The 127,180-nt window shown below is 44.9% G+C and overlaps 4 protein-coding genes and 1 pseudogene across 7 annotated transcripts; 2 read left to right on the plus strand and 3 right to left on the minus strand.

The window, feature by feature from the left end:
• Positions 1–12,181: 12,181 nt before the first annotated feature.
• LOC103696416 (putative E3 ubiquitin-protein ligase RING1a) lies at positions 12,182–27,568 on the plus strand. Of its 2 annotated transcripts, none has more exons than XM_008778030.6 (10): positions 12,182–12,886; positions 12,985–13,039; positions 17,323–17,381; positions 25,368–25,449; positions 25,613–25,733; positions 25,837–25,878; positions 26,005–26,544; positions 26,642–26,749; positions 26,854–27,054; positions 27,146–27,568. In XM_008778030.6, the coding sequence occupies exons 1-10, from the start codon at positions 12,703–12,705 to the stop codon at positions 27,176–27,178; spliced, it is 1,425 nt and encodes a 474-aa protein (XP_008776252.4). In that variant the 5' UTR covers positions 12,182–12,702; the 3' UTR covers positions 27,179–27,568. The 2 variants fall into 2 exon arrangements, with proteins under 2 accessions (XP_008776252.4, XP_088560466.2); XM_088704340.2 differs by having other exon boundaries at positions 12,389–12,886; positions 25,598–25,733.
• Positions 27,569–28,752: 1,184 nt separating this feature from the next.
• On the minus strand, positions 28,753–81,322 carry LOC148702483 (uncharacterized). The gene is made up of 3 exons (XM_088704341.2): positions 81,125–81,322; positions 80,672–81,043; positions 28,753–28,890 (listed from the first exon to the last, which is right to left on the minus strand). Exons 1-3 carry the CDS (start codon positions 81,320–81,322, stop codon positions 28,753–28,755), a joined length of 708 nt encoding a protein of 235 aa, XP_088560467.2.
• Positions 81,323–93,737: 12,415 nt separating this feature from the next.
• Positions 93,738–99,329, plus strand: MBAC1 (Mitochondrial substrate carrier family protein). 2 transcript variants are annotated; one of them, XM_008778031.4, is made up of 9 exons: positions 93,738–94,036; positions 95,013–95,102; positions 97,488–97,589; positions 97,757–97,861; positions 97,963–98,055; positions 98,133–98,333; positions 98,413–98,511; positions 98,590–98,730; positions 98,843–99,329. In XM_008778031.4, the coding sequence occupies exons 1-8, from the start codon at positions 93,944–93,946 to the stop codon at positions 98,722–98,724; spliced, it is 918 nt and encodes a 305-aa protein (XP_008776253.1). In that variant the 5' UTR covers positions 93,738–93,943; the 3' UTR covers positions 98,725–98,730; positions 98,843–99,329. The 2 variants fall into 2 exon arrangements, with proteins under 2 accessions (XP_008776253.1, XP_088560468.1); XM_088704342.1 differs by lacking the exon at positions 95,013–95,102 and having other exon boundaries at positions 93,795–94,036; positions 98,843–99,197.
• Positions 99,330–101,196: 1,867 nt separating this feature from the next.
• LOC103696418 (auxin-repressed 12.5 kDa protein) lies at positions 101,197–102,573 on the minus strand. The gene is made up of 3 exons (XM_008778032.6): positions 101,986–102,573; positions 101,648–101,864; positions 101,197–101,524 (listed from the first exon to the last, which is right to left on the minus strand). Exons 1-3 carry the CDS (start codon positions 102,092–102,094, stop codon positions 101,488–101,490), a joined length of 363 nt encoding a protein of 120 aa, XP_008776254.1. The 5' UTR covers positions 102,095–102,573; the 3' UTR covers positions 101,197–101,487.
• A 5,382-nt stretch (positions 102,574–107,955) lies between these two features.
• On the minus strand, positions 107,956–110,172 carry LOC103696419 (malvidin galactosylase UGT88C3 pseudogene; annotated as a pseudogene). The gene has a single exon (XR_015968801.2). The product of XR_015968801.2 is annotated as a malvidin galactosylase UGT88C3 pseudogene (transcript).
• Positions 110,173–127,180: the final 17,008 nt, after the last annotated feature.

Below are 127,180 nucleotides of genomic sequence, written 5' to 3' on the forward strand. Positions count from 1 at the left end.
TGGATCGGATCGATTCTCAGTGGCAATAAATAGTTATCCAATAGTTCATCAGGAACAGTAAAACGAAGTTCACAACATTTGGAGACTAATTTGGATCCACGAGAAAATATTGCTTTCATTATATTGTTGACTCCTACAATGTATGGTTCAAAGAACTAAATCATGCACCAAAATTGTAAAGCGAATCTTCTTACTGAGATGTGGGGACTAGTGAGTAGTGAGTGGTGCGGCTTTTTTGGGTTGTGAGGGAGAAAATTCATAATCCAACACATGTTTATTTCTTTAATATCTTCTTTTTTATTTTCTGTTGTGGGGAGGGGAGGGGGCCTTGAATTTAGTCCCACATCGGCTAGTAGTGGAAAGGTTCCGTGCCTTAAATGGGGGGTGGAAACCCTTTCCTCTCGAGGCACCTTTTGAAGGGCAAAACCGTGAGGAGGGCTCCGGATACGCTCGACCCCCAAAGCGGACAATACCTCGGAAGGAACGCGGTCCTCTTTCTCTGCTAGCTTAATGTGGGCTATGCTGTTGCGCGAGGCTCCGGCCGAAGGCCGTCCTCACAACAGATGGCGCGCCAGGTAGGGACGCCTCCTCCCTCCATTGACTACCCTTCAGGACTGTGGGGGCCCGGTGGGCAAAAACCTGCCCGGAACCTTCCCGCTGGGGGGGCTATGTTGTGGGGAAGGGAGGGGGCCTTGAATTTAGTCCCACATTGGCTAGTAGTGGAAAGGTTCCGTGCCTTAAATGGAGGGTGGAAACCCTTTCCTCTCGAGGCGCCTTTTGAAGGGCAAAACCGTGAGGAGGGCTCCGGGTACGCTCGACCCCCAAAGCGGACAATACCTCGGGAGGAACGCGGTCCTCTTTCTCTGCTAGCTTAATGTGGGCTATGTTGTTGCGCGAGGCTCCGGCCGAAGACCGTCCCCACAACATTTTCCAAATTTCCTCAGATTTTATCTCAAAGTTTGCTACTTTGAATTTATGTACGATAGATTTGAAAGCTCCAAACCATGAAGCCTTTAGTACGTTTTCTGGTGTTTTTTTTTCATGCTAAAATCTTATGTTCACTTTAGTCCAAGTGAAATAGAGCTAAAGCAAGAGGGCGTGCTTTTATTTCCTGCTGCACCAAGAAAACTCGGGGTGCTACGTCTCCTAGTGGATTACATTGGGGTATTTTGCTTTTGATGTAGAATTGATCCTGGACCAGGACAATCAATTTATGCATGCTTATTATGGTTTTTGTTCAGATTATTCTTGACCTGATTTGATATATAATGGATCAATAAGCTATAAAACCAAACTAGTCCGATCCAAATGAAGATGGAAGAGGTCTGGATTTAATCTTTTTGACCCAATTCAATCATGGATTGGATTAGCGTATGCCTATCTCCTGTACAAATTGACCTAATGTTTGTTGGGAATTGTATCATAAATGTCAATCGTCAGCATGTTGATGATTGAATTTTGTAAATGAATAGACAAATTAATAAAGTGTTTTTGGCATTATTCATCATTTTACATCTTCAAATGAACTCTTATATGATGAAGTCCTTAGGACTTATTAATGATAAAGGATGATTTATCTTCAAGTTCTTAAACCAGTTCGCGACCAAATGATATGTTGTTACAAGGACAACAGCATTATCGAGATTAGGTCGTTGTGTGACATATACATTGGTTGTCCTCTTAATCAAGGAGTGTGGAGACACTGGTATGCTACACAGGTGAAGTGTAGGAGTACATTTCACTGAACGTGACCAATTCCGGAACACTCTACTGTCAAGAGATGTTCCGAGTGGATATGGGTATAAGTATCCCTCAGACCTAAGATCACCAAAGTGATTAGCAAGCAACTTACTGTACTTTGGTACTAGACTACCTGAATTTCTAATTCAGTGACGGAAGGTCACTGGGTGCAGTCAAGTATTTGCGTAGTCAGTTATGAATCAAGATGGAATTGACCCCTTCTGGAAATAGGAGATAATGTCTTGTGATTAATTCAGCAAAATCTTAGCCAGGGTAATCCCGGTCAGGAGTCACGGGATATCTAAAGTTAATCACATAATGAATGTACTAATTATAGGCTTGACAGTGAGCTCTAAGTCATCCTGGCATTAGGAGTCAAAGAGATGAATTATACAGTAACCATAGTACAGGATTCCAGAATATTTGCTTCGCATATATTCGGCCTATCCGGACGTCGGGTACCATTGCTAGATAGTTATATCGATTAGTGTAGGAAGTCGTTCCTATACTACCGGCTTAGGTTTGAACCTATGAGGTCACACGCATAGAAGTTTCCTGATTGATCAAGAAGGCTGATGAGTGATTAAGAATCATTCGGGGATAATTTGGTCAATTTGATTGGCAAATTATCTTATAAAATAATTAAAGTAATTATTGGAGGATTAATTAGTAATTAAATTACTAATAAACTCAATTTGATTGAGTAATTGTGCTAAGGATGAGCCAAATTGAATTGGATTCAACTTTGGGCTCAATCAGGGTTTTGACCTGATTGGATTAGGTCAGAACCAAAAGGACTTAAGCTGATAGAATTAATTTTAAATTAATTTGTGCTTAATTGGGGATTGACCTAATTGGATTAGGTCCAACACAAAGTAATTAATTCAATTTGATTGAGTTTGGATGAGCCAAAATTGAATTAGATTCAATTTGAGCTCAATCAGGGCCTGACCTGATTAGGTTGGGTTCAACCAAATTGCTTTGTTTTAATCCGAATTTGACCAAATTTGATTAGGTACAACCCAAGAGGATTAGGCTCAGATGATGTGGCAATTAGTGGTGACATGGAATTGGATTTCATGAATTTTAAATAACCCAAAAATTAATGCATGGCGCATGAACCCATTGCTTGACACTTGGCAACATTGCTTGGTGTTTGAACTTAAATTCAAACATTAAGCAATGTGTTAAATGATTTTAATCACTCAAACCATCAGCCAGGGTGGCGTATGAGTTTTTGAATGGATTAAATTCGAATTTCAAGAGGTGAGTTTAAAAATATGAAGTCTTTTGCCTTGCCGCATGGAATTCTGCATCACTCCCCCCTTGCGCATGTGTTTAAATTTTGAATTTAAATCAGATTTGGTTGATATCTGATTTGGGTTGTTTCTATTCCATTGCATGCGTCAACTAAAGGAGGATTTCAAGAGCTAATTTTTGAATTTTGAATGAAATTTGAATGCCATTAAAAGGGGTCAAAAATGGGCGCCAGCTACACATTGCATTGCAGCCTTCTTCCTCACACGCCTCCTTCTCCTCTTCCTTCTCCATTTTAGCTAGGTTTTTCGGGTGAATATCTGGAAGATTCAAGATCAGATCTGAGTCCTCTACTTCTCCTACAAACCTCATCTCCATCTGCTTCAAGACGATTGATCAAGAGTTGATTGAATCCCGGCGAGCAGATTTCAGCCTTCAAGTGTTCTGCAGCTGCTAGCATTGTTGCGGAAGAAGATCCTTCAGGGCTTTGCGTGTACTTCTTGTAGAGGCCATTCGTGTGCATGGATGCGAAGTCAAGGATCAGATCCACAACTTTCATCCATCATAAAAGATATTAATCTGGCATTAATCATTTATTATGATGTCAAGGTCTAGGTCCGATTTCCCGAGGTTTTACCCTCTTTTGGGGCTCCTCACGGAGATATCTCCAGAATCCATTCGATGGATATTCGGAGATTAATTGGAATAGAGTTCTTAAGTTTCAGATCTGATAGTTCATTAGGCATAAAAGTTTTAGCATAATTGTTTAAACGATTCCGGCATAATCCTATGTGTTCTTAATGTGCTGATTTCTAGATTTGATCTTGTAAGCATACATGAATTAAATTATTTGATTCATTTTTTCGCTGCGTTTTTGAAACTTAAAAAGAACTACGTGTGGCTTGATCCCCTTGTGGAGGGGTACATAGGCAACCTGATCAGGTTCAGCCATGGTTTTCAAAAAAAAAAAAATTTAGCATGCTAAACACCGAAGAACCTAGGATTAACTTTCAATGTTTACACCACAAAAGGCTTTAGAATGCAATTAGTATAAGCTAAGTAGTAGATCTTTGAAAGAAACATCTTATGCAGGCCGAATAAAGGGTTCCAAAAGGATGTCAACCTTCGATCAAATACTAAGATATAGACCAAGAACTCGATCAGCTGGTTGAGGTAATCAACCAATAGGCCGAAGGTATACTTAAGTTATGTTTGGCTTCATTATCACTTTTCTTCATGAAAAAAATTTGGAAACAGAAATTCTGTTTTCATTTTTTTAGATTTATGATAATATAAAATATACTTGGTTTGACTTTTTATTTTTTTTTAACAACAAGCAGAGTTGCTCGACCATGTTGAGGCCAAAAGGCAATGTCAAGAGGAGTTAGCGTGAAGCTCGTGCGTTATCGACAGCCTTATGGTTAGGGCTGGAAGTGGGTCAGATTATATCCGACTGTATCCATTTCTATATCACTCGGATTGGATTTAGATACCTTTTTTTAGCCTGATTAGATCTGGATACGAATTTAGATAGTCTGTTCAAAAATCTTCCGAATATGGATACGGATATGGATATACCTGTTTTTTTTTGGATTCGGATCCAAATCCGGATATCCATATAATAAGGGTAAGTGAAAAGAAGAAGTTTAAGTTAAGTTAAATCAAAAAACCAATTAAGTGATTACCTAAACTAAAAAAAAATTCAAATATCGAATGACCGTTATTTAAGACAGTACTCTGAATACAGAATATTTGATTCGAATAAAATTCTTCGAATCATCCTGCACACTTAAAAGGCTCAGATCTCTTGTTCATCTATTTCGTCTCTCTTTTCTTTTTGTCATCTTCAAGCAACTAAGGTTTCAAAGGTTCCGTCCATGTTTTAGTTTCTACCCAGCGATTGCAACCGGCGACAGATGCCTTGGAGGTGCCATAGATCTCGTCTACTTTGGTGACGACCAACCTTAAGCAGTATATCCTTTATAAAATTGTTAGTTTTTATTATTGATAAATGCTTGTTAAAATTATATTTTTAATTGAATCTTTTCTATATGATCATGTCTTTATTGCTAATTTTTATTTTTGAATTTTGCTCAAATTTGATTAATATCTAAAAAAGTATCCGATTTTTATCCATATTCGGATAAAAAAATGAATATGTTTAATATCTAATTCGTACCCGTATTCGTTTATAACAAATATAGATATACTTAATATCTGATTCATATACATATCCATTTCGAACTTACAAATATAGATATTAAATTTGATATCTGTTTCATATCCATATTTATTTAATATCCATATTCGTTTAATTTCCGTATCCATATCCGTATTCACTGAAAAATATGGATACAAAAATAGATATATCATATCTGATCCGTTTTTTAGCCCTACTTGTGGTCGGGGTGCTTGCCAAGGGTCTCGAGAATAGAGTGGGTTTGGACGATATAAGAGACAATAGCAACTATGGCAAGGTCCAATCATAGCCACACGAGTAGTCGCAAGGCTGGTAGGCGATGCCATTGGTGGTGGCAACGTGAAGCTTGTGAGGGGCATGGGAGACTTGGAGCAGGGGATGAGGGAGAGGAGGTGGCTCCAATGGAGGAGGCTGATTGTGGATTTGATTTGGTTGTCGGCTAAGCGGGAGAGGCCGACGTGCTCCATAGCAATGACATGCTCGATAGCAGTGATGTGCTTAACAATGTGCCCAAGGCAAACATGAGGAGGTCAAGTGGAGATCATCAAGTGGTCGAGTGGAGAGGATGAGAGAGGAGTGAAAACCAACATTTTAAAAAAGTGAAAATAAAAAATTTTCACTTCCACCTTTTTCAAAAATAATAAAATTATTTCAAAAATAGAAATAGGGAAACCAAACATATTTTCTACATTAAATTCCATATTTTTGGTTTAAAAAAGAAAAAATAATATCAAATAGTGCCTTAGCTAGGAAGCCACAGTAGGCCAAAGTATTAGGATAGCAAGCTGAAATACAATGCTAGTAGGCCGACTGCTACAAAAATGTCATTCTTAGACTAAGTGTCAAAAGAAATGAGATGGTACATCAATGGAGCATGTTGATGTCGGGTTACCCCCACACGCGTTGCGACAATCGCAGAGGAAATACACGTGCGGGGTCGTTCATCGCATGAACGTCCTATGGAACGTAGATTTCAAAAATTTTCTTCAGTTCTCTAACTCAAAAGATTATGAAATCTTAAAGGACAGATTAAAATTAATTGCTTGATTAATTTTCAGATCTACAATTAAAAATTATAAAGATCAAATCTTTATCTTTGAGCGGGTAGATCTTCACCACTATTTGATGATCGTGAAAATCAGGTTCGTTTGAAGCCGCACAAGTGTCCGGCCTCTACGGGTATCCATACAAAGATCTGGATTGATCAAGGTTACGATCTCACCGGGGTTCTAGCTCCCTTGCAGAGATCCCTTTTAATGGTTGGAACTCCTCTAAGCAATCAACTCTTGATTGCTTCCAAGAGGAGGAAGAAGGAGAAGGAAGAAACACTTTCTTGCCTTCCTTTACCATGGATGAAGGAGGGAAGAGAGGAACACCTTCCTCTCTATAGTTTCTTTCATGTGGCTGATGAAGAGGAGGAAGAAGACCAACCTTGCTTGCTACCCCTTCTCTTTGGCCCTTGCAGATGGAAGAAGGAAGAAGATGAGAGGCCGCCATCATGAAAGAAAAGCTCTAGGGAGAAGAGGAGGGCCGCCAACATGAAAGAAAAATCCTCTTTTCTTTTCTCATGCTTACCCTAGGCGTGGCCTCCTCCTCATATATATAGGAGGAGCCACACCCCGGGTCTCGGGTCCCGGACGCCTGAGACGCGGGTCCCGGGAGCATCCCAGGAAAGGAGGGGCTCTTGCCCCTCCCTTCTAATCCTAATCAAATTAGGATTTAGGTGGCCCTTGGTTCATTGTATCCTAATCTAATTAGGACCCAATTAGTCTCCCTATTTGATTCAAGATCCTTATTCATAAGATTAAATCAATTATAACTCTTGGAGTCCTAATCTAATTAAGACCCAATTGGATCATGACTTAATTGAACTCTTCAATTCTAATCCAATTAGGAGTCATCTTCATCTATTAGACCAATAATTAATTAGGACTTATATAATTTTAGTCCTAATCCAATTAGGACTTTAAGAATCCTACTCTAAGGAGGACTCTAATAATTTTAAGTCCTAATCCAATTAAAACTCTAGGAGTCCTACTCCAAGTAGGACTCTTGAACCTTATCAAATAAGATCGAGCCCAATTAATTAAGTCCAATTGATTTAATCAAATTGTAATCCAATTGCAATTAGTTCCTTCTTCAACTCACTAACTCTTAGTGGGTTAAACCAATTATCAATCAAATTGATAATTCCAAACTATTGTGATTCCAAATCACAATCCAACCATTAGATCGATTGGATCCTCTATTGTGTGTAACCCCATATATTCTATTCTGTCTAGTAGTGAGATATATTGTGATTTCTATCATAATATTATTGAAACTTCTTTCAATGGGTTAGAACAATTCCAACTCTTTTCATTCGGGTTCACTAGTCATCAAGTGAATGCCTCTGAATCTCACAATCCACTAGTGACACCTAACATCATGTAGTGGCAACCCAGCAAAATGGAATAGATGAACCTCTAGGTGCAGTCAGTGTATGATACAATCCCTCTATTATGGATTCCGACGGGATGGAGATCATGGATAACTCGTCAAACCCCATCATCTGTCATATGTAAAATTTATCCGACTCTAGTTCGAGATTGAAAACTCTTTTTCAAAAACTACCTTGGCCAAGGATTTACGAACTTAATCTTTTAAATCATATAGGATATCTCCTAATCTATCAAGGTCAATAGATTCTATCTAAATGCACCCCTACTTCTACAATAAACCTACTGCATCCAATCTGCACCACAAGAATCCAAATGGATAGGGCCCATATTTATGTGCTCGTTAAACTATAACAACCTTATTGTAAATAGCCGATGCATCGCAGGTCAAAGGACCAGTCATACAACTGCAACATCAAGTAAGTCACTGACGAGTGGATAGACGTCCAAGTGACTACTTGCTATGGTCACGTTCAGTATCCTTGTTCTCTAACAAGCACTTGCACAATTACTCCAGTGTTCCCACACTGTGGACTCAAGACTTGTCCATCAAATAAAGTAATCAGTGCACTAATCTCAGCGGATTGATCACCATCCTCGTGACGATCCATCGACCAGGAGCAATTCAGGAATTAATCACCAATGACACATGCCTCAAATTCTCAACTCTTGAAAATATGCGTCATCATCTTATTAATTTCTTGGACTATTCATGGACACATAATAACATGAATGAAAAAAATGCCCAACCTAATAAATTCATAATTAGGTCAAGTACAATTTTATGTCCTAGAATAAAATAATGCATCAGCCAAATTGGCTTATAGGGCATATTTCTAACGGCTGATACACCAATAGTGCTGGCTGACATACTAATAGGATGCAGGCTGAAACACCAAGGATGCAGACTGATAGATATACCGCGGACATAGACCAATACATCAAGAGTGTAGGCCGATATACTAATGATGTAGACGGAGTAACTAGGGTATAGACTGAAAGGACGAGGGTTATTGGCCTATAGTGATGCTTTTATGGAGTCAAACAGAAGGGATGGCTAACTAGCAGTTACTGTTGCTTAGTACGTGGAGGAATGATAGTGCTATCCAAAATATAGGAGTAGTAGATGGGAGATAACTAGCATGCATAACAATAGTTGACCACATGGCTCAAACAAATAAGAATATAGGATTGGTAGCACTATTCATAATATAAGAGAGAAGGATGGAAGATAACTACCATAAATGATAATATTAGCCAGCATGGTGCCACCCAGCAAGAACAAGTTTCAAAAGTTAAGTAATGATACCTATCCTAGCAGCTAATAGGAGCCACTTATAAATATCAAATTGTAATCCCAAAGAAAAACTTTTTGGTCAATCAAAAATCTATCGTTTATCTTTATCTTTACATTTAGTTTATCATTGCATTTATCTTTAATTTTCTTGCACTTATTACCTTGCTCTACCCTAGTTAGCATAAAATCGTAGCCCTACCTACAACCAACCTCCTCCTTTTTCAAGCTGGCGGTATTCCGATAGTGAAAGTTTTTGAAGCTCAAGGCATCAGAATCTATGCTATCAACCCTTTACTCTCTATTCTTTACAATTTTGATACCGTTGACATACTTGCGCACTTGCATGAACCTACTAGGGACATGCACACTATTCTTCCCTCTCCTAACAAAGAAACAATGGCCAACACGTCTCTTCTGGCATGCTTGGTGGGAGTGTATAGGTAGCTATTGGGATGGTGCCATAAAAGAGAATGATGCTCAGTCATCAAATGCTGCCATGAAAAAGAACGATGCTCAATCATCAAGACTCCAGAGAGTCCACCCCATCATGCCAAAAAATTTCAGAGTTTCCAAACTAGGTCATCTAGATAAATTTTGCCAATCTTACAGGGAATTAAAGTCCTCGACAATCAGACTGGCTCTGCTCCTCGAGATCTTGGTTTTAAGAGCTATATTTCTCTCGTGGGATTATTCATTTGTCAGTCGGTCTCTGGCAAGATATGGTCTCGCATTTTAAGTTCTACATGGACAAGAGCCAACGAGACTTACTAGAAGCTATCACTAGTCAAGTGGCCACTATTTTGAGGTCATGGTGCAAAATGAAGCAACTTTAGCCTTGATGGCAAAGTGGGTCAAGAGGCCTATCTCCATGATTTTGGATCAGTATCGAATGCTACATCATGCTTGGGTATATCTTGTGATGAACCCAATTGATCATGCCCCAATAGTGGACAAACTAATCGACCCGTCAATCTTTTCAATAATGAAGTCTAAGGACCCTTAAAATTCAAAAATGTATAGCCTATGAGAAGGGCAATGTTGAATATTACCTTGGAGAGTCCACTAGATCAAAGGACTGAGGTGAATAAGAGACCATCCTGCAAATGAATATGGGATTAGTGGGGCAGACCGAACATATCACCATTGATATGTTGGTCAATGTCAACATAGTCCATGAACCCAAGATGGGTTGTTGCCACCATGATCAACACATGAGTGCAAGGAGAAATCATGTTGGTGGAGCCATGCCAACATAGATTCCTATTACTGGAGTTGGTTTGCCCCGGTGAACTTTTGACCATGTGCGTTCAAGAGGAGAGATTGAAGCACAAAAAGCTGGAAACATCTCATTTGGCAGCTCATGCTTAGAGAAATACCAAGAAAGAAAAGAATGCCTCACAAGCAGGGGTGCAAATAGATCTACTGGGTCATGAGTAACCCGAATCCAACCCTGTTTCTTATTTAGGTCCTAATGTTGGACCAGACCCAACCCAATAGAAGATCAGCTCGGGTCAAGTCAACGACTACAATTATTGATCCAACGGGTCATTCGGATCAGGTCAGTCCATGTATAACCCACTCCCAATTCAAAAAATTGAGGTCAAGGACGGTCCAGGTCGGGTTCATGTATAAAATTACATCGTAGAAGTATGACATAACTTGGATGCTAGGCCAGAATTTATCTATGTTTCAATGCTCTTTCTTGTTGGTTTCTTTGAGCTCTGATGGAGGAAAACTTGATATACATGCATATATGAGCATATGATGTGACCTTGCCATGGTGTAATAAGCTTAACAACACTAGGTATATGTTTAGCGTACTCAGGATATCAAACCGACATGCTACTTGTTGAGCAAGTTTTGATGTCTATCTTGCAAACTAGCAACCACAACCTAATTTGCTTGACTCTCAGTCACACCATTCATATTTATAATCAATTGAGAGCCCCCAGCGTGGAAGCATTTAGCTGCAAAACACACTGTCACTAGATTTATTCTTCAAATGAGTGACAAGGATTATGCCTTTGTGGTAAATAGAGTTCTTTAGCTTCACTAAAAAGTTCAACATCACTATGTTTTCCTTGAGATGCTGACTTTTTCAGTATAATTTTATAGAAGATCTTGATTTCTTAATCTAGAATTATCTTTAATTTATGACTTGTGATGAAGTTTCGCATAAGATTCACTTGCTGCTGCCTGATGATTAATTTTGCTATGAATTTGGTAGGTTCTGCATAGATTCTGCACCCCTGCGGCCTGCTGGCCCAAATAGTTTACCAGGTTTGGGCTAGGTCAAGTCAAGTCGTACGGTTGAAAACTCAAAATTGCTCAAATTTCAAATGAATCGGGTTAAGTCAGGTCAGGTCGGATTAGAATTCAGAAAATCTAGACTCAGTCCCAAAAATAGAATAAGTCTAATTTTAGAATCCGACCCGGCCCTACGAATTTTTTAAAAGGAGTCGGATTGGGTCTAAGTGGATCGGGTTGGATCACAAGTCAACTTGACCTGTTTGCAGCCTTACTCACAAGAGAAGAAGAAAGACAAAAACCCATGAAGGGCACTAAGTTTATATGTTTCTTCTATGAAAAAAAAGAAGCATATGAAGAAAGGTTGCCCAAAGTTTAAGAAATGGTTTGAAAGAAAAGGTAATCTCATTTCACTATTATATCATGAATCATTTTTTGTTGATGCTCCTACTAATCCATGGTGGATTTATTCTGGTTCCATAATCCATATTATTAATATCATGAAATAATCTTTGACACATCTCCCTAGGAGACTTAATGCCGCCTGCATGCCAAATAAGTGGTTACCCAATTGAAACTAAGGTTATAAATATAGTTAATGACCTACTTGAAATTTGCCAAAATGTTGTCCAATGTTAAGAGGATTTCTAACCTAGTCTCTATAAAGTAAGGTCTGTGTTTTTCAATTAATAAAGGCAAATTCGGTTAGATATAGGTTAGAAGAGTCCTCTTGATATTAGAAGTGCATGACTCGTGAGTAATTAATTTCTCTTTTACTTGGACAACTATCGCAGGAGCCAGGAGGTAAAGTCCTATCGCCTTTCTTCTACGTACCTATGTCTGCATTCTCTAACATATAGCATCCATGTTTCTTATGCATCATGCATCATGCAATTAATCCTGTACATAACGCATGACAAGATCAAGCATCCACTAACAGCTCATGTTAAAAAAATCGTTAACATCACCTTACTTTGGAACCACACGCCAGTCGCCAAAAACGCGATGGTTAAGCGGCGTCGCCGTTCTGGACCCGCGCCTCCCAGTCCCAGACGCTTCATGTCCCACCCAGAAACGTGCCCCCGCGCCGCTGCTCGTACCTCCACCTGTCGCTCTTCTTCAAGCGGTCCCCACGTCCACCCCACCAATACCGGCAGCGCGCACCGAGGTATCTCTAAACCGGCGTTGCATCCTACACACAAAAGGAATAATAATAGGAGAGGGTCGGAGAGACCTAGGTGCGCCGCTGCATGTGCTCTGTCGCCTAATTGGGATCGATAAATCCGGTCAGACCGCGAGCGCCTCCCCTTTCCCCCCCTCCTTTCCATCGGACCCCTTCCCCTTCCGCTCTCCCCACCGCCCTCCTCCCCTCGCTCTCACGCAACCGCGGGCGTCTCCCTTGCGGTGAGCCCACCGCCTATAAGCCATCCCTACCGGTAGGAACGGAGGAGCGTCGGAGCTCCTCCAACCTCCCCTCTCCCACCTCATAACCTCTCGAAAAGGAGAGAGCAAGAGGAAAAAAAATGCCCGCCCAGAAGCGCCCCCTCCCTCCGCCCTCCGACCACCTTGGCGTCCCCACCGACTCGTCTCCCTTGCCGCCTCCCCGCCCGTCCCAGCAGCAGCAACAGCAGCCGCAAGGCGACGGCGAGCAGCCGCCGCAGCCCAGTCCACCACCGGAGCTGCCGCAGGAAGAAGATGGCGGTAAAGGTGACAACCTCTCCCTTTCTCTGTCTGTTTTTTTCTATCCGCCACCGCTTGATCTCAACGTCTTTTCTCTCGTGCCATCTTTGGTTGCTTTTCTCTAGATTCCGACGGCGAAGGTGGCAGCCAATCTTCCGCTGATGCAGCTGACAAAGAAGAGTACGTTGCCCTCCTCCTCCTCTCTCTATCTCTTCCTCGGTCCCTCCCTCCCTCCCTTCCTCCCTCCCTTCCACCTATGACTTGATTATTATCGTATTTCTGATTGGGACTGGGGAAGTGGTGGAATATTGTTCTTTACTATGATGGAAGGTGGGGGTAAGCTGGGTTTTTATCTCTGTTTGGTTTGGGGATGAAGATGATAGCCGTCTCTCGGCCACATGCATGCTATTTTTGTTCATGTTGGTGTGTTTCTTCAATGGGTCCGATGTCATGGGTTGTGGCTGGTCGACGTCTTGTTTTCTTCTGTTGTTCCTGTTTTCGAGTAATTTGTTTATGTAATAATTATCTGCATGAGCTTTGACGCCCTTCCATATGAGTGGGGGTATTGTTTTTAAAATTCTTTTCGAGAGGAGCGTGATGGTATATATTCGTGATCACTTCCTTGCGTTGGTGATCATGATAATCGTTGAAGGCAGTGTCGGGAACAGTGGAGAGGCAACGATATGGTGCGCTGTGAGTTAGGGAAAACCACTATGAGGTATAAGCTGATTTAATTTAGGATAAAACAGATGCTTCCATTTGCAGAGGATGTGCGAGTTGAATTAAAGGAGCAGAAAAGATGGACAGCATATTTGACCTTTACCAGATACCACAAGCCTTGAAAAGTTATGATTGTTAGTATGACTAGGTCCCCGTTAATAATTTCTTAGGTGGTCTTTCTTTGATAGTTTCTAATCCTTGCAGTTCTGTATGTTTCATATGGTCGGGTAGTGCTACCTTCCAGCTTCTGAATTATAGAGCTGCATCATAGAATATGATCATCTTTTATTAAAGATTATTATGATTACTCATGGATCCAAAGTTATAGTCAAATAAGCAGACGATGAATATGATTTTTGTTTGAGGTGTTTCCAACATGCTTCAATTTTGGTTCCGCTCCCACATTCTATTCCTAGAACTTCAACTCCTTTTTTTTTTTTTAAGTTAAACATTATTTTTTGTTATTACATACTAGCAAAGTAGCAATACTAAAACTTTGTTCAATTGAAGCTATGACTTCTGATGTTTTGTCAATTTTCTGTACCATGGATTATTTATGTCATAAGAGGGAAAAAAGTGAATAGAACAAACATGAATATAAACATAATAATATTAGGCTTATCCATCCTGGCTATTTGGGGTAGGTTTTGCATGTTCCACCTACACATTATTTCATATTCAAAGTCAAGTTCCCTGAAGTCAAAGTATCTATAAATCCATACTGGCTAATTTTGTCAAACTCTTCTTTATCACCCCTCCTTTCAAGCCTTCTTTGAGTTACATGCACAAGCTTTGACCATCTTTAGTGATTTTGCTTACTTGACCTGCCCTTTATGCCACATATAAAAAGTATTTTGTTGTTCTCACTGTCAACTTCATTCTTCCTAGTTTCACTGCATATCTAACCTAGCATCCTGGACTCCCCCTACTTCAAAACAACTATGAGAATATCAAATGTTCACCATTTAACTAAATGGTGTCTGATATTTTGTTTATATCATGCAAACAATTCTTAGATGCTCCAGTTCTTTAAGCTTTTGATATAATTGCTCTTTCCTCTGTTGGATCAACTATTGTTTCAGCCACTCTGTACTAATGCTTCATGGTACCATATGGAAGCTCTTAAATGGCTTAGAATGGATGGGCTAGTACAGCAGTTTGTAAATTGTTAAAGAATTACTTAAGTCTCTGTCCTAAGTTGAGGTGCCAATCCCTGTGAGCAATTTCTTTGCATATTGTTTAACAATTCTCATGGCTCTTCTTATGTCACCTTTCATTTCTGCAGGGAGGTAGAGATATTTATGAACTTCCAGATGCTCAATGCTTTTATGTCTTTTGAGTTCAAAACTATTATTACTTTGAAATCTCATATAAGTACATAATATCGATGCGGACTTAGAGGTCTTAGATTCGTACATGATAATGTGTTGTGCATCTTACACATTCTGACTTACTATTCTTCTTTTAGTGTTTTCACTATATTGTTGTCCAGGCCTTGCTACATTTTGCATATATTTGTGCTGATGCCTAGATGAATATACTGTAGTTCCAACTAATGCAGTATATACAATATTTGATAAATTTCTGTGTCTCAGCACTATAAATTGGCATGTACTGTACTCACTTCTGATATCTCTAGGCCCTCATACTCAAGTTTTTCTTGTTACTTCAAAATTTTCTTTCAACATGTATTGTTGTTTATTTTTTTGGTTTGAGAGAGGGGGGGGGGGGGGGGGTGGGGGATGGGCTGGGTCTGATTTTATTTTATTTATTTATTTATTTATTTATTTTTTTTTTTGGGGGGGGGGGTTTAAAGTGGAGAACATGTGAAAAATTCTAAACCTTGTCGGCTCTACATTTTTTTTAGTATTTTTGGTTCTTTCTTTTAATCATGAATTCCAAGGCATTCCTATCACTCGAACCAAACCTTGACTAGCCCATGAGCCACTGCACTACTACTACTATCTCAGGGTCATAGGGCTAGGTTTTGAGGGCTTGTTGAACCTATGCTGACGTTTGGGTCTTGGGTCCCAGCCCATTCTCAACCCACTTATAATCAGGTTGTCTCAAGTGACCTAAACTTTGCTCGATTACATAAAGCTCTTATCCAAACTCATTTAATTTTGACAAACTCAGGTAAGTTGGTGGTTCGGTTCAGATATCGTCACCCCTGGTCATGTTTTTGTGTACCCCAAGGAACCTTATTTTGAATGCGCATTGAGGTATTGTCGGTTGGTATGGTTCCATTGGCGCTAATAGTTTGTCACTCACTGGCACCACAGCGTGCTAACCAATGGATGCAGCTTGGATTGTGCCTTATTGAGTGTGTTGATTGGAACCAAGTATTCAAGTGTTGGTGCCAATGGGCATGTTGGCCAATGGTTGGTAATGTGGTAGTTGCTGCTGTGTTTCAGTATTGAGCTGTATCAACGATGCCAAATTGGCATGGTTGGTAGCTATGGACTGGTGCAGGTTGATACCCTATGATATGCACAGTATTGCAGAACACATGTGTGCCTAGTGCTGGCACCCTATTGGAACAGCATGACATGGCCAGCACCTGACTTCTTGATCGACACTTTAATCCATGTTGTGAATTTAATTACTTATAATTACTGGGAGTAATAAGGATCAAGTTGATTCATAAAGCAGTCTCACCATAATGAGATCTGCAATGTAATTATTTGTTTAAAAGTTGTCACTCCACATGCATGTTATTGTTGCTGCTTGTGTATCTACTGCATGCTCTTTTTAACTTGGTGGCCACCATACTTCTTCTCTAATACTTTATCACTTGTCCTCTCTAAGTTGAAAGAGCTCTGTTCGAGTTCTATCACTTCTTGAATTCTCCACTTTGCTTACTAAATTTGATGGTTGACCATTGATATTTGTAATTCATGATCTTAAATATTTTTGTGACCTTGCTTGTTGTTTTAGACAGACTAATCTCCAAATGACATGAGGCTTCACTATTGCAGTTCATCCCTTTCTTGTTGTCAAACACGGATGTAAATGGATAAGTTTCTTGCCATCAATGGACCACTGAGTAAAATCTCATACATGACAGCACACATATGTAGGGTGAAACCTTGATTGTACCTTGATATTCTATGTATGCATCCATTGCCAATACTATTTTATGTCGAGCTACCTTTTATGGCATTGTATTTTTATGTTAAAGAAAATGAGACTTTCATGTTCTATTATTTTTAGATCAAAAACTGATCGAATGTTGACCTGTCTCACTTTTTGTGTTCGTGTATTGTTTTTTCTTGTGTGACTTACCCTCACCTATGCTCAATTAAATTTTCTTTTCACTGTTCTATAGAATATGTAGACCTGAACAAACTCAATATATGGAAGCCATAACTTGAGCTCATATGCAATGCTAATTTGTGCCTGTACATCATGTACTTAATGTACTTGTGCTGACACCTATGGAGAAATGCTTGTTGTTTTATGCTGACTGTTGCATGTCAGCTAGTGAAAGCTTGAGCTATAACAGGCTGCCGAAGCTTAAAGAAGCACTGACTATTTTTCATCTATTTTGGTTACCTCAATTGTATGGAATTCATGTTGCAAGCTGTAAATTTCTTTAGTTAGTATGATGTGAAACTAATTGGTCTGCATAAATTTGATCATTCACCTGTGCACGTCCATGCATCTGCAATATCTATATTGCAAGATTTATATTGATGCCTGTTCATCTTATGGAAATAATTTTTTACTCTTTTCCTTCCCAGATTTATCCTTGTGAAATTAATGGACATACGCAAAGAAGTCCAATGCCCTATATGCTTAGGTATGAATATTTGCTAGACTATTTGTTAAACTTATACTGGTTTTCAGTGCTACAATTTATTGCAATGATTAGTTGCTATTGGTTTCTCATTACTATTGTTGATCTTCTTAAGGTAAACCCTTTATTTATCTAGATGATGGGACATAGGGTACAAATTATTATCAAGCATGTTATATAATAGGTACCTTTGTTTTGTGCACGTATGTTTTAATAGTCTTCTAAATACATGCAGATACACACATTATATATATAATCAATTTGTATATTGCTTCTATGATATGCCGCAACTTTAACTATACAACTTAGTCTTTTTGGATAGAATTCAGAGGCAGAAGAAGTTGAGAAAGATACATAATCCACCAGAAGAGAAAAAGGAAAATCAAAATAAATCAGGAATTCATGTAAACTCATTATTGTACAATTTCTTATATCTAAATGCATTGAGAAAGATACATAATCCACCAGAAGAGAAAAAAGAAAATCAAAATAAATCAGGAATTCATGTAAATTCATTATTGTACAATTTCTTATATCTAAATGGTCCAATATAAGTATCAAATGATGTTTATAGACCTGAAAGGATATATACCCACCTCAATTTGTATATTGCTTCCATGATATGCCGCAACTGTAACTATACAACTTAGTTTTTTTGGATAGAATTCAGAGGCAGAAGAAGTTGAGAAAGATACATATTCCACCATAAGAGAAAAAGGAAAATCAAAATAGATCAGGAATTCGTGTAAATTCATTATTGTACGATTTCTTATATCTAAATGCTCGAATATAAGTATCAAATGATGCTTGTAAACTTGAAAGGATGTATACCCACCTGTAGACGACAATCCAACCTGAGGGAGGATGCACAGTTCCACTAGAAAAATGGCCTTTGACATTAGATGAGAAATTGCGGAACTTGACAAAAACCTGTAAGACTCAATAAAACAGCATATCGTGTGAAACATAGAACTCAAAGTAAAGTGACTGAACTAAAACCAAATCTGAATGTAAGAGCACATATACTATTTCTTCAGGTATGCATACAAATCTTTAATAGATTTTTCTGTTTTAATCCCTCTAGCTCTTTGAAGTGTAATATCAAGCTCTATGCTGTCTTGGTGTCCCCGTTTGCTTTTGGTTCAACCATTTCTAGTTGGAGATTCCTATAAGTTTGATAGCATTTGCAAGGGAATTCAATTTGATTTAATTGAAACATTCAGAAAGCTTTTGACTCTATCTTTTTCCCCCTGTATCCTAAAACTCTACCTCCATCAGTAGCTCTGGTAGCCTTTTGTTGTCTTCAGTTTCTTCCCCACTTCTTTGGTGCATCAAATTCTACATATTCACTCCAAATATGGTTCAGGAAATCTCCAGTTATGGTATTCATATTGAGTAATGTTGCATATAATGGATTTTTCTATGAAGTGCTTTGGGTGGAATATACCCTATTATTTAGACTCTGGTGTAAGCTTAAACCTAAAGTGCTGCTGGGGATCATTATTTTTCCTTGTTGAGAGACATGAGATATGAAAGTAAGGGGTGCATATGACTGTTACAGTCCTTGAAAGTGGGCTTTATTTGATGTTAGAACTCTACAGTATAAAACTAGTCTAGATCCTTCTGTATCAATGTGAATCTTAAGGAAGGCACTTCAGTGTGCATAAAAATACCTGTATGTTTTCCATATACTACTAGGATCAAGAAAATATCTTTACATGCAGAAAGTGTGTGTTTGTATAAGCCTAATGTAACAAGACATTTGAATTACTAAATTGATGTTAGACCCTGTAATTGCTGGCCATTTGTAAATGAAACACCTTATAAAACAATTTTATATTTTTTTCCTATTTTTTCTTGTTTTTATTTGTTCTTCTGTTTGCTTAATCTAAATTTCTGTTACTTTTATGTCCTAATACAAATAGTGACATTGTAACTTGTAAGGTATGCATAATTTTCATGATGAGTATGGTAATCAACATTAATGAATCCTTATACAATATCTATGCTGCAAATACCCCTTAAATTTGTTCATTGTTCAACATGATATGCAGAGTCGAGTTTCGGATAGTTTTCATTCATGATTCTTTTGCATACCTTTTATTGCAAATCAAACTGAAACATGTTTAAAAATTCTTAGTCCAAACCATGTGCCAGCTCATTTGCTAGCATGCTTCTTGCCGATTACAAGGTAGTTTTAAACTTGGAGAAAAGACATGCCTTAACTTTAGCAGTAGTGTCATTTTTCAACAACTAGGGTAGATGAGAGAATTCTGCTAGAGTTCTTGACCAAAGTTATTGGTTCCTGGAGAAGAGATACTCTTGTAACTTGCACAGTGGTTTATATCTGTCCTAGGAAGTACTGTAATCAGGACTCTGGTATCCGAGGTGAAGAGAAAAGAAAGGTCATTATTTCAAAGGGCACAGAGAAACAGTTTTTTCAAGTTGTATAAAATGTTTAAGATTGAATTCTGCAAAAGTTGAACTGTTTTGTGGGGTTGGGTTGGAAATATTATGAAAAACTAGTACTATTTATAGGTATAAATGAGAATTATTTTTTTGCAGCAGAAAACATATTTTTTTTATAGTATATTGAAATTTCACTATTTTCCAAAATAATGGTAAGTTGAGATAATAATCAATGAAGCATCCATGTTGTGGTTTTGCATTTTTCTGAATTAAAATAAAATAACATAGATATTTTTTATTTATATATTGAATTAATTTAAAAAAATTAAAATTAGTTAAGTGAAAAAATTATAAGAACTTAGTACTACACGTAGTTAATTACCTAAATATCTGGTAAAGTAAAAATATTTGACGTGTTCAGTTCACTTGCGGGAATGGATTCATTTAGGAGAAAGGAGCTAGAGCGTGACATCGCTGGGATCATGGTGTTATGCTCTCAAGTTGGCACCACTGGAGATGCAAGTAGTGCGGCATTGAGTTTAGAGGAGGCAAGTTAACTAGGCTAAAGTAGCATTTTGCTGGGGTTACCTTGATGTGCCAGAAATATTCTTCGGTGGTCCGATAGCTGATGAAGAAGCACTTCACTGATTTCAAAGAAGCAAAGAAGAGGATTGTCCGGAAGAGAACATAAGTGGAACATCGAGCAGTAGGGCCATCTTCCTACCATTTTAGGGTGTCAGATGAGGGCTCCTAGATGATGAGGTGTAGATTGAGGCTACCTTCCATGCAAGTTTGGATGATTAGTGGCAGCAAGAGGTGGCGGCCAAGCATAGGGCTTAGTTTGGGTCCTCACAATACCAGTTGGGCTTTGATTTTGGGGCTGGTGGGTAAAGCTAGAGTTTGGGAGGGCCTTAGTTAGGGAGGCCGTCAACAGAGGTAGGAGAGGCATAGTATCTATGCTAGGAGCATTTAGCAGCAGGTGCAATAGTCCTTCGGAGATACCACCGGGGCCACTATCTACGATCTTGATCTACATGCTTTTTCTAGTAGCAATGTGTAGTAGAGAATTGATATCATGCTAGTGAAGGATAAGAAAGATATATGGAGAGCTGTTGCATTCTGGTTCCATTTTAGCACGACAGGCAACATATACTACCAGTCTACCATCGCCTCGATACATAGAGCAGCATAGAGTGTGGATCCTATAGGGCCGAAGGATATTTATGATGAGCTTCTTGACGACAACAATAAGGAGCTTGAGAATTAAATAGCTTCATATTAGAGCAAGTGGGGTACCTATGGATTGACAGCGATGTGTGATTGGAAAAATTCCAACATGCGAAGCATCATCAACTTTCTGACTTATTGTGATATGAAAATCTTCTTCCACAAGTTAATTGATGCTTTAGATAAGGTGCACGACACGTACATTCTGAAACTGATGGAGAACGTGATAGATCACGTGGAAGAGCAGAATGTTGTGTAGATGGCCACTAATAATGGACAGTATAAGGTTGCTAGCGAGTTGTTGATAGAGGTGGCCACATATTTCCTAGACACCATTGGTGCACACTACATCAACCTCACAATGATGGATATCGAGAAGATTTGTAGGGTCAGACAGGTTGTGGAGATAGCCTAGTCTATCATTAGATTCGTCTATAATCACACATGGGTCCTAGCTTTAACGAGGAAGTTTACTGTAGGAGAAATATTGAGGTTGGGTATTATATGGTTTGTGATGAATTATATTGCACTTGATAGTCTTATTGAGAGGAAGGCAGATTGCATCAGATGTTTGCTAGTGCTGAGTGGAAGGAGAGTAGATATGTGAGGGTCGACACTGAGGGAAGCCATGTGGAGAGCATGGTGACGAGCCAACAATTCTAAATGCTGGACGAGAGGGTTGTGAAGGCTATCAAGCCTACATATCCTGTGCTTCAGGCCGTGGACTGTTAGCTGTTGATGGGCTTTATCATATAATTATGGTTGCTAAGGAGCAGATCGGACAGGTAGATCTAGTGAATGCCTATGAGTATTTAGACATCATTGAGCATATGTGGGACTACCAGATGAGTAGGGAGTTGTGTCTAGCAGGTAAGAATATGCATTAAAATAGTTATTCATTGTGTAGTCTTCTAGTTGGTCATGTCATACTAAAACAATTGCAAATTGTATTGGCAGCTTAGTACTTGAACCCAAGGTTCGCCGTATCGGTACCGGTAGGTATATCGGTCGCCTATCAGACTGGTTTAAATCGGTACCAAACCAGCCACCTCTTCTCCGCGGAAGCACGTGTGGACGCGCGTGCGGACTTTAAATGCCACAGTGGTATTAAATGCCCCGCGCGGGCCCATTGTCAATAGCCCGCCTTTGCGGAACTACATGCGGTTCCTAATGCAGGAAACTGCGCTCGGGTGCGATTTCGAGCGCAGCGCGCGCGGTTCCCAACTCGACCCATGCGGGCGCGCTATGCAGCACAGGGAACCGCGCCAGCTCGCGGCCACGCGGGTGCGCTGCCCAGTGCAGAGAACCACATGCGTATCAGTACGAACCAGTCTAGTTTGCACCAATACCGGGCTCATACCGCTCGGTTCGGCCCCTTTTGGGCCGAAATCATTTTTCACGGCTGTATCGGACCAGTCAGAGACCGAACCGGTTTGGTACGGACTGAACCAGCTTGAACCTAAAGTTTTAGTACAACATCCCCTGATATTGCAAAGGACAATGAACTTCTGTCCGCTTTACGTAGTGTGATATAAAAGATCATGCCTGATCTAAATGTCACAGTGTGGTATCTCGAGGATGTTAGTTAATTTAGATGGGGTATATCTTCCATAATTTTAAATTTATTCAACATATTATAAGATCGTGGGCCATATCTCTTTGCACAAACAAAACTATTTAGGAAGGGCTTGCACAACTTTGGTGAATGGGAAGCTATGCTCACCAAGGGCGGTATCATAATGAATCCAGAAATATTACATATGAACAATAGCTATTAGGTGGTTGGTTGATATTTTATTGTTACCACCATCTTATATGCAATTTTGTTCAATGTTTTTACAGCTGAGTGCTGGTCTCATTTCGAGGGTTAGCTCGACATCTTAGACAGCTTGCTATCTGAATTCTCTCGCAAATGGTGTCCTCCAATAGCTGCGAGCGCAAGTGGTCCACCTTCATCTTGATCTTTTACAAATAGAGGAATCTTCTCATAGAGGAATGCCTCAACGATCTTGTTGACGTGCACTACAATCTAAGGTTGTGGCTTAAGTATATCGAGGAGGAAGTGGAGCTGAAGTATAATGATCCACTCCATAATGATTTGGTACAGGATGATGAGGATCTAATGATTGGTTAGCTTGAGGGCCAGCAACAGGAGCCTCAACGAGCCAGGTTTACCTCCACGACTAGCTAGTATTGTAGCCGGCGAGGCTAGGATGGATGTGGAGCAATGGGCAAAACAAAACATCCCACACTCACATCGAGTGGATCAGGTAGAGGAGTCTGTGGGGATCAGATCATCAAATGATTCTATGTCGTAGACATCCTGTAGTGATTTGATCGAGAGATGCTTGGATGAGGCCGTCACGCTATCTCGATCTAGCCAGTCAGGAGGGTATGGTCGATCATCGCAATGGAGCTAGTCAGAGCAGGCAGAATAGAAAAGAAAACAGCTGAGAATAAAGGCAAAGGCAAAGGCAAAGTCCCATTGGAGAGAGTGGAGTTAGATTTAGATATGAGGGAGCTATCTCACTCACGATCACATGGGAGTAGCAGTGATGATGCATCTAGTGGCCAGAGAGGTCAGACCATCGCATATGGCTCATAGCTCCAGGATGGGATTTGATTCACCAGAGCATCCTAGTTCACTCATGCTATATAGGATAAGGACCATGGTGTACGAACGAGAGACCACTAGGATACAATTGCGTATAAGAGACAAGATCCTCGAGGTCATGGTGGATACAGAGTTACTGTAGATGACAACATGTGGGGTAGGATCCATCAACATGTCAGGATCGGAATCCTATATGGGATTCTATGGATATGATGTCGGCTACTTTCCATATGGATATGGTGCTTCAAACACATCATTCTCCAGTAACTACTATCCTACATAGCCTAAAATACCTTAATGGGTCAAAATTTGCTATCAACATATTCGGATGGTTGCTCCAAAAGAGCTGTAATATCAAGTAGATGACTCCTTCTTGAGCGACAACGTTACCTACAACACGTACTGGGACTATCTAGATTACATACCTTATGATGGCCGTATGAGCTTACAGGAGCGTGGGGCTATATGGTTGGAGAATTGGGTTGAGCACCCTGCATGTGGCGACCCCAACGTCTGCGAGAAAATTTGTCACTCGACGAGATTTTAGATGTTGGTATGTAGGTTATACTTTAAATACATCTAATTGATTATATAATTATATGTTTTGAATTTCATTAATTGATGTTGGATGTTGTACGTTGCTTATTAAGGTGTTAACCCTAATAACAACATCAAATTAGGATTTTAACCTTTATAAGAATATCAAAAGGCATCAAGAAACATCAAATTAGACTTAAATCATTCATAAAACAAAAAAGATTTGATTACTTTTCATTAAATGCTAAAAAGGTTGAAAAAAAATAAAAAATGGCGTGCCGATAACCAGTATGCCACACCATCGGTACCATATTAAATCGATGACTGACTGGTACGGGGCATGGTATCACTTCAGCGTACCTTCGCGTGTGCATTTAAGGAACTCCTTGTTTGAGATATTTAACATATTGAATAGACTTGGAACTCATCATCTACTTGAAGTTAGATTCAGAATCAGGTAGATCATCATTTGGTACCATACTGAACCGATAACTGATTGGTACGGGGCATGGTGCTGGTTCAACAAACCTTCGTAGGTGCATTTAAGGAACTCCTTGTTCGAGATATTTAGCACATTGAATTGACTTGAAACTTATCATCTACTTGAAGTTAGATTCAGAAGCAGGTAGATCGTCATTTTACCATCTTACAAATGCATGCTGTTCCCCATCTTAAGTTCCAGTCGTTAAAGTATGCATAATACTTTCAGAGGTTTTGAGCACCAACCCAATATTTTTTAACATACCTTTTGTGCATATGAATTCTTCTTCAATACGTGTAGGGGCATGACTTCATGAACTTGTAGAAGTATGGCGCATCATGCATGTTAGGCACTGCTTATATTTTTGTGAATTGCTTGCTATCATGATATTCTCAAAGTTGCAAGTACATTCATTGAGCTCAAACCCAAAACCCAGCGATAAGCAGCTAAACTTCAAAGAAGGTGATTGGCAAAAACCTGCACTTGAATTCCATTTTCTATGTTAAAATTAGTGAATGTTGTTGATTCCTGTGATCCTGTTTTGCATAATTTCAGAATTCTATTTCTGATTTCGTAAGTACTTTTATGTGATTCTGCTGGCGGCATTCTGGGTAAGAAGGAAAACAGATCCATTCCACATATCCCTTGAAGCAGTCATATGCTACAGCTAGTTATACCGAAGAAAAGTCCCTTTTTCTTACTGAACCCTTCTATGCACCAGGAATAATTAGGAAAACAAGAACGGTTATGGAGTGCTTGCATCGCTTTTGCAGGGAATGTATTGACAAATCGATGCGACTTGGGTATGGCATAAAATAATACTATCTTTAACTCTTTGACTGTACAGGATTACAGTATTTTTATGTATCCTGCATTATGAGAAAAAACAAATGCTAACCAATCGATCTCTTAAATCCATGGTTATTTGGACATGTGACCTTAACAATTCAGCTACCATCGCTTCAGGAATAATGAGTGTCCAGCATGCCGCACGCATTGTGCTAGTCGGCGTTCTTTGAGGGATGATCCAAACTATGATACCCTGATTGCAGCTTTATATCCAGATATTGACAAGTACGAGGAAGAGGTAAGGAAGTTACCATAATTTATTTTTGTTTATATTGGTTATATTTTCTATTTGTTTGTTTCTCAGGCACTGTTTGATTTATAGCTTCATTCTCTGTCTGCAGGAACTGGATTTTAGTGAAGAAGAGAAAGCTCGCAATAAGAAGGTAGTGTTGTCTAGTTGACTTACTTATCTAATATAAAGAGCCTTTAAGTGTAAATGTGTGTCCTTTTTTAGTATATCATCTTTTCATTCAGTATATCATCTATACTTAATCTCCTTTTTTTTCTAGATTCAAGCATCCATAGCTGAAACATTTCGGCGACAATCAGAAGCGCTTGGTAGGAAAAGGGCTGCAAAAGCCACAACTGACATTTTTGCAAGAAAATTAAGGGGGAATTTTCGAGCTCATGGACAATATCTGCGTGTCCGAGGTAGAATTGGTGGTCGGGATAGTGCACTTGCCTGCTCTGATGATGACGATGAAGAGGAAGCAAATGGTAATGATGGTGGCAAAGATTCTTCTTCTGCTGAAGATCGTTCTCCTGATGTAAGACAGAAGAGATGCAGAAGATGGGGAATGCCACGGTCTTCACCAGCGAGAACTGCATGCAATGTTGATGGTGAGGAAAATGATGACCTAGAAGTCAACAGAGAAAACCTACGCACATCACCTTTGAGAGCAGGAGAGATGCTTGCATGGGGTAAGAATGGTACACGAAGTCAAACCAGACATGGTAATACTAGTGGTTCAAATGGTAGACTTGTCAGGTTTGGGCGCATGGCCAAGTTTGCGGACCACATCCGTAATTTAGATGAAACTGATGCTGAGGTATAATAAGAGCAAGGAAAATCCTTTGGCTTTTGCTCCTTTATGACATACCAGACTTTGGTAAACATGATCACTGCTTTGTGATTTTGTATTTCAGTTTGATGTGCACCTGACCTTGCTCCCTCTGGATGAACAAAGTATGCCCAAATTGGAACATCCATATCTTTGCTGCAGTCCAACCTTGTGCATTAGACACCTTTGCCAAGTGATTCCTTGCTTGCTAGCAACTCTTTGGTTTAAATCACTTAATTTGCTTAATATTTGAAGGTATTACTACTAGAGAATAATTGCAGATATGCATATATGCAGTTCATTGCTCTGCAAACATCTGTACAAGCTGAAGAAGTTGAGATATATGTAAGAAAGCCTAAAGTTGGAAGTCAGGCAATCAACTCCTGCACCACAGTGAATAAGACCGAGTCTGATCCATTAGAGGGCCTGCAAATAGTGGAAGCACAAGGATCTCTTGCTAAGCTTCATGTTTCTTACCCTGCCAAACGAGGGGATCTGGTGAGCCACTGCAATTAATCAAATTGTTAACAAGTTTCTGCTTCTGTGGTTCTGCTTTATTATAAAATGATCTTTCTTCTATTGTTTTCAGGTATTGGTGTATGCTTTAAAAATACAAAGCTAGAGAACAGCACAGCATGAGGTCTCCATTTTTTTTTCTTCCATTCCCTTCTCTGTTTCTTGTGTGGATGCAAAAGCTGCCAGTCAACTGCCTTCCCTAAACTGGAGGATGTATATAACAGTGATATACATATAGGAAGATCAGAGGCCATTGAACTTCCGATCATGATATCATTGTCCAATGCACTAAAGGTCTTGTAAAGAATCACGAGTCTAGAAAATAAAGATGTATCGGGTGTTGACTGGAGGGGGCGAGCTAAGCATGCTGACCTTGTTTGTTAACAAAAAAAAATTATGTTACGCTCTTGCTCGGTGAGGGTGGGGGTCTGAAAATTGTAGAATCATGCTTTCATAACTTATTGGAAACAAAAAAGGAGGGTAACCTGTTGTAGCATCTTTGTCCTGCTGTTCCTTTTCTATCATACTCTAATTTTTCTATTTTTCTGCTGCTTTAGTTGTTTACCTAAATCTTATTACCATGTTAGGGAATTGTGATTTCTTACACTACATGCTGTGTGAGTCTGCTGATGATGTTGAGTACTCTGCTGGACTTTTTCTAAATGGGTGTGACATTGAATGTCACACAAAAATGGTTAGAACTACGTTATAGCACGATAAAACTTGACAGAGCCCTGCAATTGGGGCCGTAGGTAGATCGATATGGACCAGATACTAGTATGTATATATGTATGTATATTAACAAATACAAATATGGATATAACAATTACATAGATCGTAGATATAGATATTAGTTATATAATCATAAAGGATGGTAATATAATTCACTATGTAAATTGCAAGGGACGTAAGATGACTAAAAGTTTGAGGCATGATTATTAAACCCACATGGAGATTGACCTGCTCAAGAGTCTTAAGTTACCGGTTCGACGGGATTTATATTAAAATATTAAAATTTAACTTATTTGATATGAAAATATAATATAAAAAATTAATAATTTTTGTTTCAAATAGTATCATTACACTTTAATTATAGACTAAATAAAAAATAATAATGAATTATCTGTTTTTTAGAGACCAAGTAAGACATATAACAGATAGATGTAAATATTTCTAGCCATAAAGTATCAAAAATATCTAAAATTAATTTTTCATTTTTATCAAAAAAAAAGATATATTTCATAAAGAGTAAAGATTAAATTATAAGATATCGCAATGTACATGAAATGGTTATGCAATGACTTGAATGCTTTCTATAAGTGAAAACACTACCTAGATAAATTGGTAGCAACATTGCAGTTTGGTAGTTGGGTGCTTGTTTTTTAATTGAGATGTCTTTGGTTCAAAAATCTTTTATAGTATAGGCTAGGTTTCCACATGGATTTTATATCGAATATTTGGATTCAATTTGAAAAAAAATAAATAAATCCGAATTCAAATTTGATTCTAGCAAGAGTTTGAAACAAACATCCAAATCAAATCCAGATTCAATCGAATTTTGTAATTTCCATATGATCTATTGCCATTGGAAACTAGCCCAACCTAGGCATCGAGTTAACAGGGTCACAAGAGATCTCAGCTTTTTTGCCATCCGAATTGGAAAGATAGGATGGAGCCGCTTCACACCTCCACGACAATGATCCAATGGCTGCTGTGCTCTTTTAGAGGAACGGTAATGATACCAACGTCAAGCATCTCCAAGTTGACATTGGATGGCAGAAGAATAGCTTTGAATGGTGCTCCGACGCTGGCTCCAACCTGAAATAGCAAAAAATATAAATTGTCCACCCACCGAAGCATGTCCAGCTGAGGACTGTTCGATGCCTAAGTTAGATACGACTCTTAGCGAACAAGAGGAGGCTGAGAAGGGCAGAGAGGTAGCGCAAAAGAGAACTTACTTGGAGGGTTCTACAGAACGCAATATATAGGCAAGGGCCGGAGCCTTTCACCGAGTACTTCGAGGCTATACACTAGTTGATAAGGTAACAAACTACGTATCTTGCCCATAAATCACGTCTGCATTTCTCGATTGTCGGGATTTGCTCTAGTATCATGTTTGTTAGAAAATAGTTAGCGATCATAGGTGAGTTGTTGCCAACTGGGCAGAGAGTTTGAAATACAAAGGACTCTCAATGTAAGAGAGTTGTAGAAGCCTTGCTCCTCGAGCCACTAAGTTTCGAGAATCATGTTGTGTTGCCCAGTAGATACAACCCAAGAGGGGGGGGGGGGGGGGTGAATTGGGTCTTTTTAAACTTTTAGACTACTTCTAAAACTTTTCAATTAATTATGCTAAGTTATATAGATGCACAGTGAAATTTAAACTTAGCAACAGTTTGATGTATAGAATGTGACTAGATTGAATATGCTTGCAACTAAAGGATGCGCGGATAAAAGTTAAGCAAGCAATTTATCTAAGTAAGTAAGTGAGTAAGTTAGACAATGACAAGAATCATTACAAACACAACAAACATATAGTGGTTCGGTGCACCCCAGCACCTACATCCACTCCCCAAGACCTCTTGGGAATTTCACTATAATCCTACAGATTACAGCCGGTTGTTTTACAAGCTCACAACCCAACTTGTTGTTTTGCGAGATAACAACGAACTCGGTCGGTTTTCACAGGCTCACCGACTAGAACCAACCGATTGTTTTTCCGGGTTCACAATCAAACCCAGTTGGTTTTCCCCACAGGCTCACCAACCACAACCTTACAATGATTGTTTTCCGGGTTCACAATCAACCCAGTTGGTTTTCCCAAAGGCTCACCAACCACAACCTAACACCGTTGGTTTTTTCTTTGGCTCACCAACAAACCTTAACCCCTTGATTCAATCCCTTGATTGAATCAAGTTATAAGATATTAAAACAAAGGTTTAAAGACAAATACAAGCTTCTCACTTAAGCAGATATAGCAAATATAAATAAGTAAGGTAAAGAGAAGAAGCCCTCAAACTAATTCGTAGATGGAGGAACTCGGCTTCTTCTTCACTTGACCCTCTTCTGATTTTGCACGAAGTAGAGGATCACCGAGGCAGCACACAGTTGAAGAGGAAGCTTTGGGATTCACTTGGATGCTCTTCTTCTCTCTATTTTGCTTTGAATGGCCCTTTTGTGCTTTAGGGAGATTTTTCTTGTAATCTCTTCTAAATCTCTTTCCTAAATGTTCTCTCCCACTTCCATGCCATCTCCCCTAGCTCTCCTCTTGATTTTATAGCTTTACATGTCGTGGAACCAGAAATCTAGCCGTTAGAGAGAAAAATAGAGCCGTTGTGCACAGTCTGCAACTCCTGACAAAGTTTCCGTTGGGATCGGAGTCGACTCGCGCGATCTGGAGTCGACTCGGCTGTAGCAGGAGTCGACTCATGCTTTTCTGGAGTCGGCTCGGCAACTGTTCCAGATTTGAATTAAAGTGATCTTCTCGACTGGGAGTCGACTCGACTTAACCCGAAGTCGACTCGCCAAAATCTGGAGTTGACCTTGCACTTTTGGAGTCGGCTCATCCCAAGGAATCCATAGATGTATTCTTCAACTTGGCTCACTCGAGTCGACTCATGAATTCTGGGAGTCGACTCGGCGCTCAGAGGCCGAACTCCCGATCTTCTGTCTTTTGGCTCGTTCAGTCTTGGAGTCGACTCGAACTGTTCCGGAGTCGACTCGGCTCTCAGTATCCGAAAAACAGTCTTCTGTCTTTTTGGAGTAGCGCTGCCTTGGAGTCGACTCGAACTGTCTTGGAGTCGACTCGAGTCTCAGAGACAAAAACACTGTCTTCTGTCTTTTGGTGTAGCGCTGTCTCGGAGTCGACTCGGGCTTTGCGGGAGTCGACTCGGCACTCAGTGTCTGAAATTGGCTCTCTGACTTTTTGCCTTGTATTTCTCTGGGAGTCGACTCTTGCTTCCTTAGGAGTCGACCTGCCAACCATTGGAGTCGACTCGAGTTCCTCAGGAGTCGACTCGGCTCTCAGGGTCCAAAATAGCTTCTCTGTGTTTCTGCCTTGTTACTCCCTGGAGTCGACTCGTACTATCCAGGAGTCGACTCGAGGACTATTCTTTTGGATTTTCCTTTGAATTTGCTCTTCCAACTTGAGTCCTTTGAACTTGAAACTTGGGCCAATGAAGTGTAACTTTCTTCCAACTTTTCTTGAGAGCTTTGGAGGCCTTCTTGTGTTCTTCCAGCTTGCTATGTTCCTTGCAAAATGAATATTTTTCTCCTTGCAACACAAACATTAGTATTTATACTTCAAGGTTTTTGTGATCATCAAAATCAATCTTTGGGTCATCAGTCTCCCCCTTTTTGATGATGACAAAACTTGGAGTATATGCAATATAAAATATATTGTGTTCTAGAAGTAGTGCATAGCTAAGTTGTTTAAAGTAGAAAATATATATCTTTAACATATACTTCATGATAATGCTTTAGATTTAATCAACTTAACATAATCAACACATAAAGCATTATGAGCATATACTTAGATATTTCTCCCCCTTTTTGACAACATCAAAAAGATAGTGAAACATTAAGCACAAAGATAAGAATACTCAAATATTTCTTTTTCTGATTGTACTCTGATTTGCATGTCAAATTATTGCAAGGATGTGAATCATATAACTCAAGGCAATAATATTAGAATAAGATTAATGAGCATAGATCAGAGTCAATTAAGATAATTTCAGAGCAGAACACATCGAATGTGATTCCAAGGATAGTTTTCAACTCAAGTGTAGATGGAATCTTTCTTAAGTTAATTCAAGAAGTACCACGAATGATATTCAAAGAAAGCACGAATGGAAATCTAACCTCTCTTCAATAATAAGTATGAAAGCTTGTTCATTTAAGATCTTTTGCCCAATATATTAAGTATTTTATCAACATGAGAGCAATTTAATTAATTTTCAGAGTATAAGATCAAAACTTATATACTTGAAAAACATATCATCATGTTGGATCATTAATTCTTAATGACTTCAAAGTTCTTTAATGATAATAAGAGCATTGGGGCACAAATACCAAAATATGGATTCATGCAATTTTTGATATATCTTAGAGCTCTCTTAAAGACTTTCTTTTATTCCTTTAGAAAATAAGCACAATTTGATACATAAAAATAGGAATTGGCACAAAATTGAAGTTCTAAGGAGCAAGCCAATTAGGACTCATTAGTGAATTTCAAAATAGATTTTCTAAGTGATACTCAAGAAAATTCAACACATTATTCTCCCCCTTTTTTATTAAGTTAGAGGCTCTTAAGATCAACTGTTTGAATTACAATTTGGTTCATGATTTATGCATAAGATATATTAACCAAATAACAAGCCTCAAGGAGTATCATAAAGATTTTCAGATTTAAATTTCAGATGATACATATTGGAGAGCATTAGGATCACTTTTCACTTGGTATGCTTTCTCTCTCCTTTAGTTATAGATTTATGCGATTAAGTTCCATAAGATCTCTCCTTCTGAGATTTTCTTTCTCCCCCTCAATTGATCATTCCATTTAAGAGTTTAGAATTTGAAGATAATGTTCAGTAAAATTGTCAATCTCAAAAAAAATTTTCTATAAGTTTCAGCTTATTTTCATAAGACTCAATGTTTGAGATAAGACAACCTTTATAGAACTCATCTCAAGGTATAAACTCATTATATAATTAAAGCAAGTCTTGCAATATAATGAGGTTCATTAAAATCAATCCATAAAAAGATACTGAATATCTAAAGCTCCCCCTCAAAAGATGCATTCTTCTTTAATCATTCTTTTCTATTGTTGAATTTCAGATTTTAATGATAAACGTGAATAAAACTGAAATTCTATGATATCGAGAATGTAGAGTAATCTATCATTATTCAAAATTTGTAGCAATTACTCTTTCTAATCCTTCAAGAACAAGTTATGCTTTCTCTTAATCTTAGAGAAAATGTGTAGAAATATTAATCAGAAAATGATTCATTTGAAGCTCAGTTTCTTTCAAAAGCATTCACATTTTCTTTCTTTTAGAATCTGTTGCCCAAGGTGACAACCCAAGAGGGGGGGTGAATTGGGTTTTCCAAAAATTATGTTCCCTAATTTTTACTTTGAATAGAATGCAGCGGAATAATAAGATGTTATTTACTTAAGCTCTAGGCAATTACAAGTAAAACAGTAGAAGATTAAGCTAGAGCAATTATACTATGGCTTTAGGGTGCAATTGATCTAAAATTAACTTATAGTTGTATGATCAATTTTAATCTATGTGTATGGTGAGAATGGAGTGGAAGTTAGGCAAATCACTTATAACTCTATAGAAAACAAAGCTAGAGATGTTACACACTCAAGCATGAATGGAAGGCATGAAATACAAGAGATAAGGCATCACAAACACAAAGATGTATAGTGGTTCGGTGCACCCCAGCACCTACATCCACTCCCCAAGACCTCTTGGAAATTTCACTATAATCCCTTAGATTACAGTCGGTTGTTTTACAAGCTCACAATCCAACTTGTTGTTTTGCGAGATCACAACGAACTCGGTCGGTTTTCACAGGCTCACCGACTAGAACCAACCGATTGTTTTCACGGGCTCACAATCCAACCCAGTTGGTTTTCCCAAAGGCTCACCAACCACAACCTTAAATGATTATTTTCCGGGTTCACAATCAACCCAGTTGGTTTTCCCCAAAGGCTCACCAACCACAACCTTACAACGTTGGTTTTTTCCTTTGGCTCACCAACAAACCTTATCCCCTTGATTCAATCCCTTGATTGAATCAAGTTACAAGATATTAGAACAAGAGTTTAAATCAAATACAAGCTTCTCAAATAAGCAAATATAGCAAATGTAAATAAGTAAAGAAAAGAGAAGAAGCCCTCAAACTAATTTGTAGATGGAGGAACTCGGCTTCTTCTTCACTTGCCCCTCTTCTGATTTTGCACGAAGTAGAGGATCTCCGAGGCAGCACACGGATGGAGAGGAAGCTTTGGGATTCACTTGGATGCTCTTCTTCTCTCTATTTTACTTTGAATGGCCCTTTTGTGCTTATGGGAGTAATCTCTTCCAAATCTCTTCCCTAAATGTTTTCTCCCACTTCCATGAGTTCTCTCCTAGCTCTCTTCTTGTTTTTATAGCTTTTGATAACGTGGAAACAAGAATATAGCCGTTAGAGACAAAAATAGAGCCGTTGGAACCAGTCTGCACCTCCTGACAATATGACCGTTGGGATCGGAATCGACTCGCGCGATCAGGAGTCGGCTCGCCTGTTGCAGGAGTCGGCTCGTGTTTTACCGGAGACGACTCGGCCACTGTTCCAAATTTGAATTAATGTGCTTGCCTCGACTGGGAGTCGACTCGACTTAACCCGGAGTCGACTCGCCAACTTCTGGAGCTGACTTGGCAATTCTGGAGTCGGCTCTTCCACTGAAGTCCGTGGATCCAATTTTGAATTTTGTCCACTCGAGTCGACTCGACTGTCCTGGGAGTCGACTCGAATCTCAGAGCCCGAACTCCCGATCCTCTGTCTTTTGGCTCGTCCAGTCTTGGAGTCGACTCGAACTTCCTTGGAGTCGACTCGGCTCTCAGTTTCCGAAAGTTGGTCTTCTGCCTTTTGACGTGTAGCTTGTCTTGGAGTCGACTCGAGCTGTCTGTGAGTCGACTCGAATCTCAGAGGCAGTAACATGGTTTTCTGTCTGTCGATGGTCGCGGAGTCTCGGAGTCGACTCGTGTACTGCGGGAGTCGACTCGAATCTCAGAGTCCGAAAATCGTTCTCTGACTTTTTCCTTGTGTTCCTCTGAGAGTCGACTCTTACTTTCTTTGGAGTCGACCTGCCAACCATCGGAGTCGACTCGCGTTCCACTGGAGTCGACTCGAATCTCAGACCCGAAAACTGCTCTCTGACTTTTCTGCCTGTGACTCCTAGGAGTCGACTCAAACTTCTCCGGAGTCGACTCGGTAAACATTGGAGTCGACTCGAAATCCTCAGGAGTCGACTCGAAGACTATTCTTTTGAATTTTTCCTTTGATTTTACTCTTCCAAATTGAATCCTTTGAACTTTAAGCTTGGGCCAATAAATTGTAGCTTTCTTCCAACTTGAGAGCTTTGGAGGCCTTCTTGTGTTCTTCCAACTTGCTATGTTCCTTGCAAAATAAATATCTTTCTCCTTGCAACATAAACATTAGTATCTATACTTCAAGGTTTTGTGATCATCAAAATCAATCTATGAATCAATCTTTGGGTCATCAATCTCCCCCTTTTTGATGATGACAAAACTTGGAGTATATGCAATATAAAAGATATTGATTTCTAGAAGTAATACATAGCTAAGTTGCATGAAGTAGAAAACATATATATTTAAAAACATACTTCATGATAATGCTTTAGATTTAATCAGCTTAACACAATCAACATATTTAAATTTTAAGCTGATTTGTATTCAATTCAAAGTAATAAAGCATTCTGAGTATATAGCATATACTTAGATATTTCTCCCCCTTTTTGACAACATCAAAAAGATAGGAAAACATTAAGCACAAAGATAAGAACACTCAAATATTTCTTTCCCTTATTGTACTCTGATTTGAATGTTAAATTATTGCAAGGATATGAATCATATAACTTAAGGCAATAATATTGGGATCAGATTAGTGAGCACAGATCAGAGCCAATTAAGATAGTTTGCAAGAAGTTTTTCTAAGTTGATACCACAGATAGTTTTCTAATCAAGTGTAGGTGAGATCTTCCCTAGGTTAATTCAAGAAGTGGAAATCTAACCTCTCTTCAATAATAAGTGTGAAAGCTTGTTCATTTAAGATCTTGTGCCCAATCTATTAAGTATTTTATCAACATGAGAGCAATTTAATTAATTTTCAGAGTAAAAGATCAAAACTTATATATTTGGAAAAACATATCATCATGTTGGATCATTAATTCTTAATGACTTCAAAGTTCTTTTATGATAATAAGAGGATTGGGGCACAAATACCAAAATATGAGTTTATGCAATTTTTGATACATCTTTGAGCTCTTTTAAAGACTTTCTTTTATTCCTTTAGAAAATAAGCACAATTTGATACATAAAATAATGAATTGGCACAAAATAGAAGTTCTAAAGAGCAAGCCAATTAAAACTCATTAGTGAGGTTCAAAATAGATTTTCTAAGAGATACTCAAGAAAATTTAATACATTGTTCTCCCCCTGTTTTATTAAATTAGAGGCTCTTAAGATTTGTAATTTGGTTCATGAGTGATGCATAAGATATACTAACCAAATAACACGCCTCAAGGTGTATCATAAAGATTTTCAGATTAAATTTCAGATGATACATATTGGAGAGTATTAGGATCATTTTTCATTTTGTATTCTTCCTCTCTCCTTTAGTTATAGATATACGCGATTAAGTTCCGTGAGACCTCTCCTTCTGAAATGTTCTTTCTCCCCCTCTATTGATCATTCCATTTAAGAGTTTAGAATTTGGAGATAATGTTCAATAAAATTGTCAATCTCAAAAATATATTTTCTATAAGTTTCAGCTCATTTTCATAAGACTCAAGGTTTGAGATAAGACAGCCTTTATAGAACTCATCTCAAGGTAATTAAAGCATGTCTTGCAATATAAGGAGGTTCATCAAAATCAATCCATAAAATTCAAGGTATGCATCAAATTAAAGTTTCTTTAGGATAAGATACTAAATATCTAAAGCTCCTCCTCAAAAGATGCATTCTTCTTTAATCATTCTTTTCTTTGGTTGAATTTCAGAATTTAATAATAAACGTGAATAAAACTGAAATTCTATGTTATCGAGAATGTAGAGTAATCTAGTATTATTCCAAAATTTGTAGTAATTACTCTTTCTAATCCTTTACGAACAAGTTATGCTTTCTCTTAATCTTAGAGAAAATGTATAGAAATATCAATCAAAAAATGATTCATTTGAAGCTTAGTTTCTTTCAACCGCATTTACATTTTCTTTCTTTTAGAATCATTTGAGTGAGCTGAAATATTTCTAGTTTTAAGATCATTCACTCTATTGATGGAAGTTTTTTAATAATGTAGGGGAGAAAAACATATAGATGATCATTGAGGTATATATATTTATAGAACTCCATTTCTTAATCATAGTTTTTCAGCAATGTATACATGAGACACAATAAATCCTTTTAATATCAAAATAAAATCATATATTTAGAAATTTTTGTTTGCAATCAAGATCATCGAAAAACACATCATTTGAACCAATATTAGTATACTTTGAAAATAAGAAATGATATGTTTCGGATGCGTATCGGAGCAATCAAAATAAATTCTGTTTTTCTTACATTAACATTTTATTTAGTAATCATATGGAGTTTAAGCTTTTATACAAAATCAAATTCTGAATTTCATAAAGATTTTCAATAGAGCCCTTTTAAGTCATAATTTGAGATATGTATCTTTCACATTGTGGCTCATCTTAAATTATTACGATTGAAAAGTACATATTTCAATAACATTAAAGCACTTTCAGAATCTTTGTGTTTAATTTTGAGTTTTGATACAAAATAAAGGATATTTTAACAAGTATTAGGACATTATGTATCAAAGTTAGGCGAGTAGAAAGATAGATCAAAATCAATTTATTTTTCCTAAATAGAGATATTCTTCTCTTCTCCTTTCTACAATGATTGTGAATGAATCTATTTTATTTCTTTTCAATAGGATCAAACAAAAGATGTTATGTAGCAATTCAAACATTCAATCAAATTGTCCAAGTATGAAGCATTACAAAATATTGAGAACCCATAAATCAAGACATCATACCATATGCAAAACATCTCATGTGTTAAATCATGCATTAAAATATTAAGAACAAGCATGTCAAGGATCCAAATCAATACTTTTCAAATAAACTCCCCCTATTTAAATATAATCTTGCAATGATTTCATCCTTAAAGTGTGTTTTCAAGTGATTAAGAAATTTGACTTAATTCTACTTTCATTTTCTTTGTTTTTCATTTATAACTTTCTTATGCTCTATACTCTATTTGCTCCCTATCCGGTGGAGTTGGGAAGGGGCACGAGGTACTACCACTAGCCTCCCTCTTGTGCCGTCCCTAATATGCCCTACACCGAATAGTTGGGTCAAATAGTGCCGGGTACTACCACTAGCCTCTCCATTGGCACCATCCCTATGATGAGCAATATAGAAAGGTTAAAATGTTCACTCCAAATTCTCCCTGTTTGAGTGTAATTAATTATAGATTTTATCCCTTCCAAATGTGCCGAATATATTATGCTTGTTTTGCTTTTCCTTAAGATTGAAGTACTTGCCTATGCTCAGATTTTTCATCTCTTGAACAATGTCCATTTTATTTTCTTTATCTCTCTCTCTTTTTGTCATTCTCAAGTAATTTACATGAAAGAGTAGAATAAAGAGATAATCTTATGTATCATATAGATGTATATTATGCAAACAACATTTTCATTGTGCTCAAGGATTCATAACTTCTCATAAGTTATTTTACATCAAGATTTTAAGCATATACTTGTGTATTTCATGGTTATGACATAGGCAAAGATATATTTTAGTTTGGGCAAACCATGAAATAATTTCTAAAAGTGTAAGTCAGTCAATACACATATAGACATGATATCATAAATTAATAATTAAAGACCTTAATCATGCCATAATAAGATTTAAGTTATTGACTTTGCTCAATTAATTTACGAGAGAAGTATCTAGAATTACCAATTCATTCTGCATTCTTCAGTCAAATACCTACTAGATTTCTTATGTATGAACTTTTGGCTGAAGAAGGTCCTCTCTCTTGTTTGCATGTGAATGTTTATTGTATCTTACATGGAGATATCCTTCAAGTTGAGATCTCTCATTTTCTTGCTCAAGGATCCTGCATTAACAAACTCCTTTTCTTTCTTGAAAGAAAGTCATTAGTTTCTTCAAGATACAAAACATTCATCCAACATATTTTTTTTAACTAGATGACTCAATATAAGATATGACAATAGTTGAATATTGAGTCATTTTACTCAAGAGATTGCCTAAATATAAGCAAGCACATATCACTTGAACTAAAGAGATAGTTTCATTAACCAAGATGGTTCAAGGACAAGCATGTGAGGCAATAGGAAGATTTATCAAGGTCAAATCAATTTCTCAAAAACGATTTAGTTTAGATTTTATTTGCTTAAGATAATTATCAATAAGATGTGTTAACTAAGTTTCAATCAACTTATCTTAAACGTTTGCTTCTATCAAAATTCAGATTATGACGTATTTGTTATCAATAAAATATGATTAATTAAAGTTAGATTGAAGTCTTGCACAAGGTCACATAATGAGCATACAGTCTGGTCTACTAGCTGTATGATAAAATAATTATTCTATCATGCTTCAATACAGCTTTAAACAATAGATCTACTTTGCTCATCCTTTACAAATTCTACAAGATGGGGTCATAGACATACCTTCTTCATGCCAATCTTCTATCAGAATTTTCTTGTGGACTAATGTTGGTCAATGAAGATCCCCTTTCTTGTTTATCATACATATTTTAAACTCACCTTACATGAGCTAAGTAAAATCTTCATATAAATCTCCATTAGTAGAGCCAAGAATGATGTCATTAATGTATACTTTGAGCAAGTAAGATATCACACATTTTTGATGCAAAGAATTATCACTATTACTTTATATCAAAAAGGTTGCTTAAGCTTTTATATCATGCTTTTGATGCTTGTTTCAAGTCATATATTGCTTTATCATATTTGTAATGAGTGTTTTCAAATATGGTGGTTATTTAACATATATCTTCTTTAATAAAATAAGCATATAGGAGTCCATTCTACACACTCATTTGATAGAATATAAAGCTCATAAAGCAAGCAAATGATAATGATGATCTTTACTTCTAATCATGCAAGAATCAAGATCTATTTCATCTTCTAAGCAAACAATTTTTCTTCATTAAGTGCATTTCTGAAAAACTCAATTTGGTTATAATTATTAACATGTTTTCAGATTGTTATATGTAAAAGATTAGCCATATACATATATAATTTAATTTTAGTATCTTGATAATAAATCATTAATCTCATAAGGAACAAAATGAATTAATATTTCTACAACTCGAATCTTTTCATTGAATGTTCTATATGCATTGCTTGATGAATGATATCCAAGAATAGAAATATCTTTATTAGATTTGGCATTATTTTCAGAAGACCATATCAAGCATAGTATGTACGACTGAAAAATATGAGAGATATGCAATGGTTCATTTTCTATTTTTCAGAAGATCAAAAGAAGTTTTTATCAAAAATAGATCTAATAGAAGTCATATGTATGACAAGCAGTGATGATAGCCTAAAAAAAATCATTTAAGTAGATGACTATCATACACAATTGTCTTTGTCATTTCTTCAAGAATTCTATTAATCCTATTTTACTTAAGGTGTCCTTGGTGCTGAAATCATTGAATTTAATATTATTTTCTGTATAACCTTTATCAGGATTTTGGTTTTCAACACTGTGCCATGATACTCTTTATCTTCACAGTTTGGAAACCTTTATCATTTGAACCACTTTTACAAGATTTAGTAAATACAGAAAAATACTTCAGTTTTATTTTTCAAGAATAAATCCAATGTAAGCTTTTGAAAAACTTAGTGATGGAAACAACATCTTTAGATTTAGAAATTGATTTTTGTTTGTTTCCTTAGTTAGCATGCATAGTAAACTTTGACCTTCCAGAAGATAATCTAAGTAAGCCAATGGCAAGATCTTTTGAGATTAAGTACATACTAGCATGAGTTGATTTTATATGCCAAAGATGGTTTCTTTAATCTTGGTATTCATAGTGCATATATTCAAAAGCACACCAAGTACACATTATCATATCTATGATCAATAAACAATAATGCCATGGATAAAAACTCTCAATCAAGCATATAGAGAATTCATAGAGTTATTCTTAATAAATTGATTAATCATTTAGCAACTTATCCAATAGTGAGTAAAGTATACTATAAATGAAATGATTTGATTATATTTCCAAAAGTATTTTCTATATCACAAAATTGATCACTACTAGCAATTTTTATATCAAATACTAAGCAAAAATAATGATGAGATGCAAGGATTACTGATTTTTGTTAATAACTTTTCATAAGTATATTTTAAGTTTCTTTTGTTCCATGGGTATCTTGGTACACCTATGTGTCCATCCTCATTTTCTCATTTTGGGTACCCAAGCTTGCTTGGGTCCTTGAGAGTTAGGACATATGGTTCCTTTTGGAACCCATATCTGTTTAATATTAATAACTTTACCATTTGATTTAATTGTGTTAGAACGATAGGTAAAGTTGTTATGCCCATCCTTTTCGTTTTTGAAATAAGTTATCTTATTTAATGGTTTGTTTGGTGAATTAATAACCTTTTTCTCTAGAGATTTATTGTTAAGTAAAGAAGTCAAGCCAAGTTTTGATTTATCATAAGTAACATATTGGCTTTCAAACATCATTTTTAATCGTTCTGAACTTACGGTGAATTTGTTAATAAAAGATTTTAATTGATTAATTTCTTTACTTAAGTTTTGATTTTCTTTAATTAAGCTATGATTTTTCTGAATCAATTCTTCTGAAAATGACCTTAAGCTTTCATTTTCAGAATTTAGTTTCTTAAGATTTTTATTCTTTACAGTTAATTTTCTACATTCACTATACAACTCATGAAAAGCATTTAATAATTCATCATAAGAGAATTCTTCTTGAAAATCATTTGAGGTAAGAGTAGATTCAGATTTTACCTTATCTTCTTGTGCCATAAAGCACAAGTCAGTTACCTCTTGTAGTTTCTTGGAGCTAATATCATCATTGTTGCTCCTAACCTTTATTTTTTGGCTTGACTTTTTCTTGGTCAAGGCTTTCTTCCTTTTTATCTCTTTCTTCCTTTCTTCTTGCTTCCTCTTTTTCCTTGTCTTTAGGAAGCTGATTTGCTTCGGAGTCGACTCGGACCTTATTGGAGTCGACTCGGCTAGCTTGGGAGTCGACTCGGAACTACTTGGAGTCGACTCGTTCACAGGGTCTTTAAGACTGTGTCTCTGCCTTTCAGACTGTTCTCCTCTAGGAGTCGACTCGGACGAACTGGGAGTCGACTCGGCTACTGTGGAGGATTCTGCAGTCTCATTGTTAGTACGCAATTGAAGCACATGTGAGCTAATCTGAGATTTATCATAAATAGTTTCTAAAGTATCCCAGATCTCCTTAGCAGATAAGCATGCAGAAATTTCATTAAACTTCGTTTCATGAATAGCACAATATAATATGTTCATAGCATTAGCATTCAATTGTGCTAAGTCCTTTTCATTAATAGTTTTAGAGAGTGTATGAAGGTCATTTGTTATGATCTTCCATAAATAATAGTTTTGTGATTGAATAAAAATGCGCATGCGTGCTTTCGAATATGTGTAGTCTATGCCATTAAACAGTGGAGGCCTATCAATTAACTGTCCTTCTCCTAGAAAACTATCTATTTGAGTTGTCATGATCTTTGGCTCCTGATCGTGAGATCAATAATTAATCTTAGAGCACCTGCTCTGATACCACTTGTTGCCCAAGGTGACAACCCAAGAGGGGGGGTGAATTGGGTTTTCCAAAAATTATGTTTCCTAATTTTTACTTTGAATAGAATGCAGCGGAATAATAAGATGTTATTTACTTAAGCTCTAGGCAATTACAAGTAAAACAGTAGAAGATTAAGCTAGAGCAATTATACTATGGCTTTAGGGTGCAATTGATCTAAAATTAACTTATAGTTGTATGATCAATTTTAATCTATGTGTATGGTGAGAATGGAGTGGAAGCTAGGCAAATCACTTATAACTCTATAGAAAACAAAGCTAGAGATGTTACACACTCAAGCATGAATGGAAGGCATGAAATACAAGAGATAAGGCATCACAAACACAAAGATGTATAGTGGTTCGGTGCACCCCAGCACCTACATCCACTCCCCAAGACCTCTTGGGAATTTCACTATAATCCCTTAGATTACAGTCGGTTGTTTTACAAGCTCACAACCCAACTTGTTGTTTTGCGAGATCACAACGAACTCGGTCGGTTTTCACAGGCTCACTGACTAGAACCAACCGATTGTTTTCACGGGCTCACAATCCAACCCAGTTGGTTTTCCCAAAGGCTCACCAACCACAACCTTGCAATGATTGTTTTCCGGGTTCACAATCAACCCAGTTGGTTTTCCCCAAAGGCTCACCAACCACAATCTTACAACGTTGGTTTTTTCCTTTGGCTCACCAACAAACCTTATCCCCTTGATTCAATCCCTTGATTGAATCAAGTTACAAGATATTAGAACAAGAGTTTAAATCAAATACAAGCTTCTCAAATAAGCAAATATAGCAAATGTAAATAAGTAAAGAAAAGAGAAGAAGCCCTCAAACTAATTTGTAGATGGAGGAACTCGGCTTCTTCTTCACTTGCCCCTCTTCTGATTTTGCACGAAGTAGAGGATCTCCGAGGCAGCACACGGATGGAGAGGAAGCTTTGGGATTCACTTGGATGCTCTTCTTCTCTCTATTTTACTTTGAATGGCCTGTGCTTATGGGATATTTCCCTTGTAATCTCTTCCAAATCTCTTCCCTAAATATTTTCTCCCACTTCCATGAGTTCTCTCCTAGCTCTCTTCTTGTTTTTATAGCTTTTGATAACGTGGAAACAAGAATATAGCCGTTAGAGACAAAAATAGAGCCATTGGAACCAGTCTGCACCTCCTGACAATATGACCGTTGGGATCGGAGTCGACTCGCGCGATCAGGAGTCGGCTCGCCTGTTGCAGGAGTCGGCTCGTGTTTTACCGGAGACGACTCGGCCACTGTTCCAAATTTGAATTAATGTGCTTGCCTCGACTGGGAGTCGACTCGACTTAACCCGGAGTCGACTCGCCAACTTCTGGAGCTGACTTGGCAATTCTGGAGTCGGCTCTTCCACTGAAGTCCGTGGATCCAATTTTGAATTTTGTCCACTCGAGTCGACTCGACTGTCCTGGGAGTCGACTCGAATCTCAGAGCCCGAACTCCCGATCCTCTGTCTTTTGGCTCGTCCAGTCTTGGAGTCGACTCGAACTTCCTTGGAGTCGACTCGGCTCTCAGTTTCCGAAAGTTGGTCTTCTGCCTTTTGACGTGTAGCTTGTCTTGGAGTCGACTCGAGCTGTCTGTGAGTCGACTCGAATCTCAGAGGCAGTAACATGGTTTTCTGTCTGTCGATGGTCGCGGAGTCTCGGAGTCGACTCGTGTACTGCGGGAGTCGACTCGAATCTCAGAGTCCGAAAATCGTTCTCTGACTTTTTCCTTGTGTTCCTCTGAGAGTCGACTCTTACCTTCTTTGGAGTCGACCTGCCAACCATCGGAGTCGACTCGCGTTCCACTGGAGTCGACTCGAATCTCAGACCCGAAAACTGCTCTCTGACTTTTCTGCCTGTGACTCCTAGGAGTCGACTCAAACTTCTCCGGAGTCGACTCGGTAAACATTGGAGTCGACTCGAAATCCTCAGGAGTCGACTCGAAGACTATTCTTTTGAATTTTTCCTTTGATTTTACTCTTCCAAATTGAATCCTTTGAACTTTAAGCTTGGGCCAATAAATTGTAGCTTTCTTCCAACTTGAGAGCTTTGGAGGCCTTCTTGTGTTCTTCCAACTTGCTATGTTCCTTGCAAAATAAATATTTTTCTCCTTGCAACATAAACATTAGTATCTATACTTCAAGGTTTTGTGATCATCAAAATCAATCTATGAATCAATCTTTGGGTCATCAGAATCATTTGAGTGAGCTGAAATATTTCTAGCTTTAAAATCATTCACTCTATATATATTCTGATGGAAGTCTTTAAGAATGTAGGAGAGAAAAACATATAGATGATCATTGAGGTATATATATTTATAGATATCTATTTCTTAATCATAGTTTTTCAGCAATGTATACATGAAACACAATAAATCTTTTTAATATCAAAATAAAATCATATATTTAGAAATTTTTGTTTTCAATCAAGATCATCGAAAGACACATCATTTGGACCAATATTAGTATACTTTAAAGATAAGAAATGATATGTTTCGGATGCGTATCGGAGCAATCAACCAAGGCATCAAAATTAATTTTGTTTTTCTTACATTAAGATTTTATTTAGAGATCATATTGAGTTTAAGCTTTTATACAAAATCAGATTCTGAATTTCATAAAGATTTTCAATAGAGTCTTTCAAAGTCATAATTTGAGATATGTATCTTCCACATTGTAGCTCATCTTAAATCATTATGATTAAAAACACATATTTCAATAATATTAGAGCACTTTCAGAATCTTTATATTTAATATTGAGTTTCGATACACAATGGAGGATATTTTAACAAGTATTAGGATATTATGTATCAAAGTTAGGCAAGTAGAAGGATAGATCAAGATCAATTCAAAATAAAAATATCCTTCTCTTCTTTTTTTTTTTTTGCAAATCTATTTAACTTTCAAAGATAATCGTGAATGACAAATCTGAAATTTCTTTTCAATAGTACCAGAATAAAACATTCAATCAAATTATTTAAGTATGGAGCATTACACAATATTGAGAGTCCGTAATTTAAAGCATCATGCCACATGCAAAACATATTACGTGTTAAGTCATGCATTAAAATATTAAGAATAAGCATGTCAAGGACCAAAATCAATTCTTTTCAAATAAACTCCCCTTATTTAAATATAATCTTGCACTGATTTCATTCTTAAGGTGTGTTTCCAAGTGATTAAAGCTTGACTTGATTCTTCTTATACTTTCATTTACTTTGTCATTCATTTTTACTTTCTTGTGCTCTATACTCTATTTGCTCCCTATCCGGTGGAGTTGGAAGGGGCACGAGGTACTACTACTAGCCTCCCTCTTGTGCCGTCCCTAATATGCCCTACACCGAATAGTTGGGTCAAATAGTGCCGGGTACTACCACTAGCCTCCCTATTGGCACCATCCCTATGATGAGCAATATAGAAAGGTTAAAATGTTCACACAAGTATCACAAATGTGCCGAATATATTATGCTTGTTTTGCTTTTGCTTAAGATTGGAGTACTTGCCTTCTCTTGAATAATATTCATTTTCTTTTCTTTATCTCTCTCTCTTTTTGTTATTCTCAAGTAATTTACATGAAAGAGCAGAATAAAGAAATAACCTTATGTATCATATAGATGTATATCATGCAAACAACATTTTCATTATGCTCAAGGATTCATAGCTTCTCACAAGTTATCTTAAATCAAAATTTTAAGCATAAACTTGTGTAGTTCATGGTTATGATATAGGCAAAGATATATTTTAGTTTGGGCAAACCATGAAACAATTTCTAAAAGCATAAGTCAATCAATACATATATAGACATGATATCAAGAAATTAATAATTAAAGACTTTAATCATGCCATAGTAAGATTTAAGTTAATGACTTTGCTCAGCTAATTTATGAGAGAGGTATCTAAAATTACCGAATCATTCTGCATTCTTCAAGTCAAATACCTACTAGATTTCTTATGTATGAACTTTTGGCTGAAGAAGGTCCTCTCTCTTGTTTGCATGCGAATGTTTATCGTATCTTACATGGAGATATCCTTCAAGTTGAAATCTCTCATTTTCTTGCTCAAAGATCCTGCATTATTAGCAAAATTCTTTTTCTTTCTTGAAAGAAAGTCATTAGTTTCTTCAAGATACAAAACATTCATATGGCATATTTCTTTTAACTAGATGACTCAATATAAGATATGACAATAGTTGAATATTGAGTCACTTTACTCAAGAGATTGCCTAAATATAAGCAAGCACATATCACTTGAACTAAAGAAATAGTTTCATTAACCAAGATGGTTCAAGGACAAGCATGTGAGGCAATAGGAAGATTTATCAAGGTTAAATCAATTTCTTATTTTCAAAATCAATTTAGTTTAGAATTTATTTGCTTAAGATAATTATCAATAAGACACGCTAGCTCGGTTTTAATCAACTTACCTTAAACAGTTGTTTCAGATTATGATTTATTTGTTATCAATAAAATACGATTCATTAAAGTTAGAATGAAGTCTTTCACGAGGTCACATAATGAGCAACAATCTGGTCTACTAGCTGTATGATAAAATAATTATTCTATCATGCTTCAATACAGCTTTAAAACAATAGATCTACTTTGCTCATCCTTTTCAAATTCTACAAGATGGGGTCATAGACATACCTTCTTCATGCCAATCTTCTATAAGAGTTGTCTTGTGGACTAACTTTGGTCAATGAAGATTCCCTTTCTTGTTTGGCTTAATTTGGAGTTTGAGAGAAAATGTTAATTCATTCATCATACATATTTCAAACTCACCTTGCATGAACTTAGTAAAATCTTCATATAAATCTCCATTAGTAGAACCAAAAATGATATCATCAATGTATACTTTGAGCAAGTAAGATATCACAAATTCTTCTTTTGATGCATAGATTTATCACTATTACTTTCTATCAAAAAGGTTGCTTAAGCTTTTATATCATGCTTTTGATGCTTGTTTCAAATCATATATTGCTTTATCATATTTGTAATGAGTGTTTTCAAATATGGTGGTTATTTAACATATATCTTCTTTAATAAAGTAAGCACATAGGAGTCCATTCTACACACTCATTTGATAGAATATAAAGCTTATAAAGCAGGCAAATGATAATGGTGATCTTTACTTCTAATCATGCAAGAATTTCATCAAGATCTATTTCATCTTTTCTTGATTTAGTCTTTTAGTAGTCATCAATTTTTCTTCATTAAGTGCATTTCTGAAAAACTCAATTTGGTTCTAATTATTAACATATTTTCAGATTGTTATATGTAAAAGTTTAACCATATATATATATAATTTGATTTTAGTATCTTGATAATAAATCATTAGTCTCATAAAGAATAAAATGACTTGATATTTCTGCAACTAAAATCTTTTCATTGAATATTCTATATGCATTGCTTGATGAATGATATCCAAGGATAGACATATCTCTATCAGATTTGGCATTATTTTCATAAGAACATATCAAGCATAACATGTACGACTGAAAAATATGAAAGATATGTGTTGCTGGGGGTCCAAACCGAGAACGATTGGCACAGCGGTGTGAACGGGGTTCCCTTTGAATTGCTTTGGTTGCGCTCCACCTTCCGCCGGAAAACCTGCAAGCAAGCCTCGCACCACCACTGGGGTAGTGGGGTTCCTCCGACGATCAAGTTAGAGGGAATCGAAGGAGAAGGAGAGGTAGCAGGTAAGATGATGCTATGGAGAATCTTGCTTACCCTCCCCCTTCCCCCCCAGCCCCATATATATCAGGCTGGGGGTTTTTTTCTGGGGATTGGTCATCGTGTGGCACGATGGGGTTGCCACTGACATGGCCGTTACAGGGCGTCGTGGGGCAGCGCCGGGTACGGCCATGGCAGGGCGTAGTGGAGCTCCGCTTCGTACGGTTGTTACAGGGGATCGTGGGGCAGCGCCGGATTCGGCCGTTGCAGGGAGTAGTGGAGCAGGGGGCCGCGGCGTGCCTCAGGAGAACAGTCTGTTGTTGTCAAGAGATTGCCGACCCGAGTCTTTCTGGGCGCGCGTGCCGGTCGTAGTCTTTCTGGGCGCGCGTGCCGGTCACGTGGGGCATGGTGGCTAAGTTCCCCCGTAACAGTAGCCCCCCACTTCCGAGCCTGGAACCAGGAGGGGAACGGGTGAAGGGAGTGATGCTTCGAGATTGCCGCCATCCCTCGGAAAGGCGCGCGCGCTCCGAGCTCCCCGCCCCTTTTTTTTATGGCGTATGGCGGTTGTCGCTGATCTGGCGGTCTGCGGATTTCGGCGGACATCCTTCCTTAATGGCGTCGATTCGCCTTTGGGGCGAGAACGATCCTTCGGTAGCCAGGCGTCCTCTGGCGTCACCGAGGCGTCACCCGCCTTTCTGCCTATTTAACCGGGGGCCCTCCCCCGTCCGCCTTTCTCTTCACAGGCATCCTCGAGTTTCTCCCTTGTGCTGTTGCCGTTGCCGTCGGACTGTTCGTTCGCTCCTCCTTTGACGCTATCGGAGCCGTTCTTCCTTCCCTTCCGGTGAGTTGCCCCACTCTTCAATTTAGGGCTCTCCGTACTTTCTCCTTTCGTATTAGTGTACCCCAGTCGTTCCGGTCCCTTCTCCCCTCTTGACCCCGTCCTGACCGTAGATTCTCTGGCCGTTAGGGATGGACGAAGTAAGAGCGGACCGCATTCAGTCGGAGCTGGTCCCCGAAGACCTAGATAGGTTTGTGGCCCGGTACCACCTTCCCGAAGCCTGCAACGTTACGCTCCCGGGGCCTGAGGAGAGGATGTCCCATCCTCCTCCAGGGAAGGTCGCCATTAATGAGGACATCCTTCGGGCTGGGTTCCGCTTTCCCCCCTCGGACTTAGTCGTGCAGGTGCTTCGAGGTTTAAGAGTGGCGCCGACGCAACTGGTGCCGAACTCATGGCGTACCCTGACGGCCTTCCAGGTTCTCTGCCGCATGCACGAGGTTTCCGCCACCCTGAATGTCTTTTGGGAATGCTACGGCCTGAACGGCCACCCCCGGGACAGAGGGTGGTGGTGCTTTGCGGCGCGGCGAGGGTGCGGCCTCGTCAAGGAAGCTCCTTCCTCCATTCATGGCTGGAAGGAGCGTTTCTTTTTCATCGACGTAGATCCCTCTTGGGGAATCGGGACAACCTGGGAGACGCCGATGAAGTCCCCGATCGGCCTATCGAGGTTGTCAAGGGAGGAGTCCGATGGCGTCGCCGTTTTGAGGGGGTTGGTTGCCGAGGGCCGGCTCCCCCCGGTGGCTCGCCTTATTTCCGAGGATGCCTTGGTGAACGTCGGTCTGAGCTCGGTCCCCGCCGACCGTGAGCCCGCCATCACTTCTTCTTTTTTAGCTCTTTTCTCCTCTTTCGTTTCTTCTTTCCATCAGTTTCTCAGTTTCTAACCATCTCGTTCTTTTTGCAGAAATCGACGACGTCATGCAGTCGGACAGGGCAATGGCTGTTAGTAGGGCGTCCCTACTGGAAGCGGTCCGGAGGAAGAAACGGACTCCTCCGAGCGAGGTCCCACCGGCGAAGAAGCCCCGCCAGCAGGCGACTCCGACGCCGACAGACGGGTCCGGGCCCACCGATCAGGGGGACGCCGCGGGCTCGGACCGACAGTTGACGCCGTATCAGCCCTCCGGTGATGAGACTACCGCTTTTCCGGAGGTGTCATCCGGGCGCGCCCGAGACGGCCGGGTCGGATGCGGTCGGTCCCCAGCCCGGCCTTCGACTCGGTCGGCCTCGGATGATACGAGGAGGGGCGCGCCGAGGCCTCGGCCGAGCGGGACCCTGTCGATTTCTGGCGCGGCCCCCGCCCCGAGCACGGTCGGCATGACTCTTCCTCAAGCAATGGGTAAGGGTAAGGCCGCAGAACCACCGTCCGGCTCCGGGGCGAAGTCGGGGTCGGCCTTCACTTTCGCCGGCGCCCGAAACCTCATCGAGACGGTGCTGCTGGAGGGTGACCGTAGGCAGGTCCGGCAGATGAGGATCCCTGAAGTCGGAGCTGCCAGCTGCGTCTGCCTCATGTCGGTGAGTGTTTTTTTGGTCGCTTTCGTCATTTATAGGCTCTATTGATCCCCGTCTGACGCTCTCATTTTTCCTGTCTCTTAGCTCGCCCAGTACATGATCCGTCTGGAGGAGAGCCACAAGGAACAGGCGAGGCTCCTGGCGAAGGCCGAGAGCCGACTGAAAGCTGTAGAGGAGGGAGGCCAGGCTGCGGCGGGGAGAACGACCAGGGACCTCGAGACGAGGCTCCAGGTGGCCGAAGAGCGGGCACTCGGCTTCGCCGCCCTCGAGAGGCAACTGTTGGAGGCTCAGGAGCAACTCAAGGTTGCCTCGGGTCTCGAAAGCGAGATCAGGAAGGCGGAGGAGCGAGCCGAAAAGCAGTCCCGGAAGGCTGCCGACTTTCGGGAGAGGTGGGAGAAGGCCCAGCAGTCGGCCGACAACGCCCGCAACCGAACCCGATCTCTTGAAGCCAAGATGGCCGAATTGGAGTCGGCCTTGGAGGGGACTCGTGCGAGCAACCAGGAGCTTCATTCGCGCCTGGAGGAGGCTGAGGCTGCTCGCATCGCTGCCGAGGCGAAGCACATGGAGGCTCGGGCCGATCTGCTGAGGGTCTCCTCCGAGGCGGACGAGCGGATTGTGGCGAAGGTCATGGAAGCGAAAGCTCAGATTACGGAGCGAGCGGAGGCGGCGCTGGCCGAGAAGAGCGCAGAAATCGGGCGTCAGGCGGTACAGGCCTATCGTCAGTCCGCCGAGTTCATCCGTGACATGTCGGATGCGGGGTCCGACTCCTTTGCCTTAGGCTTCGATGAAGGCCTGGCAAGGGTGTCCACTAAATACCCCGGAATTGACCTGAGTGGGGTCTCCCTCCTCGACTCCCCTCCGATGCCATTGCCTGCCGGTTCTCCAACCGTCTCCCTACCCTTCGCGGACGTGCTCGCCGTTCCCGATCCAGGGGTTCCTCCAAGCTGACCCTCTGTACTTTTTCTTTGTTCTTTTCTTTGTATGTTGGCGTTTTGCCATGTTGTATGGGTCTCGGCCCTGATGCAACGAAAGTTAATGCAAACAAAGTGTTTCCTCATTTCACTTTCGTCCTTCCTTTTTTTAACTCTTGGTAGCGTCTCGCCGACTCCTGACTCTTGAAGTTCCTCCGGCACTAGGCCAGGCATCCGAGGGTTAGGCCTCAGGAAATCCTTCCGGCGCTAGGCCAGGCATCCGAGGGTTAGGCCTCAGGAAATTCTTCCGGCGCTAGGCCAGGCATCCGAGGGTTAGGCCTCAGAAAATTCTTCCGGCGCTAGGCCAGGCATCCGAGGGTTAGGCCTCAGAAAATTCTTCCGGCGCTAGGCCAGGCATCCGAGGGTTAGGCCTCAGAAAATTCTTCCGGCGCTAGGCCAGGCATCCGAGGGTTAGGCCTCAGGAAATTCTTCCGGCGCTAGGCCAGGCATCCGAGGGTTAGGCCTCAGGAAATTCTTCCGGCGCTAGGCCAGGCATCCGAGGGTTAGGCCTCAGGAAATTCTTCCGGCGCTAGGCCAGGCATCCGAGGGTTAGGCCTCAGGAAATTCTTCCGGCGCTAGGCCAGGCATCCGAGGGTTAGGCCTCAGGAAATTCTTCCGGCGCTAGGCTAGGCATCCGAGGGTTAGGCCTCAGAAAATTCCGCTCATTGGTCGGCCAAGGCTGGCGCAAGCCGAGGCGACCGGTCGGGGCTTCAGGCTAGTCTGCTCCCGGGATGATCATCGGGTTAGCCTGGCATCCGAGGACTGAGCCTCGGGGAATTCCGCTCGTTGGTCGGCCAAGGCTGGCGCAAGCCGAGGTGACCGGTCGGGGCTTCAGGCTAGTCTGCTCCCGGGATGATCATCGGGTTAGCCTGGCATCCGAGGGCCGAGCCTCGGGGAATTCCGCTCGTTGGTCGGCCAAGGCTGGCGCAAGCCGAGGCGACCGGTTGGGGCTTCAGGCTAGTCTGCTCCCGGGATGATCATCGGGTTAGCCTGGCATCCGAGGGCCGAGCCTCGGGGAATTCTGCTCGTTGGTCGGCCAAGGCTGGCGCAAGCCGAGGCGACCGGTCGGGGCTTCAGGCTAGTCTGCTCCCGGGATGATCATCGGGTTAGCCTGGCATCCGAGGGCCGAGCCTCGGGGAATTCCGCTCGTTGGTCGGCCAAGGCTGGCGCAAGCCTGTTAGATGTATGCCCTAGAAGCCAATCTGGCTGACACATTATTAATTCTAGGGACATAATTTTGTACTTGACTATTTATTATTGAATAAATAAAAGGCATCTTTTCATTCATATTGTTTATGTGTCTATGAATCGTCCAAGAAATTAATAAGATGATGATACATATTCTCAAGAGTTGAGAATTTGAGCCATGTATCATTGGTGATTAATTTCTAAATGCTCCTGATCAATGGATCATCACGAGGACGGTGATCGATCCGATCAGTGCACAGATCACTTTCCTTCTGGATGGACGAGGCTGGAGTCCACAGTGTGGGGACACTGAAGTGATAGTGCAGGTGCTTGTTAGAGAATAAGGGTACTGAGCGTGACCAAGACAAGAAGTCACTTGGATGTCTATCCACTCGTCAGTGACTTGCCTGATGTTGCAGTAGTGTGACTGGTCCTTTGACCTGCGGTGCTTCGGCTACTCACAGTGAGGTTACTGTAGTTTGACTGCACACATACATGGTCTCTAGCCATATGGGTCCATGCAGTGTAGATTGGCTGCAGTAGGTTCACTGTAGGAGTAGGGTATGCACCTATAAGGAATCTATCGACCTTGATAGAAGAGGAGTGATCCTATGTGATTTGTTAGACTGAGTTCTAAGACCTTGGCCAGGGCAGTAATATAAAGTGAAAAAAGAGTTTTCCACTATCGAACTCAAGTCAAATAAATCTTGACATATGACAGACGATGGGGTTTGATGAGTTGTCCATGACCTCCGTCCTGTAGGGATCCACGATAGTAGGATTGTATCACACGTTAACTGCACCTAAAGGTTCATCTTTCTATTCTACTGGGTAGCCACTACATGCTGCTAGGTGTCACTGGTGGATGGTGGGACTCATAGGGATTATCTTGATGATCGATAAACCCTAATGAGTTGAGTTGGAATCGTTCCAACCCATTGAAAGGAGTTTTCAATGATATTGAGATAGAGATCACAATATATCTCACTACCAGTCAGAATAGAACCTATGGGGTCACACACACTAGAAGTATTGACCGATCCGATGGTTTGAAATCGTGATTAGGAATCACAAGAAATCAATTTGATTGATAAGAAGTTGAAGAAGAAAAAGGAATTAATTAATTGGACTTGAAACAAGAATCCTACTTCGGGTAGGATACCTAGAGTTCTAATTAGATTAGGACTGGAAATCCTAGTTGGAGTAGGACTGGGATTCCTACTTGGAATAGGATTCCTCAATCCTAATGAGATTAGGAGTTTTGAATCAAAATTGGATTTCTACTTGGAGTAGGATTCCTAGAGTCCTAATCGGATTAGGACTTTGGATTCAAATTAGAGTCCTAATTGGATTAGGACTAAAATTAAACAAATCCTAATTGGATTAGGATTCCTTAAGTCTAAATTAATTATTAATCTAATGAATCAACATGACTCCTAATTGGATTAGGATTGAAGAGTTCAATTAAGTCATGATTCATTCAAGTCCTAATTGGATTAGGACTAGCGTAGATTGAACCCAAATTTGGCTAATCCTAATTAGATTAGGATTAAACCATGAGAGAGGCACCTAATCCTTTTTGGAAGAGGATTGGGTTAACCAAGTAAGAGTGGCATCAGCCCCTCTTCACTTAGTTGGTGCGACATGAAGAGAGAAAGGGGGCCGGCGCCCCCTCTTGGAAAGTAGTCAAGGGCTCCTAACTTGTAGGAGCCCTTCATCCTTATTAAAGGAGGACTAGGGCCGGCGCCCTAGATGCACCTTTCTCCTCTTCATCACGTGGCCACCCCCTCTCCATCTCTCCTTGGTTCAGCCGCCATCAGCAAAGGGAAAAGAAGAGGAGGCGTCTCACTCCTCTTGGTCTTCTTCCTTGGCTCCAACGCATGGAAAAAGAAGAAGGCTGCAGGGGCTTTTGATCTTCTTCCCATCTTCATCCTTCTTCTTCCTCCTCTCAAGCACAATCAAGGGTTGATTGAAAGAGAGGAGATCAGCCATCAAAAGCTATCTCTGCAAGGGAGCTAGCACCCCGGTGAGATAGAGAGATTGATCGGTCCTCTACTTCGTGTGGATACCCGTAGAGGCCGGACGTTTGAACGGCTTCAAGCGAACCCTCTTCCAAAACCACGAATTCAGATTTGCGGTGATCATCTACCCGCGCAAGGTGAAGATTTGATCTTCCTATTAGTTTTAAAAGTTTTAATTCTTACCTAATTACGAAAGGTCTCGAAACAACGTTCATGCGATGAACGTCGAACCCGTGCATGCCGATTCCGCTGCCATCTGATTTAATTTTTGAAATATCAGCGGCATGGGCGGGTTCCCAACAGTGGTATCAGAGCCTAAGCTTCGTAGATTAAGGTAAGAATTAAATATCTAAAGGCTTATTAGATCTGAAAATTGATTGATCATGCATGCTGAAAAATTCTGCATGCAGATTTTTCAGGGGTGCTGATTTTTTACATGCTGATTTTTATGTGATAAAAAGATGATTCTAATTGCATTGTTAATGGGATTACAAAGTTTAGAATCATGATTAGCATGATCAGCGACCTATGTCATGATATAATCAGTGAGTTTTCAGATCTGAAAATTATAATTGTTGCATACGGTGATGATCATAGGATTCAACCCCTTCTGGTATCAAATGTAATGACCTGCGATGTGATCTGCGATGTCATGTAATTTTTCAGATGCTTGCATGCATCTTATTTGATGTTTTGAGAGGCCTGCGTGCCTCCTAAAAGGAGATGTAATTTATTTTTATTTTTATTTTACATCTGGTTGTATTTCTGTGATGTGATGTACATCAACGATCAAGTTGAAGCAAAGGCATGAGATGAAAGGTGATCCAAGCGGTTGATGGCGATGGGATCAAGGGTTGATCGAGGATCGAATCAAGGAGGCTTGGAACCAATTCAAGAGTTGAAGACCACTTGATCGATTGATGTGCATGTGCTTGTAATACGACCTAATTAGAATCCATGATCATCACCTAATTAAAGTTTAGCTTTAATTTGATGCTGCGATTATAACTGCCTGTGATGTGCCGTTTGCATGTGATGTAAATGCGAGTCGGGTAGATAGGTTTACATGTGATGTAGCAAACCCAATTGAGACCTAAATCAAAACCTCCTCAATCAAGTCGAGAGTGAACCGACATGAGCAAGTCATATTAGATTAATTGATCTAATTGGTGTCTAGGAAAGCATGAAAGGTGGTTACTTAATTAGGACCTTACTCTCTGAGTAAGGGGAGCCTCCCACCTGCTTACCTGGCCAATTGTTCGATTACCTCTTATGAAGGGCTCAAGTTGCAAACACTAAGACCTGATTAACCAATATTAAGTCAATAGGTCTTCCACTGTAGTAGAGCTGCTAAGGCCTTTCTGATGTTGATTTGTCTCGGCTGGACACAGTGGTCAAGTTGCATCGGGGGGCTGGACCTCTCTATAGACATGAGATGTTGTAGGGTAAAGGTGGGGTTGGGCACCAATAACTGTTAGGTGAGGACCCAATGATGACTTTATTCCTACGGTTATACGGTGGGTCTGACTTAACTAAGCGATGGGGCCAATAACTGTTAGGTGAGGTCTTCATGGCTTAGAGACCAAGTTACACTGCAACATGCTTGAGAAGCATTGTACAAGAGTTGTACACTCATCCATCTATGTGTCACCAATAACTGTTAGGTGAGGTGGCATGTAAATTGGTGGGACCGCAGTACCCACTAGAAACCCTAGTCGCGTAGGATTTCCGTTTCCCTACCAGGGGAGTGTGAGGGATTCGAGAAAATAGTGGGAGTTGCATTTGTTCTAAAAGACCTTAGAACAGATTAGGATCAAGTACAAAAGTCTAACTAGAATCTTTACTCTCTGCAGACACAATGTCGGCTTCAAACCCTTTGACCCGTATTCTTGAGACCAACCGACTGACCGGAACCAATTACAAGGACTGGCTTAGAAATCTCAAAATTGTTTTGGACTGTGAGAAAGTAGGCTACATACTCGATTCAGATATCCCCACACTACCAGCACGTCCTACTGATGTTCAGCGTGAGATGCATAAAAAATGGTTGGACGATGACATTAGAGTGAAATGCTATATGATGGCATCCATGTCTAATGAACTCCAATGCCAGCATGAAAATATGAAGACTGCTAGGGAAATACTGGCACACCTGCAAGAGTTGTATGGTGAGCAGAGTCGCACAGCTCGGTTTGAAGTGTCCAAGAGGCTCTTCAAAGCGAAGATGCGCGAAGGGCAGTCTGTCCATGATCACGGTCTGACCATGATCAAGGACCTAGAGGAGCTTGAGAAGCTCGGTATGGACATGCACAAGGAATTACAAGTGGATTTGATCCTACAGTCACTTCCTGATTCATTTGGTCAGTTTATAGTAAACTACTACATGAATAAGATTGAATGCACTAAGACTGAACTAATCAACATGTTGGTAACTGCTGAGGGAGCCTTGAAAGGTTCAAGGGGCAATGTCCTTGCTGCTGAGTTGACTTCTGGTTCCAAGAGAAAGTCTACTTGGAAGAAAAAGAAGCCTGCGAAGAAGCAGAAGAAAGACAAGAAGCCAAAGAAGGAAGTTCAAAAGAAAAAGGCTAACGACAAAGGAAAATGTTTCCACTGCAATGTCGAAGGCCACTGGAAGAGGAACTGTCCTTCATACCTCGAGAGCCTGAAGAACAAGAAAGGTGACACACCTTCAGAAGGTATAGACTTGCTCATAATTGAAACTAATCTAACGGTTTCTTCTACTTCTAGTTGGGTTATAGATTCTGGTTCTAGTGCTCATTTGTGCACTACCATGCAGGGTCTAAAGGAAAGTAGAAGGCTGGCGGAAGGTGCGGTAACCCTTCGGGTTGGCAACGGGGCAAAAGTTGCTGCTGTGGCTGTGGGCACCTACCATCTGCGACTACCGTCTGGATTTAGTTTAGTACTTAGAGACTGCTATTATGTACCTGCTGCTAGCAGAAATTTGATTTCTGTTTCATGTCTAGCACAGGAAGGTCATATTTTTACATTTGACAAAGACTGCTGTTCTATTTATTTAAGAAATAAAATAGTCGCACGTGGTTTCATGATTGACAGTCTCTATCATTTACATATGGATGTATCTGTGAATGTTACCGAGCAAGAAGTGAGTGCCAAAGGATCCAAAAGATCCAGAGATGAGATAAACCAAAGATATTTGTGGCACCTCAGGCTTGGCCATATTGGAGAGGACAGAATGAACAAAATGGATAAAGATGGGCTTTTAGGCTCATTGACTTCCGAGTCATATCCAGTTTGCGAGTCCTGCCTTCAAGGAAAAATGGCTAGACTGCCCTTTGTAGGACATGGGGAGAGGACCACTGAAATACTTACCCTAGTACATACAGATGTATGTGGCCCATTCGATGTGCTAGCCAGGGGACGTTATTCTTACTTCATTACCTTTACCGATGATTATTCGCGGTATGGGTATGTGTATCTTATGAGACACAAGTCTGAGTCTTTTGAAAAGTTCAAAGAGTTCAAGAATGAAGTAGAAAAACAAACTGGAAAACCTCTTAAGGCTCTTCGATCAGATCGAGGAGGAGAATACCTTAGTGGGAAATTCCGGGACTATCTCAAAGAAAACGGCATAGTCTCACAATGGACACCTCCGGGTACACCTCAACTCAACGGGGTGTCAGAAAGGAGGAATCGGACCCTATTGGATATGGTCAGGTCCATGATGAGCTTCACTGATCTACCTATGTTCCTTTGGGGAGATGCCTTACTCACAGCGATTTATTTATTGAATAGAGTTCCCTCTAAATCCATTCCTACCACACCGTATGAGATATGGCATGGTAAGAAACCAAGTCTGGGTCATCTCAAGATTTGGGGATGTCCGGCCCATGTCAAGAGACTACAGGCGGACAAGTTAGAGGCTAGGACCATAAGTGCTCGTTTTATAGGATATCCTAAAGAGTCATTAGGATACAATTTCTACATCTCAGAGGATCACAATGTGTTTGTGAGCCGTCATGCCATCTTCTTGAAAAATCAGTTTATCCTTGATAGAGGCAGTGGGAGGAAAATTGAGCTTGAAGAGAAAGTCTCTGAAAAGCAACGAGTCATGGATCCTATTGAACCCATTCATACAGAGCCAGTACACGATGTCCCTCGACCACCTCGTAGATCTAGTAGGGTCTCCCATCCTCCCGATAGATACTTAGGTATACTAGAAGAGGATACCGAGGAAATATTCCTAGTGGGAGATAGGGATCATATACAGGATCCCAAAACCTACAACGAGGCGATATCTGATATCGATTCCGAGAAATGGCTGGAAGCAATGAAGTCAGAGTTAGACTCCATGCGTTCCAACCAAGTCTGGACCTTAGTAGACCCACCAGAAGGTATTGTACCTATTGGATGCAAATGGATCTATAAAAGGAAGATAGGTTCGGATGGAGAGGTAGAGACCTATAAGGCAAGGCTTGTGGCGAAAGGGTATAGTCAGCGCGAAGGCATTGACTATCAGGAGACCTTTTCACCTGTAGCCATGCTAAAATCCATCCGAACATTGCTTGCCATTGCAGCATTTCATGATTATGAAATCTGGCAGATGGATGTGAAAACTGCTTTCCTGAATGGATATCTTGATGAAGATATCTATATGGAACAGCCTTTGGGTTTCACTTTCAGTGATGGAGATCACAAGGTCTGCAAGCTGCAAAGGTCCATCTATGGACTAAAGCAAGCATCTCGGAGTTGGAACACTCGTTTCGATGACGCAATCAAAACGTTTGATTTCATCAAAAACGAAGAGGAACCATGTGTTTACAAAAAGGTTAGTGGGAGTGCTGTAGTTTTTCTCGTACTGTACGTAGATGACATTCTCCTGATTGGGAATGATATTCCCATGCTAACCTCGGTCAAGGTCTGGTTGTCAAAAAAATTCTCCATGAAAGACCTTGGGGAAGCATCCTATATTTTGGGAATAAAGGTCTATAGAGATAGATCTAAAAGGATGCTTGGCCTTTCATAGAAGATGTACATAGAGGAGGTGCTGAAGAGGTTCAGCATGGAAAACTCCAAGAGGGGTCTCTTACCCCTAAGGCATGGAATTCATCTCTCCAAGAAGATGTGCCCCAACACATCTGAAGAGATTCAACGCATGAGCAAGATTCCTTATGCATCGGCAATAGGAAGCCTCATGTATGCCATGCTATGTACACGACCTGATATAGCTCTTGCTGTGAGTGTCACAAGCAGATATCAGTCGAATCCAGGTGAAGAACACTGGACAGCTGTGAAGAATATTCTTAAGTACTTGAGAAGAACTAAAGATTTATTCTTGATTTTTGGAGGATCATCAGAGTTAAAGGTAGAAGGGTACACAGATTCAGACTTCATGACTGATGTCGATGACAGGAAGTCAACATCTGGATACGTGTTCTTGTGCAATGGTGGTGCGGTGAATTGGAAGAGTTCTAAACAACCGATCATTGCTGATTCTACTATGGAAGCTGAATACATCGCCGCCTCTGAAGCTGCTAAAGAAGGCTTCTGGTTCAAGAAATTCATTGCAGAGTTAGATGTGATGACATCAGATGCCATAACACTCTACTGCGATAATAATGGCGCCATAGCCCTTGCTAAGGAGCCAAGGTCTCATCAGAAGTCTAAGCATATAGAGCGGCGCTTTCACCTCATACGCGACTATGTGGAGAAGAAATATGTAGAGGTGCAGAGAGTAGACTCCGCGGATAACGTGGCAGACCCGTTCACTAAGCAGCTAAATCAGCAAAAGACTGAAACCCACCTTGAGAAGATGGGGCTTAGATATATGACTGATTGGCTTTAGTGCAAGTGAGAGATTGTTAGATGTATGCCCTAGAAGCCAATCTGGCTGGCACATTATTAATTCTAGGGACATAATTTTGTACTTGACTATTTATTATTGAATAAATAAAAGGCATCTTTTCATTCATATTGTTTATGTGTCTATGAATCGTCCAAGAAATTAATAAGATGATGATACATATTCTCAAGAGTTGAGAATTTGAGCCATGTATCATTGGTGATTAATTTCTAAATGCTCCTGATCAATGGATCATCACGAGGACGGTGATCGATCCGATCAGTGCACAGATCACTTTCCTTCTGGATGGACGAGGCTGGAGTCCACAGTGTGGGGACACTGAAGTGATAGTGCAGGTGCTTGTTAGAGAACAAGGGTACTGAGCGTGACCAAGACAAGAAGTCACTTGGATGTCTATCCACTCGTCAGTGACTTGCTTGATGTTGCAGTAGTGTGACTGGTCCTTTGACCTGCGGTGCTTCGGCTACTCACAGTGAGGTTACTGTAGTTTGACTGCACACATACATGGTCTCTAGCCATATGGGTCCATGCAGTGTAGATTGGCTGCAGTAGGTTCACTGTAGGAGTAGGGTATGCACCTATAAGGAATCTATCGACCTTGATAGAAGAGGAGTGATCCTATGTGATTTGTTAGACTGAGTTCTAAGACCTTGGCCAGGGCAGTAATATAAAGTGAAAAAAGAGTTTTCCACTATCGAACTCAAGTCAAATAAATCTTGACATATGACAGACGATGGGGTTTGACGAGTTGTCCATGACCTCCGTCCTGTAGGGATCCACGATAGTAGGATTGTATCACACGTTAACTGCACCTAAAGGTTCATCTTTCTATTCTACTGGGTAGCCACTACATGCTGCTAGGTGTCACTGGTGGATGGTGGGACTCATAGGGATTATCTTGATGATCGATAAACCCTAATGAGTTGAGTTGGAATCGTTCCAACCCATTGAAAGGAGTTTTCAATGATATTGAGATAGAGATCACAATATATCTCACTACCAGTCAGAATAGAACCTATGGGGTCACACACACTAGAAGTATTGACCGATCCGATGGTTTGAAATCGTGATTAGGAATCACAAGAAATCAATTTGATTGATAAGAAGTTGAAGAAGAAAAAGGAATTAATTAATTGGACTTGAAACAAGAATCCTACTTCGGGTAGGATACCTAGAGTTCTAATTGGATTAGGACTGGGAATCCTAGTTGGAGTAGGACTGGGATTCCTACTTGGAATAGGATTCCTCAATCCTAATGAGATTAGGAGTTTTGAATCAAAATTGGATTCCTACTTGGAGTAGGATTCCTAGAGTCCTAATCGGATTAGGACTTTGGATTCAAATTAGAGTCCTAATTGGATTAGGACTAAAATTAAACAAATCCTAATTGGATTAGGATTCCTTAAGTCTAAATTAATTATTAATCTAATGAATCAACATGACTCCTAATTGGATTAGGATTGAAGAGTTCAATTAAGTCATGATTCATTCAAGTCCTAATTGGATTAGGACTAGCGTAGATTGAACCCAAATTTGGCTAATCCTAATTAGATTAGGATTAAACCATGAGAGAGGCACCTAATCCTTTTTGGAAGAGGATTGGGTTAACCAAGTAAGAGGGGCATCAGCCCCTCTTCACTTAGTTGGTGCGACATGAAGAGAGAAAGGGGGCCGGCGCCCCCTCTTGGAAAGTAGTCAAGGGCTCCTAACTTGTAGGAGCCCTTCATCCTTATTAAAGGAGGACTAGGGCCGGCGCCCTAGATGCACCTTTCTCCTCTTCATCACGTGGCCACCCCCTCTCCATCTCTCCTTGGTTCAGCCGCCATCAGCAAAGGGAAAAGAAGAGGAGGCGTCTCCCTCCTCTTGGTCTTCTTCCTTGGCTCCAACGCATGGAAAAAGAAGAAGGCTGCAGGGGCTTTTGATCTTCTTCCCATCTTCATCCTTCTTCTTCCTCCTCTCAAGCACAATCAAGGGTTGATTGAAAGAGAGGAGATCAGCCATCAAAAGCTATCTCTGCAAGGGAGCTAGCACCCCGGTGAGATAGAGAGATTGATCGGTCCTCTACTTCGTGTGGATACCCGTAGAGGCCGGACGTTTGAACGGCTTCAAGCGAACCCTCTTCCAAAACTACGAATTCAGATTTGCGGTGATCATCTACCCGCGCAAGGTGAAGATTTGATCTTCCTATTAGTTTTAAAAGTTTTAATTCTTACCTAATTACGAAAGGTCTCGAAACAACGTTCATGCGATGAACGTCGAACCCGTGCATGCCGATTCCGCTGCCATCTGATTTAATTTTTGAAATATCAGCGGCATGGGCGGGTTCCCAACAAAGCCGAGGTGACCGGTCGGGGCTTCAGGCTAGTCTGCTCCCGGGATGATCATCGGGTTAGCCTGGCATCCGAGGGCCGAGCCTCGGAGAATTCCGCTCGTTGGTCGGCCAAGGCTGGCGCAAGCCGAGGTGACCGGTCGGGGCTTCAGGCTAGTCTGCTCCCGGGATGATCATCGGGTTAGCCTGGCATCCGAGGGCCGAGCCTTGGGGAATTCCGCTCGTTGGTCGGCCAAGGCTGGCGCAAGCCGAGGTGACCGGTCGGGGCTTCAGGCTAGTCTGCTCCCGGGATGATCATCGGGTTAGCCTGGCATCCGAGGGCCGAGCCTCGGAAAATTTCGCTCGTTGGTCGGCCAAGGCTGGCGCAAGCCGAGGCGACCGGTCGGGGCTTCAGGCTAGTCTGCTCCCGGGATGATCATCGGGTTAGCCTGGCATCCGAGGGCCGAGCCTCGGGGAATTCCGCTCGTTGGTCGGCCAAGGCTGGCGCAAGCCGAGGCGACCGGTCGGGGCTTCAGGCTAGTCTGCTCCCGGGATGATCATCGGGTTAGCCTGGCATCCGAGGGCCGAGCCTCGGGGAATTCCGCTCGTTGGTCGGGCGCCTATCACTTGCCGCTCGACGGGGTTTCTCCGTGGCCAGCTGCGATCGTATTTCTCCTCCTCTCGACGCGTCGCCTGGGGAACACCAGAAGACTATTAAATGCTAATTGAGGCGTTACCTGGGAAATCGGATCGGCCAGTTGCTGCTTGCGAGGAGTGCCAGTTAAGCGGCCGCAATACGCGCGTTCTTCGAGGCGGATGCGGCCTGGGCGCGTGCGGAGATACGCATGCCGTGGGATACACGCCGCCCGGAGTGTCCTGCATGAAGAATGCAATTAAGGAGAACGACGCTTAGGAGGTCGTGGGAGGATACGCCTCGAGAGCCGAAACGGCTCCGAATTCGATGCGCCCGCATTTATTGGAGCCACCCGCATCGGAACGACCGGGGGGCCACAGTTTGGCTATAAATATAAGGGCAGGTGCGGTGGAGCCTGCCAAGCCGGAGCTGTTCAGGTTGCCATGGATCGTGGACCTCCTCTCCGGTGCGTGGCTGGGAAGCCCCTGCCGGAAGAACGGGAGGTGCGCCCCTCGCGACTTCCGCCAACTAGCCGTTTCATCTGGGATCAACGGGGAGATTCTCCCCGGTGGAACTCCGCTCTAGGTGTTTCATCCGGGATCACATCCCCCCTCTTTTCCGTCCCACCTCCCGATTGAGCTCTGCGCCAGACGCTTCATCCAGGATCGCGCCTCCTCGCGCTCTTCTCCCTTGTATTCCTTCCCTCCCCTTCTCTTGGGGAGGGCCGAAATATCCTTTGGAGGTGGCGTTCCTCTAGGAGCAGTGTGAACTCCTCCTTCGTCCACTTCTTCTTCGTCCGCGCCGGCTCTTCGTCTTTTGCGTGAGGCGTCGATGGCGCCTCCGGGGAGAAGCACCCACGCCCGGTGGGATTGCAGCTGCTTCGGGTGGAGGGTTCGGGATCCCGGATCTTCAACTCTACGGAGTCCCCACCTCTTCCTTACTTTCTTTACTCCCCAATCCCCCTCTGGGAATTCTTTGTAATCACACGAACACGCCATTGCGACCAGGAATTATTGAAATGAAAAGGACTATACATTTTTTGAACTGTCTTTCTGGCTTTGTCTTTCTACTGGTAATACACTCGTAGGTTAGCGGAATTCCAGCTCCTTGGAATTTTTCGACCATCTAGGGCCTCCAACTGGTAGGAGCCAGGTCGGTTTACCCAGCGAACCCTATACGGGCCTTCCCAATTTGGCGCCAGCTTCCCACCTTCCGCGGGTTGAGATGCTTTGGCTCGCCTTAGCACCAAATCTCCGATTCTGAAAAGTTTTGGTCGGACCTTGGAGTTATAATATCGGGCCACCCTCCGCTGATACATCGCCATCCGAACCTGCGCCATTTCCCTCGCTTCTTCCAAGAGGTCCAAGTTTCCTCGGAGTTGCTCCGAATTGGCCTCGGGTCGGTGCGTAGCCACCCGGGGCGAGAGGAGTCCGAGCTCCACGGGGACAACTGCTTCCGTGCCATAGGTTAGGCTGAAAGGCGTCTCCCCGGTAGGGGTCCGATGCGTGGTCCGATACGCCCAAAGGACGTTCTCGAGTTCTTCGACCCAAGCTTGCCCCGTCCGATCGATTCGCGCCTTAATTCCTTGGAGGATTGTCCGGTTTGTCACCTCGGCCTCACCGTTGGTTTGGGGATGCGACACAGATGTGAACCGATGCTCGATTCCGAATTTCTCGCAGAAGTCACGGAAATGCTTGTTGTCGAACTGTCGACCATTATCCGAGATGAGGACCCGGGGTACCCCAAATCGGACAATGATGTTTTTCTTCACGAACTTCCGGACTTGCGCCTCCGTGATAGTGGCCAGCGGCTCTGCCTCCACCCACTTGGTGAAGTAGTCGATTGCAACAATCAAGAATTTTCGCTGGGCGGAAGCGACGGGAAATGGTCCGAGGATATCCATTCCCCACTGTGCGAAGGGCCAGGGTGCGGTGATTGGTGCCAAGGGGACAGAAGGGACTCTCTGGACATTGGCGTGGCGCTGGCAGGCGTCGCATTTCCGTACGTGATCCTTTGAGTCCTCCAACAAGGTAGGCCAATAATAGCCTTGCCTCATGATCTTGTGCGCCAAGGACCTAGCCCCCGAGTGCGATCCGCAGACGCCCTCATGGACTTCGCCGAGGACGTAGGCCGCCTCCGAGGGGCGGAGGCACCTTAAGAGGGGGGCGGTAAACGAGGTCCGATACAGCCTCCCTTCATAGAGTACGTAGTGGGCGGACTTCTTGACGAGTCGCCGAGCTTGATCTTCGTCTTCAGGGAGGATCCCTTCGGCGAGGTAGGCGACGAGCGGGTCCATCCAAGACGGCTCCGGATCAATCGCCATCACCGCTCCAGCCTCGCCGATGCTCGGGGCATCCAGGGTCTCCAGGTAGATTGCCCTCGACAAGTTGTGCGCCTCTGCGCCCACCAAGCGGGACAACCTGTCGGCCCTGGCATTTTCACTTCTGGGGACTTGCTGGATGTCGACACTGCCGAGGTCGGGAATGAGTGCTTGCACCTTCCGGACGTAGTTCTGCATGGTCGGGCTCCGGGCCTCGAACTCCCCACGGACCTGCCCGACCACCAGCTGGGAGTCGGTGAAGACCTTCAAACGCCGGATGCCGAGCTCCCCGGTGAGTTTGAGTCCTGCGACTAGGGCCTCGTATTCCGCCTCGTTGTTGGTAACTGGAAATCCAAACCTCAAGGCATACTCGGCTATCACTCCATCAGGACTGGTAAGGACCAGCCCGGCCCCTCCACCCTCGGGGTTCGACGACCCATCGATGTGAAGCGTCCAGGTCGGGAGGTCGAGGCTGGGCGTTTCCGGCGGTCTAGGTTCCGCCTCCTGCACCGTGCACTCAGCGAGGAAGTCCGCGAGCACCTGGGCCTTGATGGCGGGTCGAGGCTGGTAGCGGATGTCGAACTCACCGAGTTCTACTGCCCACTTCACCAGCCGTCCCGCATTCTCGGGGTTGCTGAGGATCTGTCGTAACGGTTGATCAGTTAAGAGGGTGACAGAATGGGCCTGGAAATAGGGGTGGAGCCTCCTGGTCGCGGTCAGCAGCGCGAAGGCGATCTTTTCGGCCTTCGTATACCGCGTCTCGGCGTCCCGTAGGACCCGGCTGATGTAGTACACAGGCTTCTGGAGCTTTGCCTCTTCCCGAACCAGCACCGCACTGACCGCGGTTGGGGAGACCGCCAGATAGAGGTAGAGCATCTCCCCTTCTTGCGGCTTGGACAGTAGGGGAGGAGACGCCAGGTATTCCTTGAGCTGGTCGAATGCTGCTTGACATTCGGCCGTCCAGAGGAAGTCTTTTGGGCGTTTTAACACCTTGAAGAATGGTTGGCAGCGTTCGGCCGATTTTGCCACAAATCGTCCGAGCGCGGCGACCCTTCCAGCGAGCTCCTGAACTTCTTTTACTTTGGTCGGAGGGGACATACCTTGGATGGCCTTGATTTTGTCCGGGTTGGCTTCGATACCCCGTTGGTTGACAATGAAACCAAGGAACCTTCCGGCCGAAGCGCCAAAGGCGCACTTCGCTGGGTTCAGCTTCATGCGAAACTTCCGTAAGGTGGTGAAAGTCTCCTCCAGATCCACGATGTGCTGGTCTGCCTGGTGGCTCTTCACCAGCATATCGTCCACGTATACCTCCATGTTCCGGCCGATTTGCTCTTTGAAGATTTTGTTGACGAGGCGCTGGTAAGTGGCACCAGCGTTCTTCAGACCGAAGGGCATTACCTTGTAGCAGTACAGCCCCCGGTCCGTTATAAAGGCAGTTTTCTCCTCGTCCTGTGGGGCCATCATTATCTGGTTGTAACCGGAGAAGGCGTCCATGAAAGACAGCAGCTGATATCCGGAAGTCGCGTCGACCAGTTGGTCTATCCGCGGAAGCGGGAAGCTATCCTTAGGGCACGCCTTGTTCAGGTCGGTATAGTCGACGCACATCCTCCACTTCCCGCTCGCCTTCCGGACAAGTACAACATTTGCCAGCCACTCGGGGTAACTCACCTCCCTTATGAATCCTGCTTCCAAGAGTTTGTCTACCTCCTGGTCGACCACCCGGATCCGATCTGGGGCACAGCGTCTCTTCTTCTGCTTCACTGGCCGGTGGGTCGGGTCGACGTTGAGGGCGTGAGAAATGACCTCCGGGTCGATCCCAGGTACATCGGCCGCCGACCAGGCAAATACATCGGCATTGGCTCGGAGGAATTCCACCAACCGGGCCCGAGCTCCCGGGTCGAGATTGGCGCCGACCCGGACCACCCGGTCCCGGCGGCCTTCCTCGAGGGGAACTTCGACCACACCCTCGGCCGGCTCCCCCTGCCGCAAGGCCACCTCGTCTCTGGCATCAAGGGACTCGACGCTTAGGGCTTCTGCGGGCTTCTTCCCTTTGAGGGTCGCTAGGAAACATTGCCGTGCGGTCGGTTGGTCGCCTCGGACCTCCCCGATCCCGACCGTCGTGGGGAACCGCATGAGCAAGTGGTACGTAGAGACCACCGCGCGAAGGGCGTTCAGTCCGGGTCGTCCGAGGATAGCGTTGTAGGCCGAGGGAACGCGGACGACCAAGAACCCGAGTCGCACCGTGGCTTCTGCGGGTGCGACGCCTGCAGTCACAGGCAGCTCAACGACACCTTCTGCCGGGACAGCGTCACCGGTGAATCCTATGAGGGGGGTGGATATTTTGTGCAACAATTGTCTGGACAAGCCCATCTTTTGGAAGGCCTCGTAAAACAAGATATCAGCTGAGCTTCCACTATCCACAAGAACACGCCTTACATCATAGTTTGCCATAGTGAGGGAGATCACCATGGCGTCATCGTGGGGGGTCTGAACCCCCTTTACATCCTCATCACAAAAGGTGATTACATTGCCGACCCTCTGCCTCTTTGCGACGGCCGCCCCTGACGCTTCCGTCGAGCCCCCTGAGTTCCTCACGGGCCGGGGGCAGCCCCCAGTGATAGTGTGGATCACGCCCGCAACGGGTCGATTCTGCTCCCGAGGCTCCGGAGGGGCCGGGTCGGCCGGACGCGGGTCTGCGGGGGGACGTCGGTCGCTCACATATCGACCGAGACGCCCCCGGCGGATGAGAGCCTCGATCTCGTCCCGAAGCTGGAAGCAGTCCTCCGTGTCGTGGCCGTGGTCTCGGTGGTACTCACAGTACGCCCGGGAGGGCCTCTTTCCAGGGATCATCCGCATCTGTCTCGGGGCCGGGAGGTCCTTCCGCCCCTTGATCTCCATAAGGATCTGGGCCCGGGGGGTTAGGAGACGGGTGTACCGGTGAAAACGTCGGGGCGGAGAACGAGGGCGTGGGGCGCCGTGGTTCTTCGCCGGCGACGGGCTTCTGCACCGACGCTGAGGCGTCGGGCTCCTCCTCTGGCGTGCCTCTTTCCGCCTTTTCTTCCCAAGCTTTTGAGGGATCTCGGCGGCCTCCTTGCTCCGGTGGGCGGCCGCCTCCTCGGCGTCCGCATACTGGTTCGCCCGGGACAACAGCTCTGGGAAGCTCCGCGGCAGGCGTTTGTCCAGGGAGAAGGTGAGTCTGCCCTTCCGGAAGCCACGCTTCAGGGCTGAAAGAGCTACCTCCTGACTCAGGTTCCGGACCTCCAGCGTAGCCCTGTTGAAGCGGGTAAGATAATCCCGCAGGCTTTCTCCCTCGTCTTGCCGGACATCAAAGAGAGAGTCGGAGACCAGTCGCCGCCGGCTACTGACGGCGAAATGAGTGATGAAGAAGCGAGTGAACTGGTCGAAGGACCGGATTGAGTCAGCCTCCAGCCCGGCGAACCATGCCCTCGCCGGGCCACGGAGGGTTGCCGGGAAAGCCTTGCAGAGAAGGGGATCTGATGCTCCGTGGAGGAGCATGAGGGTCCTGAAACTCTCGACGTGATCCCGTGGATCCGCCGCCCCGTCATAGGGCTCGATCGCCGGCATTTTGAACCCCGGCGGATTCGGGGTCCGCAGGATCCTCGAGGCGAGCGCCGGCTGGGAGAAGATCTCTAAGTCGGCGAAGGGATCTTTGGAATGGCCCTTCAGGACCTGGAGTTGTCGGTAGAGATCGTCCACCCGCCGGTCCAGGGAGCGCGACCGGTGGGTGGGAGACAAGGAGCGGCAAGAGGGGGACCGACTGGAGCGCGGGTTCCTCGTGGACTGGGGGGTCTGGGAACGCGCCCGGGCCCGCCTCTCGTACCCCGCGCAGCTCCGGTGGGAAGGTCCCGGCAGAATGGAGCGTGCTCGAGAATCCTCCTCGCGCCGGCGCTCCTCCCCATGGGAGAGGAAGGAGCACGGGTTGAGGAGGACAGGCGAACGCTCAGGCAGCAGCGGCTCCTGAGCCCGCTGCGGCGCCCGGGACATCGCACCCTGCAGATTCTGCACCGCCTCCGCGAGGGTGCGAACCTGCTGGGTTAGCTGGTCGAACTGGGCGGCTTCGACCATCTGAATGGGCGGTGGGGCGGTGGAGTGTTGCTGAGAGCGTGTTGGAGATGCAGCGGCCTCCCGGCCAGTGGCGCGAGAGGCCCCGCGACCGGAAGCATTGGAAGCTCCACGACCACCTCACCGTGCCATTACGATCGCTCTGAGATCCGGCCCTTCCTCTAGCGCCAACTGTTGCTGGGGGTCCAAACCGAGAACGATTGGCACAGCGGTGTGAACGAGGTTCCCTTTGAATTGCTTTGGTTGCGCTCCACCTTCCGCCGGAAAACCTGCAAGCAAGCCTCGCACCACCACTGGGGTAGTGGGGGCCCTCCGACGATCAAGTTAGAGGGAATCGAAGGAGAAGGAGAGGTAGCAGGTAAGATGATGCTATGGAGAATCTTGCTTACCCTCCCCCTTCCCCCCCAGCCCCATATATATCAGGCTGGGGGGTTTTTCTGGGGATTGGTCATCGTGTGGCACGATGGGGTTGCCACTGACATGGCCGTTACAGGGCGTCGTGGGGCAGCGCCGGGTACGGCCATGGCAGGGCGTAGTGGAGCTCCGCTTCGTACGGTTGTTACAGGGGATCGTGGGGCAGCGCCGGATTCGGCCGTTGCAGGGAGTAGTGGAGCAGGGGGCCGCGGCGTGCCTCAGGAGAACAATCTGTTGTTGTCAAGAGATTGCCGACCCGAGGTCGGATTGCTGGATCAAGGGGCAGCCGACTCGGGGTCGGACTGCGGAGCCGAAGATATCCGACCCGAGGTCGGATTGCTGGATCAAGGGGCAGCCGACTCGGGGTCGGACTGCGGAGCCGAAGATATCCGACCCGAGGTCGGATTGCTGGATCAAGGGGCAGCCGTAGTCTTTCTGGGCGCGCGTGCCGGTCACGTGGGGCATGGTGGCTAAGTTCCCCCGTAACAGTATGCAATAGTTTATTTTCTATTTTTCAGAAGATCAAAAGGAGTTTTCATTAAAAATAGATATAATAGAAATCATATGTATGACAAGCAGTGATGATAGCTTTTTAAAAAAAAATCATTTAAGTAGATGACTATCATACAACATTGCCTTTTCCATTTCATCAAGGATTCTATCAATCCTATTTCACTTATGGTTTTCTTGGTGCAGAAACAATTGTATTCAATATTATTTTCTGTGCACAGCAAAATTGGTTTTCAAAACTATGCCATGATACTTCTTTATTTTTATAGTTTGCAAACCTTTTTCATCTGAACCCTTTTTGTGAGTTTGTGCCAATGTAGAAAATATTTCAATTTAAGTGCCAAGAACAAAACCAATGTACGCTGTTGAAAACTTAGTGTTGGAAACAACATCTTTAGATTTAGAAATTAATTTTTGTTTGTTTCCTTAGTTAATATGCATAGCAAACTTTGACCTTGTAGAAGATAATCTAAGTAAACCAATGACAAAGTCTTTTGAAAATAAATCTGTTACGGGGGAACTTAGCCACCATGCCCCACGTGACCGGCACGCGCGCCCAGAAAGACTACGGCTGCCCCTTGATCCAGCAATCCGACCTCGGGTCGGATATCTTCGGCTCCGTAGTCCGACCCCGAGTCGGCTGCCCCTTGATCCAGCAATCCGACCTCGGGTCGGATATCTTCGGCTCCGCAGTCCGACCCCGAGTCGGCTGCCCCTTGATCCAGCAATCCGACCTCGGGTCGGCAATCTCTTGACAACAACAGACTGTTCTCCTGAGGCACGCCGCGGCCCCCTGCTCCACTACTCCCTGCAACGGCCGAATCCGGCGCTGCCCCACGATCCCCTGTAACAACCGTACGAAGCGGAGCTCCACTACGCCCTGCCATGGCCGTACCCGGCGCTGCCCCACGACGCCCTGTAACGGCCATGTCAGTGGCAACCCCATCGTGCCACACGATGACCAATCCCCAGAAAAACCCCCCAGCCTGATATATATGGGGCTGGGGGGGAAGGGGGAGGGTAAGCAAGATTCTCCATAGCATCATCTTACCTGCTACCTCTCCTTCTCCTTCGATTCCCTCTAACTTGATCGTCGGAGGGCCCCCACTACCCCAGTGGTGGTGCGAGGCTTGCTTGCAGGTTTCCCGGCGGAAGGTGGAGCGCAACCAAAGCAATTCAAAGGGAACCCCGTTCACACCGCTGTGCCAATCGTTCTCGGTTTGGACCCCCAGCAACAGTTGGCGCTAGAGGAAGGGCCGGATCTCAGAGCGATCGTAATGGCACGGCGAGGTGGTCGTGGAGCTTCCAATGCTTCCGGTCGCGGGGCCTCTCGCGCCACTGGCCGGGAGGCCGCTGCATCTCCAACACGCTCTCAGCAACACTCCACCGCCCCACCGTCCATTCAGATGGTCGAAGCCGCCCAGTTCGACCAGCTAACCCAGCAGGTTCGCACCCTCGCGGAGGCGGTGCAGAATCTGCAGGGTGCGATGTCCCGGGCGCCGCAGCGGGCTCAGGAGCCGCTGCTGCCTGAACGTTCGCCTGTCCTCCTCAACCCGCGCTCCTTCCTCTCCCATGGGGAGGAGCGCCGGTGCGAGGAGGATTCTCGAGCACGCTCCATTCTGCCGGGACCTTCCCACCGGAGCTGCGCGGGGTACGAGAGGCGGGCCCGGGCGCGTTCCCAGACCCCCCAGTCCTCGAGGAACCCGCACTCCAGTCGGTCCCCCTCTCGCCGCTCCTTGTCTCCCACCCACCGGTCGCGCTCCCTGGACCGGCGGGTGGACGATCTCCACCGACAACTCCAGGTCCTGAAGGGCCATTCCAAAGATCCCTTCGCCGACTTAGAGATCTCCTCCCAGCCGGCGCTCGCCTCGAGGATCCTGCGGACCCCGAATCCGCCGGGGTTCAAAATGCCGGCGATCGAGCCCTATGACGGGGCGGCGGATCCACGGGATCACGTCGAGAGTTTCAGGACCCTCATGCTCCTCCACGGAGCATCAGATCCCCTTCTCTGCAAGGCTTTCCCGGCAACCCTCCGTGGCCCGGCGAGGGCATGGTTCGCCGGGCTGGAGGCTGACTCAATCCGGTCCTTCGACCAGTTCACTCGCTTCTTCATCACTCATTTCGCCGTCAGTAGCCGGCGGCGACTGGTCTCCGACTCTCTCTTTGATGTCCGGCAAGACGAGGGAGAAAGCCTGCGGGATTATCTTACCCGCTTCAACAGGGCTACGCTGGAGGTCCGGAACCTGAGTCAGGAGGTAGCTCTTTCAGCCCTGAAGCGTGGCTTCCGGAAGGGCAGACTCACCTTCTCCCTGGACAAACGCCTGCCGCGGAGCTTCCCAGAGCTGTTGTCCCGGGCGAACCAGTATGCGGACGCCGAGGAGGCGGCCGCCCACCGGAGCAAGGAGGCCGCCGAGATCCCTCAAAAGCTTGGGAAGAAAAGGCGGAAAGAGGCACGCCAGAGGAGGAGCCCGACGCCTCAGCGTCGGTGCAGAAGCCCGTCGCCGGCGAAGAACCACGGCGCCCCACGCCCTCGTTCTCCGCCCCGACGTTTTCACCGGTACACCCCTCTCCTAACCCCCCGGGCCCAGATCCTTATGGAGATCAAGGGGCGGGAGGACCTCCCGGCCCCGAGACAGATGCGGAGGATCCCTGGGAAGAGGCCCTCCCGGGCGTACTGTGAGTACCACCGAGACCACGGCCACGACACGGAGGACTGCTTCCAGCTTCGGGACGAGATCGAGGCTCTCATCCGCCGGGGGCGTCTCGGTCGATATGTGAGCGACCGACGTCCCCCCGCAGACCCGTGTCCGGCCGACCCGGCCCCTCCGGAGCCTCGGGAGCAGAATCGACCCGTTGCGGGCGTGATCCACACTATCACTGGGGGCTGCCCCCGGCCCGTGAGGAACTCAGGGGGCTCGACGGAAGCGTCAGGGGCGGCCGTCGCAAAGAGGCAGAGGGTCGGCAATGTAATCACCTTTTGTGATGAGGATGTAAAGGGGGTTCAGACCCCCCACGATGACGCCATGGTGATCTCCCTCACTATGGCAAACTATGATGTAAGGCGTGTTCTTGTGGATAGTGGAAGCTCAGCTGATATCTTGTTTTACGAGGCCTTCCAAAAGATGGGCTTGTCCAGACAATTGTTGCACAAAATATCCACCCCCCTCATAGGATTCACCGGTGACGCTGTCCCGGCAGAAGGTGTCGTTGAGCTGCCTGTGACTGCAGGCGTCGCACCCGCAGAAGCCACGGTGCGACTCGGGTTCTTGGTCGTCCGCGTTCCCTCGGCCTACAACGCTATCCTCGGACGACCCGGACTGAACGCCCTTCGCGCGGTGGTCTCTACGTACCACTTGCTCATGCGGTTCCCCACGGCGGTCGGGATCGGGGAGGTCCGAGGCGACCAACCGACCGCACGGCAATGTTTCCTAGCGACCCTCAAAGGGAAGAAGCCCGCAGAAGCCCTAAGCGTCGAGTCCCTTGATGCCAGAGACGAGGTGGCCTTGCGGCAGGGGGAGCCGGCCGAGGGTGTGGTCGAAGTTCCCCTCGAGGAAGGCCGCCGGGACCGGGTGGTCCGGGTCGGCGCCAATCTCGACCCGGGAGCTCGGGCCCGGTTGGTGGAATTCCTCCGAGCCAATGCCGATGTATTTGCCTGGTCGGCGGCCGATGTACCTGGGATCGACCCGGAGGTCATTTCTCACGCCCTCAACGTCGACCCGACCCACCGGCCAGTAAAGCAGAAGAAGAGACACTGTGCCCCGGATCGGATCCGGGTGGTCGACCAGGAGGTAGACAAACTCTTGGAGGCAGGATTCATAAGGGAGGTGAGTTACCCCGAGTGGCTGGCAAATGTTGTACTTGTCCGGAAGGCGAGCGGAAAGTGGAGGATGTGCGTCGACTATACCGATCTGAACAAGGCGTGCCCTAAGGATAGCTTCCCGCTTCCGCGGATAGACCAACTGGTCGACGCGACTTCCGGATATCAGCTGCTGTCTTTCATGGACGCCTTCTCCGGTTACAACCAGATAATGATGGCCCCACAGGACGAGGAGAAAACTGCCTTTATAACGGACCGGGGGCTGTACTGCTACAAGGTAATGCCCTTCGGTCTGAAGAACGCTGGCGCCACTTACCAGCGCCTCGTCAACAAAATCTTCAAAGAGCAAATCGGCCGGAACATGGAGGTATACGTGGACGATATGTTGGTGAAGAGCCACCAGGCAGACCAGCACATCGTGGATCTGGAGGAGACTTTCACCACCTTACGGAAGTTTCGCATGAAGCTGAACCCAGCGAAGTGCGCCTTTGGCGCTTCGGCCGGGAGGTTCCTTGGTTTCATTGTCAACCAACGGGGTATCGAAGCCAACCCGGACAAAATCAAGGCCATCCAAGGTATGTCCCCTCCGACCAAAGTAAAAGAAGTTCAGGAGCTCGCTGGAAGGGTCGCCGCGCTCGGACGATTTGTGGCAAAATCGGCCGAACGCTGCCAACCATTCTTCAAGGTATTAAAACGCCCAAAAGGCTTCCTCTGGACGGCCGAATGTCAAGCAGCATTCGACCAGCTCAAGGAATACCTGGCGTCTCCTCCCCTACTGTCCAAGCCGCAAGAAGGGGAGATGCTCTACCTCTATCTGGCGGTCTCCCCAACCGCGGTCAGTGCGGTGCTGGTTCGGGAAGAGGCAAAGCTCCAGAAGCCTGTGTACTACATCAGCCGGGTCCTACGGGACGCCGAGATGCGGTATACGAAGGCCGAAAAGATCGCCTTCGCGCTGCTGACCGCGACCAGGAGGCTCCGCCCCTATTTCCAGGCCCATTCTGTCACCCTCTTAACTGATCAACCGTTACGACAGATCCTCAGCAATCCCGAGAATGCGGGACGGCTGGTGAAGTGGGCAGTAGAACTCGGTGAGTTCGACATCCGCTACCAGCCTCGACCCGCCATCAAGGCCCAGGTGCTCGCGGACTTCCTCGCTGAGTGCACGATGCAGGAGGCGGAACCTAGACCGCCGGAAACGCCCAGCCTCGACCTCCCGACCTGGACGCTTCACATCGATAGGTCGTCGAACCCCGAGGGTGGAGGGGCCGGGCTGGTCCTTACCAGTCCTGATGGAGTGATAGCCGAGTATGCCTTGAGGTTTGGATTTCCAGTTACCAACAACGAGGCGGAATACGAGGCCCTAGTCGCAGGACTCAAACTCACCGGGGAGCTCGGCATCCGGCGTTTGAAGGTCTTCACCGACTCCCAGCTGGTGGTCGGGCAGGTCCGTGGGGAGTTCGAGGCCCGGAGCCCGACCATGCAGAACTACGTCCGGAAGGTGCAAGCACTCATTCCCGACCTCGGCAGTGTCGACATCCAGCAAGTTCCCAGAAGTGAAAATGCCAGGGCCGACAGGTTGTCCCGCTTGGTGGGCGCAGAGGCGCACAACTTGTCGAGGGCAATCTACCTGGAGACCCTGGATGCCCCGAGCATCGGCGAGGCTGGAGCGGTGATGGCGATTGATCCGGAGCCGTCTTGGATGGACCCGCTCGTCGCCTACCTCGCCGAAGGGATCCTCCCTGAAGACGAAGATCAAGCTCGGCGACTCGTCAAGAAGTCCGCCCACTACGTACTCTATGAAGGGAGGCTGTATCGGACCTCGTTTACCGCCCCCCTCTTAAGGTGCCTCCGCCCCTCGGAGGCGGCCTACGTCCTCGGCGAAGTCCATGAGGGCGTCTGCGGATCGCACTCGGGGGCTAGGTCCTTGGCGCACAAGACCATGAGGCAAGGCTATTATTGGCCTACCTTGTTGGAGGACTCAAAGGATCACGTACGGAAATGCGACGCCTGCCAGCGCCACGCCAACGTCCAGAGAGTCCCTTCTGTCCCCTTGGCACCAATCACCGCACCCTGGCCCTTCGCACAGTGGGGAATGGATATCCTCGGACCATTCTCCGTCGCTTCCGCCCAGCGGAAATTCTTGATTGTTGCAATCGACTACTTCACCAAGTGGGTGGAGGCAGAGCCGCTGGCCACTATCACGGAGTCGCAAGTCCGGAAGTTCGTGAAGAAAAACATCATTGTCCGATTTGGGGTACCCCGGGTCCTCATCTCGGATAATGGTCGACAGTTCGACAACAAGCATTTTCGTGACTTCTGCGAGGAATTCGGGATCGAGCATCGGTTCACATCTGTGTCGCATCCCCAAACCAACGGTGAGGTCGAGGTGACAAACCGGACAATCCTCCAAGGAATTAAGGCGCGAATCGGTCGGACGGGGCAAGCTTGGGTCGAAGAACTTGAGAACGTCCTTTGGGCGTATCGGACCACGCATCGGACCCCTACCGGGGAGACGCCTTTCAGCCTAACCTATGGCACGGAAGCGGTTGTCCCCGTGGAGCTCGGACTCCCCTCGCCCCGGGTGGCTATGCACCGACCCGAGGCCAATTCGGAGCAACTCCGAGGAAACTTGGACCTCTTGGAAGAAGCGAGGGAAATGGCGCAGGTTCGGATGGCGATGTATCAGCGGAGGGTGGCCCGATATTATAACTCCAAGGTCCGACCAAAACTTTTCAGAATCGGAGATCTGGTGCTAAGGCGAGCCAAAGCATCTCAACCCGCGGAAGGTGGGAAGCTGGCGCCAAATTGGGAAGGCCCGTATAGGGTTCGCTGGGTAAACCGACCTGGCTCCTACCAGTTGGAGGCCCTAGATGGTCGAGAAATTCCAAGGAGCAGGAATTCCGCTAATCTACGGGTGTATTACCAGTAGAAAGACAAAGCCAGAAAGACAGTTCAAAAAATGTATAGTCCTTTTCATTTCAATAATTTTTGGTCGCAATGGCGTGTTCGTGTGATTACAAAGAATTCCCAGAGGGGGATTGGGGAGTAAAGAAAGTAAGGAAGAGGTGGGGACTCCGTAGAGTTGAAGATCCGGGATCCCGAACCCTCCACCCGAAGCAGCTGCAATCCCACCGGGCGTGGGTGCTTCTCCCCGGAGGCGCCATCGACGCCTCACGCAAAAGACGAAGAGCCGGCGCGGACGAAGAAGAAGTGGACGAAGGAGGAGTTCACACTGCTCCTAGAGGAACGCCACCTCCAAAGGATATTCCGGCCCTCCCCAAGAGAAGGGGAGGGAAGGAATACAAGGGAGAAGAGCGCGAGGAGGCGCGATCCCGAATGAAGCGTCTGGCGCAGAGCTCAATCGGGAGGTGGGACGGAAAAGAGGGGGGATGTGATCCCGGATGAAACGCCTAGAGCGGAGTTCCACCGGGGAGAATCTCCCCGTTGATCCCAGATGAAACGGCTAGTTGGCGGAAGTCGCGAGGGGCGCACCTCCCGTTCTTCCGGCAGGGGCTTCCCAGCCACGCACCGGAGAGGAGGTCCACGATCCATGGCAACCTGAACAGCTCCGGCTTGGCAGGCTCCACCGCACCTGCCCTTATATTTATAGCCAAACTGTGGCCTCCCGGTCGTTCCGATGTGGGTGGCTCCAATAAATGCGGGCGCATCGAATCCGGAGCCGTTCCAGATCTCGAGGCGTATCCTCCCACGACCTCCTAAGCGTCGTTCTCCTTAATTGCATTCTTCATGCAGGACACTCCGGGCGGTGTGTATCCCACGGCATGCGTATCTCCGCACGCGCCCAGGCCGCATCCGCCTCGAAGAACGCGCGTATCGCGGCCGCTTAACTGGCACTCCTCGCAAGCAGCAACTGGCCGATCCGATTTCCCAGGTAACGCCTCAATTAGCATTTAATAGTCTTCTGGTGTTCCCCAGGCGACGCGTCGAGAGGAGGAGAAATACGATCGCAGCTGGCCACGGAGAAACCCCGTCGAGCGGCAAGTGATAGGCGCCCGACCAACGAGCGGAATTCCCCGAGGCTCGGCCCTCGGATGCCAGGCTAACCCGATGATCATCCCGGGAGCAGACTAGCCTGAAGCCCCGACCGGTCGCCTCGGCTTGCGCCAGCCTTGGCCGACCAACGAGCGGAATTCCCCGAGGCTCGGCCCTCGGATGCCAGGCTAACCCGATGATCATCCCGGGAGCAGACTAGCCTGAAGCCCCGACCGGTCGCCTCGGCTTGCGCCAGCCTTGGCCGACCAACGAGCGGAATTCCTCGAGGCTCGGCCCTCGGATGCCAGGCTAACCCGATGATCATCCCGGGAGCAGACTAGCCTGAAGCCCCGACCGGTCGCCTCGGCTTGCGCCAGCCTTGGCCGACCAACGAGCGGAATTCTCCGAGGCTCGGCTCTCGGATGCCAGGCTAACCCGATGATCATCCCGGGAGCAGACTAGCCTGAAGCCCCGACCGGTCGCCTCGGCTTGCGCCAGCCTTGGCCGACCAACGAGCGGAATTCCCCGAGGCTCGGCCCTCGGATGCCAGGCTAACCCGATGATCATCCCGGGAGCAGACTAGCCTGAAGCCCCGACCGGTCGCCTCGGCTTGCGCCAGCCTTGGCCGACCAACGAGCGGAATTCCCCGAGGCTCGGCCCTCGGATGCCAGGCTAACCCGATGATCATCCCGGGAGCAGACTAGCCTGAAGCCCCGACCGGTCACCTCGGCTTGCGCCAGCCTTGGCCGACCAACGAGCGGAATTCTTCGAGGCTCAGTCCTCGGATGCCAGGCTAACCCGATGATCATCCCGGGAGCAGACTAGCCTGAAGCCCCGACCGGTCGCCTCGGCTTGCGCCAGCCTTGGCCGACCAATGAGCGGAATTTCCTGAGGCCTAACCCTCGGATGCCTGGCCTAGCGCCGGAAGAATTTCCTGAGGCCTAACCCTCGGATGCCTGGCCTAGCGCCGGAAGAATTTCCTGAGGCCTAACCCTCGGATGCCTGGCCTAGCGCCGGAAGAATTTTCTGAGGCCTAACCCTCGGATGCCTGGCCTAGCGCCGGAAGAATTTTCTGAGGCCTAACCCTCGGATGCCTGGCCTAGCGCCGGAAGGATTTCCTGAGGCCTAACCCTCGGATGCCTGGCCTAGTGCCGGAGGAACTTCAAGAGTCAGGAGTCGGCGAGACGCTACCAAGAGTTAAAAAAAGGAAGGACGAAAGTGAAATGAGGAAACACTTTGTTTGCATTAACTTTCGTTGCATCAGGGCCGAGACCCATACAACATGGCAAAACGCCAACATACAAAGAAAAGAACAAAGAAAAAGTACAGAGGGTCAGCTTGGAGGAACCCCTGGATCGGGAACGGCGAGCACGTCCGCGAAGGGTAGGGAGACGGTTGGAGAACCGGCAGGCAATGGCATCGGAGGGGAGTCGAGGAGGGAGACCCCACTCAGGTCAATTCCGGGGTATTTAGTGGACACCCTTGCCAGGCCTTCATCGAAGCCTAAGGCAAAGGAGTCGGACCCCGCATCCGACATGTCACGGATGAACTCGGCGGACTGACGATAGGCCTGTACCGCCTGACGCCCGATTTCTGCGCTCTTCTCGGCCAGCGCCGCCTCCGCTCACTCCGTAATCTGAGCTTTCGCTTCCATGACCTTCGCCACAATCTGCTCGTCCGCCTCGGAGGAGACCCTCAGCAGATCGGCCCGAGCCTCCATGTGCTTCGCCTCGGCAGCGATGCGAGCAGCCTCAGCCTCCTCCAGGCGCGAATGAAGCTCCTGGTTGCTCGCACGAGTCCCCTCTAAGGCCGACTCCAATTCTGCCATCTTGGCTTCAAGAGATCGGGTTCGGTTGCGGGCGTTGTCGGCCGACTGCTGGGCCTTCTCCCACCTCTCCCGGAAGTCGGCTGCCTTCCGGGACTGCTTTTCGGCTCGCTCCTCCGCCTTCCTGATCTCGCTTTCGAGACCCGAGGCAACCTTGAGTTGCTCCTGAGCCTCCAACAGTTGCCTCTCGAGGGCGGCGAAGCCGAGTGCCCGCTCTTCGGCCACCTGGAGCCTCGTCTCGAGGTCCCTGGTCGTTCTCCCCGCCGCAGCCTGGCCTCCCTCCTCTACAGCTTTCAGTCGGCTCTCGGCCTTCGCCAGGAGCCTCGCCTGTTCCTCGTGGCTCTCCTCCAGACGGATCATGTACTGGGCGAGCTAAGAGACAGGAAAAATGAGAGCGTCAGACGGGGATCAATAGAGCCTATAAATGACGAAAGCGACCAAAAGAACACTCACCGACATGAGGCAGACGCAGCTGGCAGCTCCGACTTCAGGGATCCTCATCTGCCGGACCTGCCTACGGTCACCCTCCAGCAGCACCGTCTCGATGAGGTTTCGGGCGCCGGCGAAAGTGAAGGCCGACCCCGACTTCGCCCCGGAGCCGGACGGTGGTTCTGCGGCCTTACCCTTACCCATTGCTTGAGGAAGAGTCATGCCGACCGTGCTCGGGGCGGGGGCTGCACCAGAAATCGACAGGGTCCCGCTCGGCCGAGGCCTCGGCGCGCCCCTCCTCGTATCATCCGAGGCCGACCGAGTCGAAGGCCGGGCTGGGGACCGACCGCGTCCGACCCGGCCGTCTCGGGCGCGCCCGGATGACACCTCCGGAAAAGCGGTAGTCTCATCACCGGAGGGCTGATACGGCGTCAACTGTCGGTCCGAGCCCGCGGCGTCCCCCTGATCGGTGGGCCCGGACCCGTCTGTCGGCGTCGGAGTCGCCTGCTGGCGGGGCTTCTTCGCCGGTGGGACCTCGCTCGGAGGAGTCCGTTTCTTCCTCCGGACCGCTTCCAGTAGGGACGCCCTACTAACAGCCATTGCCCTGTCCGACTGCATGACGTCGTCGATTTCTGCAAAAAGAACGAGATGGTTAGAAACTGAGAAACTGATGGAAAGAAGAAACGAAAGAGGAGAAAAGAGCTAAAAAAGAAGAAGTGATGGCGGGCTCACGGTCGGCGGGGACCGAGCTCAGACCGACGTTCACCAAGGCATCCTCGGAAATAAGGCGAGCCACCGGGGGGAGCCGGCCCTCGGCAACCAACCCCCTCAAAACGGCGACGCCATCGGACTCCTCCCTTGACAACCTCGATAGGCCGATCGGGGACTTCATCGGCGTCTCCCAGGTTGTCCCGATTCCCCAAGAGGGATCTACGTCGATGAAAAAGAAACGCTCCTTCCAGCCATGAATGGAGGAAGGAGCCTCCTTGACGAGGCCGCACCCTCGCCGCGCCGCAAAGCACCACCACCCTCTGTCCCGGGGGTGGCCGTTCAGGCCGTAGCATTCCCAAAAGACATTCAGGGTGGCGGAAACCTCGTGCATGCGGCAGAGAACCTGAAAGGCCGTCAGGGTACGCCATGAGTTCGGCACCAGTTGCGTCGGCGCCACTCTTAAACCTCGAAGCACCTGCACGACTAAGTCCGAGGGGGGAAAGCGGAACCCAGCCCGAAGGATGTCCTCATTAATGGCGACCTTCCCTGGAGGAGGATGGGACATCCTCTCCTCAGGCCCCGGGAGCGTAACGTTGCAGGCTTCGGGAAGGTGGTACCGGGCCACAAACCTATCTAGGTCTTCGGGGACCAGCTCCGACTGAATGCGGTCCGCTCTTACTTCGTCCATCCCTAACGGCCAGAGAATCTACGGTCAGGACGGGGTCAAGAGGGGAGAAGGGACTGGAACGACTGGGGTACACTAATACGAAAGGAGAAAGTACGGAGAGCCCTAAATTGAAGAGTGGGGCAACTCACCGGAAGGGAAGGAAGAACGGCTCCGATAGCGTCAAAGGAGGAGCGAACGAACAGTCCGACGGCAACGGCAACAGCACAAGGGAGAAACTCGAGGATGCCTGTGAAGAGAAAGGCGGACGGGGGAGGGCCCCCGGTTAAATAGGCAGAAAGGCGGGTGACGCCTCGGTGACGCCAGAGGACGCCTCGGTGACGCCAGAGGACGCCTGGCTACCGAAGGATCGTTCTCGCCCCAAAGGCGAATCGACGCCATTAAGGAAGGATGTCCGCCGAAATCCGCAGACCGCCAGATCAGCGACAACCGCCATACGCCATAAAAAAAAGGGGCGGGGAGCTCGGAGCGCGCGCGCCTTTCCGAGGGATGGCGGCAATCTCGAAGCATCACTCCCTTCACCCGTTCCCCTCCTGGTTCCAGGCTCGGAAGTGGGGGGCTACTGTTACGGGGGAACTTAGCCACCATGCCCCACGTGACCGGCACGCGCGCCCAGAAAGACTACGGCTGCCCCTTGATCCAGCAATCCGACCTCGGGTCGGATATCTTCGGCTCCGCAGTCCGACCCCGAGTCGGCTGCCCCTTGATCCAGCAATCCGACCTCGGGTCGGATATCTTCAGCTCCGCAGTCCGACCCCGAGTCGGCTGCCCCTTGATCCAGCAATCCGACCTCGGGTCGGCAATCTCTTGACAACAACAGACTGTTCTCCTGAGGCACGCCGCGGCCCCCTGCTCCACTACTCCCTGCAACGGCCGAATCCGGCGCTGCCCCACGATCCCCTGTAACAACCGTACGAAGCGGAGCTCCACTACGCCCTGCCATGGCCGTACCCGGCGCTGCCCCACGACGCCCTGTAACGGCCATGTCAGTGGCAACCCCATCGTGCCACACGATGACCAATCCCCAGAAAAACCCCCCAGCCTGATATATATGGGGCTGGGGGGGAAGGGGGAGGGTAAGCAAGATTCTCCATAGCATCATCTTACCTGCTACCTCTCCTTCTCCTTCGATTCCCTCTAACTTGATCGTCGGAGGGCCCCCACTACCCCAGTGGTGGTGCGAGGCTTGCTTGCAGGTTTTCCGGCGGAAGGTGGAGCGCAACCAAAGCAATTCAAAGGGAACCCCGTTCGCACCGCTGTGCCAATCGTTCTCGGTTTGGACCCCCAGCAACAAAATCCATACTCGCATGAGTTGATATTATATGCCAAAGATGGTTTCTTTAATCTTGGTATTTATAGTGCATATCTTCAAAGGCATACCAAGTACACATTTTCATATCTATGATCAATAAATAATAATGCCATGGATAAAAGCTCTCAATCAAGCATATAGAGAATTCATAGAGTTATTCTTAATAAATTGATTAATCATCTAGCAACTTATCCAACAATAAGTAAAGTATAATATAGAAAGATGGAGAAATTTGAAGTTATTTCTTCTATTTTAATTATTTTTCTTGTTTACATTTAAGTTCCATTCTTCAACATGTGTCTAGAATACCCATTGTTCAGATAATATCTTTTATTAGAACCTTGGAGAGCTAGACACACCTACTGAAAAGTAATCAGATTTTCAACTTAGGAACCCAAACTCTTTTGGGTCCTTGCAGGTTAGCTATTATTGTTCCTTTTGAAACCCATATTTTCTTAATAGCTATTTTGTCCATAGGCCTGTAGATTTTAGGATTACAGGATGTGTATTTCTGCATATTCTTGTTAAATTTAACAGTCATAGATTTAACATAAGTAGATGATGAATTTTTAATTTTCTGATTTTGTTCATTAGGTTCATTGAATTTATGAAAAACTATTTCAGGATGAGCAAAAGGGATTTTAATTAACTTTTGTTCATCATATTTATAAAAATCTATTTTAGGATAGGCAATGGAGGATTTAACAACTGTATTCTTGAAAGATTTTTGGATGTACCATGGTTGATATCCCAATCTAACTTTGTCAAATTCAGCTCTTTGATTATTTATCATTAGGTTCCATTTTTCAGAGCTGAAAGTAAATCTTTCAACAATAGGTTTTAATTTGCCGACTTCTTTAGTTAATCTTCTGTTATCTTCTGAAAGTAATTCATTGTTTTTCTTAAGTTTATCATGGCTTTCGGTGAGAAGTTGATTTCTTTGATTTAGTTCTTTATTTTCTTTAATTAAGATTTCAGTTTTATTAGTTAGTTTCAGTTGTTCATCTATTAGGATTTGATTTTCATTCTTTAAGTTCTTGTTCTTACAAATAAGTTTCTTATATTCTAAATACAAATCAGAAAAGGCATCGTGAAGTTCATCAAATGTAAAAGTGCTTTCAGTTTCAGCACGTACCTCATGTGCCACGAAGCATGGATGATAGTGCTCTTCTTTTACACATGATGTTTCAGATTTGTTAGTGCATTCATATTTGTCTTCAAGCATATTCCATATTTCTTTAGCAGTCATGCAAGAAGATATGCAATTAAACTCATTCCTATCTAATGCACAATATAATAGGTTCATGGCTTTTGAATTTTGTTGAACCATTTTCTCATTATGACTAGTGTTTGTGTGTGTTCCATTGACTATAATACTCCATAGATTATAATCAAGTGATTGCATAAAAATGCGCATGCGTGCTTTCCAATGTATATAGTTTATGCCATTAAATAGTGGAGGTGTATCAATTAATTGTCCTTCTCCTAGAAAACTATCTATTTGAGTTGTCATGATCTTTGGCTCTTGATCGTGAGATCAATAATTAATCTTAGAGCACCTGCTCTGATACCACTTGTTGCCCAGTAGTTACAACCCAAGAGGGGGGGTGAATTGGGTCTTTTTAAACTTTTAGACTACTTCTAAAACTTTTCAATTAATTATGCTAAGTTATATAGATGCACAGTGAAATTTAAACTTAGCAACAGTTTGATGTATAGAATGTGACTAGATTGAATATGCTTGCAACTAAAGGATGCGCGGATAAAAGTTAAGCAAGCAATTTATCTAAGTAAGTAAGTGAGTAAGTTAGACAATGACAAGAATCATTACAAACACAACAAACATATAGTGGTTCGGTGCACCCCAGCACCTACATCCACTCTCCAAGACCTCTTGGAAATTTCACTATAATCCTACAGATTACAGCCGGTTGTTTTACAAGCTCACAACCCAACTTGTTGTTTTGCGAGATAACAACGAACTCGGTCGGTTTTCACAGGCTCACCGACTAGAACCAACCGATTATTTTTCCGGGTTCACAATCAAACCCAGTTGGTTTTTCCCACAGGCTCACCAACCACAACCTTACAACGATTGTTTTCCGGGTTCACAATCAACCCAGTTGGTTTTCCCAAAGGCTCACCAACCACAACCTAACACCGTTAGTTTTCCCTTTGGCTCACCAACAAACCTTAACCCCTTGATTCAATCCCTTGATTGAATCAAGTTACAAGATATTAAAACAAAGGTTTAAAGACAAATACAAGCTTCTCACTTAAGCAGATATAGCAAATATAAATAAGTAAGGTAAAGAGAAGAAGCCCTCAAACTAATTCGTAGATGGAGGAACTCGGCTTCTTCTTCACTTGACCCTCTTCTGATTTTGCATGAAGTAGAGGATCACCGAGGCAGCACACAGTTGAAGAGGAAGCTTTGGGATTCACTTGGATGCTCTTCTTCTCTCTATTTTGCTTTGAATGGCCCTTTTGTGCTTTAGGAAGATTTTTCTTGTAATCTCTTCTAAATCTCTTTCCTAAATGTTCTCTCCCACTTCCATGCCGTCTCCCCTAGCTCTCCTCTTGATTTTATAGCTTTACATGTCGTGGAACCAGAAATCTAGCCGTTAGAGAGAAAAATAGAGCCGTTGTGCACAGTCTGCAACTCCTGACAAAGTTTCCGTTGGGATCGGAGTCGACTCGCGCGATCTGGAGTCGACTCGGCTGTAGCAGGAGTCGACTCATGCTTTTCTGGAGTCGGCTCGGCAACTGTTCCAGATTTGAATTAAAGTGGTCTTCTCGACTGGGAGTCGACTCGACTTAACCCGGAGTCGACTCGCCAAAATCTGGAGCTGACCTTGCACTTTTGGAGTCGGTTCATCTCAAGGAATCCATAGATGTATTCTTCAACTTGGCTCACTCGAGTCGACTCGTGAATTCTGGGAGTCGACTCGGCGCTCAGAGGCCGAACTCCCGATCTTCTGTCTTTTGGCTCGTTCAGTCTTGGAGTCGACTCGAACTGTTCCGGAGTCGACTCAGCTCTCAGTATCCGAAAAACAGTCTTCTGTCTTTTTGGAGTAGCGCTGCCTTGGAGTCGACTCGAACTGTCTTGGAGTCGACTCGAGTCTCAGAGACAAAAACACTGTCTTCTGTCTTTTGGTGTAGCGCTGTCTCGGAGTCGACTCGGGCTTTGCGGGAGTCGACTCGGCACTCAGTGTCTGAAATTGGCTCTCTGACTTTTTGCCTTGTATTTCTCTGGGAGTCGACTCTTGCTTCCTTAGGAGTCGACCTGCCAACCATTGGAGTCGACTCGAGTTCCTCAGGAGTCGACTCGGCTCTCAGGGTCCAAAATAGCTTCTCAGTGTTTCTGCCTTGTTACTCCCTGGAGTCGACTCGTACTATCCAGGAGTCGACTCGAGGACTATTCTTTTGGATTTTCCTTTGAATTTGCTCTTCCAACTTGAGTCCTTTGAACTTGAAACTTGGGCCAATGAAGTGTAACTTTCTTCCAACTTTTCTTGAGAGGTTTGGAGGCCTTCTTGTGTTCTTCCAGCTTGCTATGTTCCTTGCAAAATGAATATTTTTCTCCTTGCAACACAAACATTAGTATTTATACTTCAAGGTTTTTGTGATCATCAAAATCAATCTTTGGGTCATCATGTTGTCACCTATGAGAATGATGGAGCCGGGCATGGTGAGTTTCTATAAACCTTAGCTGCCTTGAACTTGTTACATTCACTTGAGAGGGGGGATCCAATCAACTTTACAATTGTTTGGAAGTCATCATCTCCACCCAGGCTGTCTCGACCTAAAGATTGTTTAGGTCACCAGGACTTCGGCGGAAGGGTCAGTACAAGTCGGAGGTGTTGCCTCCTTGGGGTCGTTACATTGCTCATCCGACCTGTACACCCAGGCCGACCTAATTTAGGAATATTGGTTAGCTCGTCAGGTTTTCAGCATAAGAGCTGGTTACTTTATCCGAGTCATTCTGACCTAGAGAGATCAATTGGCTAGCCAAGTCTTTGACACGAAGGTTGATATAGGATGAAGATGTTGCCTCCTCAGGACTGTAGAATTGTTTGTTTGACCTATGCACCCGAGTTATCCCGACCTAGAGAGATTGATTAGTTTACTAGATCTTTGGTGCGAGGGTTGGTCACTCCACCAGAGCCGTCTTGACTTAGAAAAATCAATTAGCTTGCCTGATTTTCGACATGAGGGCCAATATAGGATGGAGGTGTTGCCTCTTCGGGGTCATTAAATGGCTTAACTGACCTATGGTGACTGCGTAGGCTGGTAGGACGGAGGTGTTGCCTCCTGGGCTATAAAATGGCTCGCCTGACTTGTGGTGCCTGCGTAGGCTAGCGGGACGGAAGTGTTGTCTCCTCAAGGTTGTTAAATAGCTCGCCAACCAGCCATGCTTGAAAGCGCTTTTGTTGGTGTATGCCCGTTGAGGGTTCGGTGGACGGTGGTCCTATCATTTCAATGGTCAATCGGAGCAGTATTCTCCACCAACAAATTATTCTCATATTTGGAGGATGTTGGTACAGGCGTTGAATCTATTCATTTGTGGTTTATTTGGTCCCTTGGCACTATGTTCATGTCTAGGTGATGAAGCACCCTTGGTGCTCACCAAGGTTTACCATTTCAGTGCCAAACCTCATACTGGTATCATCCTATTATAGCATCGGTACGCCTGGTATGGAGGCCGGTTCGACATACTGAGTGTCGGTATGCCCCCTATACTGCGTACTAGTTTGGTACCGGTATGGTATGGTGCAGTCGGTATTGGTTTACTTGCCTATCCCATTTGCATTGTGGCCTATGTTAATATGGATGGTGCTCTGATGGACATGTCAGTTGCTCACTTCATATTACCTGATCGAACTTGGAAATGTTCATCAATTATTAGATCTTTTTCTCTGCTGAGTTGCTGACACAAATATGCAAGACTCCTTTGCCGGCAGGGGCTAGGCTGATTCTTTGTGGCGGGAGTCAACAGGATCCTCTTGAATCTCTCTAAATGATGTAAATTGGGCATGTTCAGATCCATTCAATACAGGTATACATGATTCTTATAGCTGGATATGGAAGCTTTGGGTGCCCAAGAGAGTGAAAATCTTTTGTTGGAACCTCATGTGGGGGAAATTACCTACTAAACTATTGTTATATAGCAGAGGAATCTTGCGTTCTAATCTGCTCTTTTGTGATCTCTGTTTATCTCGAATAGCAGATGCTTCTCATGCTTTGGTTAATTGTGAATATGTTGTTTCTTGCTGGCAGAATTTATCAGCATGTATTGGCCAAGATTTATTGCAGCAATCTTTGACAGTGCTGCTGAATATGCTATCAGACACCAAGGCAGAGAGATCGATTCAATCTTTGGCTGCATACATGGCTGGTAAGTTATGGGATACCAGGAATGATAGGGTATTCAATTCTAATTACACTACTCCAACTGTCTTAAGTAGGATTGTTTCCTTCTATATGTTGGATGTACTTTCTTCCTTTGTTTCAGCACCATGCATGACACAGTCAGGGCAATGGGGTTCCATATTCAGAACTCGGTCACCAAAATCTATTCGGCAGGTATTCAGGCAACCCTCCGATGTCATCGAACTGAATTTTGATGCTTTAGTTAGGCACTTAAATGTAGCATCAGGTTATGTGATTCGAGATAACTGTGGTTGACTGATGCAGATGGAAGGTATACCACTTCCATTTTCTTCAGTAGCTTTTGTTGAATTGTTTGCAGCTTGGGCAATAATTTAGTGTGTTATTAGGTGCTTTTAAGTGACACAAGTATGGGTGGAAGGTGATTCCGAAGTAGTCATCACATGGATTAATAACATCTCACAGATAACGTGTCCCACCAATCACTTTTTCAAGGATATATTGTTATGGAAAACTGCAAGTTTTCTCTTCAAAGCTGTTGGGAGGCGAATCAACCGGTGGACTGGCCGGCATCAAAGGCTTTCCAATGATAGCATATATATTATTCTCAGATAGTTCATGTAACAACCTAGGACCCTATTCAAAAAAACTACTTGAAAGGTATTATTTGAATTCTTTGGCATTATATAAGTATCCAAAATATATCCAGTACATAGACAATATGAGACTAAATACACATCCGCACAAGTTCTCACATACTCTTCTCGTTGAAATTTTAGTATCTTTGCCAGACTAAGGGTCTAAATCCATTCAAATCTATTCATAAGTACCACAAATTCAACCACAAGTACCATAATCTATGGTCAGCCTAAATGAACTTGAGCTGTAGTATCCCTGGTCCATATGAACCATAAGTTGAGCCTACTCTAATACTATTTATAATAACCTCGGACCTCGCATAAAAAGACCGGCCGAAATGTATTATTTGGATCTTTTGACCTCGTATAAGATCTAATTTCTATCCAATGCATAGCCGATGCGGGACTAATACATGCTCACATGGGTTCTTACCGGCTAAACCAATTCCAAAAGTTCGTAATTCATTGATAATCATAGCTCTGGCATGTCTAGGCAGCTTCCTTTTGTGTTTAGGTTCCTTGTGTTTCTGTATTGCACCCAACACCTGGAACTAAATACACGACTAGGATTTGATATTCAACCTTACATTAACCAGAAAGAATTAATGGAAGGTCAGTGGAGCAAATGATTCTATGCAAATACTTCACTTCTTATTTTCTAACCATCAATTTTTCAGAAATTTGCTGCAGGGGAAACGAAAGAGGGGAGGGGGACAGCCAACAGGTCGAACTACCATGAAAAAGAAAGAAGATTTTGTACGACTTTTCTTGCTCTTTTTTTTTTCTTTTTGCTACAAAAAAAGGGTAGGGGGAGGAAGGGACAAGCCCACCCCCGCGTAACAGCCCCCACTGGGCTTCCACCCCACCAGAAAAATGTCCGATGTGGGCAGACAAGTTTTACTCATACCCTCCCTATCCAAGGGTGAGTACATCACATCTGGCACCACCAAAGCTACCAACGGACCAATAAGCGCTCCTAGACCCCATGAACAAGAAGTGTCACCGCATTTTAATCGACGCGCAAGGCGATTCGAACTTGGAACCATGCGGTTAGAAGATAATGCCCAGTTTCACTGAGTTACCACCTTGGTTGCTGCTCTTTCTTTTACTGCAAGAATGAAGCTAATAGTTTTGGCTAATGTGGGGAAATAAAGTAATGGACAGAGAAAGGGACCATAAAGTCTATGGAAATAGACAAGTGATCATCTAATGGTTTTAGTTAGGTTTGGATTAAATCTGAGCAAGAGTGCCGTACTCTCAGTACTTGTTAAAAAAACTTGACTTCAATTGATCTTGTTCTGTTTGTCATTAGCTGGGTTGCTATGTGATCTCATTGTTCGACGTACCTTCAGTAGCACATGAATATAGGATCCTTCTAAGTTCTCAAATTTACAGATGTTTCAGGCCAGGAATTTGGAAAAGGTTCTTGTCAAGCGATGGCACCAGCAAGGACTAAAACCAGCCATGCATGGTCTCGCATCAGAAGCTAATCGGTGCATAAAAGTTCCATCCCTGCGAGAAATGTTGCAGCAATCAAAAGAAGATCACCGATGTAATGCTTATATCATTAAACTCGTGCATGGTCAGAAATATACCTTAAGGCGGGCTCCAATGCACGCTTAATTGAATTAGATCACATCCAAACCGCCAAGGAATTCAACATGACACATGAACCATGGAAGCATGTCAAATCTTCTCACTAGTACATGCTTGATTCTACATGAATAACTCTTCAACTATTTAGCACATGAATTTTCATAGGTTTTCTTTTGGATCCCATACATGTATATTAAGTATTCTCTGAACCAAAGTTCACCATTTCGATACCGGATGCTGTACCGATGCCACACTAGCATAATATTGGTACGATACAATATGAAATTTTTTTGGTATACCAACACTTCTTACGTCATCTGTACCGAATACTGATATTGAATTGATACGATACGACATATCATGTCTGGGCTGCTCATGCTATTTTAATGTAGCATTATGGAGACTAGATTTCTGGTTGGAAGAACTATCTGTTGCTTCAGTTCCTAGGAATTATGAGAAAGCATTCTCAAGGATCAAATTTCTATCTCTTGCTTCTCACGGGAGCTTATAGAAGCTCCCGTGGTCAGATAAGCATAGGCCTGTTAACGAGCCGAGCTGCTCGGGCTCAACTCAGGCTCGGCTCGGTAAAAGCTCGGCTCGAGCTCGGCTCGTTAGTCAAACGAGCCCGAGCCCGAGCCTAAAATAAGACTCGTTTAAATTCGAGCTCGGGCTCGAGCTCAGCCCGTTTGGGCTCGCAACTTCACTGCTTGGTATCAAGCTCCAAACGGCTTTGGATTTGGGTCTCCGGGTAGAAGAGGCCGTAGTTCCTCTCTAAGGTGGGCTCCGGCTTCTGGTCCTCGTTGAAGAGGGCGAACAGGTAGACGTCCAGGTTCGCCGCGATGTCCCGGCGTTCCCTGACAGCACACGCCGCACCAGGTAGCCGTTGTAAGCCACCGCGTTCGCCGCCCCCGCCTCCGTCTCGTTCGCATCCCCCTTCGACAGCCACCCCATCTCGGAGACCATGGCTTTGACGTCGCTGTACTTGAGAGCCGATATGGCTGCGAACACGGCATCGATTTGGGCATCGAACGACGTTCCTGACCTTATCTCTTTTTTTTTCTTTCCCTCTTCCCTCCCCCAACCAACCCACCCGCACTTGCCAGCTTTTAAAAGCTCACACCCAGTTGCCGTACAGAACCATAGCTTGGATATTCGTGTATCGATGGGAAACTCTGGCGCTCCCCCCCCCCCCCCCCCCCCCCCCCCCCTCTCAAGCAAAAGATCTGCCGCTGTTACTCGCCGCAGCAAAAAGCAATCAAACACACTGCACTCTCCCATTTCCCGCACCCCTTAGCCTAGCTATGGTAGGATGTAATGGCGTCCTCGGCCGTGCCGGTGCTCGCGGCGGCCGCCGCACGCCGACGAGGTGAGTCCATTCTCCCTTTTTTTTTCCTTTCTTTCTTCTTTCTTCCTTTCTTTCTTTCTTCTCTCCCCCGCCCACCCCATTTCCATCCCGGAGCTCGGGCTCGGGCTCGAGCCTAATATTGGGCTCGGTACCGAGCCTGAGCCCGAACCCAAGCCTGAAATTTGGTAAAATGAGCCGAGCCGAGCCCGAGGAGGCTCGGGCTCCGCTCGGCTCGTTAACAGCCCTAGATGAGCACCATTTTAGATACATGTTCACCTGCAAAAGTATGGGGTTCGTCATTAGGGACTATGATGCTAGACTAGTAGCAACAGGGGCTCAGTGGGTCTTCGACTCGTTAGTAGTGTCCACCGAGTTGCGAGCTGCCTGGGAGGATGTCTTCTATGCGAGGTGGATACCGGGCACGGACCGCTTCCTCCTCGAGAAAGACTCGACCACGATGATCGAGTGGATCTGGGGTCGAGGTCGCTTAGTCGAGGACTAGCCGCTGCTCCATGACATTCATAGATTATTGAGAGAGTGCGCCTTCATCAGGCCTCGCATGTTTACCGGAAGGCGAATGGTGCGGCAGACTAGGTGGCTTCTTTTGTGACGCACCACTCGAGAGGCTTCACATGGGCAGACCACGGATTGGTGCCAGAGTCTTCTTGTAGCATTTTGCTTTCTAATTTTGTTGGCCGCATTCACATCCATCACGTGTGAACCACCAATGTATATATATATATATATATATATATATATATATATAAAAGATGAAGGTGTCATCTGATGATTCTTGTAAGCAAAACTTTAAGTTCAACGGAGCTCTCGCAGGTCAACTACTAACTGTTTTTAAGTATAAGGTTGCATCTGAGCCCCTCATCGCCCAACTGACTTCTCACGTGACCTGTGGCACGTGTAGTGGGCCCCACATCTGTCCCGAATCGCGCCTCTAGGAGTCCAGAGCCCATTCGTAGAGAGACAGCCCGAGCGTTGAAGCCGGCGGCGCGAGAACTTTGGCGTCTCCCGACGGCGAAGTAGCGCGGGGATCTGGACCTCCGAGGGACGGAGGCGCTGCTTGAGAGCCCGAGCCTGAGAGGTTGAAACCCTTATATTAAGAATGGTGTTATGTAATTGTTGAAGACGGGCCTAAAAGAAGGGAGGGGCGATGGATGCTGGAGACGCCGCCAAGGAATACGCCGCCGGCTTCGCCGCCGGCGTTGCCACGGTCATCACCGGCCATCCCTTCGATACCGTAAAGGTCGGCGCTTTTCCCTATCTTATGTATTCGCTGCTCTTCCATTCTCTTCTCGCCTTTATCTGTTGTGCCCTAGCTTTCACAAACCTCTGTTTGGGGAATCTTCCACTTTCGTTAGTTTGTTCTCCTTGTTAATCTGTGAAATGTTGTTTTGTCAAGAGTTCGATCTATTATGCATCATCTACAAAAGAAAAATTAATAAGATACCTCGGATTGGACTGACAGGAAACCAAAGCATGTCGCGTAAGATTAAATGTTGCATTAGATTGCCAAATAAGTGGCCTCAAAAAGTTCTTTCATTCGAGATGTAGAACTAAGCTTCAAGCCTTTAGTAAGTTGGCGGACCAAGGGAGTTATGCATTGTCAAGCATCTGACCTAAAACGACAATGGCATGTCATGAGCTGTAGCTTCTATTATGTTTTATGAGTGTACTATGAATTCTACAAATTAAAATATGCCTGTTCAAAATCATTAATACGTTGACTGTAAAAACATTCGGTGCATCTGGCTGTGGCATGTCAAAATGGTAATGAATTTGTTAGTATAAATGAAGCAGATGAATTGGGGGATGATTAAATGACTCATACTAGGTTGCTTGTGTGGTTGCTTTGGTGGTTTGACAACCATAAGGATAAGCTTTGATTATCGAGCCAAAAGAATTTGTGAAATCATCCTCTATAGTTAATCAGATATGAACTTTCTGGATTTATAATTCTGAAAAGAGATATTTACTTCTTTTTTTTGGTGTACACACACACACATGCACATGGATATGATGATAGCATTTTGATATGATTATGGCTTTTTTGCATCAACTATTTTAATCTTGCATAATAATGACTTTTTGGTATTCTAATTTAAGAAGGTTGTATAATATTAGGTGCATACCATGCATCCTATGTTGTTTTTACTGCTCGTTCTTTAACATTTCTGAGATTCTTATTATGAGTATTGAATCGTGTGATGTTCATATGACAGGTGAAATTGCAAGCTCACAATACTAAAACACAAGTAAAGGAGTACAGGAATGCTTTACATTGCACCAGTCGGATCTTGATTAATGAAGGAGTATGTTGCTGCACTGATTGTATTTTGTAGAAATAATGTAGATCCATGTTATGGTGTCCGGCATAGAGGATAGAGATCTAAAAGAATATATGTTTTCTCATTTAGACTAGCATGAGGACAAATTTGCTTTTAAAATAATGTATAGGAAAAATAAAAGCTTATAAATCTGGTAAAAAAAGTTAGTTGATGAAAAGTTTCTAATTATAGCGATAGTAAATCGACGCATTTCAAAAAAAAAAAAAGATTGCATGCAGGGAACAACTCCATAATTCTCTTGTATGATCAACTCTCCCTCATGTTGCTGTTTTACAGACAGAAGCTTTAGCAAGTTTTAGGTGTAGCGCTATGGTAAGGCAAGAGATTGCAATGCACATAACTAGTAGTTTGCCTTTGATCTTGCTTCTCTACCGTTGTTAAGAAGAGCCGCAATGTATGTTGTTTGCAGATAAATCAGTGTTAGATAACAAAGGATGACTTTAATTGTAAATCAGAAATGTGGTTTACAACTTGAGAGGATAAGGATAGGTACAATAGAATATACAGAAAATGCATAAAATGACTATTTATATAGATAAAATAAGAATAAAGCTTCAATCTGATTTATGGACAATAGATACCCCAGTTTGGTTATATTCACTATCTCGCATCAATTGCAAGAAGCAACATAGAAGACAACAAATTCAATGGAGTAAAACTGGGTTAAATGAAGTGCTATTAGGGTGTTGTGTGATTGCCACATGCATTTAACACCTAGGGCAATACTATATTTTACAAAATTATGTTGTATGGGGAAGAATATAGGGCACCTAAAAGGATTTAAAAAACTGAAATGAACAAGAGAAAGATCCAAAACTCCTCCCAAAAAAGGAAAGAAGGTATAAAGTACAGTGTACTTCATATCCTCCAAATTAATAAATCATAAAAAAATGTGGTCCATGTAGAATGCAGTTTGATTCATGAATAAATTTGTAGGATTGCACAAATAGGTAAAAGGTTAACAGTAGACAAGCTCTAATTCTTTTATCAAACCAAGCTGAAAACCTTAATTCATGCTGAAACTTCCATAAGAAGGGAAAGCTTTTTGAGCAAACAGTGTGAAAACAGTGGTCCTCAACTCGGATGAAGCATTTCACAGTCAAAAGAAGTAAAGTTGTTTGCTAAAATTTTAACAGAACGGGCCATGATCAATGAAAAGTTCCATACTAGATGAGAAATTTCATACTGATCAAACAATTGGTCCTAAGATAGGCAGAAATGAAATCAAGTAAAATATCTGATTAGTATTGTACAGGGCTGGTCAGTAGTGGTGTTCACCAGTAGTCTATACAAGACAAATCAATGTACCAAGATCACAATCAAAATCAACAAGACCACACATAGAAACAAACAATTTTTAATCCTAAGTCTTGTAGAAGAGTGACCAAAAAAACAATTTTTCACCCCTATATTTATGAAGGAACAGATAGAAGGCAAGATGGGAGATGGGGACTACTATTCAATTGCTAAGCACCAAATTTAGTGCTTATGGAAGAAAGTGTCAGTTGGCAGCAATTCTGCTGCAATGTTCATGTTGCTGAATTCTTGTGAAGTGCAGGAGTGGAAGCTTTGCATGAGCCTGCTTAATAATGGAAACCCTTGTACTGCAACTTGAAAAGTGTGGAAGTGTTTTTTTTTTCTTTCCCCTGGATTTGTAAAACTATCTGAATTCATGTGATATCAAGCGTATACTGTGCCATATTCATTTTTTTGAATTGACTAAATACTTTACTATAGTAAAAACCTTTCCAAAGCTTCGCCTATTCTGAGGCATTTTTATGTTCTTTTCGTATTTTTCCTCTATGTTAGTTATTCAGCAAACATTTTTCATATGTCAGTCTCTAGGAAATCGTGAAATATGTTGCCTGAAACCAATCCATGCTATTTCAGAACCAATGAATTTTGGTCCACTCTTCCAAATAGAGACTTTACATCCCTTGCTTAATATATTCTTCAAAATTTTGCAAAATTTTATTTTCTCAGGACAAGTATATCAGTGACAGATACATAGCTTGCCAACTGCATGAAGATGTGGTACGTTGGTTATGGATGTATCATCAACAAATCACATTCCTGAACTCTGAAGGAGTGCCTGTCTATAACTAAAGCTCCATCCTTAGTTTTATCTCCCTTATAGATCCTTCTGAATGGGCATAGTATTAAAAGAATCTATAATCTAAGCTTCTTATTTACCATATTTGATAACTCTTTACAAAAACTTCTATAACTATGGCAAATTATCCTCTATTTGGTTATTGAATTCAAATTGTAGCACTCTAATTGCCTTCTATCCATATGCAACTAATTGTAGAAAATTTATTTAATCTCCCTTTCTTCTAATTCTGGCAGGTAAGAGGACTATATAGGGGGGCATCATCTTCCTTTGTTGGGATGGCATTCGAAAGTTCGCTTCTTTTTGGATTTTATTCTCAAACAAAACAGTTATTACAGGTTCCAAAACAATAATGAGTTAAAATTATTAAGTTCTAGTTTTGTGGTATGAATTCACTTAGCTTAAGAAGTAGGATGGTACTGTGATTGCGTGCAAGATGCTATTGATCTAGACATCATCACCTTCCTGGATGATAACTTGCGCTTGTTGTATGTTTTCCATGCAGGGAGAATCTCAGAGCAGTACACCACAGCTCCAGGTAATTATTCCTTCAGCTGCATTTGGTGGAACAATAATCAGCTTTATACTGTGTCCAGCTGAGCTGGTAAAGGTGGGAGCATTTACTACTCTCTTGTTTCTTATTTTCTTCCTTATGCCATGAAGTAATCTTTAAATCACTGTTTTTGACATGTAATGCTAAGTTTCTTCCAGTGTAGAATGCAAGTTCAGGGAAAGGATGCAGCATCATATATCAAATACAGTGGTCCTCTAGATTGTGCCATCAAAACCATGGAGAGCGAAGGGGTAATCTTATTCTTTGCTTTCTTTATCTCGACTACTGTACCTTGTTTCAGTGTGCTGATAGGCCACTATTTTCTCAGGTTAGAGGTATATTTCGTGGTGGCTTAACAACTTTACTGAGAGAATCAATTGGCAATGCTATGTTCTTCAGCACTTATGAGTTTAGTCGTTATTACATGAACAAGCAGCTGAATTCTCCTTCATCTACCCATAGCCACCAGTCAAAACTTTTAATGGATGCAGGGATTGGCATCATTAGTGGTGGACTTGGTGGAATTGCTGTAAGTATAAGACAAGCTTGGCCTCTTGGAATCAAAGTAGACTATATTTTGTTTCACATTTTGATTTTCCTTTGGGCAGTTCTGGTCAGCTGTCTTACCATTGGATGTTGCAAAAACTATAATCCAGACTGCATCTGATACAAAAACTAGCCGTAACCCTTTTCATGCGCTAAACTCAGTATGTCTTTAGCATTTCTATTTTTTTTTTGTCTTCCTATCACTCGACAGGAGATTTATTGGGGTTCTACTGTTGTAGATTTACAGGAGAGTGGGCTTAAGGGGATGTTATGCTGGTCTTGGTCCGACATTGGTAAGGGCATTTCCTGCTAATGCTGCTGCCATTGTGACCTGGGAACTTACTGCTAAACTTCTAGGGGTCAAGCGTCTCTGATACGAGGTTTGTGTTATTGGCATCTCTGGACTGCAGGAAATCCTCTGTTTTCAGTAAAATTTTACACTGTTTATTTGTATATCTAATTCTTGTTATGCTTTCCTTTCTTCCTCCCCAGAAAATTTGTTAGCTCAGAGTCCTGTGATTCTTTCTGCCCTTTTGGTCAGGATCAAAATTTACAGAGAAAATATACAACCACGGGCCTTCTCCATGGGCTGCGAGTTTGGCCTGTGTATCAATATTTCGATTTCGTTTCCGAAGAATCTGAAAGCACTTGCAACAGTTTATTTTTACCAAAATTGTGCTCAGTGCTGTATTTGAGCAAGTTTCCAGGGCCTTGTGCTGCATTTTTTTCCCCTGGACCGGGATAGTGCTGAATAGTGCCGGCTTCTTTAAATTTCAAATAAAGAACTCGCTATTCCAGCTTTTGTAATTTAATGATTTATTGATTTCGGCATAGCAGTTCATTCTCTCAACGGATGTGAACCTATCTAGCTTATGCATTTTTTTCTTGTGCTGCAAATTGTCTCTGTATCGTTCCTCAGATGTTGTTGTTGTTATATTGGCAGATTTTTACTTAAATTTCTACTATGCTTGCAATATAACTAATTTAAAGGTATTTTTGATTTGCGACTGGAATTGAAATGGATTGAAATGAAAATTGGAATGCCATATCTTTCGACATCTTTTGTTTGTGACCGGAATCAGAATTTAAATATTAAGAGAGAGTAAAGATTGGATTTTAGAAAATTGAGATATATTTTATTTTTTATCTGGAATCAATAGGACTTTTCTAACCAAATGGGTGTGATAGGAGTGGCTTATTTTCATTCTCATTTCAGAGTTTAACTTTCTCCAACTAAATACGCTTCGAGTGAGTGCGTTGGGTTCGCGATCGAAATTGGAATAGAAATTGAAATATTTATATTTTTTTATGCATTTGGTTGTAGCTGGAATTAGAATGAGATTTAAATATAAAAAAAAATCAAAATTAAATTTAAAAAATTAAAATATTTTTAATTTTTGTAAGAAAAAAAGAGAATAGGGAGAGGATATGAACTCACGAAAGAGAAACGGACCTTGTAGGACGAGACGCTTCATATTTTAGCGATAATGCATGGCTGACTGCTCATGTAAGGCCATAGAGTTGTTGTGAAGTATGAAGAAGTATTGCATCCAATACCCATCTTTACAAGACATATAAGCGTTTATTTTTTCTAGCAAAATTCTCGCTAGTTCTTTTTTTTTTGGATAAATTGTCAAAAAGATCTGTGCGTTGAACAAGATCCACTGATACCCACTCTGAAAGGACACTGGGTCCAGGACGCCTCTCTCGACCAAGAGGTCATTCCAACTTCAAAAAATTAGATAAATTCCTAGATCAAATTGGATACTAGACTTGAGTCCACTTTTGAGTCTATTAAGTCCTTGGCTAAACCTTCGCTCGGTAGTTAATAACGGGAGTCCATTTTTATGTGCTGACATGATTCCGACCAGGCACGACCTTCGTCTCCAGGATACGAACTTAAACTGATTTATTTGGTCTCTATGCTGGCCAAATATAATCCGATCCCTCAATCTACTCCATATTAGATTTGCAACAAGCATATGTAGATTTACATTAAACAAATTTAGGTTGTAAATTCAAAAAAAGAGACCGTATTCAAGTACCAACCTCTGAACCTATTTAATAGTCAAGTCAGATCGCATTAGACAGGTTAAGCAAATTATTTATTTATTAAACAAACTAATTGATTATATTGATAGATACAATAAATTATCTGTTTTTTTAAAATTTTGTGACTCGATCTATACCTAATCCAACTCATATATATCCCGATCCAATTGCCACCCCTTGGTTAATTTTATACACGCTGCTCCACAATCAAGCCCACAATCAAGTCGAGTCTCGATTTTCCTTTTTATTTTTTTAAAAACCCCACCCTCTTTCTCTTCGACGCCGGCCTAGACCTTTTGCTCAACCCAAATATACTCGAAGCAATAGATCCCGCTAAATCCGGTAACCATGAAAGGTAACTCAGTTATTATTCGGCTTAAAAATTAGCCAGTTGCTTTCCCCTTCTCTCTCTCTCTAAAAAAACAAAAAAATAATAAGGGCCGCCCATAATTTCTGATGCCTGATGGCGACATCCATCTTATCCAACATTAATAATTGAAAATTTTCTCACCAACCTTATCGTCACCTCACTCCATAGTCCAGACTGATTGCTTAAACTATAAAACAAAAATCCAGAACGATCCCTCTCATACCACCAGCTGATGTGACACGGATACTTCCCCTGCTGGCCGAGGCGCAATTATTTTCTCCGAGGGTCACCATCAGATACAAAGAATAATGCAAATGAAACATAATGCATGCAACCATCACTTTACAAATTACACCCTACGAAAAAATCTTAGTAAAATTAATACCTTTAATCTCTAAGAAAAAGAGGATCTTGGAAACTCATATTTAGGACACAGCCAATATAAGCTTATGATTTCGCTTGCACCAACACCACCAAATACGTGTTCATATATACACACACACACACACACACAGACCCTCCTTACCACCTTTAATCGTGCCCACAGCTTAGCAAACCATACAGTAACCTACTTAGCACAACAAAATAAACACCATTAGATAACCACATAAAGCAGTAAACAGAAGAGAAAGCACACAATATCTAGAAACTTATGTGCATCCACATCCACCCCATGAAGCCAACCAGCCTCCTCCTCGGCACACAAAAAGTCTACTCAGCGGTGGTTGCTCCTTGTCTCACCGCTGTACAGCCTGCAGTTCCAAAAATTCATACATCAGCCATTAAATAAAACCACAACAACAAAGAAAGTAAAGGTAATCAGGTGTGATTTTTTTGTTTCTAAAAGCGAGAGGTGGAGAGGTTTTATTAGATACCAGTCGTAAACGGTGGGAGAGTTGGGCTGAGGCTTGTCAAAATAGTTGGAACCGATGTTCTTGGTGGCTAGGTTGCTCCCCGGGTTGAACACGCTTCGCCACACGTTCGCCTTGCGCGCAGAGGAGGGTGTGGTGGGCGTCGCCGGCGTGGCCGGGGTCGTCGGTGTCGTCGGCATCGACATCGACCTCTGATACTTGCTGCTCTCCCCCTCCCCATCTTCACCAACCAAACAACAAAAAACCCGGCTTTAATAAAGCTATACACCTAACTAAGCCATGTTGATCAAGAACAAAACTTTGAAGAAATATTAAGTGTGGGAAGAAGAAATCTGAGGAACCTTTGATGACCAGAGGCTTGGTGGAGACCTTCTTCCTCAGCTTTCCGAGGCCTTTTTCGGGCTGAGGCCCGGCCACCACGTCGTCCCACAGCTTCTCAAGGAGAACCATCGCTGCTGCTTCTCCTTCTCTTTGCTCTGTTTCTCTCCCAAGCTACCTTTGGAGACAGTATTATTTGGTGCTTAGTTATAGCGCCGACATGAATCCCGTCACCGCATGGTATCGTCAACTCTTGGGGAGGAGAAGCGTGACAGTAACTCCCACGTGTTACGATAATTGATTAACACGTTGGTAACTGGGGCTAATGATAACGTGGGTGACGGGAACTTGCAGTTGAAATGGCAAATGCCCTAAAAATGACCTGTCCGGTTGTCTTGTCACCGGGAGGAGGCGATAAACGAGGTGACGAGGTGGCGGATAATGATTGACTACGGGAGAAATTATTGCGCCCAGTGAGCCCACGGCCACGCTGGTGCACCCCACCAATCACTGCGCGCTCGCGCGTGGGCTCGATTTACGGCCAATACACCGCAGCGATTAGTGGTGTGCACCGGCAAAATAATATCTTGGCCTCCTTCGACTGCTCGCCCGTCGACGCGATCACGTGATGGAAGCTAAGAGCATCGGGCGTCGCGTCTTTTTCGCTAGTAGTGCGGGGGATTGAGTGGGCCTCGGACTACGGCAGCACGTGGGCTGCAGAAATTTCGTACTAGAAAACAGCATCCGCAGCTTGGGCTTACACTATCCGTAGCTGTCACATGTGCAGTGCCACCGATTGGATCCATTCACAATGGCTCAAAGCAGGTCGATTAGTGGAACCGATTGGCACAATTTCTTTCCCTGTCAATCTCAGTATGTTTGGAACTAAATCAAGTATTTTGCTTTTTTTTTTTTAATACTACACCAAATATAATCTATTATAACATTTAAAAAAATCATAAAAATATTAAAAATAATTTTTACATATATTCTTCAAAAGTGTTATAAAAAGTACCATTATTTCCATCTCGGGGCATTTCTGCCTATGCTTGTATAGGTTATAAGTTGTTCATAAATTTGCCATAAATATCATTGATGGAGGGCAAAATGGATCGTCCTATTTTTCGGCATAAAGTCACCCAATTCTGGTCAAATCAAGCTCAGAAAGCCGATCACAGAAGGCCGAGCTGACCTCACAAGGCCTACCTTAGAAGGCCGATCTCGTCGTTCACATGCCACGGCCATACCCTGCAGCAGCCTCACCGCACCTTGTTTTGCTTGCTGGTCACATCACGACATATCAATCAGGGACCATACCCTGTCGCACCTATTAACGCCTTATTGTTCACAGGAACGACTTATGCCGTGCGTCTCAAACAAGCTCTACCCGCGCGCCATCTGTCTAAAATCCATCTCCTTCCAAGATGAGGACGGGTCATACTTCCGCCACCCGGGCACCCCTACGGGGACTATAAATAGTCTCATCAAGTAACACCTAAGAAACTTTTGGACCAACTGAGATCCACTCTAACTTGAGTATCAGAAAGGCCTCACCGGAACCCCATTGGTGAGGCTTTATGCAGGTCCGTCGGTGCACGGAAAGCGACTCCTGTGTCCGCTCCAACCGGCAGCTCCCTTGACTCTCCCGGCGTGGTCACCCTCGGGCCAAATTTGAACCACAATATTTGGCGTTAGAGGAAGGGCCTGAGTCGTGATTATGAGGTTAAGGAGTTACAGAGCTCCAAATGCAGCGAGCAACCAGGTACCAACGCCCGACAACTCACTCCAAAGTTCACCCCTTGCAGAACCGGTGGACCAAATTTCTCAGGTCTAGCCGGAGCAGTTCAACCTGCTTGTCCAACAAGTCCAAGTACTCACTATGGCCGTTCAAGGCCTGCAGTAGGCAAGAGCCTAGCCTGCACTCCCTCCTCATGGGTGCAAAGTTCTTAGGACGGCACTTGCGACGTCGCTTTTTTGCAGAGCGTCACCATCACCGAAGCTCCCACCGAGCTCGGTCCCCAAGCTAGGAGGGCTTGTCGTGCAGCTATTATCCTAAGAGCTCGCACCAAAGTCTAACGCCTCGAGCACGGGAGCAACCATTTAAGGCGGGGTTTGCCCCATGCCGAGCTGCAGTGGGAGCCCCGCTCGAGCTCAATAGAAAAGACTTGGAGTGGCAGATACAAATGCTCTGAGACCGAGCCCCAAAGCTAGACGCCGACCTCGACTTTACCACCGAGTCTCCATTCCCTCAATGGATCGTGGATGAGCCGATCTCCCAGAGGTTCAAGATGCCATAAATTGAGCCATATGATGGCTCATCCGATCCTCTAGATCATTTGGAGAGCTACAAAGCCCTTATGACACTCCAAGGGGCCACAAACGCCCTACTCTGCAGAGCCTTCCTAGCGACTCTCCGCAAGGCAGCTCGTCTTTGGTTTTTTGGGCTAAAGCCCAGCTCGATTCTCTCCTTCGAGTAGCTGGGCAGGCAGTTCACCATCCATTTTGCCATCTGCCGGCGTCAATGCTGGATCTCAGACTCCCTCTTCGCCATCAAGCAGTAGGAGGGAGAATTTTTAAAAGACTACATCGATTGCTTTATCTTGGCCACATGGGAGGTTCGCGATCTTGTCCAGTCAATCGCCATGTCGGCATTGAAGACTAGAGCTCGGTCCTACAAATTCCTCTTCTCCATCAAGAAGAGCTTTTTCGCCAACTTTGCTGAAATGTTGGCCGGAGCTCGCAAATACGCCAAGGTTGAGAAAGCCATGACCTCTCGACGAGAGCCAGCTGAACGACCTGCGAAGATATAGAAGAAGCGCCACAAGGAGCACTCCCAACCAAGCAGCAGATTCCCGCGGCGCGAGGAGAATTCTCCTCGGCCCAGGAGCCCAGCTCGTCAGAGGTCTTTTCTCCAAAAATTTGGAGAATACACTCCTCTCACATCCACCTGAGCCGAAATCCTCATGGAGTTTGAGGGTCGGAGCTACCTCTGACCTCCACCAAAAACATGGCCGTCAGAGTTGCAGAAGCACTCGAAGAAGTACTGTTGCTTCCACAGAAATCATAGCCATGACATGGAAGATTGCTACTAGCTTCGTGATGAGATCGAGGCACTCATCCGCCAAGGTCGGCTGGGTCGGTTCATTCGTGATCAAGCTAAAAAAAGGGAGCCCGAGGAACGGGACCCAGAGCCCCCTTTATGAAGACCTAAAGGGTGTTGAAACCCCTCATGGCCACGTTGTAGTTATTTTTCTTATTCTCGCAGAGTCTGATGTAAAAGTGTTTGTGAATAATAAAAGCACTACGGACGTCTTGTTTCATGATGCCTTCCAATGGTTGTAGAACAAATTGAAAAGATGAGCACCCCTCTAGCTGGCTTCACAGAAGATCCTGTACCGGCAGAAGGGGTTATCAGCCTACTGATCACGGCTGCGCGTGCGCCCCGAGAAAGTACTGTGAAGCTAAACTTTCTCATAGTCCAGGTCGGCTCAGCCTACAACGCCATTCTTGGCCGAACAAGGCTAAACACCCTTCGAGCTGTGGTCCCTATCTGCCACCCGCTCCTGTATGCATCTCCAATGATGTTCCGATCTGAGTGGGGGTGCCCTGCTGAGTCGACCATGAGCCAAAGAAGGCCATTGAAGTCGACCTCGGAGTAGAATTGCTTAGCTCGGCTTGGACAGCTCGGCCTAAAGCTGTTAGCTCCAACTGCACGAGAGGTACACTCTACTCGGCATATACATCTCCATAGACATTTGGCTATATTACAGGATGATCAACGACTGGACTACTTCGTTCGCCCGAGCCAAAAAATAACTCGAACTCGGAAATCGGGGGATAAATGATGGGGGGCAAAATGGATCGTCCTATTTTCGACATGAAGTTACTCAATTCTAGCCAGGCCGATCTCAGAAGGCCGAGCCAACCTCAGAAGGCCGACCTTAGAAGGCCAATCTCATCGTCCACATGTTGCAGCCATGCCCTGCAGCAGCCTCACCATACCATGCTTTGCTTGCTGGCCATACCACGACATATCAATCAGGGACCATATCCTATCACACCTATCAATGCTTTACCATTCACTGGAACGGCCTATGCCGTGCGCCTCAAGCAAGTTCTAGCTGCGCGCCACCTGTCTAAAACCCATCTCTCCTATGATGAGGACGGGCCATACCTCTGCCACCTGGGCACCCCTACGGAGACTATAAATAGCCCCATCAGGTAACACCTAAAGAAATTTTGGACCAACTGAGATCCACTCTAACTTGAGCGTCGGAGGGGCCTCACGGAACCCCACCGGTGAGGCTTTGTGCAGGTCCACCGATGCAGAAAGCAGCTCCTTTCTCTGCTCCAACCGGTAGCTCCCCTGGCTCCCCGGCATGGTCATCCTCGGGCCAAATTTAAACCACAACAATCACTATTCAACTTTTTGCGACATTTGCAAGCCGAGCTAAAACAAAAATAATATTTTCAATTTTCAGGTTTGATGATAATTTTAAATATCGCTTTAGTTTTTTATTGGATATTTACTATCTTCACTTAAATGTATTGTATCTTTAACTATAGTGATATTTAATTGCAGTGCTAATATTGCACTGAGGTAACTATCCCTGAAACAACAAGAGAGACCAATAAATCTTACATTGTGCTCTTTTATATGTTGCTTAAAACAGATCTTTCTTTAGCCTTTTTTTTTGTTGTTCATAAGCATCATTATAGTGTTTCTATATCTTGCTAGAAACCAAGCCATTTAGTGGTTTATATGGCTCTATTGATCATTATGAATCACATCACATGCACGTACCTCTCTCTCTCTCTCTCTCTCTCTCTCTCTCTCTCTCTCTCTCTCTCTCTCTCTCTCTCTCTCTCTATATATATATATATATATATATATATATATCAACTTTCAGTATATGCAATTTATATAGCTATTCCAATACCACTTCCATTTGGTACATCAAATCTATATTGAATATACTTTTTCAATTAACCAACCATTTATATTACCAAAATTGAAGCCCAAAAGTATACAATTTTTTTTCTTGAACAAAAGTCATAAGCTAATTAAAAATCTCTAAAAAAATTATATCTATAACAAAAATAAAAAATTATAAGAAGTTTTCGATCATATATATCCACGAAAGTAGCCTAAAACGATGTTGTATCCAATCATAGGATCTGGAAAAAAAACAAGCATCAAACACGAGTCATATAAAATAATAAAAATATGATTTTTTTAAAAAAATACATCAATCAGTAATTTATTGTTTTACCTTCAAATGGGGAATTCTCATTAGATGCAATAGGGAGTTGCTGATGACCTATACAGTGGGGGTGATGATGACCTCTCACATCGGAAGCCTAGCATTTAAAAAAATTTAAAATTGTCAAAATTGTAACCTCTTTGATGACGTAAACCCCTATATCGCCGGATATTAGACTTTGGTAATGAAAAATATGTTATATCGGGACAAAAATTTTCATTTTGGATGATAAAAAATTGTCATTAAATATTTCATCATTTGGTGATGAATATGTTTTCAATACTATAAATATATATTTAGCGAAGAAACTGTTGTTTTCTCACTACATATATTTACCGATGCATTTTTCGCAATCAGCATCATGATGATGTTTTTTCACCAGTAAAATTTTTTAGCGACAAAAATAGATTTTTTTAGTGATTTTTAACGTCATGAACAATCTTATTTGTCGTAGTGGATCTGTTAGCGTATTTATAGAAAAAAATATATTATTATTGCAGGAGGACTATGGACCATGAATAACAAGATATGTAGAGTCTTCTTTTGTATAAAAATTCTACCACTTGTTAATATGCTCTCGATATGTTCTATTTTTTAAACAAGAAATGTTGTGATTGATTTATCTTTTATTTAAGCAAAAGATATGCAATAATTACCAATGGGAGCTCATTTATACAATGACATCGAAGCCATCGATGCTTCTATCACTGTCGTTCAAGCTTTTCCCATGACCACCTAAAACAAATGTAATATTATCCACAGAAACCAAACTCTACCATGGGAAACATTCAATACGATCGAGCACAGTACATCTCGTAAGAGAACGAATGCAGCATTTCAACATTTGTTCGAAACCCTTCGGTTTCTTATATCCTCCGCCAGCTTCTCCATATAAACGTAGGAAGAGCCCCCTTCGCCCAGAGCCTTCCTGCTCGCCAGTCTCATATCTGCGGCCTTCGCCCTTACTTTCCTTCCCTCCTCAGAGTCCCCCATCAAACACCTCACTCCCCTCTCCAACTCCTCCGCTCCCACGAATCCCCCGCCCTTTCTATCCACCTTGAGCTCCATCGCCACCCCAATCTCTCTCGCCATCTCGAGGGCGTTCAGATGCTGCTCGGCAAAGAGCGGCCACCCGAGCATCGGCACCCCAAACCACAAGCTCTCCAAGATCGAATTCCACCCGCAGTGGTTCACAAATCCCCCCACTGCTTGGTGAGCCAGTATCTCCTTTTGGGGCACCCAAGACGGCCAAACCAGTCCCCTTCCTCTATTCCTCTCCAGGAAGCCTTCCGGCAACACCTCCGCCAAATTCGCGTCGACCTGATGCCGGAATCTTCCCGTCGACGGTGCCCGCAGGCACCACAAGAACCGGTGCCCGCTGCGCTCCATCCCGAGAGCCATCTCTCGCACCTGCGGAGCTCCGAAGCTGCCCATGCTCCCGAAGCACAAGAAGACCACGGATGCCGGTGGCTGCCCGTCCAGCCACTTGAGGCACTCGTGTCGTTCCGAATTACCTCTGTCTTTACTGTCCTCGAGAGCGATGACGGGTCCTACCGGATAGATGGCCGGCGAGGGGCGGCTCGGCGCGCAGAGGCCCTGCATCATCGCCTTCAGTGGCCCGGGCTCTAGCTCCATCAAGGTGTTCACTATGATGCCCCTGGCTTCGAGAAATCGTTTCCCGTGGTAGAGGAACCAGGTGTAGACCGGGCTCTTCTTGTTCAGGAAGGGACTCGGCATGCAGAGCGGCGGCACGGGAGGCACCCCCGGGATGTCAACATCGCCTGCTAAATCCTCGAATTCTACCGGAATCCTGTCGTGGAGAGCTGGAAGGTGGAGCGTGGCGGCGAGCATGGCTGCGGTGGAGGTGAAGAAGATGTATGCGGAAATGCCGAGCTTGTGGGCCACATCTATCATGGTGGTGCCGAACATATCGAGAACCAGAGCGGCGACGGGGATGGAGGACTGGGTGACGGCGGCCTCGACGTGGGGCTTGTGGCTTTGGATGAGCACGGAGATGAAGTCCTCCACCCCGTGGCTGTCAGCGGGGGGGTCGACGGGCGGGAGGTTGTGGAAGCGGATGTCGAGGCCGGAGGAGGAGACGGACTGGATGTAGGAGGAGATGGTGGAGATGGACGCGGGATTGGGGGGTTTGATGACGAGGACGGTGATGGAGAAGAGATTGTCAAGGGTTTGGTGCTGGAGAAGGCGTTTGGCCGTCTCCACCATGGGTATCAGGTGGCCAGCACTCCACAGCGGCAAGAAAACGAGCCCGAGCTTTCCCATCCTCCCGTCCGGCTCCCCCTTCCCCTTTCTCGGCGTTTCCAGGAGAGGTATGCACGCTTTATCGCTCTTTCTTTCATCGCTTTATTGCTCTTTCTTTCATCGCTTTATTGCTCTTTCGAGGAAAAGGTTGAAACGAAGGAAAAGGGGGGTGGTTTAGTTCGGACTTTCATTCGGACTAGTCGGTGTGCAAAAGACTGACAGTGATGGCAAAACAACTTTATTTAAGTTGGAATAGGAATCTAGCCATGTATGTTTGAATTTTATAACCCAACCCAATTCCTCTGCTTGGTACATTTAATAATTACCTAGAGTTAATTTTGTTACCCAAAAAGATCGACCTTGTAATCGAAAAGGAAATTGAGTTAGTGTCTGAAGGACATAACCCCAGTGCGCCGATGACCATTTGAACTTAGTAAAATTGGCGATTTTAAGGACTTTAGTATGGTGTGCACGCAGCATTCCGACCGCCTTCGCTCTCAGCTTCGTTCAATTATATGGATTGGACGGGTTTCCTCCTCTGATTGCTAGGGCTTTTTGACTCTAGTTATATCAAATTCAGTTCATCATGTTTTTAATTTTATAGGATTTTATGAGCACACAAACATATACTGGCATAACATCTTGATTGTACTGTCACCACGTCTATATTGCCAAGGCTTTTTGACTCCATTTGCATTTTTATTATGCATTTTTTGATACTTTCAAAGATAATTAGTATGAACTGTTTGTGTATTTTATAAGATAATTAGTGATGGAGACTACTGGTTCAACACCATGTATCAATAATGGTAATATGTCAGTCCCTTCTGCACAATCTATACAACAAAAGAGCGATCCCACATGACAATACATCACTAAAGGAAGAATTGCCGATAGGAAGAGATTCATTGTTTGTAGGTTTTGTTGAAAGATTTTGTAAGGTGGTGGCATTAATGGAATGAAGCAACACCTTGCTGGATGATAAGTGTTACGGGGGAACTTAGCCACCATGCCCCACGTGACCGGCACGCGCGCCCAGGAAGACTACGACTGCCCCTTGATCCAGCAATCCGACCTCGGGTCGGATATCTTCGGCTCCGCAGCCCGACCCCGAGTCGGCTGCCCCTTGGTCCAGCAATCCGACCCCGGGTCGGATATCTTCGGCTCCGCAGCCCGACCCCGGGTCGGCTGCCCCTTGATCCAGCAATCCGACCTCGGGTCGGATATCTTCGGCTCCGCAGCCCGACCCCGAGTCGGGTGCCCCTTGATCCAGCAATCCGACCTCGGGTCGGATATCTTCGGCTCCGCAGCCCGACCCCGAGTCGGGTGCCCCATGATCCAGCAATCCGACCCCAAGTCGGCAATCTCTTGACAACAACAGACTGTTCCCCTGAGGCACGCCGCGGCCCCCTGCTCCACTACTCCCTGCAACGGCCGTATCCGGCGCTGCCCCACGATCCCCTGTAACAGCCGTACAAAGCGGAGCTCCACTACGCCCTGCCATGGCCGTACCCGGCGCTGCCCCACGACGCCCTGTAACGACCATGTCAGTGGCAACCCCATCGTGCCACACGATGACCAATCCCCAGAAAAACCCCCCAGCCTGATATATATGCGGCTGGGGGGGAAGGGGAGGGTAAGAAAGATTTTCCAGAGTATCATCTTACCTGCTACCTCTCCTTCTCCTTCTCCTTCTCCTTCGATCTCCCCTGACTTGATCGTCGGAGGGCCCCCACTACCCTGGAGGTGGTGCGAGGCTTGCTTGCAGGTTTCCCGGCGGAGGGCGGAGCGCAACCAAAGCAATTCAAAGGGAACCCCGTTCACACCGCTGTGCCAATCGTTCTCGGTTTGGACCCCCAGCAACAGTTGGCGCTAGAAGGAGGGCCCGGATCTCAGAGCGATCGTAATGGCACGGCGAGGTGGTCGTGGAGCTTCCAATGTTTCCGGTCGCGGGGCCTCTCGCGCCTCTGGCCGGGAGGCCGCTGCATCTCCAACACACTCTCAGCAACACTCCACCGCCCCACCGCCCATTCAGACGGTCGAAGCCGCCCAGTTCGACCAGCTAGCCCAGCAGGTTCGCACCCTCGCGGAGGCGGTGCAGAATCTGCAGGGTGCGATGTCCCGGGCGCCGCAGCGGGCTCAGGAGCCGCTGCTGCCTGAGCGTTCGCCTGTCCTCCTCAACCCGCGCTCCTTTCTCTCCCATGGGGAGGAGCGCCGGCGCAAGGAGGATTCTCGAGCACGCTCCATTCTGCCGGGACCTTCCCACCGGAGCTGCGCGGGGTACGAGAGGCGGGCCCGGGCGCGTTCCCAGACCCCCCAGTCCTCGAGGAACCCGCGCTCCAGTCGGTCCCCCTCTCGCCGCTCCTTGTCTCCCACCCACCGGTCGCACTCCCTGGACCGGCGGGTGGACGATCTCCACCGACAACTCCAGGTCCTGAAGGGCCATTCCAAAGATCCCTTCGCCGACTTAGAGATCTCCTCCCAGCCGGCGCTCGCCTCGAGGATCCTGCGGACCCCGAATCCGCCGGGGTTCAAAATGCCGGCGATCGAGCCCTATGACGGGGCGGCGGACCCGCGGGATCACATCGAGAGTTTCAGGACCCTTATGCTCCTCCACGGAGCATCAGATCCCCTTCTCTGCAAGGCTTTCCCGGCAACCCTCCGTGGCCCGGCGAGGGCGTGGTTCGCCGGGCTGGAGGCTGACTCAATCCGGTCCTTCGACCAGTTCACTCGCCTCTTCATCACTCATTTCGCCGTCAATAGCCGGCGGCGACTGGTCTCCGACTCCCTCTTTGATGTCCGGCAAAACGAGGGAGAAAGCCTGCGGGATTATCTTACCCGCTTCAACAGGGCTACACTGGAGGTCCGGAACCTGAGTCAGGAGGTAGCTCTTTCAGCCCTGAAGCGTGGCTTCCGGAAGGGCAGACTCACCTTCTCCCTGGACAAACGCCTGCCGCGGAGCTTCCCAGAGCTGTTGTCCCGGGCGAACCAGTATGCGGACGCCGAGGAGGCGGCCGCCCACCGGAGCAAGGAGGCCGCCGAGATCCCTCAAAAGCTTGGGAAGAAAAGGCGGAAAGAGGCACGCCAGAGGAGGAGCCCGACGCCTCAGCGTCGGCGCAGAAGCCCATCGCCGGCGAAGAACCACGGCGCCCCACGCCCTCGTTCTCCGCCCCGACGTTTCAACCGGTACACCCCTCTCCTGACTCCTCGGGCCCAGATCCTTATGGAGATCAAGGGGCGGGAGGACCTCCCGGCCCCGAGACAGATGCGGAGGTTCCCTGGGAAGAGGCCCTCCCGGGCGTACGGTGAGTACCACCGAGACCACGGCCACGACACGGAGGACTGCTTCCAGCTTCGGGACGAGATCGAGGCTCTCATCCGCCGGGGGCGTCTCGGTCGATATGTGAGTGACCGACGTCCCCCCGCAGACCCGCGTCCGGCCGACCCGGCCCCTCCGGAGCCTCGGGAGCAGAATCGACCCGTTGCGGGCGTGATCCACACTATCACTGGGGGCTGCCCCCGGCCCGTGAGGAACGCAGGGGGCTCGACGGAAGCGTCAGGGGCGGCCGTCGCAAAGAGGCAGAGGGTCGGCCATGTAATCACCTTTTGTGATGAGGATGTAAAGGGGGTTCAGACCCCCCACGATGACGCCATGGTGATCTCCCTCACTATGGCAAACTATGATGTAAGGCGTGTTCTTGTGGATAGTGGAAGCTCAGCTGATATCTTGTTTTACGAGGCCTTCCAAAAGATGGGCTTGTCCAGACAATTGTTGCACAAAATATCCACCCCCCTCATAGGATTCACCGGTGACGCTGTCCCGGCGGAAGGTGTCGTTGAGCTGCCTGTGACTGCGGGCGTCGCACCCGCAGAAGCCACGGTGCGACTCGGGTTCTTGGTCGTCCGTGTTCCCTCGGCCTACAACGCTATCCTCGGACGACCCGGACTGAACGCCCTTCGCGCGGTGGTCTCTACGTACCACTTGCTCATGCGGTTCCCCACGGCGGTCGGGATCGGAGAGGTCCGAGGCGACCAACCGACCGCACGGCAATATTTCCTAGCGACCCTCAAAGGGAAGAAGCCCGCGGAAGCCCTAAGCGTCGAGTCCCTGGATGCCAGAGACGAGGTGGCCTTGCGGCAGGGGGAGCCGGCCGAGGGGGTGGTCGAAGTTCCCCTCGAGGAAGGCCGCCCGGACCGGGCGGTCCGGGTCGGCGCCAATCTCGACCCGGGAGCTCGGGCCCGGTTGGTGGAATTCCTCCGAGCCAATGCCGATGTATTTGCCTGGTCGGCGGCCGATGTACCTGGGATCGACCCGGAGGTCATTTCTCACGCCCTCAACGTCGACCCGACCCACCGGCCAGTGAAATAGAAGAAGAGACACTGTGCCCCGGATCGGATCCGGGTGGTCGACCAGGAGGTAGACAAGCTCTTGGAGGCAGGATTCATAAGGGAGGTGAGTTACCCCGAGTGGTTGGCAAATGTCGTACTTGTCCGGAAGGCGAGCGGGAAGTGGAGAATGTGCGTCGACTATACCGACCTGAACAAGGCGTGCCCTAAGGATAGCTTTCCGCTTCCGCGGATAGACCAACTGGTCGACGCGACTTCCGGATATCAGCTGCTGTCTTTCATGGACGCCTTCTCCGGTTGCAACCAGATAATGATGGCCCCACAGGACGAGGAGAAAACTGCCTTTATAACAGACCGGGGGCTGTACTGCTACAAGGTAATGCCCTTCGGTCTGAAGAATGCTGGCGCCACTTACCAGCGCCTCGTCAACAAAATCTTCAAAGAGCAAATCGGCCGGAACATGGAGGTGTACGTGGACGATATGCTGGTGAAAAGCCGCCAGGCAGACCAGCACATCGTGGATCTGGAGGAGACTTTCATCACCTTACGGAAGTTTCGCATAAAGCTGAACCCAGCGAAGTGCGCCTTTGGCGCTTCGGCCGGGAGGTTCCTTGGTTTCATTGTCAACCAGCGGGGTATCGAAGCCAACCCGGACAAAATCAAGGCCATCCAAGATCCTCAGCAACCCCGAGAATGCGGGACGGCTGGTGAAGTGGGCAGTAGAACTCGGACACTCCGGGCGGCGTGTATCCCACGGCCCACGTATCTCCGCACGCGCCCAGGCCGCATCCGCCTCGAAGAACGCGCATATCGCGGCCGCTTAACTGGCACTCCTCGCAAGCAGCAACTGGCCGATCCGATTTCCCAGGTAACGCCTCAATTAGCATTTAATAGCCTTCTGGTGTTCCCCAGGCGACGCTTCGAGAGGAGGAGAAATACGATCGCAGCTGGCCACGGAGAAACCCCGTCGAGCGGCAAGTGATAGGCGCGCGACCAACGAGCGGAATTCCCCGAGGCTCGGCCCTCGGATGCCAGGCTAACCCGATGATCATCCCGGGAACAGACTAGCCTGAAGCCCCGACCGGTCGCCTCGGCTTGCGCCAGCCTTGGCCGACCAACGAGCGGAATTTCCCGAGGCTCGGCCCTCGGATGCCAGGCTAACCCGATGATCATCCCGGGAGCAGACTAGCCTGAAGCCCCGACCGGTCGCCTCGGCTTGCGCCAGCCTTGGCCGACCAACGAGCGGAATTCCCCGAGGCTCGGCCCTCGGATGCCAGGCTAACCCGATGATCATCCCGGGAGCAGACTAGCCTGAAGCCCCGACCGGTCGCCTCGGCTTGCGCCAGCCTTGGCCGACCAACGAGCGCAATTTTCCGAGGCTCGGTCCTCGGATGCCAGGCTAACCCGATGATCATCCCGGGAGCAGACTAGCCTGAAGCCCCGACCGGTCGCCTCGGCTTGCGCCAGCCTTGGCCGACCAACGAGCGGAATTCTCCGAGGCTCAGTCCTCGGATGCCAGGCTAACCTGATGATCATCCCGGGAGCAGACTAGCCTGAAGCCCCGACCGGTCGCCTCGGCTTGCGCCAGCCTTGGCCGACCAACGAGCGGAATTCCCCGAGGCTCAGTCCTCGGATGCCAGGCTAACCCGATGATCATCCCGGGAGCAGACTAGCCTGAAGCCCCGACCGGTCGCCTCGGCTTGCGCCAGCCTTGGCCGACCAACGAGCGGAATTTCCCGAGGCTCGGCCCTCGGATGCCAGGCTAACCCGATGATCATCCCGGGAGCAGACTAGCCTGAAGCCCCGACCGGTCGCCTCGGCTTGCGCCAGCCTTGGCCGACCAACGAGCGGAATTCTCCGAGGCTCAGTCCTCGGATGCCAGGCTAACCCGATGATCATCCCGGGAGCAGACTAGCCTGAAGCCCCGACCGGTCGCCTCGGCTTGCGCCAGCCTTGGCCGACCAATGAGCGGAATTTCCTGAGGCCTAACCCTCGGATGCCTGGCCTAGCGCCGGAAGAATTTTCTGAGGCCTAACCCTCGGATGCCTGGCCTAGCGCCGGACGAATTTCCTGAGGCCTAACCCTCGGATGTCTGGCCTAGCGCCGGAAGAATTTCCTGAGGCCTAACCCTCGGATGCCTGGCCTAGCGCCGGAAGAATTTCCTGAGGCCTAACCCTCGGGTGCCTGGCCTAGCGCCGGAAGAATTTCCTGAGGCCTAACCCTCGGGTGCCTGGCCTAGCGCCGGAAGAATTTCCTGAGGCCTAACCCTCGGATGCCTGGCCTAGCGCCGGAAGAATTTCCTGAGGCCTAACCCTCGGATGCCTGGCCTAACGCCGGAAGAATTTCCTGAGGCCTAACCCTCGGATGCCTGGCCTAGCGTCGGAAGAATTTCCTGAGGCCTAACCCTCGGATGCCTGGCCTAGTGCCGGAGGAACTTCAAGAGTCAGGAGTCGGCGAGACGCTACCAAGAGTTAAAAAGAGGAGCGAACGAACAATCCGACAGCAACGGCAGCAGCACAAGGGAGAAACTCGAGGATGCCTGTGGAGAGAAAGGCGGACGGGGAGGGCCCCCGGTTAAATAGGCGGAAAGGCGGGTGACGCCTCGGTGACGCCAGAGGACGCCTGGCTGCCGAAGGATCGTTCGCGCCCCAAAGGCGAATCGACGCCATTAAGGAAGGATGTCCGCCGAAATCCGTAGACTGCCAGATCAGCGACAACCGCCATACGCCATAAAGAAGGCGGGGAGCTCGGAGCGCGCGCGCCTTTCCGAGGGATGGCGGCAATCTCGAAGCGTCACTCCCTTCACCCGTTCCCCTCCTGGTTCTAGGCTCGGAAGTGGGGGGCTACTGTTACGGGGGAACTTAGCCACCATGCCCCACGTGACCGGCACGCGCGCCCAGGAAGACTACGACTGCCCCTTGATCCAGCAATCCGACCTCGGGTCGGATATCTTCGGCTCCGCAGTCCGACCCCGAGTCGGCTGCCCCTTGGTCCAGCAATCCGACCCCGGGTCGGATATCTTCGGCTCCGCAGCCCGACCCCGGGTCGGCTGCCCCTTGATCCAGCAATCCGACCTCGGGTCGGATATCTTCGGCTCCGCAGCCCGACCCCGAGTCGGGTGCCCCTTGATCCAGCAATCCGACCTCGGGTCGGATATCTTCGGCTCCGCAGCCCGACCCCGAGTCGGGTGCCCCATGATCCAGCAATCCGACCCCAAGTCGGCAATCTCTTGACAACAACAGACTGTTCCCCTGAGGCACGCCGCGGCCCCCTGCTCCACTACTCCCTGCAACGGCCGTATCCGGCGCTGCCCCACGATCCCCTGTAACAGCCGTACAAAGCGGAGCTCCACTACGCCCTGCCATGGCCGTACCCGGCGCTGCCCCACGACGCCCTGTAACGACCATGTCAGTGGCAACCCCATCGTGCCACACGATGACCAATCCCCAGAAAAACCCCCCAGCCTGATATATATGCGGCTGGGGGGGAAGGGGAGGGTAAGAAAGATTTTCCAGAGTATCATCTTACCTGCTACCTCTCCTTCTCCTTCTCCTTCTCCTTCGATCTCCCCTGACTTGATCGTCGGAGGGCCCCCACTACCCTGGAGGTGGTGCGAGGCTTGCTTGCAGGTTTTCCGGCGGAGGGCGGAGCGCAACCAAAGCAATTCAAAGGGAACCCCGTTCACACCGCTGTGCCAATCGTTCTCGGTTTGGACCCCCAGCAACAATAAGGTTCCAAGAGATGTTCCATACAGGATGCAAGAAAGCTTGAAGGAAATAGTTCAAAGAAAAAAAGAGAAATAAGCAAATTATGAGGAAGCAAATCCATTTGGTCGTAGTGTACATCAGTTTGAGGGTGATGTGGAAGATCATGAGGTTCAAGAGATTCTCCATTCACAAGCCAAAGGCCTTTACATCAAGGAGGGTGGTAGTACTGATCTTGCTACTAGTACCAAAAAGGAAAAATGAAAGCAACTATGGGGATAGATTCTTACTTTGTCAAATCCCAAGACCGTACTTAGATGTCTATTAAAACTGGTCTCCAGAGCCCAGAGTGTGGAGTGATTGATTATAACCCTATTTGATTTTGATGAGCTCAAAGCAATTGAGTATATCTGATGTTATACTAATGAATTCAATCTAGTGTTTCAGCCAAATATTTGTGAATTTATGCTTAAGTGTCTCTAGCTTTGGTTCAATACATTTTGGCTAAGTTTGTAACTCAGTTTGAACCAAAGTCTGAAGCTCGAGTCGACTCCGGAAGATTACGAGTCGACTCCAAGTGTTTCAGAAGTTCTGGCACATGCTCGAGTCGACTCCGGTACACTACAAGTCGACTCCGACTGAGAACTGACAGAAAGACAGAAAGTTGATTTTCAGACCCTGTCAGCGAGTCGACTCCAGAAGGGTTCGAGTCGACTCTGATAGTTTCCGAGTCGACTCCCGACGTTTCCGAGTCGACTCCAAAGGGTAACAGAAGAAAGACAGAACAATATATTTCAGACCCTGCAACCGAGTCGACTCCGAAGGTTGGCGAGTCGACTCCTAGTTAAGTACGAGTCGACTCTTAGAGGAAAGCAAGACTAGAAGGCAGAGAACCAACTTCGGACTCTGAGAGCCGAGTCGACTCCAACAAGTGCGAGTCGACTCTGAGGCAGTTCAAACCAAAACACAGAGAAACATTTTTCGGACTCTGAGAGCCGAGTCGACTCCAAGATGAGCCGAGTCGACTCGAGAAAGAAATGCAGAAAAACAGATCTCTGGAACCCTGAGAACGAGTCGTCTCCAGAGGGCCGAGTCATCTCCGAATATTGGCGAGTCGACTCCAGGGTTGGCCGAGTCGACTCCAAAACGGGAAAGCACTTTAATTCAAATCCTGAACAGTGGGGCGAGTCGTCTCTAGTAAAGCGTGAGTCGACTCCAGCAACAGCCGAGTCGACTCCAGATCGAGCGAGTCGACTCCGATCCCAACGGATACACTGTCAGAAGTTGCAGATTGTGCAGAACGGCCATAAAAAGGTGTCTAACGGCTAGTTTTGAAAATGGACTGCTTAAATAGCCAGAGTGAACAGTAATAGACACCAAGAGAGCTATTCCATTCAAACAAAAAAGATTTCCACCTACCAAAGGCTCTCAAGAGTAAATACAAGAGAAAGAAGGAAAAAGCGCATTGAACTTCATCCAACAAAGGTTTCCTTCGCATTCAAGGCTCTCCTCTGACATCAGATCTTCAGTACATTCAAAGAGGAGACTCAGAGTTCGAGAAGCCCCTACTTTCTCTTCCAAAATCTGTTTGAGGGCTTCTAACTCTACATTATTTATATTGTTCATATTTGCTTTTTAAGAAGCTTTCCCTGTACTCTTTAAAAAACTGTTTTCTTGTTACTTGATTCAATCAGGAGATTGAATCAAGGTTGTTGAGGTTTGTTGGTGAGCCAAAGTTAAAACCAACGGTGTAAGGGTTCGATTGTGATCCCGAGAAAACAATCGGGTGGTTCTAGTCGGTGAGCCTGTGAAAACCGACCGAGTTCGTTGTAATCTCGTGAAAACAACAAGTTGGGCTGTGAACTTGTAAAACAACCGGCTGTAATCCGTGGGATTATAGTGAACTCCCAAGTGAAGCTTGGGGAGTGGACGTAGGAGTAAGGGTTAGCTCCGAACCACTATAAAATCTCTTGTGTTTGTGATTGTTTCATTGTCTCTTCCATTCCCTTCATTCACTGCATATAGTAAACTAATTAATCCACTTGCAATAAGGTTTAATTAGTTACTCATTAAGTTTTTATTTGCAATAATTACTTAAAACTCAATTCACCCCCCCTCTTGAGTTGTCTTTTTGGGCAACAAGTGGTATCAGAGCCGGAACTCTTCTATCAAAAGAGTATAAGATCAAAATGACAACCCCATTTGGATCTTCTCATATTGAGGGGCAATCCACTCATAGAGCTCCATTCTTCAATGAAACCGATTACTCCTATTGGAAGGCTAGGATGAGGATATTTATCCAAGCTCAAGACTATGAGATTTGGAGCACCATAGTTAATGGATCTTACATCCCATCAATTTTTGTAGAGGGTGTTACTGTACCCAAACTTGAAAAAGATTGGGATGACAATGTTAGGAAGGCACAACTAAATGCCAAAGCAATGAATGTGCTTTATTGTGCCTTAGACCGTAATGAATTCAATAGAGTCTCTACTTGCAATTCTGCAAAAGAGATATGGGATAGACTTGAAGTGACCCACGAGGGCATGAATCAAGTAAAAGAATCTAAAATAAACATACTAGTTCATAAATATGAACTATTTAAGATGGAATCTAATGAAACTATTACTTGCATGTTTACTAGATTTACTGATATTGTCAATGGCCTAAAAAGCCTTGACAAAAATTATACTAACAGTGACCTTGTCAGAAAAATTCTTCGATGTTTGCCAAGGTCATGAGAGGCCAAGGTAACGGCAATCCAAGAAGCCAAGGACTTGAACAAGTTTCCACTTGAGGAGCTTCTTGGATCCCTGATGACGCACGAGCTCACAATGAAACAACACAGCGAAGAAGAATCCTCTCATAAGAAACACCTTGAGAAGCCAAAACCGAAGATTCAAAAGGAATAGAGCAAGAGAACATGTTATGTCTGTGGAAAATCAGGACACTATGCTAAATAATGTAGATATAGAAAAGACAAGGTCAAGGGGCAAGGTGACAAAGTGACTCCTCAAGCAAACATGATAACCAATTCTGGCTTTACTAAAATCGAAGGCAGGTTAGTAATCTCAAAATTTGAGTTAAATATGGCCTACAATCGAATCGAATGGTGGATTGATACAGAAGCTACTATCCATATTTGTTCTGATATTTTCTCTTTTTCTTTCCACTAGGAGGTTAAAGGAAGAATTGTGACCATGTGCAACTCCAGTGTTGCACACGTGATTGGAGAAGGAGAAATAAAATTGAAGTTCACATCTGAAAAAATTCTTACTCTCCATAACGTGCAGCCAGATGTTTGCAAGAATCTTGTTAGTGGTTTCCTTTCTTGTCAGTTAGGCTTTAAATTAGTATTTGAATCAAACAAGGTTGTAATTACCAAAGGTAGGATATTTGTAGGGAGGGGTTATGTTGCTGATGGATTATTTAAATTGAGTGTATTATCATGCAATAGTACGAATAAAAATATTTTTTCTCCACTTGTTATGCATATTGACTCTTTAGAGATGTGGCATAGTAGACTTGGACACGTGAATAAATACCCTCAAAAGAATGATGAGTTTAGATTTAATTCCTAAATAAAATTTAGAAAAGAACAAAAAATGCGAAATTTGTATTCAAGCTAAAGAACCTAGAAAACCATTTAAATCAATAAGTAGAAGTTCTAACCTACTTGATTTAATACATAGTGATATTTGCGAGATGAGCAGTATTTTGACGAGAGGAGGAAAAAGATACTTTATTACTTTTATAGATGATATGTCAAAATACTGCTATGTATATTTAATAAAAACTAAGGATGAAGCCTTAGAAAAATTTAAAATTTATAAATCAGAGTTTGAAAATCAAACCTAGAAAATAAAAAAAAAAACTTAGGTCAGACAGAGGAAGAGAATATAGTTCAACAAAATTTAGAAAATTTTGTGAAGAACATGTGATTATACATGAGACTACTATCCCTTATTCTCCTCAGTCAAATGGAATTGTTGAAAGAAAAAATATAACTTTTATTGATATGATTAACTCAATACTTACTAGTTCTAGTCTTTCCAACAATTTGTGGGGTGAGGCTCTAATTTTAACATGTAAAATATTTAACCGTATATCATTTAAAGATAACCAGAAAACACCATATGAGTTATGGTGGGGTAGAAATCTAGTCTAAAATATTTCAAAGTTTGGGGTTGCCTTACAAAAGTTAAAATTAACTCTAGCAAGATGACTATTTTGTCTCCTAAGACTTTTGATGCAGTTTTTATAAGGTACGCGAAAAATAGTAACGCATATCGATTTTTAGTAGTACGATTAGATGTACCTGACATTACACCGAACACTATTAAAGAATCGGATGATGCGGTATTTTTTGAGAATGTGTTTCCTATGAAAGAAAAGAGAAAGTTAGAAATAGGAGAATCATTTAAATCACAAAATGATAACACTGAAATAGAACTCCAAGTCGAACTTAGAAGGAGCAAGAGACCAAGGATAGAGAAAAACTTAAGAGATGACTTTTATACATTCCATGTTGAAAATGAACCTTTGACATATGCTAAAGCGATGAAATCTGGTGAAGCGCCTCTATGGGGGGAAGCCATTACAAGTGAGATGGAATCAATCCTTTCACACCATACATGGGTGTTAACCAACTTACCTCCAAGGTCTAGACCACTAGGATGCAAATGGGTCTTTAAAAAGAAATAAAATCCTGATGGATCTATTAAAAATATAAAGCTAGATTAACTGCTAAAGATTTTAGTCAAATGGAAGGAATAGACTATTTTGACACTTATTCTTCAATCACTAGGATAACTATAATTCGAGTGCTTATAGCATTGGCAGCATCATATAAACTTGAAATCCATCAAATGGATGTGTAAACCGTCTTTCTTAATGGCGAGTTAGACGAAGAAATTTATATGGAGCAACCAGAAGTTTTTGTAGTCTCTGGTCAAAAGAATAAAGTGTGTAAGCTAGTCAAATCTTTATATGGACTAAAACAAGCTCCTAGACAGTGGCAAGAAAAGTTTGACCAAGTTATTTTATCATCTGGGTTTAACATTTGTGACTTCGATAAATGTATATATTGAAAAATATTTGATAGGTCTGTTATTATCCTATGTTTATACGCAGATGATATTTTAATTTTTGGTAGTGAACATATCACAATTTTAGAAATGAAGAAATACTTAAGTGACAATTTTACGATAAAAGATTTAGGGTTAGCTAAAGTAATCTTAGGAATCAAAATTATAAGGACACAAAATGAGATTGTTCTGAGTCAATCTTACTATGTTGAAAAGGTGTTAAAGAAATTTGGGTATGAAAATTACCAGCCAATTAGCACCCCATATGATCTTAGCGTAAAATTAAAGAAAAATGGTGGGGACAGTGTTTCCCAATTAAAGTATTCTCAATTAATTGAAAGTCTTATATATTTATCTAACTATACAAGATCAGATATCTCCTATGCTGTAGAAAGACTGAGTAGTACACCAATAACTCCGATAAAACACATTGGGATACAATAAAAAGGTTTGTTAAATATTTGAAGGGTACTATTAACTACGGGATATACTATTTTGGTTTTTCTACTGTACTAGAAGGGTATAGTGATGCTAACTAGATCTCTGATTCCGAAGACACTAAGGCCATTAGTGGATTTGTTTTTACACTAGGTAGTGGTGCAGTCGCTTGGAAATCTTCCAAGCAAACCTTGATTACTAGATCCACCATGGAGGCTGAAATGGTAGCCTAAGAGTTAGCTGGCGGAGAAGCAAATTGGCTTAGGGGTCTGTTATCAGATATTCCCATGATGGATAAGCATATTCCTGCTATTCTAATTAATTGTGATAATCCGGCGACTATAGCAAGAGTAAAAAGTAAAAATCACAACTCGAAGTTGTCTAGGCATATTGAGCTTTGATATAAAATTTTAAGGAAGCTCACCTCTATTGAAATTATAACTTTAAGTTATATTAAATCAATGGAGAACTTGGCAGATCATTTGACCAAGGGTTTGTCGAGAGGACAAGTTCAATATGCTTCGAGGGGGATGGGTTAAGGCCTATATTTGAGTCATTGTCAGCGGCAACCCAACTTATCTGACTGGAGATTCCAAGATGTAGGTTCAATAGGATAAACAAGCTGACTGAGCGGCTGGTAGGAGAACTAAATTTAAAGTGAACTTTATTTACTACCCATCTCTATAGAGCAGGTGCTCAACTGCACTAGACAGGAGGATGGCGTAATGCCTTAATGATATCAAGGCTATTATAAAAGGGTATAGAGATGCAGTATACCCTTGGAGATATCACCGATGTGAGTGTCTGTGGGGTCGCAGTCAAATAGAGAACTAAGGCTTGTTCTCTAAGAGACACTTACAAAATAAGATATCTGTGCATGGTCGTAATGTGCTACCCCGATGAAACTCATATGCAGAGTCAACTCTTAGTTGTTCGGTATTCTCAAAATCTATATATAAAGTCCAAGTTCAAGACTTTGTTCACTTCGAACTGGTGTAGATGGCGAAATACCAACTAGATGAAGGTTCAAGTCCGAAAGACACATTTCATCGAAAGCTAAGTATATTAATTGCTCGTACTTTAAATTTTCAAAATTTTTGTCATTTTCAAAATTATCTTAAAAAAATCGAAATTCCAAAAATGGTGGGGAATGTACGAGGTTTCTTTTTGAAATTGAAACGTCTCTCTCTCATCAAAACAGTTTGAAACCGTCCCTCCATTTAAACTTATAAATGAAGAGCTGCCCGTTGAAGAACTCGACGGGCAACTCAATTAAAATGTAAACGTTGGAGGGGTGAAGCATATAGAAGGCTACACCGAGGAAAAAAAAAAATAAAGAAAAAGAATAGTTCTCTCATTTTTTTCTCATTTTCCATTTGTAAAGTTTTGTTTCTTCAATCTCTGGGTACGAGCATACAGAAAAATTCCTGCCGAGTTCAAGAAAATTTATAGTACTGTGCACGTCTACAAATTCAACGGTCCGTTGCATCTTGGAAAGGAATCGCCAGAATCCGGTGCACGTAAGAAGACGAATCTCTTTCAAAGACAGTGACTACACGTCTCGGACCGATCTATATGTATTATTTATTTTATTATGGATCGAAAGGAAACAATGTCGAAGAGGTATGCATCGAAACTGGTTGCTTCAGTGAAATTAAATTACTTGTGATTTATTTGAGTTCTTTTGAGGTGATCTTTATTCCAACAAGGTGTGGCCTCCAGATCAAGCTTGTTGACCAGGCCCTTTGCCCTAGCTGTGAACCGGTGAAGCCATCTGGTGGGTCCGATTTCTTTTCGGACATCAACCATTGGTTCGGTCAATGGCTGCTTTGAAAACTACGTGGATGGATGAAAGAAGAAATTTGTAGTGCTTTTAGATCTATATAAGATGTGATCCAATTGTTAATGTCAAGAAAGAACATCAATCATTCTTATGCTTGAAAGACACAACCCAAAACCTCTCCAAGGACCCTCCATGCTGGTGCTTCCAGTGGTTCTTCCTCTAATTTAGTTCCTGCCAAGCCCACGCGGGTGTCTCGGCCTGCCCATCTCATCAATCATTTGGTGCATGGCGGATGTTTAGAAATGGCAATGGGATGGGTATAAATAGGATAGACCATTATCCATACCCATTTCGCAATGGGGAATCATGTACTATATCCGCTCTTATCTATCTCTAGGCAGAGCGGGTACAGTTAGATGGGATAGGTTGGAGCAGATAAAGCCGCAATTTTTTTTCATATAAATCAAATATATAAAAAATATAAAGTAAATCTCTATACTTTACATAATATTAAATAAAATAAGTATTGAAAATAGAGAATATAACAAACAAAATTTTCAACAAGAGTAGAAACAACCAAAAGAAACATTGTTATTTAGGATATCAAATATCCCTTAAACTAAAAAAAGTAATTAAATAATATGTTGTACTCTTTAACTTTTTTACGATTCATCACAATATTTTCTTCTCTATTATCATCATAATCATCAAAAACAGTTTGACTTTTCCTACCTTGTGGTAGTGTTAATGAACTTTTAAAAAATACAAAGAAAAGTAAACTTCATGAGACAATGATGTATATAATATAATCCAGATATGGAGCAAAGGGTGTGAAGGTTCAATTCGGCCAGTCACGCTCATCTGAATTTGAAGAGATAGGTCCTTGATATTCTTTCCCTTCCGTCAAGACATGGTAGCGTTCGAGTGCCATTAACTAGCAACAGACTTAAGGTGGAGAGTTTTGACTCCCTATTTAATAAAATCTATGTCACGACCCAAAGGGTGGAGGTGGAAGCATTTATTCATGGCTGGTAGAGTGAATCTTCACCAATCTGTATTGGCTTGGACCCCTATATTCTTATGGCTAATTGTGCTATCCCTGCTTCTGTTCGGGTTAAGTTTGAAAATATTTTAAAAGCATTTCTCTGGGGCCATGAGGTGAATCAAAGAAATTTCATCCAAATTCATGGGAAAAGTTTGTACTAGTAGGAATAAAGGCAACCTGGGTCTACAACAACTTAACAACTAAACTTAGGAAGAGACGCTTCAATGGGCAGAACTGCTGGTCATTTGATTTTAGATAACACATCTCTGTGGGGCAAGGTAGTGAGACTTAAGTACAGGTTCAAATATTGGAACACATATACACTTAGGGCCTACGAGGATATTTGTACAGGATTAGGCAGAACATCCTGTAGAAATCGGACCTGTTGGCCCATCCATTTTGTATTTTCTAAGAGTTTGTCTGAACCTAGCCTAAATCCTAGCTTTTGGACTGCAAAAAAAAAATAAAAGACCTATGAATTTTTCTTTTTTTCTTTCCACAGGGTTTGAGCTTGGTGGTATTTGATTAATATAGGGTTATGCTTAAATAGACAGCCCAATACACTGCTACTACAGAATTTTCAACTCAATCATGTAGGAATATTCAAACTAGCCCTAAGGAGAAGTTCTTCACCAATACGAAAAGCAACCTATGTTGTTGCTAAATGAATAACGGGATAGTTTACTTGGCAAGTGGGTAATGGCCAAACCATTAGAGTGCTTCATGATCCGTGGGTGCTAAGTGAACCTCTCAACCAACTCCCAATCTTTATTAATCCTGAAATCCATGAGGATACATGGTGTGTTTCAAAACTTATGGATAAAAATGGATCATAGAATCAACAACTATTAGAGCATTTTCTCATCGCCGACTCTCAATGCCGACTCTAAATGGGTCACCTCATTAGGGTTGAATCAGGTCGGAATGAATAACAGATGGAGCGGAGTAAATTACCACCCCTATCTAGCATCCAACTATCATTAAATTACGTCATACCAGCCAAGTCAGTTGCTGCTAACCATTTCTTTGGTTCTCCTACACCATGAGCCGAAGGGCTTCTCCGAGTCACGGCCTCAGCCTTACACAGCTACTAAGTTGATCCATCATCTTGTCAAGTACCTTGCATATTTGAATAGTGAATTGTTTTATCAAGACCACCATCCATGGCCCAAACAGCAAGGGATACCTCCGGCTTGTTCTATCCAGGATGGTCGACGATGCCTTATGGCTCGGCTAGTCGGCCTTTCATGGCTATATTCTCCTAAGTAACGATATGTCCGACTTGCCC

The sequence above is a fragment of the Phoenix dactylifera genome, chromosome 9 (assembly GCF_051530095.1).
Source record: "Phoenix dactylifera cultivar Ajwa chromosome 9, Ajwa_hap1_PhDact_Kaust_v1.1, whole genome shotgun sequence".
NCBI lineage: Eukaryota > Viridiplantae > Streptophyta > Magnoliopsida > Arecales > Arecaceae > Phoenix > Phoenix dactylifera.

What these genes read in the sequence shown, in the direction of transcription:
- LOC103696416 (XM_088704340.2), top strand. Translation starts at nt 12,703, where the DNA reads ATGCCCGCCCAGAAGCGCCCCCTCCCTCCGCCCTCCGACCACCTTGGC. An exon ending in GATGCAGCTGACAAAGAAGA is followed by an intron (nt 13,040 to 17,322) that starts GTACGTTGCCCT and finishes TTTCCTTCCCAG; the next exon opens with ATTTATCCTTGTGAAATTAA. An exon ending in TAGATGAAACTGATGCTGAG is followed by an intron (nt 26,545 to 26,641) that starts GTATAATAAGAG and finishes TTTGTATTTCAG; the next exon opens with TTTGATGTGCACCTGACCTT.
- LOC148702483 (XM_088704341.2), bottom strand. Translation starts at nt 81,322, where the DNA reads ATGACTCTTCCTCAAGCAATGGGTAAGGGTAAGGCCGCAGAACCACCG. An exon ending in GCTGCGTCTGCCTCATGTCG is followed by an intron (nt 81,044 to 81,124) that starts GTGAGTGTTCTT and finishes CCTGTCTCTTAG; the next exon opens with CTCGCCCAGTACATGATCCG. An exon ending in GATCTCTTGAAGCCAAGATG is followed by an intron (nt 28,891 to 80,671) that starts GCAGAATTGGAG and finishes TTGCTATTTCAG; the next exon opens with GTTGGAGCCAGCGTCGGAGC.
- MBAC1 (XM_008778031.4), top strand. Translation starts at nt 93,944, where the DNA reads ATGGATGCTGGAGACGCCGCCAAGGAATACGCCGCCGGCTTCGCCGCC. An exon ending in ATCCCTTCGATACCGTAAAG is followed by an intron (nt 94,037 to 95,012) that starts GTCGGCGCTTTT and finishes TTCATATGACAG; the next exon opens with GTGAAATTGCAAGCTCACAA. An exon ending in AAACCATGGAGAGCGAAGGG is followed by an intron (nt 98,056 to 98,132) that starts GTAATCTTATTC and finishes CTATTTTCTCAG; the next exon opens with GTTAGAGGTATATTTCGTGG.
- LOC103696418 (XM_008778032.6), bottom strand. Translation starts at nt 102,094, where the DNA reads ATGGTTCTCCTTGAGAAGCTGTGGGACGACGTGGTGGCCGGGCCTCAG. An exon ending in CAAGCCTCTGGTCATCAAAG is followed by an intron (nt 101,865 to 101,985) that starts GTTCCTCAGATT and finishes TGGTTGGTGAAG; the next exon opens with ATGGGGAGGGGGAGAGCAGC. An exon ending in TCTCCCACCGTTTACGACTG is followed by an intron (nt 101,525 to 101,647) that starts GTATCTAATAAA and finishes TTGGAACTGCAG; the next exon opens with GCTGTACAGCGGTGAGACAA.